Source organism: Cinclus cinclus, chromosome 2 (assembly GCF_963662255.1).
Source record: "Cinclus cinclus chromosome 2, bCinCin1.1, whole genome shotgun sequence".
Taxonomy (NCBI): Eukaryota; Metazoa; Chordata; class Aves; order Passeriformes; family Cinclidae; genus Cinclus; species Cinclus cinclus.
Genome location: NC_085047.1, coordinates 57,447,218 through 57,591,396, shown reverse-complemented (window position 1 = coordinate 57,591,396; position 144,179 = coordinate 57,447,218). Strand labels below are relative to the sequence as shown.

General features: G+C 41.6%; 1 protein-coding gene and 4 long non-coding RNA genes across 13 annotated transcripts; 1 reads left to right on the top strand and 4 right to left on the bottom strand.

The window, feature by feature from the left end:
- Window positions 1–648: 648 nt before the first annotated feature.
- LOC134041257 (uncharacterized) lies at window positions 649–3,133 on the bottom strand. Its single transcript, XR_009932974.1, has 3 exons — window positions 2,488–3,133; window positions 992–1,195; window positions 649–842 (listed from the first exon to the last, which is right to left on the bottom strand). It is a non-coding gene; the product is annotated as an uncharacterized LOC134041257 (long non-coding RNA).
- A 21,636-nt stretch (window positions 3,134–24,769) lies between these two features.
- LOC134041258 (uncharacterized) lies at window positions 24,770–29,906 on the bottom strand. Of its 2 annotated transcripts, XR_009932975.1 has the most exons (4): window positions 29,811–29,906; window positions 28,675–28,957; window positions 26,917–27,033; window positions 24,770–26,015 (listed from the first exon to the last, which is right to left on the bottom strand). It is a non-coding gene; the product is annotated as an uncharacterized LOC134041258 (long non-coding RNA). The 2 variants fall into 2 exon arrangements; XR_009932976.1 differs by lacking the exons at window positions 28,675–28,957; window positions 29,811–29,906 and adding an exon at window positions 28,994–29,340.
- Window positions 29,907–33,269: 3,363 nt separating this feature from the next.
- LOC134041255 (uncharacterized) lies at window positions 33,270–43,834 on the top strand. Its single transcript, XR_009932972.1, has 2 exons — window positions 33,270–42,788; window positions 43,261–43,834. It is a non-coding gene; the product is annotated as an uncharacterized LOC134041255 (long non-coding RNA).
- LOC134041256 (uncharacterized) lies at window positions 41,895–46,092 on the bottom strand. Its single transcript, XR_009932973.1, has 2 exons — window positions 45,875–46,092; window positions 41,895–44,097 (listed from the first exon to the last, which is right to left on the bottom strand). It is a non-coding gene; the product is annotated as an uncharacterized LOC134041256 (long non-coding RNA).
- Window positions 46,093–49,158: 3,066 nt separating this feature from the next.
- Window positions 49,159–140,507, bottom strand: TSC22D1 (TSC22 domain family member 1). 8 transcript variants are annotated; one of them, XM_062487728.1, is made up of 4 exons: window positions 140,084–140,507; window positions 136,596–139,444; window positions 51,613–51,664; window positions 49,159–50,588 (listed from the first exon to the last, which is right to left on the bottom strand). In XM_062487728.1, the coding sequence occupies exons 2-4, from the start codon at window positions 139,409–139,411 to the stop codon at window positions 50,331–50,333; spliced, it is 3,126 nt and encodes a 1,041-aa protein (XP_062343712.1). In that variant the 5' UTR covers window positions 139,412–139,444; window positions 140,084–140,507; the 3' UTR covers window positions 49,159–50,330. The 8 variants fall into 8 exon arrangements, with proteins under 8 accessions (XP_062343712.1, XP_062343717.1, XP_062343713.1 ...); XM_062487733.1 differs by lacking the exons at window positions 136,596–139,444; window positions 140,084–140,507 and adding exons at window positions 52,071–52,175; window positions 56,144–56,169; XM_062487729.1 differs by lacking the exon at window positions 140,084–140,507 and having other exon boundaries at window positions 136,596–139,447.
- Window positions 140,508–144,179: the final 3,672 nt, after the last annotated feature.

The window sequence follows — 144,179 nt, the reverse complement described above, 5'->3', positions numbered from 1 at the left end:
TGTCTGGCTTCAGTGGTTAGAAATAGGTACCTACTGCAGACATAGAATCAAACCCACCTACCTCTTCTCACTTTATTAATAGGAAGTGTCCTGACTGGATGCTCGGCTTTCAAGTAGCCAATGTTAAGGCAGATAATCCCAGCATATATTTTTACCTGTAAGGCATTAAGCACTATGCTCTGACTGGGCATCAGATATTTTTTAATAGGTCAGAAGTTCCCAGAAGTGTCCCCATGAGTAAAACTTCTGAATTTGTTATCCACTCTGCAAAAATAAGGTATCAACAGCATCTTTTCAAGAGCACTGTGCATGTAGCTCCCAACTCATAAGGTTTATTTTGTTCTCCATATAAGCTGTTTTAGGAAGAAACTTGTCTGAAGCAAGATCTGAGGCTCCACACAACATCTGCAGAGATGTGAAGCTTAGTCTGGAACAAATTCTCGCTCCATCAGCAAGTGTGCTCATCTGAACACCAAATGTGTATTTGAAAATCTGAGAAACAGGCAGGTTCTTCATTGACAAGTGTGCATTTGAGTGTCTAATACATTTAGTCAGATTCAGCCAGAAGTAAATTTTTCATTGTTGGGGCAGGAACAAATTGACTAGGAGTTTTATCATATGTTCACCACATCTTTTATTTTCATCAGCTGCAGTTTGGCTTGCCACAAGTTAATGTGCTTATGCATTAGGTCAGGTTTCTTCTATTCAGACTGTTATATCACCATCCAAAGAACAAGAGTAAAAGTAATTTTGGGAAAGAGAAAATCAGCATAAAACCTGTATTTATATTTGCGTTGGTGCAGTACATCCAAATCTCTCCGGAAAATCTTCCGCTGCCAAAACTGGAAAGAAAGATGCGTGACATTCTGCTACATTTCCCATGGTTTTTGTCTTAAATAAACTTGTCATGAGTCATGTTTACAACACCCAACTTACTGTAGTCCTAAACAAACAAAGGCATTCAGCCTCTGATGTGTGTGTCCATACTCACCAGGGATTACTGCTGCCATTTTCATCACTTCCTGTACGTGGAAAATGCAAAGGCCAAATTTAGAAACGGATCACAGTTCTCTGGACAGGTTGTTTCCAAGAAGGCCGATGAAATCTGCTTTCTTATTTAGCTTAAACCTGTCTTCCCAAGTATTATCTTCCTGGAGACTTTCAGACATGTTTCCATCTCCTAAGCTGTTAACTCCTGCAGTATTAGGACAAAAAGAAAAAACTAACCTTTCCAAAGGGCCGAATGATAGATGGGGGATCAGAGCTGCCATTTTTTTATCTCAGAACCTGTTGTGTGTGAAACCCAACAGGGCTTCCTTTGTGTACTTTGTGTACTTATATCTAGGAAAATTATATAAAGCAAGACATGCTTATTATCCTAAAAAATATTGAGCTTAAAAGAGTCACTACCACTCAAAATCATGCTTTAATTGTCCATCTTCCCTACTTAGTAGCTTCACACTTTAAATCATCAATGTAATTACATTGGGTCAAAGATTTTTTGGGTATTTTTAAAGAGTTTAATTTTTTTACAATTTGGTCAAAACACCATGGAGCTGTATTTGAGTTATCCAACAGTCAATCCACACACATTTCAGATTACAAAGACAACTACCTTTTAAAGACAGGTTTACCAGCATTCTATGTGAAGCAAATAAATGGGATGAAGTGCAAAAGGAGCAGTCAAAAATGTCAGATATTATAGAGGAGCAAGAACTGTCATTAGCTTGGGTACTGCTATGATTATCAAAGCCCGTAAATGCTCTCTCACTGCACAAGATTGAAGGTAAAACCAGCCACTGTCATGAAGAACATCATTCTCTGCACAAAGAAAAGCAGGAATAAAAAGTTTGGGGAGGCACAATGAGGGGAGGCTAATTCTTATTACTTTATTTGTATTTTTAAATCATACTTTAAACTCTTAATGATTATATATATTTTTTTCCCTTTTAAATTAATGTGTCTCCATTTTTAACTCCGGGTGTTGTTATCCTTCTGGAGGGGGGTTTGGTGCCAGGTATTGCCATGCCCAACCAAGCCCAGATACCTGGTGGGCTCAAACCAGGACTGGGCGAGGGGGAGGGAGCACCTGATCCTGGCAGCCAGAACCCGGCAGGACCTGGTCTGGATTTTGCTTCACCAGCTGCATCTTGCAGGGATGCGTGTGAGCCGCAGGGCTTGGAGCCAGGCAGAGCCATACCCTGAGAATCCCCCGGGCATCTCCAGCCAACATAGGAAATTCCAGCCAGACCGGACCCTGCCTCCCTTCCTCTGGGGGCCTGGCACTGGGCACCAGCAAATCCTCTCGCTTCTCAAGATCTTTGTGTCAGGCTGCAGCTCCTATTTTTGAGCTGACATTCCCCAGGTTTAATCCACTTAGCCTGTGACCACCTCCATCAACTTCCCGAAAGCACAGCACCAGGCGAGCTGCGAGATCCTCCCCCCTCGGGAACCTGGATTTATGGAGACGTGGATTAGGAACATTACCAGGCAGGTCACAGGGTGTCAAGCTGCTCTTTCAGGGCTTAAAATCGGAGGCTCGCTCCAGAGGGAGTGCTGGGTTCCTGGGAAAGCGGCAGGGATGATTGCCGTGATGTACATGCAGTTTATTCTCTTGGCGGCACCGGTGCTTCAGCCTGGAGCATTTAGAGACACAGTTCCTGTAAACAAAGCAATCAGGATGTGCAGAAATGCTTTGCTTTAATTTTCCTTTTTTATTTTTTTTTTTCATGTGGAGAAAGGAATCTTTTGTAAGTGCGATGAATGAAATTCATAAATGGTACAAATCCATTTTGCAGTCAGTGAGCACTGGGTGATTTATACCTGCCAGGGAGCCCAGGGCATCATCCCCTCGGACCTGGACATCCCAAGAGCAAGAACCCCAGGTTCTCATTGGTCTGGGGGAGAGAAGAGAGGTTCCCACTGAGCTGCCACCTGCCAGGTGACATGGGAAGCAGAGCCCGACACCCGCCAGCTCCACAATGGTATCCCAACACCCAAGACCACGCACAACCATCAAAAACACATCAGGCCAATCTGTGGCCACAGACTGTGGAGAAAACACTCCACCTCAGTGCAACTTTCCTGCAGCTTGTAAATCACAAGCAGCCATTTTCCTTTGGTGTGTTGCAGGGATATGCACAAAGGCAAATCCCAAGTGCTTCGTCACTCTGCTGAGCTCTAATCCCGTCAGCATCTCTGGCCACCCCATCAATCGGATTAGAATAAGGCTGAAAGTCGTAATAGGGCCGGCTCGCCCACGGGGAGCGGGTCCTGCGTGGGCAGGCACAGCCACCACCATCAGCCAAGCCGCATGCTGCTGCCTGCAAGAGCCCAAGGCTCTCACCACTGCAGAGATTTGGGGTGGCCAGAGCTGCAGACAGGGCAGCCCGTGTTCAGCACCACCACAGAGAGGTTATGTTCAGTCCCCTCAGCCCCCTCCTGCCCCTCCACAGCCCCTGTGCTGTTAATGGATGAAGTAACTGTAGAACGGCTGTCAGAGCCTTTCATGTTCATGCCCAAAGTTAGCCAAAAATGTTCCGGCAGAAAATATTTTCCATGAGAAAATGCTGTTTTAACAGAATCTAACCCTCCTGGTGGAAACCTATCAACTGCTGCAACCTGTGGTAGAAACCAGATGGGTGTATAAAGAAGGATCCTGCCTTCATCCTGGGGCCACTGGTGGCAAAAATAAAGATCCATTCAAGATCTCTCTCCTACTTTTTCTGCCTTTTCTCAACTACAAAAATGATTTTTTTTACTCTTTCTGTCCCATTTTTGAAAGTTTTAATTTCTTCTTCCACCCTAAGAAAAGCACAGCACATATGGGAACTGGGTTCTCCCTCCAGCAGCTCATTTCATAGTCCAGATGGGCACATCCTTTCCATCTCAGAGAAGAACCAGGTCTATGACCTCACACCAGCTTTATCAGCATGGCTCAAATGAGGACTGATGGGTTGGATTTGGCGCTAAAGCCAGTTCCAAGTGGCCAACTGCTTTTGCCTGGCTGGTCCTTGGGAACATATACCTCATCATACCCAAACAGGTCCCCAGGGCTGCCACATTGTGTGATGCACAAAGAAGAGCTTAATACCAGACTCAAGCCCCGTCATCACAGAGCACCAGCATGAGCACTTCTGCTTTAACTTTTCCTGAGGGTTTGGAATATCACCAGGTCAAAACTGATCTCCCATCCTTGAATTCAAAAACTGAGACCACCCCTATTTTGTCTGCTCCTAAGGGTATACCATATGGAAACCTGTAGGCTCTCAGAAGCTCCAAGGATTTCTGCAGCAAGGTCTTGTCTGTCTTAAAAAGTTATCCTGAAACTTCCTCTTTTCTGAGGGCACTTAGTGACAAGCAGAGTTGGCCTTCATGGTGTTCACAGGGGACAGTCCTTGCCATTGCACAAAACCACATAAAGACAAGATTAGGTGAGCCAAACTACCACCTCTTAATGACTCACAGAAACCCTCACTCTTTCTATTTATAAAATCACACTGTCTTGGCAATAGGAAAGAAAGAGTTGGCATCATTTTTATATTTTCTCGGTCTGCCTAAATTCAGCCTTACTGTTTTTTTCCACAGTACTTTTCTCCAGAAATCAGCCCACACTTCCCACTCACCTATAGATTTTTCTTTTATTAATTTTCCCAGAAGGCAATTGCTCACAGAAACTATAGGAAATATAAAGCTAGGAGACTTCTCAAGATGTCACATGAACCATAGTTTTCTCCAAAAATGCCCAGACTACCAATTTACGTGCATTCATCACCTTCATACAAAGGTAACAGGACTCCAGTGCCTTGAGGACTGAGCAGTCTACACGGTATGTAGATAACACCCTGGACAGTTTAGGAAAATCAGATAAATCCCTCTTTCCCTACTGTTTAAAATGGCAGTATAGAGGATTAAAAGCTATAACTGAGAGTTTTCCACAGACCTGTGAAAAAACCTGCATAATTCACTTGCAGGGAGATAAATTCTACATTAATTTATTCAACTAGGTTGATTCAAAAGATATATTAAAGAGATTATCAAAGTGTGATACAGATTATGAATCATTCTATCCAGATTCCAGATGTCATGTTCTTCATTACCTCCAATTTGTCTGAAGTTTCCCCACCCCTTCCCCTCTCATTTAAGAGACCTTTTGCTGTGTAAAATCCTCCTTTCCAAGCTCTGCCTTGTAGGTAGAGGAGATGATCCTGCATGCAGAGCAGCTGGCCTTGAAGCTGTCTTGGCAAGCTCCCTGGCTAAGGTCTGACACTTACCCCCAATGCAGCAGCCACCCCATGTCTTGTGTATCGGGGAGAACCAACACAAAGGTGTTTGATTTGTAACTTTACAAGGACTTTCACACTGAGGTTTAAGTTTCTTTTATTAGTAGACCCAAAAGAAGGGCATCATTAACATGTAACAAAGGAGGCAGAACTAAACTATTACCATAACAGCAGTGATTAAAAAAACCCCACTACTTAGAGGTTTATAAGATTCCTTGGAAAGATTATTGCAGAAGCCACAAAAGAGAAACAGAGGAGAGAGTTTCTCAGCTGCATTGTGCCTTCCCACATGCCTTTGGCCCTATACAGAGAGAACTGCCTGGTTAAAACACAACTGAAGCCTCTCTTATGCAACCTGCTCATCTTGGGGCCACCCAGGAGCTTTCCCTGCACTAGGAGGATCCCATGTCAAGATTTAAGAGCCCACTGTTGCATTGCTCCAGGAAAGCCTTAGCAGAGAAATTGAAGGAGTAATTTAGTGGCTGAGACAACCAATGTTCCTCTCCCAACCACCTTGTGTCAAACAAGACCCTCTGTTCAACCCTTTTTTTCTGTTACACTTTTCATATTTTACTTTCTAGGTATTTTGAATGAAGGGTATCCAGGCCCTGAAGATTCACCGAACAAAACATTACAGTGTTTCAGCATGTCTAAATGAAATGCTGCATCTTTTCTAACACTTTCATATCTGTTTAATACCCTCCATCAGAAAAAGTGTTCCCAACACTGTTTATCCAGTTCAAGGTCCTCACACTCTCAGGCTGTCATGAAAAAAAGACATCAACAGAAGTTGTATTATTTTGAGACATTTCCTTATAAAGCAATGACACTGTGTATTAACAGCCTTTATTCTCCACAAACCCTTGTCTCAGCTGCAGAGGAAGGAAAGGGCTGGCTGGTCCAGGAGAAGGGACCTGGATTAGCCTCTGCTATCTCGTGCCAAAGCACACCCCCACGTCTGCACAGCCAGCACAGTGCCATCCTCACTGGGGCTTTCCTCCCTCTCCTCCACTAGCCAGACAAATCTGGCACTCCCCTCAGGACACTGAGACAGAGTTCCCTCCCTGGCTGGCCCAGCTGTGCTGGAAATCAGGGGGAACTGGAGATTGGAGAGGATGAGTAACCATCGAGCAGGCAGCAGCTGCCTTTCTTCTTCCCAGGAACAGTCATTGCTCTGAGGTGGCATCCCTGCAGGCAAGCCAGATTTCCAGTTCTATTAAACTGACTACTTCCTTCATCACCTGTATTTTCCCTGAGATTTTTAGGAGTTGCCATAGCCTTTGTGCAGCATGACTTAATCCACAACTTCTGATGATCTAATAGATTCCAATCCTTAGACCTCTCTCCATGATTTCACTGCTGTGCTGTCTCCTCTTTGCCTGATCTCCATCTGACATAGAAAACGTCTCCTTCTCAGCCCTTCCTCACCCTTGCCTTGTCTCCTGACCACCCGTGTCCCCAGACCTGCTCGACAGAAATCCACCTTGCATATGTGGAGCCTTACCCCTCCTGGCCCCCCAGAACAGGGCAGGACCACAGCCCACACCTTCTGGCTGGCAAGGAGGCTGTCTGGAATGTGAGCTCATGTTTTCCTAAAATAAGCAGGAGCCGTGCAGTTGAACTCAGCACCTGCGGCCAGGCGGGAGTGGCTGTTAGCGCTGTGCAGCATCCAAAGCGCTCCTGCACGTGGCAGGAGCAGCCAGCAGCTTTCCAAGGGTGACTAATGCCTTGCTGCTAAAAACAGCTTCCAGGGGTTTTCCATGAGCAAATCTCACTACAGGTCAAGTACTGGCTTTTCACCTGCTAAATACAAGAACTTCACTGTAATGTCTGCACTGATGGATTTTTTTATTTTTATTTTTTTTTACCAGCGCATAGCACAGCTGGCAAAGGAAACCTAGCTCTTTCCTAAGTGATGGCAGCATCTGATCCTTGTTAACACCACTCTTAAAAGCCAAAAATATCACCCTTTAAATAGATTATGTGAGAGTGTAGAAACAAGGATGTGTGGTAGACATGCAAGAGAAGACTGGAACATAAAGTATATTGCACGCATGGACGCAGTTGTACAAGAGCCAAAGAGAAGGTATGGAAAATAACATCCTGATACGGCTTCCCAAAGAAGCACAGTGTTACACCAAATAGGTCATCTTGTCAAAAACACATGACACTCAGCTACTTCACAAAAATACCTAGCAAAATTCTTCAGAGCCTTGTTTCAGAAAGAAACTGATAAGAACTGCCATCAGTCCTTTGGACTTACCAGGGTCTGTGTCCTTTCTGACCTGCAGGGCTTTGCTGCTCCTCTCTCAGGTCGCTGGGTTATTTCAGTGCTTCTGTGTGAATCAAAGCCACATCTCCAAGAAAACTGAATGAGCACATGGCTCTGCTCACTGTGGGGACAAATGTATATACACACATATAAATTTCTGGACTTACTCAATTAATGTCTTGCCTAATAGGCTCAAGAGCTATGTTTTCCTGCATATTTGAGGGTTTTGGTCAAGCAGCTGAATAGTGTTAATCCACCATCTCCAACATGACATAGTACTTGCCTATTCTGACTGTCCCTGACAAGTTAGCTCATCTTCTAAATAATTTCGGGTTTCCAAGTGAAATATAGATTGACTTTATTTTGCTTACTTCATTTTAGGAGCAAGTAGCCCAGAGGTGGGTGTGTCAAAGTTCCTTTGCAATACTGCTCCTAGGAACAATGAAGTCCTTGCCCAAACGTTAGTGGAAAGTAAAAGGCGAGTTGTGCAATTGCAATTGAAAGCAGACTGCCTTGAGAAGTTGTCAAAATACATCACCCCCATTAGCAATGTTATACCAGCTGCTGAATTTTGTGGGAAACACATATACATATCCCCTTTTAGTTTAGAGGACCCACTTTCCCACCTCAGAACTTCTTACTGTGACTTTTGTTTAATATTAAACACCACCGGGACCAATGTGAGCACAATGGCAAGGACCACGGATCTTCTCCTAGGAGGCTTCATTGAGTTCATGCTGCTGTTAAGGTGATGAAGAAGAGGTACAACATGTGGCATTTGACAGTGCAAGGGGCACTGCAAGATTGGCATGGGGCAGCTCACTGTGGCCCAGGTCCTTGAGAAGATGGCCAAGCTTTGAAGACACTGTATCTTCATCCTGAGGACTCCACAGAATCCCAGTGTGAAAAAGATGGATGCCCTGGGGCAGCCCTGTCCTGGTCTGAGTAGAGAGAACATAAATTTTCTAACATGGTTTTGACTTCAAGGAAGGGTCAACCAGCCCAGTGTGGCGGAGACAAGGTTACAACACCTTGAAGTAGTTAATTGTAGTACTCCCAAGGGCAGAAGACTGCCTTCAACTTAATTATAATTAATTTACAAATTAGCCTGCTGGCCCATAAAGAGAATCATGCACTAATTAAGCCCAGCTGCTTTATGGGAAGAGCTACACAGAAATCTGTAGATTTCGGGTACCTAAAGAAAACGTCCTATCTGCAATTTATTCAACTAGCACTCATTGCTCCTGGAGATTATTAAAGCTGAGAACACGTTCAGTCACAAAGAGTAAAGCATTTATATTAAATCCTGGGGATATCTACAGTTATAATCAATAGGAGAAAGAGATAGCACCATTAGTGCCAGTGGCTACCTAGGATTTGCATCTCATGTTGATGGAGAGCCATGGTTGAAGCTTTTCCCACAGATGGAACACTTATAAGATGCTCTCCTGTGTGCTTTCTCTGGTTTCTAATGAGGTGTAAGCTCACCTTGAGCTGTCATGATTACCTGTTTCTGCTCACTAGGGAGCAGCTTATATTCATAAAACCTGTAGGAAATTAACTGTTTGTGAGACCTGCTCCTCTCTACTCCTTGTGTCAGAGTTTGGACATGTTCAGAGGTTGCTGGAGACAGGGGAGTAGACAGGGAGAGAGGGAGGGAGTCAGAGATTTGCACAGCCAGGCAGCACACTGGTTGCATAAGCCCTGTGTCTGTGGGAAATCAGACTAAAATCTTTTCAGAGGCAATACAAACATGGAGTCTTTTAGTACTAAAGTCATTTATGCAGAAATTTCCCCTATGGTCAGATTATTTCATAATTATCCACACTGGGATGTCTTGCATTTTGCTTTGAAGCATCTGGTTCTCTGCATGTCACCATTAGTTTGATCTAGCAATTCCTATCCTTATATAATAGTAAACCACTTCATGGCTATTTCATACAAAACGTCTCTCTTTTTGCCCACTAAATGACCTGGAACTAGAACACAAACATTCTGTTTGCACAGTTTTACATAACATTCACCAGAGTTTTCACACAACACTATTAAAGACTAATTTGTTTCTGTTCCCAGGCCGATGGAAAGCAGTTCTTTTGGTAGCTTGATTGCGTCAGTGTTCTTTGAAAATGTAAATAAAGATACTGAGATAAGACCTGTCCAACTGCAGAGCTCTTTTTCTCTTTATGTTTACCAGATACTTCAAGCTAAATAAAATTACTCTTTGCGCTTGTTCTGCCTAAGAACATGCTCAACAAATAGGTAATCAAATTTTCTTGGCTCTCACAAGCCCTCCCCAATATATTGTGGCCACAAGCAGCATCTAAGAGGATCTACAATGAAACGTTTCAAAAAGGCATTCTGAAAAATTACTTAGGGTCCCAAATACACCATTTTGAAAAACAACTCCCAAGGAATGGGATTTTCAGGGAGATTTAGATTCTTGAGCATTTAATGGTCAGCTTTGAAAGAGGAGCTTCTTACTTCACAGAATGTGAGAAGCGTTACCTTGCCAAATCCTACTGATCTTGACAGAAATGCATCTGACAATGTCACTGAGCATCCACCGTCACCTTCATTGGTATGAAACACCCCTGCAAAGTGATTGAAAGATGCCTTCCTAAATGTCTTCAAATATTATTTGCTGGGCAAAGGGCAGAAATGTTTTCTTCTAGGTGTAGCGACTTGGAGGTCCATTTTTTGGCAAGACTTCCTGAACCACCTGAATTGTCAATATAGACAGATGATTTTGGAACATTATTTTGCAAAACTGGCCTTAGTCTATTTAAAAAAGATGTTGATATGTCCCACCCAACAGGTGAACCACTCTCTAGAGATGTCCAATTTTGAAAGGCATGGGAAATCAGTCAGCTGCATGTTTACTTGTGATGCTCTACATATAGAATGGATTCACCCCTAGACCTCAGACATGTAACCTCGAAACGTGACATGCCTAACAGTAGAGATTCATCAAATCAGCAGATGTTGGGGACATGGAGCAGGTGTGCTGGTAGAAGGTGCCAGCAGTTAAAAGGAAAATTCTCTGTCTTCATCTGTGTCCCTGCCTTCTTTGCCAGCTTCTTCCCTCCTGGACTTTAACTCGCCAGATGCTATGCATGGATATTCTGGTCTCTGAAGCAGGGAAATCACCTCCCATTAGAATATTATGATGATATTACATTCATTTTGCCAGAGTTAATTTTAAACAACTACTACAGGTTATAGTCGTTTATGTAACGTTCCCAAGAAAAAGCAATGGCAAGGATACCTTAGAGCAAAAATAAGAGAGAAGAAAGTAAGAAATTCATGAAGCAGATGATTATTCAGATCACATTTTTTTTTTTTTTTTTAATACTAGCTGAACAGAAGGCATGTACCAGACAGTTACAGGAGTGATTTAGAAGGGCTCATGTGCCCTTCAAAAAGGTGCATGAGCTACCTGCTCTTTATGGTAAGATACGAAACTGCAAACCCGCATTGCAAAGGGAATATTATATAGAACAATAGAACTTTACTTGCCCGGCCAGTCCTTCTTCTGTCATTTCTTGGGATTGTTTTTGTCTACTTTTGTAAGTCAAAAGAAATGTTGTCTATTTGCAATTGCTATCTTACACCACACCCCAATAATTATTATTTTGAAAAAACATCAGTCAGAAAAGAAAGATTATTAGTCACTGATATTAGCAGTTGATAGAGGAACAAGGTCGCTTTAAAAGTCAGAATATTTCAGTAGCTACGGGAATTCTGCCTAAACTACTCAGCATCCCATCCAACAGTGCATGACAAGAGGTTGTGGAGGCAGAATAGCCCAGAGAAGCATTTTGCTACCACCAGGTTTATGATGCTGCTTGAAGCAATACAGAGCCTGATGCTATTCCATGGCATCAGCTGTTGATGGAAATGTGTTTAGAGGAGCTGAGAGCCCACCAAAGCTTTCCCAGAGTGCTGCCACTTTAGTGTGCAAAAAACCCCCGAGCTCTTAAAAACATTTTGATGCAAAACTGGCTAAAACTGCCTCTGAAATCAGTGGCCTTTATAAGGAGCTTAACACTGCCCAAGAACTGCTCTGCCCTCCTCCTGCCTTGGGAGAGGGAATACCCATGTGTCTCATAGATGCATGGATAGCTCAAGGAGGCAGCAAAGGCTGTTCCCTTTCTACCTCTTTCCCTTGTGGGACAGCCTGGAAACACCAACAAAGATCCAGCAGAAGAAGTTATGTCTTGCTTTAAAAATCCCCACACCTTTTCCTCTTCTTTTCCTGAAAAGCAGCAGGAGGGAGCTGAGCCAGGATGTTCTCACCACCCTCTGGGTCTCAGGCACCTCTTCCTGAGCACTTGTGCAGGCATCATTCCTCTTGCTGGGAAGGAAAGCACAGCACCATGGTCTGAAGCATCTCCTGCTGGCACAGTGCCCCACAGTCCCCACCACAGCTTTATCTCACCACTGAATAAACAACCAAGCATCTGCTTTAGGATATCAGCTGGAACAAAAGCAGTGGACATTTTGAGTGCAATTTAACAATGTCTATGACCTCAGACAATTTGTTGTTTCTTTAGCGCGTGCGGAGCCTGACCCCATTCACATCCTCTAAATCCTTTTGCTGTCTTCTTTTTCTGCCCTCAAAAAGGCCACAGGATGAAAACAAAAGAAAAAAATCCAAGGGGAACTGGTATTAAATTTTAAGTAGCAACAACCAATCACTTCATCAGCATGCACATGGTATTCATAAATCTTTATCACCAACAATTTTTTTATATCTGGGATCCACTATCCTGCAAATTAGTCCCATTTGTCCTCTCAGTGCTAATGCCATTAAAATCTACCTCATTTGTCAAAGTATATGAATCCAGAAATTCATGGACTTGTTAATTTCTCAGTTTGAGTATGTAATCTTGGTTTATAAACTATATTTTATGGAAAGAAATTTAGTTGTATTTGGAAACTACACCCTTGTCACTCCAAGGAAAATTAAGCACAGACCACTCTTTGTTTGGGTTGGCACTGGAGGACACTATCACCTGTGTTATTTTCTTATAGCCCAAGAGCAACCACTCATTCCTTTCCATTCCAACCCAATATTTTTTTACCTTTGTCTCTGGCTGTGGTCGCCACAGAAATTTCAGAATGGCTGAGGTGAGGTAACAACAATATAGGTGATTTATCACCTCTTCCCGGACACTATTCTCTAAAAATGGGATCCTTTTCTTTTTCACAGAAGGGTAAATTTGGGTGTGTGCAAAGTATTCTGAAAACTTACCAATGCGTGGCGAAAAAAAAAAAAAAACAAACAAAAAAGACAACAACAAAGACCACAACAAAAAAAAAAGTTTTCATGAAGTTCATTATTTTTATTACTTCTTATTTTTATTACATGTTTCTTTATTAATTCCACCACCTCTTAATGCAACCAGTTCCTTTGCAATGAAATCTGACTTTTAATTTCATTTTCCATTTCTGAAGTAACTCATCAAAATTGATTTCAACTAATTATAACTGCTAAAATGTTCAGCTCCTCACCAATGGACTGCTACAGGAAGAGATGAATACAAATCTTACTTTGGCACAAAGAGATAATGTGAGTGGGTACCCATGGTAGTGCATAAGTATGAGTGTGTATCTGTGAAACAGGGAAAGCAAAAATAGAGAATCATAGACTCATTCACCTTGGCAAAGACCTCCAAGATCATCAAGTCCAGCCATTAACCCATCTCTTCCAGGTCCACCACTAAACCATGTCCCTAACCAGACATTTTAGCTACACACACTGGAACTAAAGAAAAGACAAAACAAAGATAAAACAAAACCAAAAACAATGCACCAATTTCCCACCTACTCTGTATCCTGTTTGGTGAAGAAAACTCTGCAGTGTCATGCAAGAAGCCTTAAAATGTGTACTGATGACAGGTGCAGTACAGCCAAAAGACAGAGCTTTGATAACAAAGTATTTCACAGACTGCTGTTGCGTTTAAAGAGGGTGTGCAGCCCTCACAGATTGCTGAGGATGCAGCCAGGTAGGTGGGAAGCATACAGTGCCTGAGAACAGGCACAGATAGTGCAGGCAAGAAAACAGTTCTTGAAAAAGAAGCTCTTTTCCCTAGGGGCTTTGGCAAGAACCAGCAGAAAGTGTTAAGACTCCACTGACCTCAGTAATCCCATATTTTCTTCCCTCTTTTGGGCATCTCTGAAACAGTGATTTAGGCTTATGTGGTCACCAGCACTGTCCTGATGCAGATTCATACTGTAAATAGCACTGTCCTTCTACAGCTTCAAGTCAAATGCCTGCAAAAGTAGTTGGCATCCCACTGAAGTGCTATTTGTCTTGAACAGAAATAGATTTTGACTTGCTGCTCAGAGACTACCAGGTGCTGTGGAAGAGGGGAGGAAGACCCCAAGGACCCTAGCTCACACCCAAAGATTTTTTAGCTTCAAAAATGTGCCTTCCAAAGCTGCATGGGTGGCACATCGTCCGTTCCCACTGCGGGCAGCTCACCATCCCACCAAACCTGAGCCTCAGCATCGCTCCCGTTCTGCCTCCCACCCACGCTGCCTTTGTGGGCAGCTGCAGCATGGAGAGCAGCTGGCAGGCAGATGGGGCAGGAGGCTTCAGAGGAGCTGCCAGCCACTTCCCGGGTGCAGCAGAAGAGCCACAGCCTACCACAAGCGTCAAAAACCGATGGGCTTCCCTGCCCTCATTGGCGTGTCCTCCTCCAGGTCCTGTCTCTCACTTCTCTTCCTGCCCCTCACCAAGGCAAATGGGAAGAGGAGCCCCCACCAGGGCAGTGTCATGCAAAATACAGGACAGCAGAAGGACCATCTGGCCCCAGATTGGGAGATGGTGGTGGGATGCAGAAGGCATCCTCCTATGTGCAGTTGCTCTTTGATGCACACAGACTGGGGAGCACAGAAATGAGGCCAGGACTGTGAGGATATGAAGAGAGACCCATGTCCCACTTGAAAGCAGTATGCTGGAGCTCGAGAGATGTCCCCACTAGATGATGTCCAGGTGAGGTGGAGGAGAGGTGCCCATCTGGGCAGCAAACCATGATGGATGGATGAAGGCTCAGCATGGTCCCATCCCCTGAGTTGCAATCCAAAGCAGTCTGAAACGTGCATCATTCATTGCTGCTTTTCCCCATAAGAACCCCAGCCCATGTTCAGCCCACCTACAAGCAGTTCCCATGCTGCTGAGCCCCTGCCAGCCAGGTGAGCAGGGCTGGGAGTCTCTGCGACAGCCTTGACCTGCCTGCTACACTCAGACCCTGTGCCTGCCACTCCGAAGCCACCTGCTTCACGTCACGTTTGCCTGCTGTGCTCCAACGACCATGTCTTTGGGAAGTATTTTTGCAGCAATAAAGCAGCATTTTCACTGGGCAAAGCTGCATTTTAATAGTAAGAGGAGAAGACTGTTAAAGGCTGCAGCAGGCCCTGTTTGGCGCCAGTCACTGCTTTTTTTTTTTCTCTCCTCCATATGTACCCCATATGCAAGTACAGCTCAGAAGCTGACATGGAAGCTTTTTTAAAATGAGAGAAATATCTGAAACTGCCCTGAGAAGGAGGTTAGGGGCTTCTTAACTCTGCGTTTCCAAGAGCTGTGAAGACCCCAGAGATCTCTTACCTTTGTACTTTCTAATTCCTTCATTGCAAGTGATTAATAACATGGCTGACTGTGATGTGGGTGTAGGGATGAGAACTTTCCACTCTCTATGCCCTCTCCAGATCGCAGCTGCTGTTCAGTGTTTTGGTCCTGTGCCACGAGAACACATCTATGGCTGACATGGCAGAAGCAGGGGCTGTCTTAGGAATAGTAGCCCACCACTTTGCCCACTTTTGGGTGGCTGTGATGGGTCTCAGAGAGCAGAGGTAGGTCTGTGATGGGTCTCCTATCTCAGCCTCTCCTACCAGCCCTCCACTGTCATGTGTCTAGGGTATCCACTGCCTAATGCACCAATTTACCCTCACCTCAAGAGTTCCTCCTAGAGTAGACCACCAGGTCAACCAGAACCAAAACCTCTCCAGACTGTTTTCATGCCTTTCAGAAGAGGCATGGCAGTGCCCAGCTGTCAACAGGGAAGCCATACTCACAAGCTCCTTCTGGTTCTTTGCTGAAACCAGGAGGTGAGCTTCTGGGTGTTAATGACCAACCTCTGATCAGGTATTTCAGAGGGTGGATAATGGGCTGTGAGTAAGACAGAAGGCAGATCTGTGGAGACATTGTAGTGCCTCTCCTCCTGCTGAGTTGCCCTCCCTTGCACAAACTGCTGGGTTGTTAGACTCCCCCTCCTCCCACCGGGAATATACCAGGGCATTGGCACGTAGGAGGGTTTTCATCTCTGCTGAAGAACACAATGGGCCATAATGGACTCAACTGGAGTGAAGAACCCCCAACTGTCCCATGATCCACAACATTTACATCATCCAGTGTGAAGCTCCCACCTCAGGGCAGGTATGTGGGCACTGCCACCTGAACCTGAGTGAATATAAATCCAATAGATGTTGTCCTCCGTGGATTTTCCCAAGACTTTTCCCCCCACCACTCTTTTGGATATCCTCCAGCACCTGATGGATCAGGTCTTCGATTAACCCAGTCTCATTGCAGGGCCTACAGGTGGTGAACTTTGCACTTTCTCTTTCTTTCTTTTCCCTCCTGCATGTCCGTGGGTGATGTTGCTACAAATTTGTATTGCAATGATTTCATGTTTTTATATTGCTATAGACAATAATAACCAAGATGGCTACATACCTGTTTTATTTTGCAACCAATGTGTTCAGTAATAAAACCTACATGTGTGTATTTACAAACACTGATCATCCAGTGTTGTTTCACTCTAATCCACCCCAAGGAATCTATTAACAAGAACCTGGTTACCCTTGTCTTCTGCAGTGTGTCGTAACACACTGCTGCTCACTGCAACATTAAATAGCAGCCCTTTTTTCATATATATATGTGAAATATATTTTGAAACCTAAAAAAAAAAAAAAGATGTAATCTCTCCACTAGAGCAAACATTCCTTGGACTTCTTCCTTTGCTTTCAAGACCTTGAAGCACTCCCAAGATTCACTTGGGTTTCTAAACAAAAATATAACCTTTAGTCAGGTAGCATGAAAGATACACAGATCTGGGGGCTGGGGGGGGTGAACCTACATAATTACATTTCTTTGTTGTACTTTTGTGATCATGCTGGACTACTCTTTGACATTGGGTGAGAGTCCCTGCAAGTATCCAGAATTCTGCTTTTGAAACATCTGGCTTGTTCATGACATCTCCAAATCTGACTCAGACCAAGACGTCCTCATATTTGTTGTAAAAGGGGTTCCTCCCTTCATGCCTCCTCTCCCATTGTTTCCTAAATTTCATTGTGCATCCTCCACCAAGCAAACACATCATGGTCACGTGGTGGTTTGCCATGCACTCAAGAACCTTTTGCTCCCCAAAGGCTGCCTTGTGTTGAGGCTTCTGATCAAATGTCCTTCAATGAGAGCAGTCGGAGAGGACGTTGGTGTTTGCACGCATCTGAAGAAATGGAAGTTACATTCCCACAACTAAATATATCAAGCTTGCCAGGAGTACTTGACATGTGGACAGATTCTATAATGCCATCAAAATTTTTTAAAAATGTTTGTCAAATGTATGTTGGGGTAGGGGTCTGCAACTAAGGCTGTCACAACATTTCCCTGCCCCATGTCCTAGACACGGATTTCTACGCTTGTTTGCTGCATCCTTGAGCTTCTACAACTCCTCTGGGACATTATTTGGTATTGTTTGTATTTCACTTGTGTTCACCGTCAAACTAGCTAAATCAGATAAAGCAAGGACAGACATGCAGTTTCTACCTCCCATTTTAGACCTAGGTCAAGAGAAATTACGGGGAGATCTTAGCATGCCACTTAAAAGGACCAAAACTGCAGCATGAAAAGTTCTTTGCAAACTGCTCAGGCTCCTGGGTGTCCACAGTGCCAGTGTTTCCCGTAGCAAACATCTGCTTTTTGAGGTTCTGGTCCTTGTTCCCACATGGCCCTTTCAACACCATGCACATGAAGAAGCAAGCATCCCCAGACTCCCTGCTACCTCTCTCAGCTGGTCCCTAACCAGGAAGGATGACTGCTTCCCTAGTCTCCCATTTCCCAATGCTCTGTGTCAGCAGCTCCCTGTGGCATCCTTGATGGGGCCACCTGAGAAAGAGCTGCTGCCCTTTCCCTCCTCACAAAAGCCATGCAGAACAACAACCACCTGCTGCCTGCTCTCTTCTGCAGTGCATTTTAAAACATCCCTTTTCATGGCCTGCCAGGTCCCCTAAACCCCTCCCTGCTTGTTAAAATGTACCAGGAGGATGGAGATGAAGATGTGAGTCCTCTTGGCTTGCTTCTCAGCTAAGAGAAACTGAGGGCTGCTGCTCCCCATGCTTCTCTGCCCATGGGAAAAGGAGAAGGGCTACCAGGAACAGACAAGAAGACTTTTTCTAGGACCAGCTCATGGGGGAGCATCACACTCTCTCTGCACTAAGATGGTGAGGAGAAGCAGACAAAAAAGGAATGCATGGCAGGGAGTCAAGCTGACAAGTAAAGGATTTGGGAAGTGGACTGTGGCAGGGAAAGGTACTTTTTACAGGTTTCTGCATTACCTCCTGCAATATAACCTACTGAAAAAGATTGTTTTGATCCTACTTTAACTGGTTTTTACACTTCAGTAGAGCAGACGATGATGTAGTATATGATTCTCTTCTAAAGAGTGAGTTTTCAGCACTGTAATAAATACTACCTTGATGGTACGTGGGTCACTTTTGTATGGGGAAGATCAGGAAAAATATTAGAAAACCTGTGGCAATATTTTTTTCTGTAGCTTTGGAGAGTCAGCCTTGAACATAGACACAATTCACTGGAATATCCAATAGGGTAGAAAAGGTAAGAATTGTTATTTTCCATTAGAATCTTGAGGGATTTTTCTGTAAAAACTATATAAAGTTATTAGTCTTTGGGAGATCTGAATGACTCTGAGTTTTGTTCCACCACTTGAAGTGTTGTTTTAGAACTACTTCAGCCCTTTAAATGTGTGTCTGCCAGATAATACAGCTCATAAGATTTTGCCATTAATTGGAGAGTGGGGCATGTAGACTCAGTGATTTACTTTCAAAGTGCTGTTATTATGGCTGTAGACTGCATTTGGTTGCTTAGAAACCACCCTTATCAATGATTCAAGTTTTCTCCTGATAGCATGGTGAACAGATAGCACCTTTCTTTTTCACTCAGTGGTTGTCAGGAGGAACTATTTTGTAAAAACCTCTGCAAAAGGCAGTATCCCTCCATGGACCAGCAATAGCATAGCTGGCATGTTGATTTTGGCCAATTTGATCCTTATTCCAAAGGACCAAATAAGATTTTTAGAAAACAGCATTTGGCAACACAATGCTGAGAGACCTATTGTTCAGCTGGAGGAAGAGGGAGAAAAAAACTTGCTCATCAAGTGGGAAGACTTATCTGACAAGCAGCATATCTAACAAGCAAAAAATACTGAGAAAAAGGTCTCTGTAATGTTTCATTAAAACCACAGACATAACCAATGTGGACTTTTAGGCTGGAACTCATTAGTAAATGAATTCTATCTGTGACAGCCTTGTCAAACCCAAGCTTTACTGATTACATTTGGCTTTCAGGCTGTAATCCCCAGGGAAAATGATTTATTTCAGCACTTGATGGGTTACTTCATCGATGGCAGTGATAATGACATTATCTTGACTTAGGTTAGCATTTATTGGCCTCTTGGAAGGACTGAGTATTCAAGGGGGATTTGAATGAAGACAGGTGGGAAGTGAAGCATGATGGTGCATGGATAGTTAGAAATATTTGGAAAGCACAGCCCACCCATAATGGCAAAGGGGTTTACCAAACTGGGCTGAAGCAGGGAATGCTAAGAGGAAATGACCCCTAGGGTAGGCAGCAAGGCCACAATGGAGATGGACTTCAGGCTGCCTGCCTCCCTTGTCCAGCCCAGTGCCCTGCTGGCATACAGGGGCTGAGCAATGCTGGCTTTGGCTGCTGACATCTCACAGCTAAACCCAGAGTTGCAGCAGGGAATGGAGCCCCTCTGACAGCAAAGGCTCCCAGATGTAATGAGAAAAGGAAGCTGCACGGGTGATGACCAGTGGGTAATGATGTTCAAAATCAGAGAGGTAACAGACAGAGGCAGAGCTGAGTTGGGAGGCCATGAGGAGTAGAAACAGGCTGTTAAGGGATCAGGCCAATATCAACATGCTTTCTTAGCAGTCAGAAAAGGGAGAAAGGGAAGAGGAATGGGTCAGAGCAGCAGCAGCTCTGACTCCTCTTCAGACAATCCTTTTCTCCTTCCATTGTCCTGGGGTCAACAGAGATACATTGGGATCCTTAAGACCAAGGGAATACCTCCTTGAACTCCAGGCATTAATGTTACCAAAGGAATTAATGTCTTCACACATCTGCCATGGCAATTCATACAGATTTGGTGGGCCAAAATACCTGTCTTAAGTGGCCAGATGTGGAACAGGAGCTCTAGGAGAAATCGGAGCTGATTTTGAGATATGTCTGATACAGATACCACAGGTGAGATTTCACCACAAGATCCCAAGCTTTGCCAGTTTGAGCTATGAAGATATTTTCTGAAATGCGGGAACAAAACCTGAGCCCAGGAACCAAGGCTATCCCAGCAACAGCTGTTTGGAAACCCCTTCCTTTGGGAAATCTTTTCCAGGCTAGAGGACATCAAACAGAGATCTGCAGAGGCTTGACAGCCCTTTATCATATCCAAAGGGTGCCTGTTAAGGTTTCTGTTGTCATCCAGCTGGCCTAGCAAGGCTCCTTCTCTATGAGGAAATGCACAGCAAACCACCCTGGCTGTGCCAGGGACATGAAATCAAAGCAGTAACACATTTGAGGACTGATGAATTCATAAACTCTCAGAGAACATCATATCACCATTCTCCTGATTTGTCTGTGGCAGGAGCATCTGCAGGCTTTGTGCAAATTCAGAAGGTTTTATGTCTGCTGAAATTGTTCTGTCAATTTTCACTGGAGAATATGTCCCTCAAAGTGCAATGAGTATGTACCAAGTCATACTGATCCAGTATCACCCCAGCTGTAACAAGGAAAGAAAGAGCAGCTTATCTTTCCCAGTAATTAACTCTAATCTGAGAAGACATAGGTGAGTAATTGCAAGAATAAAGGCTATTACATCTCCAAGAAATGAAATTTGATCTGCTTTTTTTTTCAGCTCCAGTCTTCAGCTGGACTACAAAGTTGTTTCTGTTGCAAATCAGAAGTGTGATATGATTAAACAGCTAATCTACTAATAGTGCTTTTAAGGCATACTAACTTTCAAAATCCTAAGGAAGTAAGATTGAAATAGAAGTTGCAAAATTCAATTACAATTTCTGGAACAATCTAAGCCATAGGGAGTAAATGGCTTGACTTTAAAAAACCTTTCTTATTTAGTGAAAAAGAGGCTGGATGTTGGGCTTGTACATAGTTCTGAGATGCTGCTTCAAAACAAAAGAAAAAAAAATCTGCATATTAAGTCTTTCACTCAATATTATACATATTGTCAAAGGAAAGGAGTGGACTTCAATTTACTGAACGACCATGGTTATCCTAAATCACAATGAAACCTTCTTTCAGGGAGTTTGTCTGTAAAGAGGAATTCTGCAGGAACTGCAGGAGGAGAAGACAAAGTGAAGCGATATTTCCTCCAGCACACCTGGTTCTGACTGGTATTGAGGACACTCTATGAGCAGAACCCTGAGGTGCACCACCTCTTAAATTCCCAGTAAAACAGTCTAGAGAACAGCTGAGCTTATAAAGCACTTGGAAGTGCTGTATGCAATTTAAAATAAAAACTATAAGGCTAAATGAAGTGAATTGTTTAGCCATAAGCCTAAATTAACAAATAATGCAGATGATAATACTTTTCACCATGTGGCCATATTAATTTCCATATACAACAGTGTATTTTGAAAGCAACATGGTTCAGAGCCACCAAGAGTACGTGGCTGGTGTGCTATTTCAAATGGCCTGTCTGTGCTGAGGACAATGCAAAATATGATTTTATTAATCTTTCATTCTAATTTCATGGCACTCAGCAGTGTTTGTGACTGTGCACAATGTGCTGGCACAGGCTGGGTTTGTTCCATTGACCCCAGCACAGCCATGCTGATTTACACCAGCTGAAATCTGGCCCATGGTTTCTGCCTTGGAAAGATTAAAATTAATTAGTTCTTTATGTCTGACCCACAGTGTGGGGATATCCCAGCGTCACAGACCCGAGGGTGTCCATCTCTGCCCTCAGCTGTAGGAAACGTCCCCATTCAAGGAGCCTCATGACAGCTGCCTGGAAAGGAGCAGAAACGCTGCTGGGGCACCGGCTCAAGACTGGTTGGGATGGCCATGAGGGTCACACAACAGGTTTTTTGGAGGTGGGAGGGCTCCATGGGGATCCAAATTCCTGAGCTGGCAGAGGCAGTTTCAAGACCAGCCCTACAGGACAGCAGCCCCTGAAAACCAGCTCCTGAGACTTTCTCCATAAGGAAGAGGGGTTTGACCCTTCCAAGGGATCCTCCTCATGCTTTGTCTGGATGTGCCCTTGGTCTGGTGGTGCTGGAAAAAGGTGAGTGTGGGGTGTTTGTCTGCCTCACACCATGGCACATGTGTTGTGTCACTCCATCACATCACCCTCCTGCTGGCTGACTCTGCTTCCTTGTTTTTCTACTGCTAAATTACCCTTCTTGAAAGCTAATATGGAGTGGGCAGACTCTCACCACTGCTAGCTTTGCAGTATGCTCCGAAAGTTTCCAAATCTCTGGCTAACAGGGAAGCAGAAAGAACTTTGCAGGGGAAGATTTAACACCAGGTCTTGCCACTCAGAGGGTGTCCCTGCTGCTTTGACCAAGACACTCAGTACAGGCCCTCAGGAGCCAAATAATTTGGGATTTTAGAGGTTAAAACACAAGCACCTTAGCTTTCTTTGCTGTGCCAGAGCCCAGCAGCTGTCTGCCCGTTTCCCAGCATGATCCATCACCCATGGGAACCACTGCTGAATGAGGACACATTTCCACACTGCCCTGTGCTCACTGCAGTTTGACAAATGCTTATAAGGAGCAACTTACATAGAACCCATTGTAATGATCATGCCTTGGGGCTGAGTCCTTTCTTTCCAAGCAGAAGCAGCTGAAAGTATCTATGGAAACTATTTCTCACTGGGCACACTGGTGCAGAGAAATCCAAAGGCCTTTTTTCTCTGTGCTTCTCAGCCTGCACACCCTCACTTACACTCCTCTCAGCCTTCTGGTTTATGAATCACAGAATCATGAAGGTTGGACAAGATGTCTGAGATCATCAAATCCAACCATTAACCAGCACCACTGTGCTCAGTATGCAACTATTATGCATAGGACAGCTTAGGGCACCTGCTGCTGAGCAATTTGCAGTTGGGGGATTATTTTCTGGTCCTCAGTTGAGCAGGTTCCCTGGTGATGGGGCTACAGAATGAACAGGAAGAATAATAAAGGCAAAATGCAGGGCGTTCACCCTGTGCAGCCCAAGATGAGGCAGCACACAAGAGAAATCCTAACTCTGACAAAGTCAATGGTCACCTGCTCCTACTGCATTAAGATTTTGCCATTTTGTGGGTTTGTTTTTTTGGTTTGTTGTTTGTTTTGTTTGATATGGTTTGGTTTTTTGTTTTTTTTTTCTGTATGGAACTGGGCAATCTGTTATGCCAGGAATGGTGGCTGGGTTTGTTTTGCAAAACACAGCTAGGAATGTCACAGTGCCTGCCTTCCATGTAGGCACAAACAGCCTCAGTATAATAATGTAAAAATCTCCTGCTGCTAAGCTGTACCTATATAGAGTTGATTTCACTGTGTCCCTTCACTTGAAGACTTGCTGAAATGCAGCTGTTAACCCTAAGGTGTATCTCCTTACAGATCTGAAGAGTATACACTGGCTCAGTAATTTTGTCATTTCATCTGGGAAAGATCAAGTCTGGAAACCTTTTTTTCCTCTGTTCTCTTTAACTTGGTAATTACACTGTCCGTGAGAAAACAGAGCAGAAAGGAAATTGCTTCTAAAGGACATGGTAATAAACGTGTCACGTATATCACTTAGCTGGGTTGTGTTTATTATTAACTCAGAATGGAAGAAGATTCGAGCCACAGTGCGGGAGCATGATGGACTGGTTCTCCCGAGAGTGCAATTCCAGACTGCACTGAGTATCCCACATTTGCACCAAGGGGACCCAGCCCATGCCGTGCACCTCATTAGCTGAGTCAGGGACCTGGGAATCATATTTCTGCATACGTTTCTCCACGGTTCAGCAGCAGAGAATTCCCTAACATTTCCCTCTTTGATAATTTCCACTGACTGAGGATTCAACTAATTTTAATTAAACCAATATGTCCTGAGGATAACTCCTCTAACTTCACACTAATGCCAGCCAACAGAGATGAAAATCCTCATTGTGGAGACTCCTCCTTGGGAGTTGTCAGCTCAATGAACTTCAGCTGTGAGGTTCATCTGTAGAGATGAACCTAAAGATGGTGGCTTGATGGTGAATCTCAAACAGGACTCACAGGGTACGGAACGCAAACCCTCATAAATTTCACTGTAACCAAGATTTCCCCTTTATGACTTAAAAATTTATGTATTCAGAATAGGTATGTTATGCTGCTGCTTTAGATCGATTCCAAGTTGTAAAATAGAGACAAATGTGCTAAACAAGTAGCTACTTTTCTTGTGTTTCCCACTACTTTGCATAAATGAAGTGGCAAAAAGCAGCTTGGATGTGTAGTTGAATCTGGCCAAAGGTTGCCCAGAATTTTCTGTTGGAATATATGTGTTCCTATATAGACAGACTATGTATGGGCAGCCAAGCAGCTGGGCTTTTGGCTAACGCTGGAGCTAGAGAATTGTATTGTGGATATCCTTAGTTTTTAGCAAAACCTGAAGCAGTCCTGCTCAGAGGTGTGAAAATCAGGCAGCTGCAGCAGGGCATGCAGTGCAGACATTGCTGGGCTTTAAAAATGTGGGGAGCCATCCCAAGGCAGTGAAACATCACTCAGATTTAGGAAGGACTTTCAGGTCAGCTGTGTTTAGGTCACTTCACAGGGGTGAGTGCAGGGCCAATGTTAGGTGAGGAAACATGCTCTGATGGGGCTGGGTCATAGTGACAGTCAGATCAAACAGGGCAAGTTTAGTCTCTATGGCCAGTCTTGGGGCAAATACTAGACACCATTTTAAAAAAGACACACGTATATTTATGTCTCCTCCCTGGTCACATGAAGCACATCTCTCAGGGCATATATTTTGAAAGCTGTATATTGGCCTTTTTTTTTTTCCCGCCTCAGGAAATTACAAAGGTGGCATCCATTCACAAAATCTCTTTCTGCCTTATTTAAGTTAATAAGCTCCACCAAGACAGCAATTATTGTCCTGTTTGGCTGCTGCCTGTATCCATTATGTGTGTGTATATTATAGTTATTCATCAGCAATCTCCTTGGAGCTATACAGTGACATAGGATTATGACATTCCCTGCTCCCCGAGCTTGCTATACCAATTACAAACAAATGATCAGCAACAAATAGAGCTACAAAGCCTCTGATACAAGGCAGACAACTTTTGAGCAGTGGTTAGGGATTCAAATAATCAAACTGGCTTGTCAGATTATCAGGACCTTGAATTTTTATATGATCCATCAGAAAAAGCCAGTACTTTGGTTAGAGCACATTTGATGCACATTCCTTTGAGGATGATAGGACTTTTTCCCTCTTTGGTTGTTTTGTTGTTTTTATTTTTTTCCTCTACATATGGCATTGGTTTTAAAGCATTTAAGTGATGATTATCCCTTATTTTCCTACTTTACTGGTAACAATGAATTGTGGGGATAAACAGAATATATGCAATAGTTAAAAAAAAATAAAAGCACATTTCTGAGCTAAGAAAATGAACTGTGGAGCAAAGACCACAGCACAATTACACAAGATTATTCACTGATAGAAGTAAGTGCTGTGGCAGGCAATTATTTCCAGATTCTACCATGCAAGAAAGGCAAACTGTTTGCTGGAGAGCATTCATGAGGGTCAGATGATGGAGGGAAAGGCCAGGAAGACAAGAAGGAAAGCTTTCACATCCCTTTTTCAAGCTGTCACATGAAAGAAATGGCTGTAGTAACATTCAGTGTATATGAACAGGGGGATGTTCACAAACTGCCAAAACGTCCCTCAGTGGGGAAGAGAAAGGAGGGAGAAAACAATTATCATGAAATAAAACAATAGGAGATTTGTCACCATTTTGTGTTATTTTTGTCATCTGGAGCTCTGGGGAGAGAAACAAGTTGTGTCTATCCAGCGTGTTCTGTCCTGGTGCTGCTACTGTTACTGCACAGACTCCTTAGGTGCTGCTGGTGAAGGACATCCCAATGTGACTGCTGGTGATAAACCTCAAGTGCTTGGTAGCAACAATGAGAAACAGAGAGAGCAGAGTTAGAAAAGGTCTTAGACCTGACTCACCACCACATGAGGTAAACAAGAGTGTTAAAAACATGTGCCCTGAGCCCCATCCCAGCTGCAAAATCACCTGGGCTTGTTCAGAAACCACACTGGTCCTGGTAGCACGTGTGCATACACCAAATTAGCCACATGTTCTTACATACTTCTGCTGAGCTGAGACTGTTGCTATTTAGTGTTCAGCCCTGAGTCAGTGGCTGCAGGACCCCCAGATGATGGCATCTGCCCTAGATGATGGGCAGAGACCAGCCCCTTGGAGGGTCCAGAGTTGTTGCCCCACATTGATGGAGGGGGGACCTAAAACATTTCTACTAAAGAGCCAGGGTGGTGAGGTGGTTCTGGACCTGCTGGCTCTGGACCATATACCACCATCCCAAGGCTCAGGCAAGCTGGAACCAGTGCACCACTCCTGTGGGCACAACAGCTCCATTAGCTCAGGAAGCTGCTGGGGATTAAATGAGACTGCAGAGAAAGCTCCTCAGGAAATGCAGCCACTCAGGCATAAGAAAGCGGGTCCTGCTATCTACAAATAATGGGCTGAAAAACAGGAAACAGAGGTCAGGAGAAGACAGCCAGTTCTCATATGGCAGCATGATAGCAATGACCTTCCATCGGGGTCTGGGTCTGTGCAGTGACCTCGGCTGCTCAGTCCTTCGTAAAATGGCCTGGAAAAGGGGTGAGGAGGGAGGGGAGAGAGTTGGCCACTGATAAGGAGCTGTCTGAGGACAAGGACAGGCTGTGAGAACTGCAGACAGTGAGGGGGTCAAAGGGCCGATGAAATTTAACACATAGAATTGCAAAACTAGATATTTTGAGGGGAGAAAAAAGAGTCCTGGACTCACATGGGTTCTGCACAGACCACTGCTGGTCCAGAGCCAGGTCCTGTGTTTAGTGTCCACCAAAGCACGAGCTCAGCCCACAGCAGCAGCAGCCAAGAAAGCAGGTCAAGCACTAGGATCCTGCAGAAAGTGAACAAAGATCTCAGAGCCTGGCAGGGGAAGCTTTACAAACCCTGTCCTCCCTCCCTGCAAAACATGCAGCCACATCTGGAGATGGATGCTGGGCTGGGTGTGAAACCAGTCTGACCCACACAACCTGGCCTTCTCCATCAGCCATGCTGTCACCTCAATGCACATCCAGGGTGGGAGGTGTCTGCACCACAGGTGTCACAGACACTGCCTTTCTCTCTCCACGCCCAGTAAAATGAAAAGATGTGCAAATAGTATGAAAAGGAGGCCCCTATGCCTTTCTACAAGGATAGCTCCATCCCAGTCAATAACTGATTTTTTTTCCCAGCCCTTAACAATGGGATATGTAACGTCAATACCCAAAGCAAACACCAGAATACCAGTCTTGGGAAGGTCCATCACATTCCTTGTTTGCCAGCCAAAAGCTGGCCTAAAAAGCACGTAGCAGTAGGTTTATTGCTTTTCGGTTGTCAATAACAATCTACATTAGTTACAGCAGAAGTCACCTGGCCATGGAGCTATGCCATGGGGCACCCTCTGTCTCCTGCCATCTTTAGTCATACTTTAGTCACAATGCAGATCTTATTGCAGGGTTACTGCAAGAAGCTGGACAGTTTGCCATGTGTTTTCTTGCTACAGCTTGAAATAATTCTTGGGGATGTGTTATATCCTGAAAGCTGAGACAGCCCCAGACCAAAGCAGCCAGTGAGCTGGCTTCACTCTCATTTCAGGAACCGGTTTGTGTGTCACAAGCAGGCAATTTACACCAAAACACTCAAGACTGTGCTCACGTGGGCTTGAAATAAGTAGTGCTTGTCACAAGAGGAAAGGGGTTTTTGCTTTCATCTTAGATGATCTTGCTGCTTTTCCCAAAAGCAGAAAGTAGCACCCTGAGTGCTACCTCAGGGTTTGGTAGCACATTGTACCAAGATGTCAGCAGACTCTACCCCCAGGGACAGTAAGGAATAGGGCAGCTGGGAAAGCTGTGGGGAATACACAAGGAGGGTGCAAGGGACAGGCACTGGGGACCACTGGGGACATGCAGGGGGTTTGGTGGGACGTGTGAAGAGTGTGGGAAGCATGTGGCACACAGAGACACGTAGGTACAAAGGGACAGGTGGAACGCAGGGGAGGTGCACGTGGGGGCACAGGAGACCCATGGGCGTGTGGTGGGTACATGGGAGCATGGCAGGACATGTAGGAGAACACGGAAGGACAGGCGTGGGAGGGCAGCAGGACACACGTGGAGAAGTAGCGAGAGATGGGGGCACATGGGAGAGCATGTGGAAACATGGAGGATATGTAGGGGTTTGGGGGCCAGATATGGAGTGACACAGGCAGCAGGAGGAATGGGGGTCACAGTGTGGAGACACACTGGAGATTGAGAGAACCCACAGGTCTTCTCTAGGAAAGTGTCCTCATCTCCCATGGGGCCCCCCAGGGTGTCCCAGTGCCATAGCCTGTGGTGGGCAAGGGGATCCAGGGGGATGTGCACACTTTGAAGGGCCAGAGGAATGAGCACCAGCAGCCCCTTCTGTACCAGCCCTCCTAGAAAAGGTGGATGTGATAGAATTATACCCAAAAAACATAGATAGCACACATATATGTAATTATGTGTGCATATGTACTTACAATTAATTAATATATGTGAAATAAGAAACCAGTGATGGCCAAACAGTGCAAAACCCCCACCCACTGAAGAGGAAAGAAAGCCCAGCCCCGGAGGGTGGAGGGTGGTGGGGGCATTAGGGGAGCTCTCTAAGGGTCACTCAAGTATGCTCCCCTGGAGCCTGGAGAAGGCAGGGCTTCTTTTCCCCAGATGTCCTCTTCAAAAGGGAGGAAAACTTCCTGCCTGTTCATTGCAAAGTGTATCTCTGACCCAGTGAAACCAGCAGAGGAAGCATCAAACCACACCCTGCAAAAAAAAAACAAACCCGTGTGAAAAACATACCCGTCTGTATCTGTACACAGATGGCTCAGGGGAATGAAGGCTTTGTGGCTGAAGGATCCAAAACCTCCCCTGTAGCCCTGGAGGTTGCGCCCAGGCTCAGGCTCTGGCCCTGCCCCATGGGCTAAGAGCCCATCCAGCCACAAAGTCTCACCAGCTCACCAGCACTTGGGCTGCCAAAGCTGGCAATTGCCAAAAGCTGGTTTATGAAAGAGAGCTTTTAATTACAGCCTTGAGTCAAAACCCATTTACAGTTCTTCCTTGAAGAGCTAAACCCACCAAGTAAAGGAGATAGGTGGAAAGTGCATGGATGTTCTCCTTTCCCTTCCCTCCATCCCAGCAGTGAAGTTTTCCCCAGGAAGGGAGGAAAGGAGATTTTCTAGTGTCCCAAAGGGGTGGAGGGAGACCCACAGCCAGAATTTTCATGTGGACAGGCATCGTGGTAAGTGGGACTCTTCCTCAGATATGTTTGGCCACAATCCAGCTTTACTGTTGAATCATCCTCACCTTTCTGAAGACAAACTTTAAAATAAGTATATTACAGCTCTTGGCATTTCCCAGTCCTTAGGCAAAACTTGTTGATTTGCTTTTGTTACAAAAAAATGCAACTCAAAATCAACTATTACAAGTTAATTTAACCCACAGCATTCCTACAGCCTGGTGCCTTTCTGATAACAGGGCGTGAGGGTTTGGGTGGATTTGTTTTTCTCGTGTTTACTTTAAATCAAGTCAGTCTGTTTTTCTCTTTCCCTTCTGCCGCTTGTTGGTGTGTGAGGCAGCATTTTTGCTCCAAGTGCCCATGGCTGACGGCAGGACCTACCACTCACAGCATGAACAGCCTGGGATTCTCTGCTGGTGCTCCCGTGTCTCCTCTGCTCACAGCCCCAAGCAGTTCCAGGTCTCACCCCTTAGGGTTAAGGTGATGTTCCTGCTGAGTTGCCTCGTGCTGGTTAGAGGGACTTGGCACCAAAATTGTGTTTGGAGCTCAATTTCCATGGTTGGCACCAAGCAGACGCATTGCCCTCGGTGGGAGGGGGACCGATGTGGGTGACACCCCTCAGGCTGATTGCTCTGAACCTCCTTCCTTGCTCTGCAGCTGCCTTGGGGAGGTCAGCAGGGACCTGCCCCAGGACCTGCCCTGGTTGGGGGGGGTGCCCAGGACAGGGGGGAAGGAAACAGAGGTTGTTGGAAGGCACCAATGAGGCTGAAATTAAAAATGGCAAGGAAAAAGAAGAAGAAAGGGAAGGCAAAGTAGAAATTCAGATACTCTCTGGAGCTGGGGGATGGAGTCAGTGTGTTACTCAGCCTTTACTCTGCCACTGTTAAGCTCTACCCACTGAACGAGTCCAATTGGTAATTATCAGTATATGCCAGCTGTTATTTCAGTCGTGGCAACATCTGCATTTAGAGAACATCTGTTTTTTCTGTGAAGCTGCAAATACTATATTGGTATTTAATGGTTTTGGTTTGTTGTTTTGTTTTTTTTGTTTTCTTTTTTTAAATCTTCAACATGTTCTGTAATACTATGCTAGCAGTACACATGGAAACAAAATTTACCAGTTAAAAATTACTATAAATTAATGAACTTCTCCTTTCCAGGTCATTCCCCAGCCTCAGAGCCCCGCCTCATGCTGCTTCATTGTACTCACTCAAAATAAACCCAATAGAAGCTGCAACATTTTAGCACATTTCACATAAGGCTATTCCTGGCACATGCTGAAAAGCAACTATTTTAATGGGACTTGAGGGGAGTGGGGAAACCATTTAGCTGGTTGTTGGGAGGAGGTGCCTGTATCAATAGCAACTGAAGCATCTCTACAAGAGAAAAAAACAAGAAACCTCCTGAGAGAGAGATGCTATGAGTTGTTGAGGCTTTCAGATCTCAGGGCATCTTCTATTTTATTTATAGCTCCTCTGTGACTAAATATTATTTTTCAATTACTATATTGTGTTTTTTTCAGTTAGGCTTCTTACCCTTTCTTCGAAGCAACGTGACCACATAGTAAACTGTTTTTGAGGAGTGTTTGCTGTTTGAGGTTACAAAATGAAACCACAGAGTTCCTTATCTTGTCCTTCTGCATCTGTTTTTGCATGAGCTAACAGAGCAAAAGAGCAAAGCAGTAACAACTGAAAACTCCTTATTCCCCTCTCCCCACCCATATTTTTGAAGCCACTGGAGAAGTCCCCTGTAGGATCCAGCTGCTGACTCTGATTTTTTTTGTCTGCAGACCAGGTAGGAACATGCTTCTGAAGGGTGGACAGTGAGTGAAAGCAGGAATGTGGAAAGCTGTCACCATCCTGGCATGGATTCCCCTGAAACTTGTGGTTATGTCTTAGGAAACAGCTCTGGAAATAGCATTAAAGTTTGTTTTGCTGCTTTTCCTCCCCAAACTTTGAGCATTCAATATTTAATGGCTACTAAGTCTTGATAGAAAATATGTCTGGACATGAAAGCTGGTGGGAGTTTTGCTGGGTATTTGGGGTCCCGGGCAACAGTGCAGGGGGTTTGGTGGGCTGTTCTCCTGAAGGTTGCTATCTGGTGTTGGGAGGGCAGCGACTGTCACTGCTGCCATCAGGAATAGCTTTAATCATTCTCAAGGGAAGACTTTTGGGTGAGCCCCAGTGACAAAATCTGCCCCTGTATTTATAGTTTTAGGTTACAGGCTCATTAGAGACTTCTAGCAAGGATGAGCTGGGACACATTTTCAGGCAGGGATGTGGGGTTTGGGGGCTGGAGCATCTGGTCCCTGGGCTGTACCGTGCTCTGCTGGTACCTAGAGGTCTTTCCAACTCACCCAAGCTTCCACAAACCTTTAACTGCTTTCAAAAGCATGTTTTACATGTTCCAGTGATCACACTGAATGTATCCCAACAGAACATTTCTATACAAGTGTGCTGATACAAATCACTGTGTAAGGCAATCTCCTTGCAAGGGTTCAGCAAAGTCTGGCCAAGCTGGGATTGGTGCTTAGTTCTGAGCTTTAAGAGCAGCCTTACTTGGACAGCTGTGGCTTTTTGATCCTCTGACTTTTAACTAAGAGGGAAATTATTAAAAATAACATCATAAACACCTTCTTAGACACATGTCTTAAGTTACCATTATCTCCAAACTACTGCTCCATGTCACAACAAGCTGCCCATTTCAAGGATCCTTGGGCAGACAGCACAAAGCTGCCTCCTGTGCTCTCTCCCCACATGCTCCTCACACTGAACCAGGCCTGTAGGAAAACAGAGTCTGCCCCAGAGCACCTGGAGCATTGGGATGCCAAGGAGGAGGAGGAGGCAGTGGAGGAAGCAGTGAGCACATGAGCTCAAGCGTGTTCTGACTGAGACCAAGTCAACAGTGCACATCTGGCTAGGAAGCCTCCCCTCCTAAGATCATGGCTGGATCTGGGAGACAACACAATTTTTCTAGCAGGAAATTACCTCCTCAATCAACAGATTGACTTCTGAGCAAAAACATTTGTAGTATCGAACTCTGAGGGGCATTCATTTTTTTGCACAAGCCTCCAGCAAACCACGCAAATTTTGCCTGAGAAACAACATTAGTGTCATTATCTAGAGGCCCATCTTGAAAAGACAGCACTGATAATGACATAGGTTTAGTGCTGTCTCTCAGAAACTCCAACTTTCCTCTTGAATAAGATGGCCAGGGGAGCTGTGTTTAGATAAACATTTCCTGCTGGCAGAAGCCATTTCTGAATCACTTGTCAAGGTCCATGTAAGTCCAAGAAGCTTCACCCCAGTGGGTGACTTCTCACTTCTCAGCCCTCATCTCAAAGTCTAACCCGAACCCTGCTCCTCCTTCAGCTTCAAGCCATTGCTCCTAACCTGCCACCTTCAAGAGTAGAGCAACAGCTTACTTTTGTTTCTGCTGGTATATGTCACTGAAAGTCATTTCCTATCCTCTTCCTGCTCACTTCTTCCCAGTGAGGACCCTGAGTGACCCCAGAGGTTATATGCATAGCCTGTATCTTTTATGTATTGGAGCTCGTTCTTATAGGCCTTTTCTAAATATCTAGGTGAAAAACACACGCTGCCTTTCAGGTTGGCTGCTACAGATTCATTAACCTCGTGACTTTTACCCATAAACCCTTTTTCATAGAATGATAGCCTGGTTTGTGTTGGAAGGGACTTTTAAAGATCACCTCATTCCAACCTCCTTGCCATGGAGGGGGGGGGGGGGGGGGGGGGGGGCACATTTCATTAGATCAGGCTGCTCAGAGCCCCATCCAACCTGGCCTTTAACACTTTCAGGGATGGGGCATCCACAGCTTCCTGTGCCAGCAACCTGTGCCAGTGCCTCACCACACTCACAGAACATAATTTCTTCCTAATACCTAAAATAAACCCACCCTCTTTTAGTTTAAAACCTTCCCCCCTTGCCCTATCACTACATATCCTTGTAAAAAATTCCTCTCCAACTTTCTTGTAGCTTTCTTTTCCTATGGGACCAGCCATCAGTTCTCTTCCTAGTGCTTTTTTCCACACCACCACAGCATTTCACCTAACATCCTCCTCACTGGTAACTGCTCCCCATCCCATCCCCCTGGAGTTGGGTTCACAGCCCCAGGGGCCATCCCGGCAGGGTTTTGTTACACCTAGCCCCAAAGGGTGAGGGTAACCCAGGTTCTTGTTAATAGATCCCTTGGGGTGGATTAGAGTGAAATCATTAGATGGGATGATCAGTGTTTGTAAAGAGATTATATATATATAAAATGTGTAAGGGAAAAGAAAGAAATAGAAAAAAAAACCCGCAAGAGTAGAAACATACCACCACCCATGGATCGCATGGCAAGACTTGATTGCTGCAATTTAGTGTCCCTGGGTCAGAGTGATGATCACAGATTTGATCTGTTGGGGGTGGGGGAAGAAACCCATAAAACACAAGGTCCGATAGGTTCAAAGACACTCAGGCTCAGTGGGGACACCCAGGTACCTCCTCTGGTGGAGAGCTTTCAGCCCCCGGGTGGAAGGGCTCAGAAATGAGTCTGGGGGCACTCTGGGGACCTTTGATGGCTTGTGACACCTTCTAAGACGTGAGAGCTGCCTCTCACACCAGCGCAGTTGAGCCAGGAATGCCCCATCAGGAGGGATGAAAACCCTCAGGACCTTTCCCGGGAGGAGGAGGGGGGGGAGTTTTACAGCTGAGTGAGTTGTGTAAGGGAGAGCAATCGGAGTGATGAAAAGCAGCATCCCACCTCACAGCATCTGCCTTTTATCGGCCTCAAAGACCCTTTGTAGCCTCCGGCGGTGATTGTTCAGCCCCTCTGGCTTATGCAGAGCAGAGGTTTGCCATTACACACCCAAAAACTCGCCTCCTCCCCCCTCGGGCGGGGTGCAAAGCACCCTGCCGCCTCCACAAATGGGCCATTGTTTTGAGTCATTAACCATTAACATTTCAGTCTGTCGCAGGGCTGGGTGATGGCAGGACATGACGGTATTGCCTTCCCACCAGACATGAGTGGTAACCTTCCCCCGTGGACACTCTTGACGCTCCATGTCACACCTGAAAGGCATCTTCTTCATAACGACGCTGAGTGGCTTATCCTTTTTTTGTTGTTGTTTTGTTTGGTTTGGTTTTTTTGTGCTCCCCGGACTCACCTATTGCATGAAGGGAAGGATTGACAAGTCCCACACCAAGCAGCCAGCGCTCACTCTTCTCCCTGCTTCACCCTGAGTGGTTGGGGGCAGAGCTGACACAAAGGCTTTTGCCAGTTCCAGGGGACATTTCCCCATGTAGCCCCATCCACATCCCTGCTGTGCCTCTCCAAGGGCACCCAAAATCCAGTGCCGGTCATAGGCCCACATGCAGAGGTGAGCTCAGTGCTCTGGCCTTGCCAGAGGTAGAAAGGATCTCTCCACGTGCCCTCTTTGCCTTGACCCATTTCACTCCATTTTTCTGCTTTACTTCCTGTGACAAATTTGCTGTGCCGGCTCTGCGGAAAGCAGCTGGAAGAGTTTCATGCCAGCACTGTTTTTCTCCTTTATACCGCTCAGCAGGCTTGGATCCATTCAAATCTCCCTTTCTTTTCTTTATTTTTTTTTTTTCATCTTTTCAGTGCAGCTTCCTACAATTTCAGCTTTTTGGCTGACTCGAGGCTTGAAATCTGTCTTTTCTCTTCCCTGTGCTTCCTCCTGCAGTAACCCTTCATGGCCTTGCTTTCGACAGGCGCGTGGAGGTCTGGCATGAATGCCAGAATGGAAAACTGCTGGCACCCAACAGAGCCACATAGAAGGAATCTCACAGTGAAAAGTTTTCAGGGCACACTGCAAGCTGTTCTGGCTCCATCCTGCAGACAGGTAAGGCAGGCAGATGTCCAGCATCTTAGCACACAGGAGGACTGCATGCTCAGGCAGACCCTCAGGAACAGTCAGGAAGCAGAGCCATTCCATGTCACAGCTGCCCCTCCTGACAGCACAGCTGTGCCTCGGGCTTGGACACCCCCAGTTTTGATGGCACAAATGCAAACGCATTTCTGGCCATCTCATGTCTTCTGAGGACTTGCCACTCTCTGATGCAGGAAAGCCAGCAGTCAGCTGCTCTTCCATTTGGCAGACACCTGTGCAGCTGGAAGGACACCAGAGGTAGGACACCAGAGTGATGTCCCACCAGCAGCCAGCCATGCTGCTGGCAGCTGCAAGCTGAGCTGTTCCCTATGGTTGGGCTAGATGACCTTTTCCGACTTAAATGATCCTACCATCAGCACTGATGTTCACATTACTGGGTAACAGTAAAAGCAGGGCAGGATGAGTTATCAGAGGGGAATGGGAACCCTCACCGGGCCTCTACCAAACTCCCTAACCAAAAACCTGCAACACAAAAGGACATTTTTGTTTTATACTGATTTAAACCCTATTGGTCAGCCAGCCTGGAGCTGGTCTGATTTCACTCTGCTCTTGCCGGGAAGCATTTGAGTGATGGACTGTGTGTGTTTGTTTCTGGATGCTGCTCACTGTGTGCACACTATCATATGATTCTGCTTGATGCTGGAGGAATAACAATAATAATAATAATAATAATAATAATAATAATAATAATAATAATAATAATAGTGATTATTGTTATATGCTTACACGCATGTTGTGGTGCTGGCACCCAGTTCCCAAATAGCTGGAGTCAGACATGGAGCTCAGCACACTGTCTCCTGGAACAGATCCCCAAGTACCACAGATAACTCTCTCGAGTTTATGCTCCAGATTGGGCAGCTCTTTGGGGTTTTAATTTTGTTTAAGAAACATTTTTGCCAAGAATTTGCTCAGGAATATTCGCTGGCCTGTAATTCTTCTTGGACCTTAAACAAGCCAGTGGCAACAAGGCAGGACTCATCCTTGTCACATGGGTCGACCTCCTCTCTTTTTAAAGAAGTCAGGCATTTCCAGGCTCACAGCCCTGCCAGCTCCATGCCCCCATCCCAGCAGCAGATGCAGGGCATACTCAGTGCCTGGCAAACCCAGCCTGGTCAAAAGGAAATGACAAAGGAAAATACCCTTACCAAAAACAAGGTCACCTACTCTTAAGAAATGCTCTTTCCTGCTATCTATGGTTTAGGGATTTTTTTTCATATAATTTCATGGCATTTCATTTGTCCTGCATATTATATAGGAAAACCTTATTTTTTTTATTCTGTTTCATTTTAAAACTATTAAAACCATCTGCCACTTAGTAAACACTAACATACTTTCTTTTCTAGATCAAAGTGTCTCCTGCCTATGTTGTAATGGAAGTTTGACATTCTTTTTTACAAGACAGGCAGGAGACACTTTGATCAGGTGCCAAACTGTTTCACTACAACAAACAGGCAACACTCTGAGCTAGAAATGATAAGATGTTATTATTCACCGTGATGATTTCATGACATGTCAGCCATGATGTTAAAAAAAACCTACAGAACACATAAATTTAAAAATATCACTGTGAAATTCCAGATTTTTAAAAATTAGCAACTTATGAATTGAAAGCATTCCTATTATATTTTTCCTCTACAGATTTATGACCATTTTGTAGCACTTTTGGCTACTTTTTGGAATTGTTTTAATTTTGATCAGTATCTTCTGTCAAAAACACTTCATTGAAAAAATTCTGATGGATTCTGATGGATTTTTAAAAAGCCTTTTTATAGACAAAATATTATTGTCCCTGTCAGAGAACAAAGGAATCACCTGCTAGTTCTTTTGTCATGCCTAAATAAATTAATTGCTTGAGGATTATTTTATCTATGTTTTTCAAATGCACTGCTCCAACCAGCTCCTCCATACATATTTGCCTTTTATCCTGGCATGCAGGATGACTCCCCAGAGAGCCCATGGCTTTCCAATGACATAAATCCTGCAGCTACACACTGTGGAAAAACAAAAACAAAACAAAACAAAAAAAAAACCTGAAACCAAAAACAAACAATTTAAAAAAAACAAAAAACACCTCCCAAACGAAACCATGTACACTGTAATTTCTGTCTTAATTTGCATTGTGAAGAAAAGATGAGCTCTTCCATAGTCACCTATGCCAAGCACATGGACACCACAGAGAGGCTGTGAGTGTGCAGCCCCTGAATATGGGAGCTGCAGGTGGAGCAGCTAAAGTCAAGCAGCCTCTCTTCCTCTCCCTAGAAGCAGTTTTTCTCCTCTTTTGTCAGCAGGAGCTATTCCAGATTTCCATGTGGACAGTCACAGCTGAGGAAGGGTTGATTATCTCTGATAAAGAGCTGGAGGAGGTGTCTGCAACCCAGGGTAGCTGGTAGTACAAGGGAAGCAGCATGCACAAGGTCTCACCAGTGGGAAAAGATGGGTACTCTTCATCTACAATTTACAAGTTATTTCACCCCAAATGAGGTGAGAAACTTCATGGGCCAAGACAAAAGTGGCATCAAAAGTTTTAAAAAATAGCCTGATTGGGTATTAGGAAAAAAACCCCAAACATTGAAAGAGATTCCCCAGAAGGGCTGTGGATTTTTTGTCCTTGGAGGTTTCCAAAACTCAGGTGGACACAGTCTTGAGTGATCTGCCCTCACACTGAAATTAGCCCTTCTTTGAATGACAAGTTGGAGCACATGACCTCCCCAGGTCCCTTAAAGGTTCAGTCACTCCACATCTCTACTACTATGTCCCTGCAATCTTCTGATGAATCCCAGGCCAAGAGATAACAAGTCTCAGGTTTGCCCAAGCATGATCTTGTATCCTTACCCACAGCAGCAATGGCATTTGCTGTGCTGCTGGTGCAGGTCATCATCTCCCATTCCAGGCATGTACCATCGGAGGGACAGCACCCAACCCTTTCTAGGAGAAAGCCTTTGGCTTCCCAAATAACTGCATTTCAAGCATACATTTGAACAAGTCTGGGTTTGAAGGACTCTTATCACACAACCCAAGGTCAGGCAGAGACCCAGGGCAGCACCAGTCTGGGGGCATTTTGGCACAGCCAGTTGTTTGTCCAACACAGCCACATGCTGGTGCAGTATCAACACATGGAGCATGTCTGAGCACAGCCCAGGCTGCTGCACACCGAGGTTCTGTGTCAGTGCGTGCAGCACAAACAGGCACCAAGCACAGGTCACCTCATGTTTGGGTCTGCTTTCATTCCCTCATGCTTCAGGTCAGCAGGTGCCACAGCCTGGAAAATTATTTTCCAGCATCAATGAAACAAAGGCTGTTCAAGAAACAACTAAGCCTTAGATTAGCCTCTCATCTTTTAAAAGTGAGTTGTTTGAAACCAAAACCCATAGGATTGTGTACATTTATCATTTCAACCCAGCAGTAAGTATTTTAATGTGCAATAAATCATTATTCACAGAATCACAGGATATGCTGAGTTAGAAGGGACCCCCAAGGATCATGGAGTCCAACTCTTAGCCCTGCACAGCACCATCCCTAAGTGTCACATCCTGTTCCTGAGAGCATTGTGGAAATGTTTCTTGAGCTCTGCCAGGCTGGTGCTCTGATCACTTCCCTGGGGAGCTGTTCCTGTGCCCAAACACCTCTGGGTGAAGAACCTTTTCCTGATATCGAACCTGAACCTCCCCGGGCACAGCTTCAGGCCATTCCCTGGGGTCCTGTCAGTGGTCACAGGAATGAACTGATCAGTGCCTGCCCCTCCTTTTCCCCTCCCAAGGAAGCTGTAACTGCAGTGAGAGCTCCCCTCAGTCCCCTCCAGGCTGAGCAGACCAAGGGACCTCAGCTGCTCCTCACATGGCTTCTCCTCCAGGCTCTTAAATCCATGACCTAGGAGGCAAGAGGTTTGGGTTGGGCACTGCAAACCAACCAGAAGCAATCTGTTATTCTAGGATTCCAGTTTTTCAAATAACTCTCCTGTCCTTTGCCATGCTCCTGCTGAAGTTCTGAAAGGGTGATGCGCTGTGGACTGGAGATGGGACCATTACTGCCACTGGTTATTTTTGCTGAAAATGGCTGTTGCTATTTTTCAGTCTCGTTGACTTAGCCAGCAGTTTCTGGAAAACAGAAAACTCAGTGCTTTATCTTGACCCTTGACAACCTAAGCTTTAGGAAACCTGCTCTTGGAGAGTTCTGGATCCACAGACCTGCCCACATTGTTGGGGCCACTGAGAAAGCACTGCTGGCCATGCCCCTGGGCACTGAAGGACCTCAGCCCTGGTGCCTGGGCACAGTCTGAGCTCCAGGAAAGCAATCTTCTACAAAGCAGTCAGTGCCAAACACTGCCCAGGTTGTAGAGCTATAATAAAATCACTCCAGAATATTTTGGGGTGAGTGAATGAACACCACTGCCTCTGAACTAAATGCTCCTTTTAAGAGTCTCAGTAGAGTTGTAGCATTCTATAACCCAAATCTGAACACTGTTTCTCCTCACCCATCTGCACAGCTGAGAGTGACCCCTTGCCTTCCCTGTTTCTGTAAACAAGGCTGCAACCTTTATTCCTGCCTTGAGGAACAGATTGAATTACTTTTGATGATCCAGAACAATGTCATCCTTTATTCCCTCTTCAAAAGCAATTAGTATTTCAGCTTGATTATTTGCAGATAATATGAGTCACCAGATAAAACACACTGAATACAAAATGCTCCTTGGGAGGGAAAGAGAGAAATAGTATTTAAGGTTAAAAATCCAGCATATGCTTAAATATCACGAAACTGTCACACATCAAGAAAAAAAATTCAGTCCCACTTTGTGAAACAGAAAGATTGATCCTGTGTTTGTTTAACCCTAAACCCTTAATTAATTTGTTACAGGATCAGGGCACCATGACACCAAAGACAGATTGTGTCACTGTCACAGCACACGAACAAGTTTGGTGTAACACAATTTCAGAGTTGTCAAACTATCAAAAACTTCAGGCCAAATATGTCATTTGATCTGAAAAAACAATTTTGGACTTTTTTCCCCCCTCTTTTTTCTGATTTCTAGCTTGGTGTATTGCAATGCGTTGATATTTTCAGCTCTTTTACCCAGAAACCCAAGGCTAGAAGCTGACTCATTCTTAATAGAAGGTACAAGTCTCACAGGAGCAGCATTATTTCAGGAACTCACACTTTAATGGGAACATCAAATCTATCTGGCATTATGATAAGGTCATCAGAAATTAGCAATACTGAAGGTTTATCCTGGGTTTGCTTCTAATACAGATGATAGCTGATACATCCTTTCTCTGTACTGATGTTGTGAAATAGTTTCATTAGTGTATATATAGAAATAGAATTTTGTGAGACGTTAGACCAAAACTAAACGTTTCTTTTCTCTTTTTCTGAAAAGAAAATTAATGTCTGAGAGTTTTCATATACAACATCTCAAAAGAGTGTACATGTTTTCATTTGAACCTCTCCGTAGATTGGTTGGTCTTCCAGGAGCTGGAATAGCCATGAACTGCCAGGCTTTGCTGGAAGGATTCTTTCTTCCCCCTGATATGCACATCACTGTGTGTAGAACAGCTGTGGCATTCCACAGAGTGTTTTATATTTGCATTCATTTTTTAGCATTGATACAAGAATTCTTTCCTCTCTAAATTACTAACAACTGATACCTGTACTTCCACATCCCCAAAAGGAAACTTCTTTATTTAAAGGGGTGCTCGCCACTGAAGCAGTGTGGTCAAATGCAAAGAGAATTTTGGTACAAGTTAATTTTACCTCCAGATTGCCTATGAGCAGCCATGATGAGATAAAATTAGAAAATCCATGGAAAGTGGAAGTGTTTTCCCCTGGGCTACAGGGTGCAGAGGTGCAGCCCTCTCCTCACCCCATGTGCCTCACCAGTGGCTGGGGGCATCATCCTCACGAGGAGTTCCTCGAGGGAAGGGTGGGTGGGTAGTGGCCAGCTGAAAGCTCCTGTCCCACCTGTCTTACAGCCTTCCACCTCCTGATCCAACAGGCTCAGCACAGATGGCCTGGGGGGGTCTAGGCACATACATGTGTTCCACCAAAGCACAGACTGTCCAGGAGCAAGTTAAAACACTGGAAGCCTCGAGGATGCTCCAGTAGAAAAGCAGCCCCAAACCTCCCCACCGCCAACTCTTTAAAACAGAAAGGCACCCTGCTAGACTAAGTCCTTCCCCTGTAAGACTCCACTTGATTTATTAAAAATAAACTAAGAACAACAACATTGTGAAAGGCAGATGGAGAAAGCTCATGGCTACAGGCTTCTCAGCAAGGCTTTGCTAAACCCTATACTCAGGGGCACAGACAGGTGCATCACTCCAACCCATCTGCTACACTCAGCTGCAGTGTTCTGATTCCCATTCAATTTTCTCCCATCCCAGGTAAGTATTAACTTTTCTCCTCTATCAACTGGGGGCCACTTCTCCCTGAAGGCAGGGGAGCTTGCCAGGAGCTGCAAATCAAGCCCACTCTTCATGCTCACCTTCACTGTTCATTTCTCCTCAAACCTGGTGTTTTCACCATTTCTTTTCTACAAAGATGCCCTTCTGGCTGCTTTCAGTCGTGATTTTGCAAGTCTTTATTTTGCAGTTCTTACAAATGCTTTAAGCAAGACCACTGAAGCACTTTGTAACATCCTTCTGGAGCATTTATAAACAAGGTTGTGGTTCGTGTCAGGATCACTTAGAGACCAACGTTTACCTCTAGGGACATGGAAATATTTCTGAAGAGCTGCTCCTTGCAGGGGTTCAGTGGTGTGGCCTGCCTCAGTCCTCACCTCAGTCGCCTCGAAGGGTCACTGCAAGCAGGAATGATGGCCCTGGAGCAGCTGGCACCAGGGAACATACCACTTACAGCACCAGAGACTGAATTAAGTCAGTGAAAAAGCGCAACTTCTTCTAGTATGGGCATTCCTATAAATTCATCATACTTTCGTGTCTATGCCAAAGATGCAGTAAGTTACCCCTGGAGCACCTTTGGAACTCCTTAATATCCTACCTCCCATGGGAGAAAGATTCTGCTCTGCAGCAATCACTTCCAGTAGATTATAAGGCAGATTCCATGGCTTCTCAGTGGTGCCAAGTTTCCAGCTTCTCTCCTGCTTTGGAGGGAAGAGGAAATGAGCTCCTACAAGCCTCCTCTGAGGAATGGTTCCTCATTTCAAACACCTGTAAGTGGAGCCAGCAGGGCAGGAGGGGGACGAAGTGCAAAGCACCTAAGGCTGCAGCCCCAGTGAGCCCATGGAGGGCACTCTGTTCTGGCATCGGCTGGTTTCACAGAGATCTTGAGTTTAAGCACAGATCTAATTGAATTGCAGATGTCTTTTCTGATGGCTATCTGCTAGCAAAGCTTCAATTAAAGCAGGAGCAGAGGCAGAACAGGAGGTTCTCAGTAATAAAGCCAATGGAAGGAAGAGTGGGCGTTTACAGCAGTGTCCACAGAAAGCATAATACAGGTAAGATTCTTTTAGCAAGATTTTTTTTGGGAGGGGAGGGGGGGAGCTGAAAACTCTGCACAGACACCCAGCTTCAAAATCCTAAAGATTTGAGTGTACTGTTCCTGAGTGTACGTTGGACTGGAAAGCAGCTAACAGTTATTTAAATAATACACAAACAAGTTCATCTCCATTGCTTTCAGTCCTCCCTGATGAACAACTTCATCTGCTTTCCATTCTGAAGGCCACTGAGGTTTGTTCTTCTTGACTTTTGTTTTAAAGGCTGAAAGGTTTTATTCTCTCTCCCTTTTTGTTACTTCCAAGATTAAGGTGGATTTGCCCTGAGCTTGCACTTGCCAGATCAAAACCTCTCATCATTCTACAGTGCCTTTAGAGCTCCAAAGAGGGAGAACTTTAACAGAGCTCTCAGTGCATCCAAACTACAAGACTATAAATTGGAGCATTATGACCTTATTTTTTTTTTTGCCTGTAGCTACTTTCTTATGATGACTTGAACCGCAGCCAGCGTGTATTACCACATACACATCACTGAAAAACCACCCCCACCCAACCCAGCTGAAGAATCAAAATTAAGCTTCAAGATGGCCTGAGAATCTGGTTTAGCTGAGGAGTAAGGTTTTCGAGAACTGTTTTCCCTTTCCTCAGCCGATTGTTACGCCGTACCCAAATTCCTGTTGTGCAACAATTTGGAGGCCTCTTGGCCGCGTCCTACCCAAATTCTCCTGCTTCTTGGCGCAGCACAACTCTCCTGGGGGCATCTCAATGGACAATCACCCCCTGGGATTCAGTTTCAAGGGAAAAAAAAATCAGAGTTTTGCTCATTTTCTCTTTTGAACTGCTGCCCTTTTCCGATGTATTTACAATGTAAGGAAGTCGGTTTATTAATGGTTTGGCTTTTAACTTCGTTGTTGAGCTTGGCTTTGCTCCTGTTGGAAATTGGACCCCAGTTGAGGAGGGCAGTTGCCAGTGTCTGCTGGAAACTCTTTGCCTGGGATTTTCAAGCAGGCCGTTTGTTGACCTAGCTCAGCATATACTAAATAAATGCAGTCAGAAGTGTCTGCTTACTCATTGCAGGAAAAGGACTGGCCCAGCAGCAGGAGTTTTTCAGAATATCCCCAAACATTTCAAATGCCTAAGTTCACTCCAGACTTCTCAGGAGGTCCCTCCAGCAACCATCCTCCATTTAATTTCATACATCTGAAGTAACACTGAACAGCAAAGGTTGGAATTGGGCTGATGTCCTTGAATTTATAACTTCTTCCAGGTTTACTCCAGCAGAAAATTCATTAGGAAGATAAAAAACATAATCCTAAAGAGAGAGGAGAAAAGTGAGAAATAATGCATCATCTGTAAAATGTGACCTGTTACTAACGTGCTCAGGATGCTTAACAAGAGGTTTTGCAAATGGCACACATTAAATAAACAAGTCTGCCTTCAGCCAGCAAGCTGCAATTTCTCCCTGCAAGGAATAAATAATAATGAAAATTCTTTGTATTGAGATTTGTAGCTACAAAAAAATCATGGATGGTAATTCCCAAAGAGCCTTGTGGGGTTCTTTCTGCAGCTGAACCACAGGAAGCTGCCTCCCAGGCATTGATTTATTCCATAAGAATTAGGGAGAGACATCTCTAAGGCACTGCATTTACTCCCCTGCTGCTTGGAGGTTTTGTCTGGGTGCTCTTTGGACAGTTTCCAGGCATGTTATTGAAGAGTATTTCTCTTTCTTTCCGCAACTGTCACTTGCTCACTTCCACCCCCACTGGGATGGGGAAGAGATTTGGAGAAGTGAGAAAACTTATGGGTTGATTTATCAAGACAGTTTAATAGCTAAAGCAAAAGCTGACCATACAAGCAAAGCACAGCAGGGAATCCATTCATCACTTCCCATGGGCAAGTAGGTGTTCAGCCATCCCCATGAAAGCACAGCTCCATCACAGGTAACAGTGACTTGGGAAGATGAACTTCCCAACATCCCTTCCTTCTTCTGTCCCCCAGATATATGCTGAGTAAGATGCCATATGATCTCAGATATCCCCTTGGGGTCAGCTGTCCAGGTTGTATCCCCTCCCAGCTCCTTGCACACTCCCAGCCCTCTCTGTTGGGGTGAGAGGCAGAAAGGGCCCTGGTTCAGTGTCAGACCTGCTCAGCTGTAACAAACACATCCCTGTGCTACCAACACTTCTCCACACAAAACTAAGCTATAGCCCCACACTAGGTCCTATGATAAATCCTAGCTCTATCCCATCCCAAACCAGCATATTCTCCATTCCTGAGTCCACACCACTTAACGTCATGCTCAGGTCCTACACTATCCAGTACCTCATTACCCACCTCCATTGTCACCATCCTTTGATATAATAATACACAGGTGTCACTTCCTTAGTCTATGGATCACCCCTGTGAAATGTCTATCAAGCATCCACAAACATCCACAAAACATCCTTTTTAGGATGTTCATTTAGTCCATGACTTTGGTCAGGACAGGAGATGTGGTGTGTTGTGTGGAGTTACTGGGCACCAAAGGCAGGTCAGGTCAGGTCACTGCTGCACTTGCACTGCTTCCTGTAAGGCTTGTCCTCCACTGGTTTGGGTGATTCCTGCTGTAGTAATTCCTATAACACATAACTCAAATTTCACATTACAACAATTTCAAGATGTTTCTATTACAATCTCCACCATCGGTTAATTTGGAGCAGACCATGGGGTTTAAAATAGCAGTCAACTCTTCTGCTTGCCTTGCTTGGGCTTGGACTTTTCCACAGACCAGAGTCACTTAGGAGTGTACCTGCTCCAAATGAAGCACTATTTATGAACCACAGACTCCTCAGGGGTCTGTCTACCTGCTGTGGCATGGACTTACCCACAGCCACAGTTGCTTTGAGGCAAACTAGTTTCAGCACGGTCTTTTCCACAGGCCACAACACCTTCAGAGATGTTCCTGCTCCAGCATGGCCTTACCCATGACTGCAGGGTGTATTTGCTCTCTCCTGGGCTTATCCACAGCCACACACTTTGGGGGTACTCTTCCATGACCTCAAGCACAGCCAGTGATGTTTCAAGGTGTGCCTTCTCCAGCATGGACTTACCTTTGGGCCACAATCCCTTCAGAGGTCCAGCTGCTGTGGCACAGACATAACCACAGCTACAGATGCTGCAAGATGTAACTGCTCTGGCATGGTCTTGTCCAGGGCCACAGATGCCTCAGGGTGGCCAGCTCCCACATGGACTCACTCACAGATCAGAAGCCCTTCCACTCGAGTTCACACCAGAGATCCAACCTGTCCAGAAGAGCAGCACAGCAGCAGCTCTGGCCATCTGCTAGCCCAGCACATTGCTATGGCTGTTATCAAAAAGTTCCCAGGCACCACAGAGTAATGTGATAAGCAGAACAGCAGTGCAGTGAGCAGCCACTAATGAGTGCTAGACTTAGGGAAGCAAGCCCTATGGCAAACAGGAGCCTGTCAATTAATAGCAAAACAGCAATAATAGCTATAAAATCGATTGAGCGCATTCCAATCACATCTGGTGGTACTTCGAGCCCCACAGCAGGCGGCAAAAAGGACTGTTGTGGCTTAACCAGGCAGCTGCTAAGTGCCACAACACCCACTTGTTCTTATTTCTCTTTCCTTCCACAACAGTCACTTCCTTACTCCCCCACAGTGGGGATAGGGGAAAGAATCAGGAAAAGTGAGAAAACTCGTGCATTGAGATAAAGACAGTTTAACAGAGAAGCAAAACAAGGAATCCATTCACCACTCCCCATGGGCAGCCAGGTGTTTAGCCATCTCCAGGAAAGCAAGGCTCCACCACGTGTAATGGTGATTTGGGAAGACAAATACCTTAATTCTGAACTTCCTCTCCTTGTCCCCCCATCTCTATACACTGAGCACAACACCATATATTATAGGATACCCCTACGGTCAGCTGTCCAGGCTGTGTCCTGTCCCAGCTCCTTGTGCATCCCAGCCCTCTCTCTGGTGGGGTGGGGTGAGGGACAGAAAGGGCCCTGACTCAGTTTCAGCCCTGCTCAGCTGAAACAAACACATCCCTGTGTTACCAACACTGCTTTGGTCACAAATCCAAAACACAACACCATACCAGCTACTGTGAAGAAAATTAGCACTACCCCAGCTACAGCCAGCACTCTCAAGTATTTATAGAGACCCCAGAATCTGAACCACCCAGACTTGCCTTAGAATTGTTTGCCAAAAATGTATTGGCTTAAAAGAAAGAAAAAAAGATGTAACAACAAAAAAGACCAGCAACCCGGTCTCTAGGATAATTTGCTTTGATCAGTTCCTCATATTGCTGTTAAAAATAAAGCCAGTGTGCAGCTAATTGACAAGAAGAAATTAAGTGACAAACAGCTTGACTATAGCCTGAAGAGTTACTGAATTGGAGACGCACAGAGAATAAAAAGCTTGACATATAAATGATAGGTTACATTTAATATGACTTTCAGGGCAAATGAAAACATGAGCATCTCAGTTTGTTAAAAGAAAAATTTTGGTGGAAAAAGACTATGCTCTTGACCACTGATAACATTTGATTTAAAGTTCTCTGAAAAATTGTTTGTTCCAGAAGAAAAGTAAAAATCAAAATAATTCATTCCAGAAGTATTACAACATAACTGACAAACATCTACTCTTTGTCTGGATTTCAAGCACAATTTTAGTCAATTTGAATCCGTTTCATGAAGAGGCTGCTGCTTTGACAGAGCTATTGCTAAAATCATCTCAGCAACAAAACATTGTTTGGCCTCATTTTAGCAATTAATAAACAGCTCCAAGAACCAGCTCCACACTTTAGAACTACTCAGTACGTAAATGATCAGATTTGCCAGCATTGATTTCCCACTATTTAGTACAGTGTACTAAAATTACTAATGTATTACCTAACCAAAATCCTGAAGCCTTCCAAATCTTTTATTAAAGAAAACAGTTTAAAAAAACCCAAACTTTAATTTAGAATATATTGACGTTGTTCTTCAAAGAAATAAACCCAGAGGTCAATTTCATTTTTAAACAAAAAAAAAAAAAATCTTTGCAAACTTTGATAACTGAAGTGGGTGAAAAGCTGATCCGTGTAAGTATATTAAAAAGTCAATTTTCACAATATTATGGCCAGGAAGTGCTAGAGAGACAGAATATAAAGGCAACTGGAGACAATTAAGCCCTTTAAAAAGCAGCAAAATTAGCATTCCTTTTGTCGGATCCAAATAATTCAAGTGTTGTTCTGCCACAAAGGCCATCAACAATTTCTAATTTTAGCTTAATCCACTAAAAGGAAAATCCTGCATTTCTCTCTGGTGTTTTCTCATTAAGAGCACTCCTACACTGTACACTGAAATCTCAAGAACACCAGCCATGAATTCAATTCAACACACTCACACATGCACTTTACTAGGGTAATCCCAATAAAGGCAATTCAACTACCTGTGATCCAGTGATCCAGCTAAGCAGCGCCTCACGGGCTGCATGGTAAGTATCCACCAAAAGCAAAAATTTAGCTATAAATTACACAAGAGTGACCTGTCCTACCTTTGAACCCTCAGCTTTCTAGTTTCCTCTGCTACACTTATTACTTTCAGTAACAAGAAGCTCCACAAAAATAGTATCACCTGGTTTTCATTACATGGAGTAAAAAGTCACACCACCCTATTAAAAAACCCTCTGTAATTAACCCTTATATTTTAAGTCAAATTAATTTCTTGTATTCACATTTTAAGTCACTGCTGTGAAACTGCAAATTCCTTTGCTCCCCTGGTTGCAGTGTATCGATGATGCCTTCACAACCCATTCACCCAGAAATTCATAAGCTTAGATTCAGTTTTAATCAGTATTACTAAAGAAGCATTTTTTTTCCAAGCTTACACACACAAAAGTGGAAATTATTCTCAACATTTTTCAGAAGGCAGAATTAATACTGTAATACAGGCTAACCTAGTGGGATAGCTGCAGTGCTTACTGCCTTTGTCACCCCAAGTTAAGGGTGGGAACTGTGCCAGCATGGGACAACCCACACACAGGCAAGGGCAGTTTGCCACCAACCAGGAAACAACTTATATATTCCTATACAACAGGTATCTGCAGCCCTACAGTCCTGACCTTGTAGGACGAGACCAAACCCAGCATTTTGCTTAGTCAGGAGCCCAACTCCCTCCTCCTTCATTTAAGTTCAGTATCTGCCTGTTTTAAAGAGCTGTTCAAAGCAGGAGCTGCATTTTTAGCTGAAAAGAAAGATCTAAAGCCAACAGGCAGCATCTTGCACCAAGACTTAGGCTCCCCAACCTAATCACCCATGTAAAACTGCATTGCAACATCATAAAGGTGGCTGTGGTTAACACCAGTACAATATACAGTGATTTATCAACATTGTATGCTTTATTGAAAGTTGACAAGTGCAACAGTTAAATACATTGACGTGTTACAACTGTAGAGAACATGCACAAAAACATATGCATACTACTATACAGATCATATGCAAAAAAATCCATAGTGGGAAATCCAATTTTTTTCTCTTTAAATCTTTGCTAGCAGGGCTTGATAATTTTTGGAGTGGTTTTTCCCATCTTGAACCAAACTACAATGAACAATGATTAACTTCAAGATAATCAGCAGCCAGGGAACTTCAGAAGTTACACAAACAGCATTAATTTGCCAAATTCTGAACAGTTGCGTAGGTGCATTCTTATTTATGTAGCATAAAAAAAAAAACTTTTCAAACTTCTTCAGATCGCCAATGAAACAACTAAACTTCAATCTGTACAACCTAAATAGTTACAGTTTTCTATTTTACAAAGTAATTACACTAAATACACAAATATACAGTAGGCAAATAACCTTCATTGTAATTATCCTATGACCCAACAACTGTATTGTCACCTACCTGTTTTCTATATATAATACAGCTTTATGCACCTGTCCACTGCTTCAGAAAACGGTGCAAGTATTTGCACTTAAGGTTTCAGGTGACAAGTGTTAAACACTGAGATTACCTTTCTCCCTCTTCCTCTTAGATCCTCCTATGCACCAGTCCACACTTTGGAACCCCAATGCACTACAGGGGGTTGAGCCATCACTTTTTACTCCAGTCTATTTCTTCACGTTTCCAAGCTTGAAAAGCACTTGCATCAGCTGTAGCACTGGATGAGTGGAAGATTTAAAAACAAACAAAAAAAAAAGAAAAAAAAAAAACAAAACAATTCAGGCATGCAGCTTCGTTTCTCAGCCATTTGCAGAAGCTGCTCGAGTCCCCAGTGTACTTGTGCTAATTCTCTGGAATAAGTTTATTTTATTCAACCAACCTAAGAACACAGACTCCTTCAAGCCAAAGGGGTAAGGGAGGTAAGAGAGAGACAGATGAGTGTGTAATACAAGGGGGAGAAGCCTCTCCTGATGTGTGCAAGGCATGGAGTCCTCAGTCCGGGTTGCAATGTGCATCGACATGGATGAAGAAGGGGGGCTGTGGTGGATTCCCGCTAGTCCTCCTTGCTCCGGGCAGTCCAGAAGCCAGCAATCATGATGGCGATGACATCTTGAGCTATGCTGAAGGCCCTGAGCCCTGTGATGCCGGCTGAGCAGGCTGCTGTGTTGTCCCTTGTGACTGGGAAGAGGAGGGCGGAGAACCAGTCTGCAGCTGTGCTTGGAACTGGGCAAGCTGCTCTGGGCTGGCAAGTGTTTTTAGCAGAGTGTTTTCTTGCTCCAGCTGCGAGTTCTTCTCTATCAGCTCTTTGATTTGCTCTTTGAGGACCTCCACTTCCTCCCTCACCGCATACATCAAGTGACTCTTTACCAGATCCTGAAACGCAGAAGAGCGCGTGCATTAGGAAAGCACAGCAGCGCCCGGCCCGGGGTGCCGGAGACGCCGGCTATGGAGAGGGCCGGTGGGACCCCTGTCCCCGGGCAGCGCTGTGCCCTGCCCTGCCCTGCCGTGCCGTGCCGTGCCGGGCCGGGCCGGGCCGTCACCGCCGACACTCACGTGCGGCCCGGGCTGCTCGGCGGCCCCGCCCCCGCGCCAGGCCCCGCCCCTCCGCGCGCCGGCTGCAGCCAGTTCTGGGCGCAGGTTGCCGCATTTCCCTCCCTCCCGCCGTCCGCGCGCGGCCGCGGGTGACGTCAGAGCGCGGCGCGGCCAATGGGCGGCCGAGTTATTTATAGCCGGGAGTTAAAGGCTCCGAGTTTGCCTAGCAACAGCCGGAGAGGCTCCCGGGAGAGCGGCTCCAGGCACCGCTCCAGTAACAAAGGGCGGCCGGGCCCCCGGCTCCGCGCCGGGCGGGGGCCGGAGCAGCGGCCGCGGCGGCCCCCGAGGTGAAGCCGCCGGCTCCGGGCCCCACGGCGAGAAGGGAGCAGCGGCGGGGGATGCCCCGGCTGCAGTCCGCGGGGGATGCGCTCGCTAAGCTTGCGCTCGCCTGCGCTTTGGGGAACGAGTTAAAAAAATAAAATGGAAAGTACCCCACAAAACGCCCCCTCTTCGGGACTGTAAAACCCCCACAAATAGGCTCCGTTTTCTGCCCAGCAGCGCCCCTCCGCCGCCGCATGGAGCCGAGATCAATCGCTTGGGAAGGCAGAAGCCAAGAGCAATGCCGTCATTCCCTCCCCAGCATCAATACACAAACGTGCGCGTTCCTCCCCGCGGGAATGCCTTTGATCAATTAAAAATAACGAACAAAAAAAAAAGCTCCCAAAACCGATCCCGTTTCTCCCCTTCTGTCCCCCCGGCTCCGCTACCGAAACGCGTCCCCGCACGGGTTAAACACCGCCGCCGCATCCCCATATTGTTTACTGCTTCGAACACAAACGAGGTTTTATGCCCCATCGGTACGTACCATCGCTTGCTCGATTTTGTTGTCGATAGCTACTACGCTTGCACCAGAGGAGCTGCAAGAGAGAAAGAGAAGAAAAAAAAACACACAACATTAGCAGCGGCTGAATTATTTAAGAGACAAGAGACGCGAGCATTGGTAGCCAGTTGGCTGAGAAAGTCATCCTCACGCTGCCCTGCCGCCGCCTCACCAGGATGCTCTAATGCAGCAAAGCAACCTGTGAAGCCGCGCCGAGCCCGACCAAATATCCCGACATTTTGCCCCCCGACGGACCACAAAGATGGAGCTCAATCGCCAGGCTGCGGCAGAAGCGCTGGGCGCCGGGGATGGCAGCACCTCCGGGGGGAGAGGCGGGCGCCGGTGCCGCCGCTGCGGCTCCCCGGACAAAGGAGCCAGCCCGGCGCTCACCTGCCCCGCTACCGCCGCGCCAGCAGAGCCGCTCGGACACAACACTTATTTACCTACTGTCGAGCCTCAGAGACGAGTTGTCGGTGCCCAGCAAGGACGATAAGAACGAAATCGAGAAGTGTCTTAGTTGATAAACTCCTAGATCCATTGCCACCGGTCTACAACATTGGGCATTCATGCAACCGCGGCCAGAAACGCTTCCCGGAAAAAAACAAAAATCGGGTCTCGCTCCTCCCGGAGGCGTGTGTGCGTGCGGCACCGCTCCGCCGGGCGAGGCGGGGCCGGGACCGTGCGGTACCCTGCGGGGCTGCGCTCGGCCGGCTCCGAGCGGGGTCAGCGCTCCGCGGCGCAGCACAAAACCCGGGCATCCCGGCCCCCCCCATCATTTATGCGCCGGCACCGCCTCCCATTGGCTGCGCTGTCCAGGCCCCGCCCCGCATCTCATTAGCGCGCCCCGCCCCCCCCGCCGCGCGCGGCGCGGGCTGGCGGCGCCCACGCGGGACGGTCCCGCGCGCGGGGGAAGGGGGCCTGGGGGGGGCAGTCTCGTTCCCGCCGCGTCCGCGTGCCCCGACACGCGCCCTGCCGCTCCCGCAGCGCCGCTCGCGCTGCCGGCCCTCACCCGCAGGAACGGAGGGGGATTTAAAATTAAAAAATTAAAAAAAAAAAAAATTTAAAAAAAAAAAAAAAAAAAGAAAGAGAAAATAATAATGAGCGGGAGCGGCGGGGAAGCCCCGCACGGCCCGGCGGGAGCGCGGGACGCGCCGAGGGGCCGCTCGTGGCCGCGCCGACACCGCCACCTATCGGCGCGCGGCAGCGGGAAAGTCCCGGTGGCGGCTCCCACGGCTCGTCCAGCGAGCCGAGCCCCTGCGCCCCGGGACAGCACCCGCACATTGCGGCCCCGCAAAGCGCAGCCCGTGCCCGGCAGCCCTGCTCGCTTCGCTCATGCCAATCAGGAAACGTAGGATACCCACACACTGCAGATAAAACTCTTTCACTACGATTCCCCTTTATCCCTTAAGCACACACCTTACGAGCCCATAAAGCCACTTACGGAAGAAAATATTCAGCCACCGATCGCCTACAAAAGCACATACGGCACAAACGTGTGGATTTCTAGCAAGCCGGCTGATATTCTACAGTAACAGGGAAAATGACTATTCACTTATTTTTAGGTTGTACCATAAGGCACTTAGTCTTAAAAGGTGCAGCACATGCATTAATAATTTAGGAAAAGATCCTTCTCCCACCTAACTGTGGTGTTTTTCTCAACAAATGCTATGCTCTCGTGTGTCATGGAACACAGCAACTACATTCAGTGCCTGTCCAAGTGATCTTCTCTACCAGTAACAGCTTAGAAAGAGAGCCAAGGCTAAACCAGACCACCATGAAATGCTGTCATAACAAACAGCCAGCCTCTAAAACCACTCTTTTCTTGACTCGCACTTTCAGCAGGCGTTACATTACTTGAAGGTGCAAAAAACAAAAAAAAAGTCAAAAACCTCTTCCATTCTCTATAGCACATTTCTCCAAGAGCTACAAGTCACATACATCACAGATGCTGCTCCCAGAGAAGCAGGAAAGCCAGGAGGCGCAGAATAATCACCTTAAAGCTAAATTTAGCATTTGCGTATCTGCATCATCCTTCTTAGTTTATTTATGTTGTCCTAGACTACTATTCTTTCATTCAGTAATGCCAGCAGAGTAGTACAAAATAATCCTCTTCACAGGGAGGTCACATTTAAGAATAGGAATTCCTTACAGCCACCTTCCCGCTAGCAGAGAGGGCTCACATCCCACAGGGGCACAGCTCTTATCCCACCCTCTGGATATGTAGGGGAATTTGCACGGGATAGCACGTGTCAGGCTGAAAATCCAAGGAAGTGTTTTAGAAGCACCCTTCCCTGTAGTGAGTTGCCAACGAGTGACAGCAAGCAAACTGAAGCAGTGCATTCGAACTCAACACGTGCATGGAGCTGCAGCTTCCCCCTGCCGAGGGACAAGCACCAGGACCCACGTGCTGTACCTACACTTCCCAGAGCACTTTCTCTGCAGAGGTTACTCACTACGCACAGTGGTACCCATGGCCTTCAGTGATCAACATAACAGACAGGGCCAGCAGCACATCATCTGAACTGGAATCTGCATCAACTCCTGTCCTTGACTTGATCTAAATTAATGTTTTATGACAGTCTGGGCTTCAAAATCAGTAATGTCTCAAATTACTCCTCCCCATGGCAGTTACTCAGCACAATTAACAAAACTGCAGCTGGATAAAAGCTCTGGCACAAACACTGTCTCTTGTAGTTCTTTATGAGAAAAAGGGCAGAATAGATATAAAAGCAGGTTAAGTCCTATCACTGCTAATCAGGCTCGTACAAAAGAACTTGAAGATAGCAAACTCGCAGGCCTGGACAAACACACCCTCAAAACTCCTGCTTTGCTGTTGCAGGACAGGCAGCACACAACTATGTAGTTTCATTCATACCTGTAGAAATAAAGTCATGGATGCATTCCAAGAGGGTTGTTAGTTCTGCCATAACTACTGATATTTATCAAACGTCATTATTCCATTTAAACAGAAAAATATTCTCAAACTAAATTAACAACAATGCTGCCATCTTTAATCTATATTAATCTTCACAAAGAAAAGATAACACATATGATCCTAAATCAAATTCCCACTAAACTCATTAACCATCTTCCATTAACTTCAGTGGGCTTTTAACAAAATCTGTCATTTATTTTTAGATGCCTATGAGCAGAGTTGTGATTCAACAGAAAGCTGTCAGCTGTATAAGTAGGACTGCATATTAATATACATGTTCTGCTTTGCCCACTCTATAAAAAAGCAAACCGTAAGTGTCCCTTTATGGCTGAGAAAGCAGATCAGCTACGAAATAAAAAAAAAAAAAAAAAAAAAAAAAAAAAAAAAAAAAAAAACACCAAACCATGATACAAATTTCTTTAATCTCCAAAAGTAGGATGAATTTTTTTGGGAGGAGGGGACAGCACTACTATCTCCAATTATCTCATTTCAACACCCCATTATCCACCCAACAACAACATACACTGAACTCTAAGGACTGAGTTTTGGCTGTTGCTTTTAACAAATATATTATTTATGAAATTAAAAAAAAAAATATATGGAAGATTTAAGGAAGATAGTTCTCCAAACTCAGTTTTCCTCTAGAAGGGCATCAAGATTACTACTGTGTTACTCAAAACCTTACAACTACCTCTTTTAATACCTCATTAACAAATAATATATGATCTTCTTCTTTTGAGAAAACTTCAATTCTTGGGAGTAGAGGTGAGAAAAGCTCCAGAATTCCTCGGTTTGGTTAAGACACTCTAGGTCTGCACTAGGTTGAATAAATTCATGCCCCTGATAGCACAGACTTTGAAAACCTGCGTATCTACAGAGCACCCCATGTGTTCACAAACTGCATAAACAGAAAAAGACTCGAGATGGGCTCCTGAGAAATCAGCAGGGTAGAGTACGATACAGTAAACAAGTAGCTCATCAGCATCTTCGATCCTCATATAAATTGATTTCTTAAATTGAACATATTGACTATATACAGTAGTCAAAGACTTTTTAGCACGTGTCACCTTTTGTAATATTTCAGCTCTTAAACACTGTTTCTCCCACTAAATTTCCTCTTGTCTCAATTTATTAATTCTAAGCACTTGAAAAAAGTGCTTTTCATCTTAACCACATAATGAGGTAAACTACAGCACAGAATCATTTTGTCTCTGTGCAAGTCTGGTTTGTCATATTTCTCCATGTGTGTTAAAAAGTTCTTTAACTTAAAACATTTATCTTTTAGGTACCTTGTCAATGTATGCTCCCTTCAGATAACAACATTAAAAGCCCTCAGTAAGCATCTTCTGAACATAAAATCAATCTCATCTTTTGATGATGTTACAAAGATACCACACCAGAAACCATATTAGAAAAACAGCAACTGCTGTCACAGCACACTTTCATCTTATGCTCAGACAAGCTCAGATCTTGTGAACTTCAACTATGGTTTTCAACTGCAGAATGCAAGTACTGAACTGGTTAAAAATAAAATCTCCTATTTACTCAAGAAAAGGCCACAGTAATTAGATTCTACCTGACATCTGACTGTGCATTCCACTTGACATCTAAAAATGGTGAATAAATGGCAGAATACTATTCTGCCTTAAAATTCATAGATTCAAAATTCTTTGTGTAGTGACAGCACCCCCCCCCCCCCCCCATCCAACTTATGCATAATTGTGCCAAGCTAGTAACAGAGAGAAAGCTGTGGCTGTACTTGACATCAAGGACTAAAGGTTTATTTATTTCAATAGGCCATTATTTTTTTCATCATCTCAATAAAGGTACATAACTGGAGAAACTGTCCAACAAACTTTCTTTCCCACAGTAAATGAAATATTTTTAATAGACTAAGGACCAAAAAAAAAAAAAAGACAACAAACAAAATAACCCCACCCACACAAGCCCCATGTTCAGATAGCTTAAATAAAGATCACAAAAGCTCAGTCAACTTCTTTTCCAGCTCCAAACCTTTAGCTAAGATCTTGATTTAAAGAGACCAAGCCACTAAGAAAATACACATCTTTTGGAGCTGAGCAGTAAATTCTTTCTAGATTGAATCCCGCCATTTCAATTTATGTACTTCTGCTAAATTGAAAAAGCACTTTATGCAAGACAGTATTTTCTGTTTTCTTAAATGTGAACTTTTCCTCCCCCACAGTAATGTCATTTGCATCTATAATTTTAGTTTATTAGTTGGCTAGAAATCGCGTCTTAGTAGTCCCATGAAAAAGAGATAAAAGGGAAAGCTATGCAAGATGCTAGTGAAATGAAGTGCTGTATTTGTAAATACTACTCTTTTTTCCCCCCCTTTTTCCCAGATGTGCAAGCATAGCTAAATAAATATTCAGTGGAAAGAATACGCACACCCTACTGGTCGCTGGAAATAACCTGACAGTATCTCTGATCACAGTGCATACACAGAAATATCATGCTGTGAGCTCTGCACAAGAGACAGAAGGCTGCATTTAAAGCAAGATGATAACCATCTATGATCAAAAGAGAAACAAGGAGAGGTTCTCACTGGTTCCTCTGAGGATATCCTCTTTCTCTTTGACAGGCAACTAATTGCAAAGTCAATCCCAGTTATTTTTAATGAGAATTATAATGATGCTACCAATTTTAATGCTGACAAAACAAAACATACTGTCTAGAATGAACTACCTGGATATAGCCAAACACAGAGATGAGCCACTTGTTACCCATCAGAGAGAGCTCTGCAGGGAAGTATGAACCATCTTAAAGCAATTTTGATGTTTGGAGAGGGATGTATGGCATCCCCTTTCCCAAGATCATCCATAGATAACCATCTAGCAATGGAGTTGAGAAGAAGGTCTGTGTTCTGTACATATCCAATGAGATTCAAGTCTCCTCACAGAGCCAGCTGAGGTCTATCGTAACACACCTATAACTACATCCAGATGCTACTCCACTTTAAATAAGTTATAGATTTGCAGTAACATGCAGCTTGGGAATCACAGGTTTTCCTGATTTCAGAAACCTTTAAATGAGTAGATGTGAAATATTTAACTTTACTACAGCTTAAAGCCCTCCTCATCAGTACAGCATAAAGTGCCCTTGACCAAGGACTGCAAAGGAAAGAATCCACCAACATGTTAGCATCCTGGAAGTTTTAAGTGAGACATCTGAGCCAGGAATTGATTTTCTTTCCTACAGAAAGCTGCACACAACATGCTGACATTGTCCCCAGGATGGATGTGGGAAAGAAGTTTCGTGTCATAAAGCAGCAAATATGGAAGAGTGATAAAATGTTGCAACTTTTAAGTTTCACTACCCAAATTTATTTTTCCTTTACATGAAATTTGGCTTCAATAATTTTAGATTTAATGCATAGAAAGAGTGCTCAATTCCCTGATCTTCTGTGTACCTTTCATGTGTAAATGCTTTTCTCAAAGGCAGAAACACCCTGAAGTAAAAGCTACTTACACAAATATTTAATCCCTCTTGTTCTAGCCATAAAACAGATTTTTCAACCACCTACTCCAAAATTAAATGAAGAGGGAATGAAAGAGTCACTGGAGCATTTTAAGTTGCACTTAAACATGGCAAGTATAGGGAGAGTTTTGGCACGCTGACATGACAAGCATTTGAAAAGATGAAATTATCTGCATTAAAAGGCTTCTCTGACGCAGGGGACAAACAACTCAGGAGGGACTACAGGACAACAGCTGACACCCACCCACCCCAGTTTACCTTCAATGTAAGTACACAGTGGGTTTAGGAATCAAATTAAAAACCAGCCAAATTAACCTGTAGCTAAGAGGGGTCATCTTCTACTATTTTTGAACTTGTATTATTTTCTGTTTCCTTAAGGCTGCAGAAAAGCCACACCAGGTCTCATGAAATGGGGAAACCATGTCTCACTGAGTACTGCTAATTGTGGAAGTGGGACATGGAGGATCTTAAGGCCCTTCATTTCCCCTGCCCCAGCACCTTGTAAAGTTTACACCCATCATGCCTGTTTTTTTAACTCCTTCATTCATTCATTCCTTCCCACCTCCTCCCCTGTTTCTAATCGTTACCCTTGAAACTATATTGAAAATCTTGGATCAGCTAATAATTTAGTAATGCTTATTAAAAAAGTATTTATGCAGCATTGACGGCTGGTCTGCACTTCCCACTGAATTTAATTTGCCCTTTGATGGCCGTTTTTTGGTCCAACACTTGAAATTAAGCCTGTATGTCCCACAGAAGCCTATCACACTGAAGCTAACTCAGGGTTGCTAGGAACAAAGGCAAAACATCTGCAATTAACTAGAGCTGTCCTATGGTCTTCAGGAAGCTGGGAATGAAGTTCCCTACCTCAGTTTTTACATTAATTATTAAGAACAGCTGATGAAAAGTACAGAAAACAAACCTAAGTCCTCAGTGTGGGAAAGGAACACTCAGGATGCAGAAAATCGGCCACTTCTCAGCTTTTGTGGTGGCAGATCCCTGTTACCACCCTCCTGTGCAGACCCATTTTAAGGTCATTCTGTTAAATAATAAACTCCCAACACTGCAATTTGTTTACACATATAGAAAAATAAAGACTATAAGATCAGAGCTCAATGCCACTTTTCTTTCCCAGCAAGTACATTAAAACAACAGACCTCTACCCAGCTGCCCATTTACACTCAGTTTCAATCTCTGCAATCACTAGCAAATGGCTTCACACTTATCACCAGTATCAATGATCTAGTAGATAAATTACTTTCAGACTAACTCCCCTGGATTCAATGCATGCACATTACACATATTTGAAATGTGTATTTCCTAATCTGAGTGGTCAAAATACTCTACTCTAGTAATGCTGCAACACACAGTTTATCATAATTTGGTGACTTCCTAAGAAAACAGGGAAAATTTAAGACTTTCTGTACCATCCAAGAAGAACTGTACCTTACCAGGCTGAATTTACTGTAGCCTATTCAAGGTATTTTTCTACCTGAATGGAGACTTTCATTTACAGAAATCAAACCCCACGTGCCGCCAACCATTCAGGAAGCATGGGGAGAATTTCCACAAACAAATAAGAATGTGACCAGATTTACTGCACAGTGCAGTGTACCCCAAAAATCTTACTTTCCTTTAACAGTCACTGAGCTTAGCATTTGTGGGATAATTTCCTTCCTAACCTGTGTTTTTCCCCCATCTGTGAAAACAAGCATATGAGAGGAATTTGATTAATGCCCATGCTTCAACTCAATACAGCATTGAGAAACAGGTACAGTTCAGCTCTAGAGTGGGAAAGCACTTCCAAGCTTCTTAAACCAGGCACAGCTTCAGTGATTTAAGAGACACAAATCCTGCTGACTCACAATTGCAGAAATCCATCCCATCAGAGTATCTCCATTTACACTCTCCTTGCTGAAAGAATAAATTTGTAAAGAAATGCAGATTTGAAATACAATACAAGATACCTGGGGAAGTATGTAAGACTGTGAAATGAGGTATGCTTCAAATCTTAAAAATTGCCTGAAGAATAGAATGACTGAAATTTTAATTTGACCTGACTTCCTTGTGGCTTTAGGGATGTATTACCTACTTTAGCACAACACTTTGTTCTTGAAACCCTGCCACACTGCAAACCAAAGAGAACAGAACACAGATGTGCTGGCTCAGCATATTCTGAACATGTCCCCAGAGCACTTTCTAGGCCAGAGACTGCAAACAGCTGGCATGGGTCCAAGTCATCTACAAAAGGCTGTATATCCTGAAGTCCTGCTTCTCCTTCAAATGGGATCTAGCCTTCCTCAGTACCCTACTGATCCTGTAAAGGAACCTCAGGCAGTAAGAAGCTCTAATTTTCCACAGGACAGCATCTTCTAGCTTAAAAGCAGCAAGCACCACGAGACTGTTGGATCTGTGGTGGCCATGCAGGGCACACACCACTGACATTTAGCTGCCCTTGAGCCAGACATTCTGCAAACAGCAGAAGGCGTTCTCTTTATCTTTTAATACACAACTTGTGAAGGAAAGATTACAGCATATCATTTCATACCTAATCAGTATCTGGGTAATCTCCTTTATGCAGTGATGGCTAAATTTACAAGTGGCACCCTGTTTATGAAGCATTCCTGTCTTCTCCCTAAAACTGCTGATGCATGGGGTTTTTTGCGTTTTTTTTTGGTGGATATCCACCTAAACCACTTAATTAGATGTCCAAGTGTTTTCTGTACACACAAGGTCCAAAGCTTGTGCATATACTATGTCAGGCACCTAACACTTCTGAAAAACAATTACTTCATCCTCCAGAAACCACTATCATTATAATGACACCCTGAACCTCAGTGGCTTGAAAAAATTTAAAACAAAGCCCAATCCTCACAAAAATAAAACCAAAGTAACCACAGTATCAGAAGTCTGAGTAACACAGTTAGAAATGCATGGAGTCCAAAACAGCTCCCAGGAATGTTTCCTCATTCTTACACAGGGTGTTAGCCCAGTAGCCACTCTTCTACAGCATCAACACAATAAGCTGCCACACTACTCTCAATATACCAGAAGGAAAGAAAAATCCCTACAGCAAAACAGAATTTAAATTCTCTCTTCCAGCTCCACTGACAGAGCCAGGGAAACCACTGCTGTCCACCAAGCACAGAGTACAGAAGGATCTCTTCTAAAACCCACACCCTCCCATCCAGGGAGGCATGCCTCCTCCCACACAAGGTCCAGAACAGAGACATTCCTCCCTGACTCTTCTTAGATACTACTAATTGATAGAGGCCCTCACCAGGTGGATGGCGACATCAATCAGCAGCTCAGGTACAAGCAATCACGACAACTATAAACAAAAATATTTGTAAGTGAATGCCTGAATCACAGGACAGCACTGCTGCCACTCTGGTAGGCTCCTGACTTAAATTAGTTTGCCCAAACCTGTTTTTCAGCCCATTTCTGAAGAACCCAGCATTTTAAAACAAGCTGTCAATAAACTGAAGCATGTAGAAAAGAAGCATTAAACTGATTCCAAGGCTGGGAGAATTTACTTATACTGACAGACTGGAAGACGTCAAGGTACTCAAAAGAATCTTTTAAATCCTTGGGAAGACTGAGATGTGACTTGAGTGAAAAATTACCTTTAAATACAGAAAACACTAGGTTTAAGGGACTATCAGACTTTTGTTTTATTTCTTCATATTAGAGTACAACTACCTAATATTTGCCTAATGATGAATTAAAGCCTCTTTTTAAAAAATAGTAAGAACATTAGCTATAAATACAGTGGGTTTTCTAGCCCTTGGTATCATAGAATCACAGGATCATTTAGGTTAGAAAAGACCTTTAAGATCATTGAGTCCACCTGTCAGAGACTATCACTCAGGTACATTTGAAATAAATTTAAATTGCTGATGTTCTGATAGGGATGACATAAATATAACAGCAAGACAGATGTTTTCATGCCTGCCTTCAATATTCACGTATTTTAACCAATTACACCCACTTTACCCATCCTAAGAGTTAGCAAGTGTACTCAGTGCTCCCTCCTTCCAGTTTATGCCATAACCAAAGCCTGAAGCATCTTCTGACCTGTGTGTATCTCCCCCCACCCTCCCCACTCCAATCTTCTGCACTTCCAACCAAGTTTCAGAAAGGAATATGGAGGATGCCACACCACCATTCATTCAGTATGAACATGGAAAGATGGTGGTGTGCATCCAAAGTGGACACAGTCACCTGTCTACAGTCTGCACTACGTAAGAGGCTGCACAGCCATACAGTCATAATTTCCAGCTGTCTAGTGTTAGACAACTCCCCAACAGCACACAGACATTAGGGACTGCTTTTCCAAAACAACTTGGTGGAGCTTAACAGCATAAACTCTGAATCCTGGACTTCGTTCTCGCAGTCAAACTTAAAATGAAAAATACACACAGTATTTAATTTTGTTAAGAGTACAAGTCCTTCTCAACATGCTGTAAACCGCCCTTTACCCAAGACTGCAAGCAGAAACAGATTCACCAACTATATCCGTACCCTCTAAGTTTTAAATGAGATGCCTAACCCTGGAATTGCTTCTCCTTCCTCCAGAAAACAACACACAACTGTACTCACTCTCAAATTCTGCATCTACATCAGAAAAAGCAAAATGCTCCTTTGCATTTGACCCATGCATCCAGCAGTATCATTTTTGGGGAAAAAAAAAAACATACAGCCACATGCAATATTAGCCATGAAAGGCTGCCACTTGCAATGGTCATTTACCATTTGCTATTTATGGTGACATGACAACCAGTCAACCTGAATTCAGAGAACAATAACCAGGAGGAAATCAACAGCTCTGCAAGAGAAACTAGAGAAAACAACGGCAAACAAAATTTAAATAGAAAGTAGCTTACAGAGTAAGACTACAGGAGAAACTGTCCACATTTTCCATATAGTGCTAACAGATGCAGATATTGGTTTATGACTAGAGGTGCTACATCATGCTCCTGTGTGTATCAGTAAAAGTCAGTCACAACAAAATCTTTTAATAATGCAGAAAGGTTAAAGAAACTTACAAATCTACTCTACCACATCTTTTTCATTACACATTCTATGGAATAGCTTGGTTGATGGTAGGAATCAACTTCCTCAATACTACCTCCCTAGTTAAGTAATATATGATACCAGTCACTGCTGTATACGTGTGCTGCTCACAAATAACATACCCTTTGCCACTATATATAAATTGCTATTATAGAATATTTGCATTATACTTAATTGCTGTTACAGAGTATTTCCATTATACTTGTCCTTAAGCATTCAGATTAATTTACTACGAGTTTACTGTTCATTTGAAAGTACAACATGTTTTCAGAAACTGTCAATTACCGAAAAAAAATTAAAATGGAGCTTTTGAGAAAAAGTTTTCTAATGTATAATTTTACATTCTTTAAAGTGACACCATTCACAAAGGAAAGCTGTTCTCCACAGGCAATACCAAAAACATAACGAGACAAAAATATGAAGTTAAATGTATTAGTTGATACACGTAAACATTTATATAAGATCAAGGGGTTTAGATGTGGCACAACAAAAGCACCAGTTCAGAGATCAGAAGTTAGGAACAAATTCCATGCTCCCTCCCACAGACGGGTATTTTCCTTCTGCACAGAGAAAAACAACTCTAACATGAAGAGTCAGGGCATTTTTATCTTCCCCTGTCATGTATTTTTAACTCAGTAAAATAATTCTTCCAATTCACCAAGTTACTTGGTATTTATTTTAAACATTAGAAAGAACCACATCAAAAACATGCAGTTCATATTTCACTGTTAATATGGAAAATTAAGACTAAGCTGTATTTCAACGCATTTCTCCAAACTTTTAACAAGACCGATTAACTAAACTTTTCTTTTATCATGTGACAGTACAGAAGATAGTGCTTATTATCTATGATAAGTATTTGAATGGATACAAACTTATTTGATAAGAAGTTTAAAATCCTGTTTTTTCAAATTCTCTTTTTTGGTTTAATATTACATTACTTAAGATTTGCAATAAGTGGAATAACGTTTTTTGAAAAGAAGAAATAAAAGCACTGTAAGAGCAAATGTTTTCTAATATAGATTATTTTAAATACTGCAGTAAAGACATTTCAAGGCATGTAGATTTTCACTGAATAAGTAATCAACTCTGCATGACAGCATTCTCAACCAGCATGATGTTCCTAGCTTGAAATAGTTTTAACAAGTGCCAAGCATCTCAATTTAGAAGTATCAAATACTTGCGCAAACAGAATAAAGGAACCTCCCCCAAAAAGTAAAACAAATAAATCTACATCTAAAGCATCTACGTATTAAAATCTTTACAAATACCTCTTCAGATGCTGTTCCAGTTCCAAGAATAACACTTTCATGATTATTTGGTCAGGCACTTGTTTCTGGAGAAGTGCAACTTTCATTGATGTAACTAGTACCTGCTGATTAGTTTCCCCTCAGATGGAGGGTCAGAGAAATACCTCTCAGTCCTTGGTGGCAGTAAGATTAGCATTAGCATTCCACTATTAACTATGGGGTCCTGAATTCTTCAGCATTTTAAAGAATTTCAAAGCCTTGCCCATTTAAGATTATCCACTTGCTTCAATTCAAAGTTTGCTGAATTTAATACTGGTTGGTCACGAACAAGAAAAACAAGAAGGGCGAACAGTGACACCACAGATCCTGAGATCACATGGTATTCTGTTACATAAAACATCAAAAGAGATTAAAATCTTCTGATTACGTTTTCAAATCTCAAACAAATGCATCTTCTCTCAGCAGTGCCAAATTCGCCAACTCTGAAGCTGATTCAACCTGCTCCCACTTTTTGTGAAGCATGTGCAGGTATCTAATTCTGCTTAGAGAAACGCAGATCAATTTGTACTGTTTCTCAAATCAAAGTTCTAAGGCTTAATAGCAATTCTAATTAGATACAAAAGTGACAATAGCCTGTTTGCCAGAAAATATTTTACACAGGCAAATCTGTCCGTCACTGCTACTTTAAAAAGAACCAGTGATGAGAGTTGGAGACATGTATCTAGTTAGTCAGATAAAGATAGCAACTCATCATGTATCAAGCCAATTTTCAATCAAATACAGCATATTCTTCCTCACAGAAGCACAGATTGCCAGGAGGAGGTTCTGGTGCCTTGTAGTAACTCTCTGCCATGTAACTACGAGGCTATATGCACAGATACCATTCCCCAACATTGCTTCAACATAAGCCTTTTCCTTCCTTGACCCTGTTGAATGCCTTTCAGTGGGAAGACAAGTTGACTGCCCACAGTACACAGTAGACAAGCAAAGAAGATTCATTTCCTTACTCCACAGCCAAGCTGCAGCGTGAGAGAGAATCCCTCACCAGGGAAACAACCAGCCACTTGCTGGTATGTGTGCAGTAACTCCACCACACCAGAGACCAGTACAACAGTTGCACCCTTCCATCACAAATGCAAAGACAAAACCAGAAACCCAACCTAGCAAATGTTACTTGGTCTTACTGTTGACTGCTAAAGTGTTGTCAGATACATCTCCTCAAGCAGACTCGCCTTGCAAGAATCCGGTTAGAAAGAAACCAAATGGAAGGGTCAAAACAAGTTCTTAGAATCACAGAATCATCTGGGTTGAAAGGGACCTTAAAGACCATCTAGTTCCAACCCCCCCTGCCATGGGCAGGGATACCTTCCACTAGACCAGGTTACCCAAAGCCCCATCCAACCTGACCTTGAAAACTGCCAGGGATGGGGCATCCCTGCAGCTTCTCTGGACCACTTGTACCAGTGTCTCACAATCCTCACAGCAAAGAATTTCTCCCTGTTATCTATAGTCTAAACCTGCCCTCTGTCATGTGGCTCAGAGCATGGCCATCTATTATTTACCCACACTTCTGCTGTACCTTGCCAAGGCAGTGAAGAGGTGATTGACAGTAAGACAAATAGGTCTTACACAATAAAAAAGAAAGAGGTCTGGCTTGGGTGAGGAAGGGAGAGCTAAAACCAACTCTACCTAGAGCCAAGAAGTCTACCATCACACACTAGGAACATTTTCTTTAGGAAGCAGTGAGGAAGCAAATAAAATATGCAAATTATTTTCCCTTCGAAACAGGGGGTACCATGAGATTAGTTCCCATTCCCAAACCTTAGAGGGAATTCAGATAATTTAAACGGAGCTTCAGATGTACTCACTGTGAAGGAGGGCAGAGTATTTCTAAAGGGTCTTCCCAGACCCTTGTATGCCTGTCTTACAAGGACAGAGCATAACCTACCTTTCAAGGCACACCAAGGAGTTGAAGCTGACAAAGTTACACTTTACAATAAATGTTTTTCTTATAACACCAAGTCCATCTCTCAGCACAGCATGGGAAGAGGTAACACTCAAGTCTGATTTTAGCATTCTCCTATCACTCACACTGAAAAGGCACAGAGACCACTCAGATGGTGAAGGAGTTGTATTCCTGGATCTTGGTCCTTGGAAAAGAGGCAGATGGATATAACAGCCCTAAAAGACAGATGTTTACTTTGAAAGCAGAGCTACTCTTGAAAGCTTCAAGTGGATACTACCACATACAAGAGGGAGGTGAATCAAAGTCAACAGGCTTCAATGGAAAATAAACAAGGAACAAAGGAAACGGCAATCACGCCAATAAACAACTAGTGAGAAAGTCTGACCCAGTATTATTGAGTAACTTCAGTATTCAAAATTAAATATTACTCATAGCATGAAATCTTGCTTATTTTAACAAGCTGAAGCATCAAGCTGACTAGAAGAATGCTCAAAACCAATTCCAAAAAGCTGAACCAAAACAGAAATTTACTTTGAGTGCCATCTTATATATCCTTCCAGAGCTGGAGACTAGGTACAGCAGTAACTCCTAATGAATCATGCTGGTCACACAATCTCGTATATTAGATATGCTACAACCTCTGTTAGACATTCTACACAGCTAAGCCGTGGCAGTCAGGCTCAGCTAAGTCTGTGTCCCATAGAAATGCACCGGGAGAGCTGATAGATTTTAAGATGCCATTCCCCTAACACTGTTTAACACCCTGTTTGCCATCTCTGTTGCCTGTAAAGTCAACACCAGGCAGGAGAACAATCTTTCTCCATACCTACTGTGCATACAGTACATGCACTGGTCACAGGTGATTTCCAGGATGCCTGACACTAGGAATATACACTCACATATGCTCGAGTGGGAAAGAGACAAAAGCAGCGACATTAACCTTTCCAGTCTTTACCTTCTCCTTTCCTATTCCGAGACGCCCCTTGAACAGGAGCTCCACCATGCTAGCAGCTGTGTCATGAGTTAAGAACAGGGTCCAGTAAGTTGTGACTTATACACCGCTCAGCTCCAAAGCAGCAAGTTCACTGCTGGGTCCACAAAGAAAAGTCATAGGTTACAATCTCTGGTAACACCAATCACCTTTCCTTATGCTTCAGCCCCATGTCTGGTGATGACTTTACAGGAAGGCAACACTCACAGACTTTATTTGATGCTACTTCTTTGGCTATGTCAAGGAAAATGGCTTCTATACTGCTGATCTAAAAGCCCCAGAATCAAATTAATCAACTTTTTATGGGTGGGGGGTGTAGTTGTGCCTCAGAGGAATCTTTATCAATTCTACTTCTCACCTTCACAAAAGACAGCAAAGGATATGCTTTGTCAGTTACCAGACTGAAAACAAATTGAAGTGAAAACACAACTGCTTCAGAAGCAGGTATTCTGACAACCAGGTAATTATCTCATACGCATTTCCCATAAATTTGGTTCCAGTGCATTCAAGTAATTAAAAGCATGACTCCGTTATGTGTAAGTCAACAACTAATGGGTAACAGAAATCACAAAGAAATTGTGAACCAGCCGGATTGACTAAGAGATTGAATACTTTTATACCTTCAAAAAATAGCCTCCACCTGCAACTGAGAAACTCCTGAAGTACAATGATCTCTGTTCTCCTGTCACATTCATGAATTCAGCGTCAAGCTATGCTTTCCTTCCTTTGTCCTCAACTATCCTGGCTCTTATATAAAGTGACAGATTGCGCACAGATGAATTATCACTCTGGGTACACGAGAATGTCAGATACAGGCAAGTTTTAACATTTAATGAAACAAAAAACAACATTTCATGCATGAGAGCATCAGGGTACCCAGGTTCTCCCCTACCCATAGCTCTCATGTCCAAAGGGGAGGAGGGAGCCTATTTCAAGATTCTTGATTTGTGGTACTCCTTGACAGTTTTGCTTTATAAAAAATAAAATTAAGAAATACATCAGCCAAAGTTTAAATCTAACCTGTAAGTGAATAAATCTGGCATTCATCCAGCAGAATTTACTGTTACTATAAATCTGAATGAAGTGTAGCACTTCAGCCGAAATTCCTCAGCATGTCACACATCACGGATTGAGCTGCCATACCTTCATGGGGTAAACTTTTAGTAGGTTCACTTGCTACGTTCTGTAGAGGACTTCAGACTGCTTGAATAATGCAGACTTCACCATAAGCCAGAACAGAAAATTAAGCCAACCTTTAGACTACAGACATAAAGCACCCTACGAAAACGAGCATCAATTTTGACTTGATGTAACAAACTAAGAATAAATTTAAAATTTGGATGTGCCTATGAGTGCTTGATAAAGCACAAAATATATTAGACATTCAAGCTCTTCTAGAAACTTTAAAGTTACAAACATGCGATCCTTAAGATATTTAGGGGTTAAAAATACAAATACAGCAAAGAAACTTTTTTATTAAGTTACAGTGCTTACTGTTATGGGAGATATCCCATACATCATCTGCATCCTAACCTACAGGATTTTTAATGCCCTGTTACCTAGCACCCTCCTATTTTAAATCAGTCTTTATGGAGTGCTTTGGCACAGGGTTCTGCAAGGCTGCTAGTCAGCAACAGCAGCACACAAAAACTAAAACTGAGAAGGTAAAGAACACCAAAAAAAACCCTGTAAAAAGACATCTGCACTGAAATGAAAACCAATGCACTGAAGTGAAAGACAAGAACATGGACAACAAACCAGGAAGTACCTCATTCCCAAATACTAGCAGCAAAAATCACTGCTGTACTTTTGCTATCTACATATTTTGAATTACTATAATGAAGTGCAGTTAGAGAAGATAGCTTTCAGTGCATCATTAAGCAATTTTTTAAAAGTCTTCAGCTATTAACATCCTGATTGAATATCTGAGGAATTTTCTTATAAATCCCTCATAGCCATCACCAAGCAATACCAAAGGTATGGCTTTCAGTTAGAGAGATAAGGTTTTGGCCTATTAGTTTACATTCAGTTTTTATTCTCATCTTGTTACCCCTACATATACTGCTGAAAAGCAAACACTCCCTGTGTGAAAGAGCAAGAAACACATATGGGGAAGGTCTCACTGGACTGAAACATCCATTTAGCCTGGGAGCTACTTCTAGGCATGGTCAGAGGCAGACGTTTAGGTGAGAACCCAAAAATACAAGCAGATAAATGCAGCTTTCCTACAGTAACCTCCAACCTGCCAGCACCACCATCTTGAGAAGTTCCGGCACAAGAAAAAATAACTTAAGTGTTTAATGGTAAGAGAATTTGTTTTCAATAACTGGTCCATTTATTTTCCTTTAAAGAAATTACTTCCGTCACATAGTTCTGAAGTTTTTGTAAAATTCTGGCTGGTTAATTTGGAGTAGATTACCCAGGGAAGAGACATTTTTAAATTTATCAAATATGAAGCATCAATCACCCTAGCTTCTAAAGAGAGGATTTTAAATCAGGACTGCTCTTGAGATTCAAGAATACACATTAGAAACACCTGGAAGCCAGCACAAGCATGGAAGAACAGCTGCAGGAGTCAGTCTTCTCCAAGAACCACAGTGAGCCATCTGCAAGTGAGGGCTTTACATTCCACTAACTGAAAGTCACTGGATTTCTGTCATTTAATCATACAGAAGAGCAAATGCCATCAAAGCATATTCAAACTCTGGAACACCATTAGCATTGATACTGAACCTACATTACCAATTAGAATAGTTATTGGTTATGGCTTTTTATACTGTGGAGATGAGTAAAATCAGATTAGGCATACAGGGGACAAGCCCAATATCTCTTCCACTTCCAAAAGTAAGGCATCTCTCTACTCTATGTGTTGTTATCCTAGTCCAGAGTGAGTGCTCCTTTCCTTTACTGTAGCACCTGTGAAACACAAACCAGCAGAATCTCTGATTAACAAGAAACTGATGAACTGGCACAGCACCTAAAAGCAGCTCAGCATTTCTTGCTGCAAAGGATTGACAATTTATTTTGCATGTTACATTGGCTGAATACAGAATTAAAAATGAAGGATTTGCAGACGATCAGCCAGACTGGAGGGGAAGGAACTCTGCCCCCCAAAACATGTTGGCATTTAACTTCAGCATACAAGAGAGAACTTGAGAATACTTTGATGTTGTAGTTGCCAGTTGTATAGTCCATGAAATGGAGCCTTACAGTTTCAACAGACAAATGCACCATGAAGAGAGGCTCAGAGATTCCTATTGAAAAGGGCCATCCAAAATCTCCACAGGAAAATTGCAGACTAAATCTCTGCCCTGTCCAAACCTCCAAACTGAGACTCATTACTAGGGGTGAGCTAACAGGAACCAGTTAAAGCTATGCTTATGATATTCTGCCTCAGGAATATTAGAGCTTTATGAAAATTTAAATTACAACAGACATTCCTTGAGCATTTGGTGACATCCATATTAGAGGAGTAAATTAAACATTTAGAATAATGTAGTTCTAACCATTAACAAGATAGGAAAATCTGGGGGAAGACAGCTATAGAGTTAAAAATTCTTTCTTTATTTCAGAGAGCAGCCTGTACTCAAGCAGCAGTTCAGACCCAATAAGCTTTAGGAGCCATAAGGCTACCACCTTATTTTTAACAAGTCAGCCTGTTTAAAAAAAGAGGCAAGTAGAACATCACCTCTGAGACACTACAAAAGCACCAATTCATACAGGAGTAACCAAGCCCTTTTGGTATTGTGAGCACAGCAGTTTAAACATGACCCTCACTGCTCTAAGCAAGCTGCAAAGACCAGACAGACTGGGTTCTCTATTTTCTCCTCCCATGGAAGGAACAACACTTTGTTATCCTGCCTCTCTTGCTCAATTAGGTCAGAAATTCTGCAAGGCAAGACATGTAGCTAAAACATGATTCTTTGATGTTTAAAGCAGAATAAAGCCCTCCATTAACACATTGCTTCCCAAGAGAAGGCCATTCCACCAGGCCCAAATATTTGGCTCCTGGACCACCCCAGGACCTCTCTTGAGCAGCACAAGGTGAGCACTGTACATGCAGAAGAAAGAAGGGTGTAGCTTGCTGCTGAAACTGAAACTTCAGGGTCTCACAAGTGTTCTGTGTGTTACCTGCTTTTGTACAAATTACTTCCATCATGCTGTGAAGCCTACTGAAATGCTTCAAGACATTTGACAAGAAAACAGCATCAACAAAGTAACACCACGGGTGGCAAACTAAACACCTTGCCATTTTGAGACACTGATACCACACAAGTATTTTCCTGTCATGAATCCCATCAGTGGCCCACCAGGAATGATTATGCTACATCAGTTCAAGTGTTAACAACACCCTAACAGTAAGCATTAGCTCCTTTAGCAAGCATTGGAAAACAGCACTAGTCCTATACTTCATTATTTTTACTGTGAACGTTTAATTCTTACCCTGTGTCCATTTTGGTATGCTTCTAAACTGACTGCCTTTGCCAATGTTCATTTCAGAAAAGACTGAAAGTCATCACCTCAAATTTTCTTATCTGGCTACGTAACAACAGCCAGCAATTCTGAAATTAGCTGCTTCTGACAAAGCATTTTCTTCAGAGACCTTCTGACAATATTTTCATTTCTTCCCTTATCAGTCAGAAGCACAGTATGTGACAACATTTCAGATGCACTGAAATGCCCCTCAAGCCAGAAACTGGGACTTCAGTTCCATAGCCAGTAATTATCAGTGACTTTTCTTGAATTAAATTGCTGTAATCAGGTGAGCAAAAAGCTATGAAGGTCATTTGGGAGACCAATATAAGCACTTGGAAGAGTACTACTGCATCTCAGAGGAAGAGAGATTATTTTTATATACACTACAATTGAGACTAAAAAATGTGTTTATAATGAAATTAAATATTAAATAACAGAACCACCAGAAAAGCATCAAACTACAGATTTGGAAACTAGAAAAACATGTGAGTTAACTAAAGAGAGCTATAAGACTAAGAAGCAAAGATTAGAAATAAAAAGTTAAGTGGAAACAGGGGAGAAAGAGAGAGAAAAAGTAATCAGGGCAAGCCAAACAGGAGAGGAAAGCATGAAAGAGAGAAGGGTCAGGAACTGCATGAGGAAGCAAAGAGGATAAAGGAATCGTTGGCTAAAAATACCCAAAGGAAAGGTAACAGCAGATGCTATTTTTTTGGTACATTTAATACAACATCTGAAAAACAAAAAGAGCATTTCTGGAAATACTGTATTTTTATAAGGAAAAAAAAAAAGAAAAATGTGGGAAGGGAAGAATCAAGAAACTAAATCTACAGCAAGCAGCTGCCAAAGCCCTGCAGTTTATCTTGGCAGAGCAGCACTTCCACTGATAAACCAATGCCATGGGATCATTGTCTTATGATAACAACTTTTAGAAAAGAGGAAGAAAAAAGGAAAAAAAGTAGGAGTTTCAAACTCTGTAGCTCCCTTCTCCATGTACATGAGCAAAAACATTCAGCCTGTGACGACTCTCTTTAGTTCATGCTCCAAATACAGCCTACTAGAGAAATGCTTTAACCTAAAGTACCAGAAATAAACCAGCTACATTAGCCAAGACCCCTATACAGCTCATCTTACCCCTCTGGAAAGGGCTAAGGTGACAATGCTAGGGTAGCTCCTCCCAAAACGAGGCATCCAGCCCTGAAATAAGCCATCCTGCCTTTTGCAGCCATGCACCAAAGCCCCTCCAGCCCACAGGATTGTCCTGCCAGGGGCACGGCCATGCACCAGCAGCCCCTGGTGTAGCCAGCACAGCAGCTGCCCTCCAGTGCAGGTTGGTTAAACACCATTCAAAGCAAAAACTCAGCCTACATTCATCTTTGCACAATCACAACTGACTGGGTCACCACACGTGTGAGGGTGCTTTAGAAGAGCAACATTCCCGTGTGATCTCTAAACAATATGCTGCTATTTTCGCTCCTCTTCAGAGCACAGTCATTCAGAGTGGGAAGGACAGATGGATAGATCCAAGGTCAGTTTATTGACCTATATGCATTTCAGCTGTAGTTGATAATGGCCAATGCCTCATTGTTTACTGAAAAATGCACCAGAAGTGACAAGGATGATGGGTTCTAAATGGGTTCCAAAAATCTCTCTGTATTTCTGGCTTCTGAATATCAATTTATCAAGTTAAAATAACCAAGAGTTTTGTTTCCAAGGCTTCTGGGGGGAGAAAAAAAAAAAACTCAAACCCAAGTCTGTTTCTTTCCCCTTTGGTGAACAGTTCAATATCCCATTAAACCTTTGCAGGGATGCTTATCAGTACATACATACTGAGCTAAGTCCAAAGATGTAAGCAACCTGCTCAGCATTCATGGCAACAGGCCTTCCATTGACAAAGGATGAACTTTAAGTGTTTTAAGAAAAGACACAAATGCAGCTAACAAGACAAGTTGAATGACATTCCTTTACTCTCACTCCATTACACATATTCCACTATTGTACTTCACAATGGGCTCCAACTGCCATGAAAGGTTTGCCTGCTTCATCCTGCCCACATGTTTTTGCCTTCTCCTTTTCATTGGATCTGAAGGAAAACCAGAGATTACCACCTGCTACTGCATGTGAACAATATAAAAGTGAAGACAGAAATGAGTGACTGGCAGACTGGGAAGAGTGAGACTATAAACATTTTTCTTTCTAAGCTGCTTTCCCCCTCCTTACACACACACCAACTCCATTACAAGCATAAGGTCTCCCAGAAAACACCACCCAAAAGCAAATATGAAATTTTCTTATTTTCTAGCTGTGAATTTTACTGCTGTTAAAGGTGGAGGAGGAATAAGAAAGAGCATATAAGGAAATAAATATTCCTAGCTAATTATTAAAGATGTTTATCATGGCAGTAGTATTTCCCTTTCCCAGTCTACAGCTGTGTGGCATGTTGGATTCAAGATTCATTGCACGCTGCCAAGCAAAGTAAATGAAGTAATACAGATACAAACAGACTGGTATTTACCTGTGTCAGAAGTTTACCAGAACAATTGAAGAACCACATTCCAATGAAGATAAGCAGGCAGGCAGAAATGACAGCAGAAAAGAGAAAAAAAAATCAGTTATAATTGAGTTATCATATGAAAAGGCACAAAACAGCAAGTACATCTAACGTTAAACCTGTTATTTCAGGGTCACTCAAGAAGTGACAATCACTTGTGCTTAGGAAGAGAAAGGTACTGACACAAATACAACATTATCCAACTATTTTATTCAAAAGTATTATTAAAGTCATGAATTTGCCACGTGTGACTGTGTATGCATTCAAAGGCACCCTACAAGGTAAGTGCAGTTAAAAAAAGGTCTGCTCGCAAGCTCAGTAAAAGTAATTCACTTATTGGATATCAAGTGGTGATTCTAAAGCTCACTTTAGCATAGACAAAGTTAGATGTCTAGAGGATAGCACCCAGGGCCACTGCCTTTTCTCCATTAATCACAGAAACAGCAGAATGAATATCCTGAACTAAGGTTACCATCTTTAATATCCTTCCCTCCTATAAAGCAGACTTTTCATTGGCCAGCATAAGCCAGAAGGAAAGCTCATAAATAAAACAAAGCACAATCACACAAAACCCCCCAAATCATAGAAGAATTCTGGTAGCTAAAACATACTATGCACAGCAACTACTGGTACTGTGACTTTACAAGGCTACTCAAACTGAGACCCTTACTGGAAAGGATTTTAGTAGCACCTTTTGTGCTCCTGTGCTTTGTGCTGGCTTCTGAGCCCATTCATTTCACCATTCCCACCTCTCCTGCATTATTTTCTTTATTCTTTCAGGTGCTTTCCCCCTTTGGTTTATGAAACTGGCACATAGTGAACCTTCCAGGTGTTCTCCTTTCCCCTATTCCCAGAAGATACAGTTGGCAATGAAGTTCCATGCACGAGGGAAGCGTAAGAAGATGGGTAGAAGGTGAAGGCAATGGATACCAAGCATACATAATTAATCTGAGCTGCAGATGTCTCAGGAGAAAATGCAGAAAGAGTCTTGTAGCACACCATACTGTAAGGAAAGATCTATGGCACACACAAAAAAGGTCAATCTGGCATCTTTAGGAAAGCCAGAGATAAGATATTTAAAAATCAAAAAACCCCAAGGAGAAACCACTATATATTATCCTAAGCTGCACAGACTAACGTTAAAATAATTTTAGCTTCAGATATTTTTACATTTATTTCAACAACTCAAAAAGAGTGCCCAATATCTAGTAACTTCCATTGAAGATGAAAAAAAAAATTTTTTTTTTTTTAAAGATTTGAACCTTTGCTCAATTACACAGCAATAGGCACCATAAGAAACTGGAACAATATCATCTCATTGCTGTTTTAGCATTTATCCCAATTATTTTCTTAGCACCCTGCATTAAGACAAAATTAGACAGTTTTCAGTCTCAAATTGCCACTTTTGCGCATAAAAGAAAGTTTTTACTAGGTTTAAAAAGCATTCTAGATTTCGTTTTAAGCAAGTTACTCAAGCTGATTTGAAATTCCATTCACCAGTTAAGTACCTTCTTTTTTCTTTGAAGTCGCTGTTGTATAATAATTCAATTGCCTATAAAACACTCATTTCCATACAAGAGGAAAAAAAGACAAGTAATCCATTTTTGCAACAAACACTCCTCTGTTTTATTTTATTTTTGCACCAACTTAAAGCAAGATGAAGCTGCCACTAATATCAGCGCTGCAAGTAGGTATCTAAAATACAAATGCAGCTTAAAAACAACCAACCAACCAAAAAACACCTAAACCAAACAATCTCCCAAAACAACGAGAAGCCATCCTGTGACCACGTACATAATGTAATGCTTGGAGAAAAACAAAGAAGTTACATAGATTCTTAAGCTTCCCATATAGCACACTGTACCCAAAAAAGAGGAATTACAAGTGCATAATACTTGCTTGCATAACCAGAAATTCCTCACTCTCAGTGCAGACAAACTCAATGTTATCACTACCAACCTTGCCCCCAGAGGGCTCTTTATATGTGGAATTATCTGTAACAGTCATGCTAAGAGAGAAAAGCCTCCCTTGTTTATTACTGGGAACTCAGACAAGGAAGATAACAAGTGTAAATACAGGTCTAGACCATTCACTATTTTTCTCACAAGCTTCATCCAATCTGTGAGTAACCCAACTACTGCAGTAATTAAGGACACCTTGAGAATACCACACCTGAGCAAAATTTTATCTAATACACCACACTGCTGACACTGCAGACTCAGCTGAACACCACCCTGCCCTGGCAGCTTTTAAGCATTCGCTGCCTTTCCTCCCCTCGACGCTTCCCTCCCTTAGGGCTCCATGGGCTTGGAGAGGCAGACACTTCTCTGGTCAGACACACAGCTATCCTGCAGAGGTCAGGAAAGCCCCTAGTGACAACTCTGCCCCAGAAGTCTAGCTCTAAACAACTTATGTTAAAAGCTGAATCGAGGTGAAATTTAAATAGGAAATACACGATCAGGACTCCGCAGAATCAATCGGGAAGAAAGCGGAATAGTCACCGTGATACATAAACGGAAAAAGCAACCTTAATGCTATTAACTACTTCCATCAACCCCGTTCTTCCCAGAAGCCCATACATAAGGTCAGTGGAAAGCTCTTCCTAAATTTACTGAGTGCATTTCACACCTGCCATGTACAAACACAATTCGCATTCTTGTGGGGCATCACCGTCCCTTGCCCCGACCCACTCCACACCAGTCTTAACTACCCTTAGTTTGGCCAGTCGTGGATTCAGCTTCACTTCCGACTCGCAGACACGAGCCGTGTCCCCTGCGTGCACTGACGGGCACAGCCCGCTCCCCGAGCCGCCGGGACCGCTTATCTCAGGACACCGCCGCATCCCCGGCGCCGCGCAGGGATGCGGAGGAGCCGGCGGTAGCTCAGCAGCGCCACCTGCCGGCCCCGCCCGCGCCGCCGCACCCGCGCTGCTGCCGCCTCGCTCCGCCGCGCCCTGCGGAGCGGCCCTCCCGCCCACCCCGCACAGGGACGGACGGGGCTGGGACGGGAAACACGCGGTCCCTCCCGGAGCCGCCGAGCCGCGGGCCGAGCCCGCGCGGCCTCCGGGAAGGCGGCACCTCCCCGCCTCGGCCGCCAGGGAGCGCTGCGGGCCCGGGAGCCGCCGCCGCAAGGGCCCCGGCCCGGGGACCCTCCCCGTGCAGGCCCCGAGGCGCGCCCGGCACCGCCGCACACCTGCTGCGGATAAATAATGCACACGCAAACCGTGAGACACGCACACGGAACGGCACGCAGCCGTCCAGGCTCCCCCTCCTTCCTCCCTAAAGAAAACCGCTTTATCTCCCTGAAAACAGCCTGAGAACGGACGCACAGCGATTCAGCTATCTGGCCTTCGCCCACAGCGATAACGCCTAAACGCGCTGGCACAGGAATATCTCGGCTTCACACAGAGACTGGGTATATAAATAAGAGCATCAGAGCAGACGAGAGCGGAGTGACAGCGAAAGGCGGTTTTGCGGACGCCGGTGGAGCAGAGCGGGAAGCGGGAAACCACGGCTGGGTGGGCACGTGTGTCCCCATGTGCTGTGCACCGCCCCAGGCCCGGGCCGCGCACCTCCCGCTGGTTTGTACGTGCCCACCCAGCAGCCCTCCCTCACTACAGTCCCACCGCACGAAGAGAGTGCCACGGGACAGATCGCAGCCACACGGTCCTACCGCAACTCCGAGAAAGGGAAACTTTAGCCCGGGACATGCTCCCACCAGCAAACTCGTTTCACTGACTGCCCTGACAAAGGGGGTGCCTCCAGGATGCTGTACCAACCCCAGTACCGCTACCAGCCTCTTCCCCAGGGCGTCCACCACTCACTCACTCACTGCTCTTTCTGGTCTAAAAGCACCTTGAGGCCAGAACTTCTGCTGTTTTTTCCCTCTAAGCAAATATGTAAAGCTGTGTGCATGCAGGAGAAGCCCAGAAAAATCTCTTTGGTGCTGCACGTACAGGAAAAGTCCGCACAGCTTTGATTGCTGGAACCTAGTGAACAGAGGCAGAAAGAGACAGTGATCTGAATCGGACTGAGCATACCGTGTTTTTCTTGGGAGAGTAACCTGCAGAACGCCACAGCAGACAGGTTGTAGTACACCACGCTTGCCAATTCAAGTCGAGCTAAAGCAATGCACTCCCCTCCCCTCAGTCCTCTCATCAGCAGAAAAAACACAGGCAAGGATAGCAAGATACTGGTGTCACACCAGAAAATCTACACTTTGGGAAAAAGGGAAAAAAAAGACAACTTCAATTTATGGAGGCATAATGTACAAGAGACCTAATTTTTTTGTTTTCCTTTCCAAACACTGAATTGACAATATACTTAGGAAACCTCTTTTCCTAAAGCCACTGTAAAGCCACTGCCATTTCTCAGACTGAAACAATCCTTATATAAATTGGATTAGCAGATTCTCTTACGTTTTCCTGAAAACTCCCCTAAACTTAGTCCTTTCTATTGCTAGGAGGCCATTAGCCAGTCCACAAAAAATGCATACCCACAGCACTGCAGCTTTATTGAGAAAGGACTCTTATCCTTTGGGCAACCCTCACAACATACGGCAGGAAATAAAAACAACCCAAAGAGTTGTTTTAGCAGAAGCTGCCAAAGGGTCATCGCACTTTCACCTCCAACCCAGTCCAACTTTGGTAGCCAGTGCTTTACCTGGGAGCAAATACTAAATCACTGAGATGCTGTGCACTCAAATCCCACCACTGTTCCCAGGGATACCACAAGAAACAAGCCCTCGTTGAACCTAGCTTAAGAAAATACACACAAGTGTGGGTATGTACACAGTGCACAAAAGTGAGGTTTTACGTCAGAACACAGATTTCAGTCTTAATTTTCAAGACTTTTTACTGCTAGAATACACTTCTAAAAATCAGGCTTTATAGGTTTTTTTAGCATTTCTTTATGAAAAAATGTGAAGCTTAAAGAGATTGTACTCCCCTGTGCAACCACTTTTCAGTATTGGTGAACATGCAACTTAGTATTTTTCCTTTTTATGAACACACAAACACTTGAAAGTATTGTTGTTTGGTTTTTTCCTTCCTTGTTTTTTTTCCTGTTTGTTTGTTTTAACAAGCATCAGCCAACATGGCACAGACTTGTTCTTCAACTGCCAAAAGCATCACTAGGATAAAAGTGATGTCAGCACTGTTTTGTTAGTAACACTGACCTTCCGTCCAAACAGGCAGAACATACACATTGCCAGGTCAAGCATTAATGGAAACTATTGTTAGTTTTCTTAGCCTGGCAGTGTGAAAGTTTGTAACACAAAATAACATCATCAAGAAAAGATCTGGATTCACCTCAAACAATCACTCCAACTCACATGAAGATCTGTATGTTCAGAAACTCAAGTGATTGAAGAAACAGCAAAGGTAATCGCCAAAAAAAAGGGATCAAGCCTTGATTTTTTTTTTCCTCCTTCACCTCACCTTTCCCCTTCACTGACTTACCTATATCTGCACTGGAACATAATATTTCACAGAAAAAAGTGCCTGTAAGATTGTAAATTCAATGAAAAACAGGAACTTTATGCAACCTACTCTTCCAAATATAGTATTGAATCAACTGTCATAACAGGATTTGATACAAGAGTCTGAATCTTTTGTTACTGTGCCAACCTGGAATTTTGTCAACTATGGTAGTTTCAATACAGCACGTAGACTCCGCAAGTTATCTGATCAAACCCAAATGTATACTTTTAAATTATCAAAACAATGTTTTATTCAATGATTTAATTGAATCATCTTAGCTTTCCTGAAGTAGTTGAGTTCTTTCTACTCTCTACTTCACAAAAAAGTGAAGCAGGCAGTGAGTTTTCTTTATGAGAAAAATCTCTGAAAATGGACCTTTGTCAGAATGCACAGGGAAGAATACTGAGGGGCAATTCTTAATTGACCAAATGTCTCTTGCTATAAGTTTTACAAGTTAGAGAATTGAAAGTTTCTGCCTCCAACATATGGAAACAAACAACATCACAAGTCCAATAAAAAGAAAAAAGGAATGAAAAGAAGTAATTAAAATGTAAGACTTCAAAACCACTTAGTTAAGTATAATACAGGTGTTACCAACCACAAAGTAACAGGAAAAAATTAGACTAGAAGGGTCCTTCGGCTTCCATCTAGTCCAACCTCCTGCTCAAATGAAGGCAAGTTCAAAATTACATTAGGCTGCCTTCTGAAGCAATGGTACAAGACTAGACAGACCCCAAAGCTCATGAGCACTATTACCCTGACAGACCACCACAAGTTGGAAGGTGCCATCCAAAAGACTCAGCTTTAGGAATGGTGAAGAGCAATGAACAAAAATGGCGCAAACTTGATATGGACCTTGCAATTCAGACCAGCAAAAGCCACACATTTGTGATCCCCCACCCTCAACTAGAACAGCACAAGTTATTTTCTGGAACAGCGGAAAGGAAAATAATAGATTATCCAAACAACCAGCAATCAATCCCCAAAATAATACAGCTCTAGGATATGAGAACCAGGAAAAACTGTACAGCTCATCAGAAGTACAGTTACAAAAGTACAGCAGGAAACTAGTCAGAAAACTAGTCACACCTTATATTAGCAGGAAACTAGTCGCACCTTATATTAAGCTGTGTTTGAAAAACTACTTCAGCTATTTGTTTCTGCACTCTTGGAGCGTAAACCAGAATCTCAGCTCTCCACAAGCACTAGCCTTTAGTATGTCATATTCATTTTCTTGTGGCAGTTTAAGGTAAGAGTCCACCCTAACCCAAAAAATTAAAAGTATAACTCTTCTCCCTCAAGGATGTTTCTAAGGAAGAAGGGCTCGTGCCCTCAGACTTCTAATGGCAAAGGTGATCAAGCCAATTGCCAAGGACAGCAAGAAACTCAGCACATGAAACCTTTTCATAAATGCCCAAACTGCATTTGAACTAGGGCAGGAAGGGTATCAAAGGGAGACATGGCAGTGAAAACACCACCAAATACATCAGACACACAAGGCAACAGGTTTTGTAGTACTGTCCCAGCTGAAACCCTGCTCTCTTGCCTTGCAAATGTAAACAGGACTAGGTCCTAGCTCCGAAGCACCCTGAAACCTCAAGGATTCACAGTGACTGTATCATCAGATCGAGCTAATTAAATCCAATTACACATTTAAAAACAACGGTCACAAACAATTATGTTGTAATTAGGTATGATATCACGATCTAGGGTGCAGACAGCATTGAAAGAAGGCCATATCCAAACTGACAAGAGAGATGCTATCTAAAAAAGAACCCCAGAGACTGATCCAAAACATTTATGCCAAGTAAAATCCATTTTAAAAATGCCACATCTCTAATACCTGCATATACATAATATCACAAAAAAAAACCCTTAAAATGCAGGCAAGAATTAGATACTTTGGCCTTGAGTTAAAAACATGTCAATGAATCTGCACAAGTTTTATATGCTTTGGTGCTGTTCTGTAATACTCAAATGACCACTTTCACAAAGCTCAGCACCTGTGTAGCTTGGGACTGCTTTCTAATTTATCATTCTGAACCACTGTTTTAGTCCAAGTGTTTAGATGAATGCTGCCAGAATTAAACCATTATTAGTAGTTTGTTAAATTTTAAAGATATATATTTAATTAGTAACTCAATGGGTATAGCTCTGTACAGTCACAAGTCAAAAGCAAAATATAGCAAAAAAGAAGAGAAACATTAGAAATGTAGAAATCAACATTGCTATTACTACAAGAGGAAAAAAAAGCAAACAGGTTACATGAAGATTGGAGATGTATCTTAGCCTTACATCACCCCATTTAATATGATTCTCAAAATGTCTGTGTTCCATAAGTGCATTTTAAGTGTTTTTGAAGTCTATTAAGACCAGTTACTTTTTTTCTGCTCTCACTGCCAATATTAAACACACCTTGCTATATTGTAGCTTCTAACAGTTAGACTGGTATTTCCAGTGTTCCAAAAACTCATGGTCACAAAGTTATGATGGAATTTTCCTGGCTTTTTCTTTTTTTTTTTTTAAAGTTGTACTCTAGACTGAGCTCTAACAGCAAGGTTAGACATGCTGGAAATGTTTGCAATACATGTTTACTGAGGTTAAGAATAGCCCGAAGATAAGCAGTTGCCTAAACTTGGCAGTTATGATCTGGGACTCCACACAGGCACAAAACATTCCTCTGATGCTCAGACTCATTTGTTCTCAAACACTGACTGTCCTGGCTCCAAAGCCATACAAAAGTTTAATGAGGTGACAATCCCATGCTGTCACAAAGTTTTGAGAGATTCAGGTCACAGGAAAAAAAAATGAAAAAAGTAACAAACCATGGGTAATTTGACACAACAGGAACTCACTGAAGAGAATTAGATAATAGGTGCTGGGACTTGGGTTTTTCCCATCATCAAGATAAAAATCTTATTTTCTTCCCAACACTAAATGAGAAGCTCACACTTGGTATCAGAAGATGTGTGTATATTTGATCCCTGAATCTTGGGTAGAATTTGAAGAAAACCTCCGATAAAAGACATTCTTTTCAGGGGAGTCACAGCCATTTCTTTCCCAAAGCTTTCAGAAGCCTGAAATATCTTAAGGTAGCCTTACCTTTATATACATCTGTGTAAAATTGAACTTCAACGATTAGGCTAGTGCAGAAAGGAGTTTTAGCAAACCATGTAATAATATCCATGGCAATAAAGTCTGCCTTTCATCAGCAATACTGCCATATTAAATAATAGCACAGAATTTCCCGTATTTGTCAGAAAAATAAATTTTGCAAATTTAGCATTATTTGATCTCACATGCAGTCTGTACTATTTCTCCTGAAGCCACTGTCTTATACTGAAACAATAAAGCCATAGCAGCAATAATTCTCCCAGCCCTTAAAACACATCCATCTTGTCATCTTGTCTACAGTGAAACATGTTTTTCAGAGTTGATTTTTTTTTTTTTCATTATCCCACTTTGGAAAATAAAGAATACTGAATGCTGTGTTTTATACTAGTAGAGCCCTGGTATCAGGGTTCATTATTTCTATCTAATCAGACTCATTGTTTCTATTTAAAATTTGAAGAAATAACATTCATAAACACCCTGAATTCAGACACTAATTTAAGTAAGAGTAGTTGTACCTGCCTGTTCTGGATTAATTTTATTTAACACCAGTTAGCATAACATGTAAGGGTCCACTAAGTCCAAGTGATTCCCTATTAGGAAGCTGCACTGAATAATTTTTCAGCCAATTTTAACTGCACAAAATTTTTCCCTAGAACTGGTGATCAGTTTCTGAAAGAAGATAAGGCACAGTTATAGGCAGATTGTTCATCTAAATTAGTCAGACATTAAAATATTTTATATTCTTTCTTTTCATCATAGATTCTTAGTAGGAAGTACGCAGTTTCAACCCATTTTAAAAGCAAAACCAGAAACAATGGTATTTTGGTCTCTGAAAATGTTAGAGGCTTCCACATTCAGTCAAACAGCACTTCCTCACAACAGCATGCAGCAACATTGCAATGTCATTATATTTCACAATTATCAAGAAAATGGAATTTCCAGATTAAAAAAGGGCAGGCACAACAATCTGGATATTTCCTAATTACATGTAATGGACAAGAACTATATGATAACAATTTCAACTCAAACTTCACTGTAGAGGTCAGTAACTGTCCCCTTGTCTGTGCACAGAAGACAGCTTTTCATTTTTTCTAAAATAGCTTTGTTCCAGAATTAGCTTTCAATGGAATGTTCCCTTATCTATTAAAGGGTACTATCATTGTAAATACTTACTGGAAATAAAGTGTTAAATAAATTGTAAAGGCATAATGGAAGACTTGTTTTCTTCCTCAGATTGACCCTCAACCTAGCCATAATCAACAGTATGATCCTCAAATATTAGCTAATAAAAATGCTAACAGAAGCCACGAGAATTAAGAAAAAAAACTTATCAAAGGCAGCATAAATATTCAAAATATACCAAAGCACAGGAAAGCATCATAAACGTAAAATAATCAAAATAATATACATAACTTGAAAGAATCTCAATGTTTTCATTCTTTTCTTACCCTAAAGGACATGGAAAACAAGAACTTCAGCTTTTCTCCCCTGCATACCATGGGAAAAGAAGTTTTATGTTTTCATCTTCCTAATTACTACTTTTATCTTTTGTGAACTACAGTCACCTATTTCCAACTGAAACCAATGCATTTATTATTAACTTAAGCAAGGAGGATTTGGACTTCAAGTCATTAAGGATTTCAGAAACATAGGTTGGATTATCTATAATTAGCATTCCTGATGATTTAAACTTGGTTTGATGATTACTAAATTCATCATCTTTAAATAAACACTTCTGACTCAGCATCAGCAAAATAGAGACATTTTCATCAACTAATTTAGCCCAAGACTTTTTGGCAAACAAGAATAGGAAAGAACCAATAGCTTTATAAGATCAGTGAAGGCAGGAATAGACATGCAACTATGTTAACAAGTAGAAGGGAAAATATTATCATGAAACTGAATCCAGAATCACTGCAGACATTTGTTCCCATACCCCAGTGTTTTGCATTTTAAAGTGACTAATCAAAAAGCAGACACTACATAGACAAGAAAGAAGTCCTTATCTAAGTATTCAGGTAAGTGAACTACCCTTTTTTAATTATGATTAAATACTAACACACATTAGAAGTCAAGCTGTATCTTGTAGAAGCTCACAGAACATAAAATGGAAAACATTTATTTCAGTACTTCGTGGTCAAAGAGGATGAAGCTAACGACTTCTGAATCAAAGTTTTAATCCTATAACAGAGCCACAGTATTCAGTTGCCAGTGACAAGCAGGCAATTTCACCTGCTAAGTGAGCCAGGAAAGAAAAACTAAGAATGCTATGTATCCGTAGTGGAAAAATATACAAAGGCTGAAAGAACATGGGCCCATCATGATCCTCACCAAACAAACAAAAACCAAAATCAGGCACCACAATTATTTAATCAGTTCACTCTTGTCCAGAACTCAGACCTTCCCACAGCTCTCAAAGATCTGATCCATATTTAACAGCCAGAGCCAGAACACTACAGGTCATCTGATCTGCAAAATCTTGTTTCCAACACACTGGTGTCACACAAGGCTGACTGTCAGTCTTTCTAAACTCTCACACAAGGATCTGTTCAAGGATAAATATAATCCTTTACACTAGATAATTGGTAATACACACCACCCCCCAATAATTAATTGCAGTAGAACATTAATAATTTTCCATATCAGGTTTTACTCTGTTTTGCCTACAGACTCCTTAGAAACTTGGTTTGCGTAACATGTTCTTTCCAAAAGATTCCTCTGATGAAATTAGCATCTGTTGGTTTGGCCTTTTTACTTAAAGATAAGGCACTTCTAGTTCTCAAAAACTCATCTGAATTATTTAATTTTAAGTTGAGCAGAGGACCCTTCTTCCCATCTTCATGATCCAGGGATTCCAACCTACATATTTTGATTGAACTTGCTCTTTCCAGATTCAGTAGCCTCCTCAGCTTTTAGGTATTGCATTAACTTACTCCACATTGAGATATAAAAGACCTTTAACTCTCTTTTCTACTGTGTTACATCAGTCTTGAGCCACTGGGCTACATACTGCTCCCCAAACAGCACAAGCCTGATTTTTTTTACCAGTATGTACTTTGTATGAAGCAAACCATTCCTCGTTTTCCCCCTACGTAAGTTACTTTAAAATAGAGAAGACACAAATGATGCCAGGTATCTGATGTGAGCTTCTTCAGTGGTCTGATCTTGTTTTAAAAACAAAATTTAAAAAGGGACAGGTGTATCTCTACTGGGTATAAGAATATGGCTGAATATACTAGCAATCTATTTACACAGTACCTGTGACATTTTGAAACAGCCTTGCAGCACAGCACCTGAAGCTTCACAGAGCACAACAGCATCAAACATTTATTCACATGATTGCTTCAAGCAGCTTTTCACTTTTCCTGGTTTTCTGTATCCAGATCATTGAGATTTTTATTTCTTTTGACTGATAGCTATTTCCTCCAGTCAAACAGGTGGCTGAGAGAATCCAAAGTGTTTTTAAAAACTTGTCAACTTACATAAGTTTAGACAATATTACTAAGTAACAGTTTAAGTATCTATAAGGTTTTATGAATTATGGCTTTTCTTCAGATGAAGTTTCTTACATCATTCCAGAGATTATAGACTTAATATGATTTGCAACCTCCACTAAATCAAAAGAGAGAACTATCCCAGAAAATGGAGACAAATATATGCTTGCTGCTTGTCTGGATTTTGCTTCAAGGTACACATGCATGGAAAGGTTTTGAGGTCAGATCTAGAACCCTGGATTTGCTTAAGTGGCCTCAAAACAAAGTGCAGTAATAAATAATGACAATGTACTACCAAAAAGATTTCATTAGCAGTCTGAAAAAGTACTTAGCAGAAGTCTAGCAGGGAAACAATGCTGTCCAACACCATATGCCATACTTAATAGCTGTATTTTAAACCAGATTTTATATTCTAAATTGTATATATGTTCCAAATTGGTTATAAATGGTGTATGCTCAGTCTTCTGACTTTCTGTAAGCCCCAACATCTGTAAGTCTTTACACTGAAATTGTTTCCCATTATAGTACAATTTCTCTTACATGTTTCACCAGCACAGTACATTTGAAAACTGAAATCCTGAAGTAAATTATCTCAGATGATCCTTTTGAGTTTTGGTAAGGAGAGATTTCTCAGAGCCTCAGCATCTTTTCTCAGACCCACAGCCCTCGAGTAGCAGCCGCCGAATCCAGCAGCGCAGCAGAAGAGGCACCACAGCCCCAGCTCCCCACCCCAAGGTCTGGCCTGGTAGTGAGGACGAGCACAGCTCCCCACAGGCACACACAAAACACGTGTACAGCGCACACACGTCCGGCAACACAGGTCACTGCAAACTCAGCACTTGGGTAAATACAGCCGGCACCAACATCCTCTTCCCGCTCCTCGCTGCTCAGGGTCAAAGTCCATTAGGAGAAAACGTACATACGTGCACAGGCACTCACCCAGTGGAACTGGCCTCGAACTGGCCTTGGCTCGCTCGCGGTTTGCCCAGCAGCTGGGGTCTGCCCAGCTCGCAGCACGGCCCCACTCTGGGTGCTGGCACTCAGACCCCTCACAAACTCTTGGGATATGGCCTTGGACCCTCTACCCAGCAGCTGGTCCCCAGAGCTACTCCATGGTCCCGTCACTCCATGCACAAATAGGCACACTAACGGGGGTGTCAGCCAGACCCCAGAGTCTCTGCAGCACGCGGCCTGGACTCTCCGCTCCTCCAGCTGTATCATACAGATGCACACAGGGCTTTTTCTGGACTTCATGGTCACTCCCAAGTCTCTTCGCCTGCTCCCTCTCCTGCTTCACTGTCCTCAGTCATCACACCAGATGCACGCCCTCTCACCTGACCCTGCCACGTGGGCCCTTGTGACCCATGGTCAGATCTCAGGTGCTGGCACTGAGACCCCTATAGGCAGACACAGTACTGAGCCCTTTACACAATAAAACAATTAGAGATTACTGAGACTGCACTGATGAGGCCAGGGCATGGTCACAAAAACATACTGACCAGCAACCTGCTTACACACACAAGCAGCTCCCTTTGCTCCTCTATTTTACCCATTATTCATTCCCCACAAAGTCACCAATCCCTCCTTTCCCCAACCTTGTCCCTTCCCCAGACACCCCATTCTGAACTTGTACAATTCCAAAATGTTCTTATCCCCTTCCCAGTCTACAAGCTGACCTCCGTTAACTCAAGTGTCCATCACCCAGCACCCCAAGGGCTGAATCTCCAGTGACAGCCCTGGCAGGAGCCAGATCAAGGGGCTCATTTTTCTGAGGAGGTTACAGGGTTCCCTCACCCGCTGCTATGCCTCAGGGCATTGCTGTGTGCACGGAGACAAGCCTTTTAATCACAGAACCTATCACCCTTACTATTTCTAGACTGAACATCCAAACCCATTACAAGAGTATTTATCAAAGCCATGAAAATAACATTTCAAAGTTCAAAGTTAGTGTATTTGGAAAATCATCATGTTCACCACTTCTTTCAAGTTGTGGGGGGTTAGATTAAAAAACACAGACATATAATTTATCAGATTTACTTATTCAAGTTGTTGCTCTTAAGTGTCAGGTGCTGGCTCATGTGTAATACTAATAAACGTTTTCCAACAGTTATCAGGACACTTAAGTAATACAAAAAGCACCACATACCTTGTTGACCATATCATATTATATTTGCTTTATAAACACTCCTGACTGTTAATGTTATTGCTAAGCAACAGGATGATCTACCCTACAGTACTCACATAGCACTGTCTATCAGCAAATAAATGACTTTGAACTCTTTTAGTTCACAATTACACACCTAACCAACACTGAACAGGTTTTTTAAAACTTTTGATAAATTATCCAAATTACTGGATGACAAAAGCCCATTCACCACTAGTATTTAAGAACTTTGAACTGTAAAGCGATTAAAAAAATATGGGAGGTTTGGGTTGTATAGGATATAAGAGGAAAGCTGAAGTTTTAATTGGACAGCAGCTCAGCAAGGCAGAACTGGAACTGCAGACATTATCTGGAATTCATGAAACCCCATTTTATGCTTAGCAGGTGAGAGAACTCATCACTCCTTACCTAGTGGTTACAGTAGCTGCAAAATGCAAATCTGTTCACGTACAGAAAAAGAGTTAGTCAGAAGAAAAAAAAGTTAATTAGAAAATGGAAGAGGAACAGACAAAGAGGAACAGGGCTGGGTTTTTGTTACAAGTAAAAAGATATCTTCTTCCACTGCCCCCTACATGTTGCCTTCTCCAGTTAGCCTGTGCTCTCCTTTCCTGTACCAGTACATGGACTGATAGCTCTTTCAGATCCTTCTTCCTTTCCACTTTCTCTGAAAAGCAGCAGTTTTACTTGAACGAACACTTCACAATTTCCAAACTATTCGATCCCAAAAACATCATGTACAACCTAGCAACAGAGCTACTGTTACTGAATTACTTTTAACACCCCCTTTCCTAAGTCTCATTGTTAAATGGATCACTGCCTTGTGTAAAACATTCTACACAAATTCATATTCCGAGGGAGCAATGAGCTTGGCCAGGCAAGCTGAGGGAGGAAGCATGGCTGGGCAAACCTGCTAAGACTGAGTAAAACAGGCTTTATATGGGAGAGTTAGTACAGGCTGAACTTTAGAGGGGCTCTGAGAATCTTGATAAACAAAACACACTCTCAAAATGACAGTGATGAGCTGAAACCCTGTCTGTCACTGCTATAGAAAGGTCAAACATACAGCAAGAGTTAGCATATAGTTTTAAATGCACCATTCTTCCATGCAGAAGCATCATCTCACTTCACTGGTGTAAGCAGCCATACACAAGCTGAACAGCAGCAGGAGCAGCTCATATATTCCCATTTGTCAGGCCAAAACAGTGGGTAATTTTAGAACTACTCCGCAAGAGACACATTAAAATAGACAGATGAATGACAAGAATTTGGAGCGGTGGGTGTGACTTCAAAAATTCTGATTACCAAGTGTCTGGAATTGAATGCTCTACTAGCTAGAGAATCATCCAAATATTAGTTAGGCAGGTTTTCTAAACATGGAGCTCCAAAAAGTCTACGGCCACCCACACAGCCATATGCTTAGGTTATACCAGACATTCCTAACAAGCTGCCTTATTTTTTGGTTTGATCTTTCCCTCATGACTATTAATTCCCCACCTGCACTACTACCAGGGAAGCTGTGGCATCACCGTTTGCAGCCTAAAGCTCAACACAGACATAAATAGAAAAAAATCTCACACAAGAGGGTAAGATCGTGGATTTAAGCTGCTTTTGCAAAAAACATTGACCTCTTAGCATAGTTTGGGAAGGTCCTAGGACAGAGAATCTCTTTTCTATATTAAACATGAGAGAGGAAGTTTCAGTTTGCTTGCAAAGTCAACATTACAACAGCTGGGGCAGAGGGAGGAAGAAGCAGCAAGAACAATGTCCTACCCACCAAGTAGAAGTGGGTTGCCAAAACAGAAGAATACTGCTACCCTTTTAAAAAAGAAAAAAATTCCAGGGCAATGTTCTTAAAAAATTGTCTCCTAGCAAGAATCAGAAGTAGACAGAGTAAGGCTGAAGAGAAAGGATAACTCCCTACCTGTCCAGCTCTACAATGTCTACTTAACATGCACTGTGCATTAGCAAAAAGACATTCCAAGCAGAGTAACAGCTTCTTCAGTTAAATAGTTTTATAGAACAATACACATTTAATATGCATATAGTGACATTAGCCGGCATCATACAAGTCTAAAGTCTCTATGGATAATGGACTACACCTCAATTCTGTCGCCAGGTTAAAATGCAAGATATTCTAGAGACTACATCTTTGAATTTTTCCAGGGAGAGTCAGAAGGAAGTGGTACAAGACAGACAGAATCTTCTAAGTACATTATATATGCTTACTCGGATTAACAGTCATGGGTTTTTAAATCCTATTGTAAACCTACTTTATATTTCAATCCAAGAATAAAAGAGAATGGAAACAAAGCTCCCACCATCAATGCCAATGGAGAGCTACTCACATACTGACAGACTAGGATAACTTTAGAATTTGGACGTCACAGCATCAGATTTGTACCAGTTTAAATGCCATTACCAAAATAACAAGTTGGACCGAAATTAATGCCAAGTCCTGACACATCCAATTATGCTAGAACTTGGATATCACCATGATAACATGAAGGTATAAAAAGAAGCCTTTCAAGAAATTATCTTTAGATACACATAGTAGTTATGCATGGCCTAAAATCCTCAGAGGGAAATATTACTGAAAAAAGAGAATGTTATCAATTTCTGTGACAATGATCAGAGAAATACAAACTTTAAAATTCTCAAACAGTTGAGATTTCAGCACTCAGATTACAGAGGAAATGACTGACCACCAGGAGTCTGTTATATCAACATTATTTTAATTACTCGTTGCGCAGGCTCTCCTTTCATGTAAAATCATGAGTGTGGTATTGGTTCAAAGTATACGTACGATGGAAGGAAAAAAGTCTTTATGGATCAGAGACCATTTCCTATACTGACTTACACTTTCAATTCTACTTTAAAAGGTAGTCAGCAAGACAGCAGTAGATTTCTTCAGTAAATTGTGATTCCTTTGTTATAACAACTAATCTGTTAAAAACTTACAGTTGGTCTACATAAAATCAGAATAAGCTTTAGGAAAAGGACTGGTCAAACCCAAGAACTCCAGCCTCAGAAGTGTGTTAGCACAATTCAAAAGTTATAACCGAGCAGTGTAACATTGTTATGTATCCGCACAAGCAGAAATCCCTTATTTCTGCATGTGAAGCACTGTCTGCAAGCATTAAACTATCTTATTCTGGCATCCAGAAACATGACTAATGGCCTTTCACACAAAAGATACACAGCTGGAGAGGGTGCCAAGATAAACCTGGAGTACTTTTGTTATTGTACCAAGTCTTACACAACTGTTAAAGAGTTCCCAGGAACCCTTAGCCTCTTCTGAAGTCTGTGTCTTCCTTCTCCCTACACATGCCCCAACTCCAACATCTATTCTAACGTGCTGTAAAAAATTATTTAGTATAATCCAAAATCTGCTAATATGCCCTAGATCTCCAGGTGAGATATTGGAACGGACCCAATTAACAGCACAAGCAGGACTGCTCAACATAGCATTTGGGGGAAAAAGCACTGCCCTATGCACTGTCACCCTTCCAAGCAACAGCAACGCTAATTAAGCACATATTTAGAGTCAGAAGGTACCTCATAATTTACAGGACATATAACAGTCAACCAGAAATACCAGCACGTCCTTCAAGGGTACTCACAACAGCATGAATCAAATCAGTAAGTCCTAAGAGGTTAAGATGCTACCAGTTGTTAACAGCGTTGGGTATTACCTCTCTATCCATAAGCACCACAACCTCTCCGCAAAAATTCAGCTGCCACCTCTCAAGGAGACTGCCCTGCAGTAACAGATTCTCTGTTAAAGCCATACAGAATTCTCATGTCTTCCCCACAGAGCCCTCAATGATCCTCATGGGTCATTTTCAACTTGGAATACTCTGCAACTCTATGAAATTAAGAGTGGTATTAATAAATCCTCTTGATTTCTTAGATGAATGTAAGATCTTTTTATTAAAAGATTTTTTTACAGATGGCCTCAGGACTAAAAAACACCTTCTCAAAATAGAAATCTTTAGTTCATGCTCTTCAGCATTTGTATCTACTTCTAAAGCTTAAATTTAAAATTATTTTCCCCTTCAGTGGGATCTTTGGTATTAATCTTAAAACACCTTTATGATTGTAACTGAGAAATATTTAAAGTCCACTATACCTGAAGTTTTGAAAGCATGGAAAAAAACAGGTTATAGGTCATGTTATTTCAGTACCATCTAGAGGACATGAATCCCACCTTTCTCAAGCCCTAGCTCACTTTATTCCAAGTTTCATTGAACTAGCACTCAAGTACTAAATCACAGGAGTATCAAAGCCACCTCTTGCCTAGTAAGTCTAGCGTTGCTTTATAAAACAGGAAATTCCCTTATAAAAGCACGTTTACAGAACGAGGCTTACACACTCAAATTCACTGAAAACCTTCATCTTTAAAGAAGCTAGTAATACACCTGTTAGTTCATTACTGCAACAGCTACCACGAGCAAGCAGATTCAACAGCTTAACTTCTGTGAACTCCACAATTTAAGACTGAGGATTAAAACCACCAAAAACTCCAATTGGTTTAGAAATCCACAGTGCTTACATAAGCCATCTCTTAACGTGTAATGTACATCAGTGACCACCAAAACCACGTTAATACTTTATTTAAAAATGAAAGAATTAACTGACTTAATGCCTCGTTAATCAGTCTGTGCTCAGCATTTAAACCTCACTGCCCTTACAGGGCAAGAGCATTCAGGTCAAGTCAAAAAAGCAGCACGTAAGAGTAACAGATAGCAAAAAAAGCTTTGACAGCCCTACCTAGTGACAGAGGGACACCACTGCTGCAGAGGCTGATCACTACTCCTTGGGGGGACAAACCCCTTTGGTTATGCATTAGGGCAGAATCATCAAAAAACAGGCAATTGTAGTATAATAACACTGTTTTGAAAAGCTGGGGAAAGTTATTTTAAAGCCCTTACAACTTCATTATTAGAGACTGGTTTTGATGATCTTTAAAGTCAAATGGAAGAAACAGAAGTTCTGAATCCCTAAAGCTGTTTACAAAATTTATTTTCCACACCAACTTGCTCTATCCAGCTATAGAAATAGATAGACATAGCTATGAATCTGCTTATGTACAGATATATAATCCCATTTCCACAGACAAAATAGATCCAATACTCCAACTTACTCTTACAAGCTGCAGGAGCTTGGAGTTGACATAAATCCATTTTTAAACTATTCAAAAAGATACCAAAAGTAATGGGTTTGAAGCAGAACAAACAATCCTCTCTCACTGAAAGACCTCACTTTAAAAGTAGTCATCTACATCCTTAACCCAACCTCCTTATGACTACTGGAATTACTTTTCCCAGAATCCTCACAGAACTCATTATCTTAGTCTGGTTTTTTGCAGTCATGTTAGTTGTTTTAGTTTGAGCTTATTTGGGGTTTAGCTTTCATTTTAAAGGTCAGTAAGTGTGCCTAGTGCCATGAAGCAGCTCTTTAATAACATATCTGTATTTAATTTACCACTTCTATATACAAGCACACAGTGTTTATAAAAAAACACTAAAAATATACACCTAGTTCCCATATCTGTAAGAACGGTTTCATTTAGCAAAAGGCTAACAAACTCACAGCTCAAACTGTCACTAACAGAACAGTAAAAAGCAACATATAAACATTCAAATATTCAACAACAACAAAAAAAATACTCTTTCTACTGTCTTTAGATGAAGAAGACACCAATTACAAACATGGTCAAGAAAAATAAGTAAGACAGCAACTAGGCAACAAGGGCAGAGGGCTTATTAAAAATTGGTGGTCTCCACTACCAAAGCTTCACACTGTTCACAGACAAAAATTATTCCTTTCTAAAACTCCTCAAGCTGTGAGGAAAAAAAAAAACTCCAACAGGGTACAATCCCCAGTCTCTTAAAGTAATTATTTTTGTGTCATGGTAAAAAGAGGTGTTGTATTACACATGACATCATACTTTATACTACAGGTCACAAAACTCTACCTTAGGGGGATTTCTGTCATAGCAAAATCCTGGTATGACAGCCTATGTTTAAGTCAGAATTTTGAGGGAACAATCTTCAACTTTATGGGGAAAGGAGAAGTTGACAATCATTTGGGGTGTAAATAAAATCCCTTGCCTTATAAAACAAATTAGTTATGTTTGTATTGAAACACCATCCAATGGTATAATGGAATAAGACAGGTCTCCTTCTTGACATAGAGAGAAAAATGAGAAAATAATTACACCCTACATTTTATACAGACCAAGCTGAAGTTCAGGTTTGAGGGGGTAGGTGGAAATAGCATTTACAGCCTATTACAGTCACTGTAATTTTAGGCTGAAAGGTAAATTCCTGTATTTTGATAAAGGGTGAGGCTTCGTTGATATTGATGTACTTTGTAAATTAAGTAATGGATCATATTGAAAGCAATGAATTTTCCAGGCTTATCTAACCTGCATGGATTCTCCAAATGGTGGACAGAGTTTACTAGGTAAATAAACCTATTAATTGTATAAGAAATTAATGAGCAAACACAGAAGCAAAGAAGGGGGGGACAAACACAAGGCTTTAGAAGTTCTACTGCATTTTCTTTTAGGTAGAAGAAAAAATTCCTTCAGGCAACAAGAACAACTGCCTCACAGAAAGCCAGTCACTATATGATTTATTCCAGTGAAGTCCATAAAATAACGACGTCCCAAAAAGTAGTGAACTGAGAATAAGTGAATGCCACATGTCAATCAAACTGATGAGACTATTCACTAAATCAAAGGATTATACTATGTGGTTCTCAAACACCTCCAATCTAATTCTATATCCTGTGCAAAGAACCAAATAGGAACAGCTACTCAGGCCATAATATCTTGCATATACTTTGGTATTTACAGAAAGGCAGAAAGGAGAATTTCTTTAGAAAAAAGTACACAGAATCAAAAAGCAGGCCAGATTTTGAAACAGGAGGCCCTTAAGGAGGGACACAAAACAGATGGCAGTTCAGGGTGACAAAACATGGCAATACAAACCATTCACTGCTTAAGTGCAACGGCAAGTGAAGATCCAAGACTTATCCGTTTATGTGCCACTAAAGCCCAAGGAAAAATGTTGAACTGGCAAATTTGTATAGAATGGGCAAGGAGCACAGATAGCTTTTGTATCATTATTACACTGTCATCAAAATTACAGTTTTTCAAAAGTCTTTGAAGGAGGCAGAAAATTAATCTGAAACAGTAACTTGAGTTCAACTACAAGAAGGAATTTGGGTGTTAGTGTTGCCCTGGAGAGACAAGTCAAATGTCCTGTAGCTTCAGTACTGCCACACTGAAAGCACCGGTCTGACTGCTAGCCATGGAGATACAGTCAGGTCTTCCAAGTAGCATGTATTTTTGGAGAACAATGTGAGAACTGACATGGGAACAGTAGCTTTTATTCTCTGAACAAATGTAGCACTACTGTTCATCGTTCTTATTTGCAAAGCTGTTTTATTAAAAAACCCAACAGTTCTGAGCTAGTTAAAAAGGAAGCACCAAAGACCTGACTAGTGTACTCATTCAAAAGGAATAAATGGGAGAAATCCCCAGAGCAGATCCAAGTACAGGCAAGAGCAGCCAAAAATTTTTGATAAACTTTAGCACTAATACAGGGGAACAGATACTTACAAGGTATCACCTGTACAAGTATAAAGAGAAAAAAATACCAATACAAAAATCACTTCTTGGAACATCCTCAGTATAATACATAACAGAAGAAAGTACTATTGTTCCCTAAACTCTAAGAAATTAGTTACTTTGTGTGTTAAATAAATACCACTTGCAAAGTTCAGAAAACAATTAAGCAATTTATGAAAAACATTAGTTGTACTCTAGGATACTATAAAGGTAAAAATAAGCAGAGATTAACACATGAAAAGCTAAAAAGTTTGATAAGAATGTGCTACAACAGGCGTTTCAGCTTTTGATGTATAGCATATTCTCGTTTTTATGATCACTCAATTTATTAGGAAAGAAACTAACAGAAGTCCTTTCTTTGAATATCCTTAGTCCTACATTCTTATCAACTTTTAACCTGTTTCTAATTTTAAGCAGCTGCAAGTGTTGCAGCTGCCAAAGATATACAAGGTCTTAAAAAGTTAAATAAGAATAAATGTACAAGTCCAGAAGCCCTTATAACTTGTCCCTACTTTCTTCACCTTAAAGAAAAGCTGCAGTGTTCATTCAGGTTTTAGGCACCACTAGGTGATAAACACAACTAGAGCCCAAGGCATAATAAAGCTTCAAATATCCACTTATACTCTATTACACACCAGAGAACCTAACCACACAAGCAATACACCTGTGAATCCAGACCTTTCTATCATTGCTTATAGGGGCGAAAAAACATTCAGCGGCTTCAAGTGATTTTTCTGTCAAGTCTGCCACCTGTTAAGGCAGAGTTCCTACATGAGCTGGCTGCTTGTTAGTCCAGTTCCTGTGCTGTTCCAGTATCCAACCAAGCTTCAATTTCACTGTAATCCTGAAGTCACCCAGGAACATTCCATCTATACACAGCAGCTGCACCGATGTCAGCTGTTCTTCATTTACTCTTCCATACTTCTGTCTGATTTCATCTCTCCATTGTTTATATATGCACACAAATATTTTTCAAATCAATTTTTTTCCATGCTTTCTCATCTAATACCAAGTACTGCCAGAGACCAGGAAATAATTTTAAAAAATAGCTTAAATTTTACTATTCTGAAAAGTTCTAAACTCAGCAGCAGCAGGTATGGGGAAATTCCTCTGAAACATTCAAAAGGATACAGACACCTTAATGTGGGTTCTAAAGTAATTCATCCAATGAAGAAACCTCAGTTCAAGCCAGGACAAAGTTATGGGAAAATCCATATAAATCACATTTCTATCTTCAAAGGCCAATTACGATCTCATTAAATCCATTTATAACCATACAAGTTGTTATTTAGTCAAAAGTTATTTTCTTCAGAATTACAGGTGTTATCTTAACCTGAATCGGGCAAGAGGAGGTCAGATACTGGTACAGTTACAATTGTTGAAGCAGCTACCCAAAAAAAACCACCAAAAGCCATACGCCTCTAACTGTGCAACCTCCTACAACCCTCTCTCAAAATAAAACATTATCTTGCCCCCATGAAAGTGACACCCATTTGTGCAAGGTACAATTTCTTCACTTACTGTTCTTTAACACCAGGCTAAAACCCACACATTTTACTGATCTCCACTTCCTCATTACACAGAAAAAACAAGAAACATCACTTTCTACCAGGGAAAAAGCAAAGCACTCCTGTGAGAGCAACCAAGGAAACCAAACAATACAATACAGTTCATGAAAACAGCAAATTTATATGCCTTAAAAAGTTAGCAAGTGATCAGGGGAAACGTCACTGTCATCAGCAAAAGAATCACAAATTTAATATGGTCTTTAAACTAACAACCCAACTGAAAGAGCAAAACACAGCAATTCCTGCAACAACCCACCAACTCACCTCATGTTGCTGACATCAACTTACGGACCTGTCCTAGGAGCTGTGCAGCTGCGAATTCTTCTTAAAATCCATGCAACAAACAAAACTGGAACGGTTCAACTAGTTTTCACCACTGCTTTCAGAAAATGCCTTTTTTCAGCTTTCAGTTAAAATCACTTCTTCTAAACTTACCCCTACATCACATTCATTCTTTCAAGACTCAAGGATGCTTTCATGTTTGATAAACCAAAGTATGAGCCACCTTTCCTCAATTAAAAAAAAAATCTGAAAAAAAAAAAATTTTTCAGATGTTCAATTTTCAGATGCCACCTGCTCAAATCCCCATGTCCTGCAAACAGGACTGAAAGAATGAAATCCAACTTAAAGCACACCACTGCTGATGGAACAAGTCTGGCTTTCAGAAAATCACAGTAAATTGTTTATGTTTTGTTACCCACCTCCTCAGTGTAAAGCAAAGGGATATAAACACCCCAGAACCTATTCTCTTTAGTCTTATTTTCTTGTTTATAAAATCAAAATAATTTTCTGGTTTACAAAAACAACACTTTTTGATTCATCTCCCTTCCTGAAACTAAACTGACAAAGCATCTCTCACACAAACTACAAGTTTAGCTCTGGCTGAAGTAGCAACATCAGCAAGAATTTCACCCAAATTTCCTGATCTTTAAAGGGTATTTCCTCAAAGCATCCTGTAATAGAGAAAGAGCTGCAGCATAAGCCACAGAGGGTAGATAGAAGGTGAAAAGAAGAAAGCAAAACTTTGAAGTTAAACAAGACAGCTCTTCTTGGACTGGAAAAACTGTGTCAAAAACCGGGATTTTATTGACTGGCTATGAAACAATTAGAAGGAGCTGGTCAAGACATTAAGGATTATGTGAAGTGAGTTAGGTAGCTCAAATGCTCAAAAAAATAGAAAGAGGAAAAATAGCAATCTTATATGCCTGTTTTTGGAAATTCTGTTAGTATCAGGCATTAAAAACCTCTGAAATCATGCAGTGTTTTGACATGTTTCCTGGCATTCTGGAGTTTGTCACAAGAGTCACTCGATACATACACTTATGTCAAGTACAATATAAACAAGAAGAAAATTGTTTTAGATATCTTTATTATTTAATATCACAAAGGCAGGAGTTATTATTCTAAGGATGCATCAAGAACCCAGGATTCCAGCTGTAAAACTCAGAGCATGACAGAAACATGCTAATGCAACGGTGATAGACAAGTATCAAAATACTGACTGTAGAACTGCAACAAGCTTTTTAGTTCGGTTTTTGCTTTTGTTTTGGTAGTTTTGTTCCCTAATTGTGATGGGAAGGAGTAAAGCCATTTTAGGAACTGAGACAGTAACATAAACAGTTCTCAGTGCCCGTTTCATAAGCATTTGACAGTCCTAAATTTACCTACTACAGAAAAAAATGGCCAAAAAACTGTGGCTGAGGCAAGTGTAAGTATACTTACTAAGGCACAAAGGATATCAAACTTAAATGGACTAGAAATTTGAAAAACAGGTATTTTCAACTAAAAGCACTGCTGGCACAAACCTCTAGCCACAAATGTTAGAATTCACTTCTGAGACCCACAGATCTTCAGCTATTAATGTCTCGATTACTTCTGTTCAGCACACAATTCATGTCTGTATCTGTAACAACTACTTCAGTTTTAAGTTCATCACATACATATTTCCACATATTATAATAGGATTGAATTTGGTACATTAGACTGATTTCTTTTTCAGCTTCAAAGTTAACAAGTGTTATTGTGCTTGTATAGTTTAACACAGGCATGTGACTATCAGTTCTCTAAAAATACCAGGTTATAAGTTCAGCACTTCACTTAATAACCACAGAAGCAGCAAGACAAACAAGTTTGATAATCACAGCAAAATAAGATATTAAAAAGCCATCCAACAGAAAGCCAATTTCAGAAAGTCCAGTGAAAATGGCTCACTACATAAGTATGTACTTAAACAGCACCATCTGAACAATTATTTTTAGAATGTACTAGGACTGCAATGCATTCCAGAATAGTAAGAAGTCACAACTGCCATGAAGCAGTAGCCTCTGGGCTATGTGACTATTATGACTATCGAGTAATTTAAATAAGACTGTGAATTTAACAAAAGATCTAGGCATTAGTTTAAAAACAATGTTTTGTGGTAAAAACTGATATAAGAAATTAATTGGATTCAAGTACAAGCATCTGGCTAGTTTACTTCAACTGCCAGTAGCAGAAAACAGAAAAACAAAAGTTTTTTTTACCTACTGCCAGAGGGCTGGTACACCCTCCTGCCTCCTATTCTCACACTCAGCTTCAGAACAAAAGTTTCCCCTTTCCTAATCTGAACATTAGAACCAAGTCCCATTCTTCAAAATCAATTTCCTATAGTGAGAACAGCACAAGTACACAGGCATGTGTGTGTTGCTCACTACCGCCAAACATAAGGTTTTTATTTGAGATCTTGCAAGACCTTCAATTAAGTTCGACTACAGAATCCCTTAGGGGGAAAACAATTAAAAGCTTTCTGCTTTCTAACAAAGAACTTCTCACTCTTAAAGAAAAATCCAAGATTTCCACTTTTATAGCTCTCTACAGTTGCAACACACTTTTTTGTGACACGAAGCCACAGGGAACCTCAGAAGATGCAGTACTTCCCATACTGCCCATTGTGACATTTGGGCTCAAATTTATTTTTAAGTAAACCCAGCAAGGTAGAAGTCTAAATACCATTTTCACAAGAACCTTTAGTAATATTATTATTAATAATTTTAATATAAGTAGAAAAGGCAAATGTAACAGTCTGAACCAAAGCAGAACCCTGTTTCACAGATTCACGTGGCATCTCCTACGCAAGGGACAGCAAGACCCGACCATATTATTAGACCTGTAAACTCTTAATCTCGGATTTATTGACTTGATCTTCAGATAGGAAGATGCCAGGTTTAGATTTTATAAAGGATATCTATATGACACTGTAACAAAAGGACCGTGGGAGGCTAAACACATTTCCTAAAGAACGATGAACTAGAAGTAATTTTCTGCCTAGGCCTCCATTTCTACGGTGGTTCTGTGTGGTGGAAAAAGGAGTCTTTCCCAATCCCATTTTTTGCCAGGAGATCCTGCTTAGGGAAGGCCAAGATCCAAACCCAGTCATCTTCCAGCAACATAAGATCTTCTGCTGAAGGCTTGTGATGCAGTATAAAGGTTAGAAGGTGTCCTGAAGCAATTTGGAGGGAATGAAGAGGGAGAGAGAGTCACAAGATGCAACAAAGTAATAATGCACGTAACATAGTTCCAAATGACTTCAACTCAGCACCAAAGAGGAACTGGTAAAATCTCCTTAGAATTTCATTGTCAGTTTTCAAGTGATTTCTTTTGCTAAAAAATCAAAAAGGAATTTAGAATAAACTTGCCGTGCCAGCAGTCACACAGCTGGGAGAAGAAAGGTCTGACTGTGGGCTACCGATGTTTGCAAGGAAGAGGCTGTTGCTCTGCACAGCATGAAGTGAGAAAGGCAGAATTTACCTAAGCTGATTCCCTTTCTCTGGGCCTGAGGGATTGCTGATCGTGTGGGTTAGCAGCACATCCCCTTAATCAGAGTATTCCAGTCTATTTCCTTCATATGGACAAAAGAACAGGACTTTACAAACCCAGCAGCCACAGGCTCCTCCAAAGGAAGAAATGTATTTACACGTTTCGAACCGGGGAACTTTTTCAGTGCTGGGAATCAAGTCAGATTTCAAACACATTTGACGATCTCTACCTTACTGCACATTCAAACCTAGCACTAGTGTAAAGAGACAGGGAGGAGATGAAAACTGTGTGGCTACGGACCATACACAATCACTGGCCTTATCTTGTCTCCAGCCACCAGCTTCTGCTCTTGACTTAGTTTCCTGTCTAGAGAAGGGTCACACCAAGAATGTCATTAGTGCTTCACAGAACTGAAGTACAAATATGACCCACAGACAGGAAGCTTACAATGAGGCATTCTTTCCAAGTGCCCAGAACATTTCTCTCCTCTCTCTCTCCCCAACACTTTTTCTTTACAATGTTCACACTCCTTCCCTCTCTCAGCCTAGAGAAGTGGAAGACAACATCAACAAAAAAAAAGCATAGAGAAACAGCATAGTTATCCTTCACACCTGAGCAGATGGCAGTTCAAAGGGGCCCTACCTACCTGCAACCCTGTTGTTTGCTTCAAGAACTGTTTGCCCAAGGAAAAAGAGACGAGCAAATCCTGGAAGCAGATCCTTCCCCAAAGGAAGTTTCTTTCTGAGTCTGCAACCTGGAGCTTTTGCTTGAGACTCAGTCCTCTGAGCGGATTCTTTCTTCAAACTCTCACACTGGTTCTTTACTTTTGTGGGCAGCTGGAAAAAGAATGAAGCCGTAGGCTGAGGCAGGGACTCCATACTTCCAGGATAGGGAGGCAGAAAGACTGGAGGGGAAGGAAAAGTGCTAGTTGGTAACTTCTTGAATAATGATCTGTATTCCTTCATTTTCTGCCACACAGAGACATACACATAGTCACTGCAATAGGGGAGGATGACAAGAGATGAGTACTAGACATGCAGTTTTTTTCATGCTCTGATGCCAAAAAAAAAAAAAAACAACCCCAAAGTGTTGAACTGTGAACTTTTAAGACTATTAAGACATCTAGCAACAGATGAGATCAATCATAAGATGTTTTGTCCCGAAAGTTCTCTCAGTTTGTTACAAGGAGATGTAGGTGGGGGGGAGGTGGGAATTTAAGCGCTCATTTCTCGGAAAAATACTCCAAATCTCTCCTCTGCTCACTTTTTCTCAGGTGAATTAAAATTGGCATCTATTGCAATGTAGTGAACATCTCCCCATAATCTCTTTTAAGAAGAAATGGTCATACTTACCTGAATGTTTCCCTTACCAACGACTTCCTAACATCACTCCCAACTCCTCTGTAAAGGTCTTAGTCCAATCTCAAGTCTCCTACTTTATTTACCAAAATCACACTGATTGAACACTAACAGCAGTTTAATGCTGTTGTCACAACCTCTGATCTAACCTAGCCAGATTATGATTTCTGTGGAAGATAAGAACCTACTCAAATTCCTGCATCAGGTTTCTGGATTTCTAAAATACTCCTTTTTTTTATTCCTGAAAACCTAAATGCCCTAGGAAACATCATTACATGAAAAACAGCAAAAAATAACGTGTCAGCTGAAATTTTCTTCTTCACAAATCCTGAAACCTGGTTAACACTCCTGTAAAATTTTATCAGTAGCATGGAGCCCATACACAACCAAACAGAAGCAGAAGTCACTGGACTTCCAACAGCTACAGGGATAGCTGCTCACATATTCATTTACTGGTTGTTATCCACTGCAGTACCTTCTGCACAACAGCAGTAGGAGGCATTTACATGTGAGGCAGTCATTGTGCTAAGGCACATGAGGCACCTTCATTCTACCAGCAAGGCTCTTCTTTGCTCTTAAGACATCAAGTGGAGCATGATCCAACAGTTAACCAAGAAGGTACATAACTCATTATGTTTGAAGAATTTTGCTTCATTCATTGTGGGGCAATTGGTGGTATTTCTTCATCCTCTCGTCTAGAGCACACACCTAAACAAAATAGCTTCAAATGGTTAGACACCTCCCATGTTCTTCAATTACAAGGTCAAAAAAAACCCTTTCTTCCATTGTACTCAAAATAATACAAGAAAATGGGGGGGGGGGCGGGGGCAGCAAGGGAAGGTTTTGTCATTAAAACCACAGCAATTTTGCAGTTAAGAGTAGCATACAGGAAACATTTGGTTTTTAAAGAGGTGACAAATAAAGCCAGCAAGGACAAACCCTGACACTCTAAAGTAATTAAAACAGAAAAATCAGCCATTTCTTTCCAGAGAAGCTGCTGGAGCATGCAGAATGATACTCTGCTACTTTGTTCCTGAATATGGATCCATTATCTCAAGCTAAGGTAAGTGGTTGTAGTCTAAACAGAAAGAGTGGTCCACAAAAAAAGGTTTCTTTTCTATTGTAGTTTCATGACTTCTCATCAGTTTAAGACCAAGATATGTTCCCATGCTTTTCAACTGGACAAAACACTGTCTCATTATTTCAGACCAACTTTCAAAGATTAGAGTGAGGCTCAGTCTTTTCATCCCAGATGCGTGTTCTTGTTAAAGGAGGCCTTCCTATTCAGAAAGAAGAAGTGACGGACACAAATATAAAAGTACTTGGCCAAAAGATGTCTCCAGGCTGATGTTTGTACTCTCCACTTCCAATAAAGGAGACAGAAGAAAAGTGAAAGAAGGTAAAAATACAATAAACAGAATGTGTTCAATGCAAGTTTCTACTACTCTGTATCTGCTGGCTAAGAAAAATATTACAAGAGGACAGTAGCAGTTGAAAGCATTATTTCTCCTTAAAAACTCCCTTGTGAATAGTAGGTTCTTCTTAACCAGATAATCTGGAAAGTTCCTGGTATTCAAGGCATTGCAAGTTGCTTTAATACTAGTTATCATTCATAACAATAATGCCATACACAGTACTACAACCTTCAGGTGATGCATTGAAGCCTACAAACACTACTGATTTCTGAAGTCAATGTTCTTTTCCAGCAACAGAAGGCATCAAAATATTCAAAACAACAGAATGTATCCTAGTAGATCAGCCCAGACAAAGCAGCATGACCCAGCTTATTGTAGGTTCCTTTCAAACAGCAATCTGACTAGGGCCTCTGTAAGAAATCATCTTTCACATGAAAGTCCCTATTCAATGGAAAAAACTCCAGATCACCTTCAATACACCCAACAGTCTGACATCACCTACAGCAGCTTCAGGAGCATAGGAGAGAGAAGTACTTGTCTTGTTTGATCCATGTCTCTTCTTCAGCAGAAGATACAAAGATCCAAAGTGAAATTTAAGGGGAAGATAAAAGGCATTATGAGGATTTTGTCCATTGGTGTCCTCACAGAAGCAGCTGAACAGTTTCTAGAAGATCAATCTGAAACAAGCTGTTAAGAATGATTTGTTTTCTAATTCCTTTTCTTACATCAAGATCATGACATTTCTCATTTTACAACCAAGTAAGAACTCCTACTTCTATCCTTTCATACCTAATTCTTCCCTCATGCAGCCTTGTCTTGAATTGTAAAGAATAAATGAGGTGGGCAATCTTTGTGTTCTAGCTATCAAAAACCCCAGCCTGATTGATTACTACACAAGTGATATGTATTTCAGGCTGAAGCAACTAAATCTTTCTGCATTTTGAGATCAGAAATATTAATGAATACTCCACTGCCCTTATGAAGATTTAAAAGAATGAAAAAGAAGTCTAGAAAAGACCACCCAAAGTACTTAAATCTCTCTTACAGGAATTTTGGGAAAAGTTCTTTTGTTGCCTCACATCAATCACCAGAAGTGATTTGTGCTACCTAGATGGGATGTTAAGTCAGCTTAAGCAGCTGAATATCCAACAGTTCTTCTCAGCCACTGCACTGTAGTTTGTTGGTTTACTTCAAGGGCAAGCTCTGATGGGAACCTTTGGGTTGATGCAGAAATAAATTATGGCCATGATGACACAAGAAAAACACATTGGTGATCTACAGATACAGATGAAGTCAGGAAAGCACCAGTAGCCCTGTTTGTGAGCATATAGAATATGGTAAGGAATCCTATCTCCTCATCTTTGGGCAAAGAGAGGAATCTCTGCAAAGTCTTTCCATAGTGCCCTGACTGCTGATAAATACACTGGGGGAAAACTCCCTTTATTGCATTCTTCCTTCTCTACAGGGCACATTCCACAGCCGATTCGGGAGTCAGTGAGCAGTGGTCTCCATTTTTCTGCAGCAGTGAGCAGAAGCTCAATAGCCAAGAAATTGAAAGGTTAAACAATTCTGAGTAAGTTGTACAGGATACCATCTGTAAAATAAGCAAAAAATTCAATCTCTGTATTTGGTTAATGGTATAGAATATAAGCAACAACATTTTTCCGTATTTCTAATACTGCAGCTCCAACAACTGCTGGATCCAAGTGAAAGAACATAGAAAGCAGGACAAATTGGCATAGCTGATTCAAGTTACCTGCAGTCAGATCAAGTACTTCTCAACCCTCAAACTGAAATTTTAAAGCATTATGCAATTATTTTAGATCTAAAGTTCAACTAACTCCTGCAGGGCATTTGCAGCTCTTACAGTTGCTGTCCTGCTGCCTTTAATTACACCTCTAGATGTTTGTGCAGGCTGCAAACCCACCACGGGATCTACGCACCAGCATCCAGTTGAACTGTTATTCAAAATAAACATTTACAAGAACAGCAAATTTTAGTGAAACATCTTTTTCCCAGAAACTAGCACCAACATGGCATGTGTATTAAAGTATCAACAGGAATGATATAAGCTGTTTTAAGTTCCAAGCTACAAAAAAAATAGTTTTACAAATCTTTCTGGTTTAGGGCTTTTTTGGGGGGGAACAGGAGGAAGAGACTTGACTGGAGAGAAGAGCAGAAGGCATTGAACATTATAATAGCTACATCAGATAATGTTATTTAGTCCCAAGATGGAGAGAAAACACAGCAAAAACCTTGGACAAAGTGTTATTTTTAAGATTATCATGCAACCTGTCATTAAAAGATAAATATGCCAACAAATAGAATGGTAAAAACCTTGACTTTCTAAATTTCAGAAGTTGTTTTAAAAGCATTTGGCATCTCTCCAGAAATGCTTTGTGCTCAACTTCTTTAAAGGCCTACTAAAGCCCAGAGGGTCATAGCAATGTCTATATTATCAAACAAGGCATCAGACAATACCTACTTAAGGCTGGCATAGGTACCAACCCCTGAAAGACCCTCCATCAACTCCTAGGTTAGGAGAGGCTAAAAGCCCTGGCTTTTCTGAACTCAGCATGACACAGAATTCTGAAATTATATATAGCTATCACAACCCCACACATTTGAGAAACACAGCCAATATTTCTTGGCACATGCACAACATGAAAACACTAGAGGTATAAAATTGAATGATTGGTTGGGCATAGAAAGTACTACCTTGCAAAAACAATTCCCACTAATAGATGCATCAATTCTATACAATTAAAGAAATGGGTATTTGCTAAACAATGTTATAATTATTTTTTCCTTTTTAAAACTGTTTACATTGCAAGAATATTTTTATACGCCTTTATTAACATGCTTTTTATTTATTGTCAGTGTCTATGCCAAGTACAGTTGAGAGCAAACCTTTTTTGGCCTAACTAAACCACATTTTAATCAGATTAACAGACTTTATTGGCACTAACATACATTTCTGTCATAAAAACAGACCTTCTTTCAGTCTTAGGGAAATTCTATGCTTCTGGGCAGAGTGCATGAGCCAATAGTAAAGAAAAAAACTTTTTAAAGACATCATATGATGACTATTTATTTGGGTTTTTTCTGCTTAAGAAAGCCAACTACAGAAATAAAGGCCACAGTATTTCTGTATATCTTGAACTTACTTGATAAAATGACATAAAACCGGCAGTTTCTTAATGTTAACTGTGGTTCTTGAACTTGGCTTTGTAGCTCTTGATACACAGCTTGCTTAAAATAATTTGATTCTATTTACATGCAATTAAGTAACAAATTTTTTACACAATTTCTTTTAAAGCACCTACTCTCCTACTGAGAGTTTCTCCTACTGAGTTTTCAATCTTCACATAATTCCTACACTTCCCTGGTCAGAGCCTTCCAGACTGGCAACCTGTAGAACCTGGAAGCTAAAATGCCACACACAAGAAATGTTAGGAGGAGAGATTTCACTGTTTTGGCTGTTCCAACAGCCACATCAGACTGGATGCTTTGATTTTGTGGGGGCTTGGATGAGTTTTCTGGCTTTTTGGTGGGTTTTTCAGAGGCAGGGTGAGGTCCTATCTGAATTTCCAGAAGAGAAAGCTCAAGGGTTTTCTTTCTAAGTTTTGACACTTCATGACTTCCCCCTGGGGTCTGGGATCTCTGGAGAACTCAAACACAGCAGAGAAATGCCACTTTCATGCAATATTTACTAAAATATAAATATTTAGTAGATTAATGTTAGGAAAGGGCAATATGGATGCACTGATAAATAAAAGCTAAACAAGTACCTGGGGTTTTTTTAAGTCATCAGTTTTAAAGTTTTATTTCATAAAGCACTCAAAACTTGTATTTGATATTTGAGCACTTGTGTTACTTTCCATAGTAAATCCTGATTTCTACAAAAGGTTTCCTTACTGGTGGAGTTTATAAATTTAGCATGCACTCAGAGCAACAGGCTTGATCCCTTCTTCATTTTCAGAAGCAGTAAGTACTCTGCAACAAAAACTGGACTGAGTTTTCTAGTAATTGTTACTGCTCAGACACAAAGTGATGTCAAATGCTATTGTAAGCTTAGTTCTTCAGCATTAATAGGTCTGTGATGCAACAGAGGCTTATTATTGTCTAACATGAGCAGTCAACAGGGGAGACAAACTGATTCAGTTAGGACTTGCAAATGATGTGCAAGCACACCACCATACCCTCCGTAACACAGTCTGACTCTCAGCTTCAAGATACAAGTTTAAAGTCTCACCTGCAGTTAGTGATATTTTAGATAACAGTTACATTTTTACGTAGTATGTGTTAACGGTATATGAAAAAAAGCATTCTAAATTGTCTTGTACTGCTACCACCATACAAAATATGCTGTCTTCAATTAGCTAATTGAATGTTTTCTGAAGACTTGCTGACTTAACTTTCCTTATTGGACTAGTGCCTCAATTCACCCATATTTCAGTATTAAATTAAAATTGTGTAATTTTTCCAAATCACTTGTAATAAGACCATCCCAAGTTTTAGTTTATAAAAATGTTTCAGTCAGCTGAGGTAAATGCCATTTGAAATTTATAATTTTGTTCTGCTTATGTAAAACTATTAGCATTGAGTTGAGTCCCCTTATCTTCTCTCCATGCAAGCACCTTCACACCTACCTGCTTTGATCAGCCAGAACTCCAAGCTTTTGCACTAGACACAATTAACTTTGGCAGTGCCTCTTCATAGGCATACCAGTGTGTCATGTTTGACTGTCATTCTGTATCTGTTGAAATATTAGCACTTGGTTTAGGTTGTATACAAGAAATAAAACAGTATCAAGTCATACATAAAAGAATACATACAAAAACACCAAGATCCATTTCTAGGTTAGACATCCTGTCTTCATAAAAATTATTCAGAACAGGGAAAAAGACAGATATCAAATAATCATACCAAAATAGCAACTTACCCCACTGACTGATCTGGGCTGGAGAGTGTTTAACCATACACTGACTCCCACAGGACCCTCTTCCCTTCATTTGAGTGGAGATTTCATTGATAAAAATAACCACAATCCAGGGCAGACAAAAAAGAGTTTCCCACGCACTCGGGCAAACACGCAAAACAGTATCACAGAATCATTACGGTTGGAAAACTTATGAACCCTCTTGAAAACAACACTACCTTTTGAATCATTGCCTAACATTTCTGTATACAATTAACACCTACAACAAGCACAGTTCATTTTGAAGCAAGTCTGACAATAACATACAATGGAGATATTCTTGACATGACTCTTATCATGAAATTAGTTGCCTAATCTCTGATTTCTTTACCAAATATACGTAAAGGTCAGTGTTTCCTCAGAAAGAGTTGCTATATTTAATAAAATACTTCTGCCTAATCCTAAGATTAATCCTAAGATTAGGCAGATCCTAAGAACAATTCTACAGAAATGCAACATATCTCCTCTTCCTTCCACTTTCTTTTTAAGGCAAGATTCTAAGCTAGGTTTGCAGCAGGACTGAAAAGCAATCTGCATTTAAAGTTACCAGGTTTTAGCTGTATACTATATGCAAAATATAGTGCTTTCTACTCAGTAGGGCTTTAGCCACCAAAAAAAAAAAACCTCCCAAAAGCATTCCATGCTGCTGTTACTTCCATACATTCTAAAATTAAGTCAAACTCCCTCTTCTTCATCTCTGCAGAGATCCCTGAGAAAGTGGAAGTCCCTAACTGTTGGCATGTGTTTAAAAGCCTTCTCTAGAGGATGCAGTTAAGCATTACATTCTACAAAATGCAACTGAGAATGAGTCTGCATTTCTTAAATGTAGTTATTCTTCTGAACACCTATTTCCCCAAATTGCAAATTATTCTTAATTCATAGTTTAGTATCTGCGTAACTGAAATCCCCATAAGCATTTTGCAAACTAGACCAGAGTTTAATACTACATAACTGTTTTCTCTTCCTTTTTCTGATGGCCAAGCATTATATTACTTCATGCATTTTACATGTGAACATCAAGGAATTTCTATGCTTTTATTTCTTAACTGTTTTTACTAAAGACTTCACTTCAACAGGAACACAGCTGCCAACTTCATACTTGAAGATGCAACTTACTGTAACAGTCTAGCTGGCCTATCTTTGAATGGCCTTTTTCCAAGTCAGAGAATTTGTATTAACCAGTCAATTTCTTTAATTTTTTTTTAAATAAAGCATGTATACATGTGTGTGTGTGTGTGTGTTTATATGTGTATATATATCTCAGCATTGTACCTGACAGAATAATCATATATGCTACCCAAAAATATGCATTCTAACAGTACTTGCATAGGCAACTGCACGACTTTGAAGAGAAGCTATAGGAAGTATTCGGGCAAGCTCACCATGTCACACTGCAATACAGCATTATTTTTTTTTTCCCCAGATGAACTGAATGCAGGTTTCAGAAATATGGCATATTCAACCTATGCTAAGTGTCTGATTTTCCAGCAATGTATCATGATAATGTATCATGACTCAATATTTTCATTCTTTTCTCTTGTACATGTGAAATACATAGACAGAAAAAAGGGGTGCCAAAGAAAAGCCAAGAAGTACTAATATACCAAGTTGTTCACAACCACAATCAAGTAATAAATTGCTTTCATACTTACTACAGTTCATTACAATAATGTGCAATAAAACATATTCTGCATTTAAAAAGTTACTTGGAAGATGCTTCCCATCTCCAAAGCTGGGACATGAAGAAGTGGGGCAATGGAGGACATGGGGAAGGGTATAATTCCACAACTCCAGAGGAATCACCTGATCACCTGTTAGGAGCATGTGGCAGACTGTTCTCAAAGAGCTAATAATTTCACCATGATAACCTTGGCCTTTAAGGAAATGAATCATTAACTGGATAGCACAGATTTTTGAACTCCACTATATCTAGAGTTCTTTAACTACAGCAAAGTAGTACTGAGTACAGACTAAAAAAAAAATGTATGCAAATATGACAGACATTGGAACTATATAATCTTTAAGGTCCCTATAGTTCTATGAATCTAACTACAACTTAGTAATAGTGGTAAAAGACATTATTGACAAAGCTTAATTATTTTAAAGGGAAAGTTAAGAGATAAAATGTGAACACCAACATTCTTCTTGCACACTACCAATCCATCTCTTCTTCCCACTCCATTCCCCAGTATGCATTAACACATTCCTTTCTTCTTCTTATCACTTTTATCTGAGCAAACGGTTATTCTGAGCAGTGTCCTAAATAATAACAAAAAAAAAAGATGTCTGTGCAGCAGCTTGCAATCAGAAATGCCAATACCATCTGATTACCCTGTTCTCCAGTAATCAATCATAAGACAAATTCAAGCTCCCAGTACACATTCATTTGCAGCAGGAATATGTAGTGAATCCAATGTTAGTCTGATGTAAAAACATCATACTATGGACAAGGACACTGGTAATCCCTCTTCCCTGTGGCCCAGGCAAAGTACACAAAAGGGAGGAACCAGAGCTACTATGAGGAAGCCAAATTCAAACAAGCTTAACAACCTGTTTCAGAATTGGTGCTAGCATTAAACACAGAAATGTACAAGTTAGAGAAAAAAGTGGCTCATAGCTAGTGTAACAACTAACTCATGTCCATGTTTGATAGAAATCATTATTTTTTTTCAGAAGCTGACAAAGTTAAATTAAAATTATTTTGTTTACACACACAGTTTGTAACTCCATGGATTTGCAAATTTCTAGTTATTACTTTTTAATAGTTTGCAATCAAATCTCTCATATTCAACAAGATTATCGCCTACTACACACAGTTCAGTAACAATTCTGACAGTCTTCAAAAGGAAAACAAACCCAAAATAACAAAAGAAAGCAAGTCCCTACAAAACCACCTCTGAAGCCACTGTTAATTTTATATCCAGTGTCTCACCTCAAAGAACAGAAGAATGGACCAAGGGAGTAGATGAGCATGGCCCTATTTTTGCCTCCACAAGCACAAGGTGAGGAACATCAAGAGGTATCCCCAACATTACTCATTCTGAGGGACAACCACCAGCTATGCAGGTAGTACATCCCAAGTGGAGAGAGCAGCAGCAGCCCAGCCAGGGTTTCTTTTAGACAGTCAGCAAGCCAAAACACAGAAAACAAAAGGGAAACACAGGAAAGAGATACAAGAAGAACTGAAATACTGGGGCCAAGGGAAGAGCAGCACAGCAATAGAAAAAGGATAACTGCAGCACTACAGTCAACAAGACTTTCAACAGAAATCCCCAAAAGTCATGCACACACTATTTTTTTTTTAATTTCAGTACTCATGGATCTTTTTGTTTGTTTCTCAAATATTAAACAAAAATACCCAGAGGGGCACACATACTTGAAAATAAAATCTTTCAAGGCTGGTTGCTACATCCTACACTAACCCAGCTGCAGAACCATTGACTGGATTGAACTCCACTGAATTCAACATTCCTGAATTCAACACATTAGCTTTATTCATTTATGAAGCCACTGGCAGGACTAGAGTCAGTGTTATGGGTATAACACTTAGGCTTCAACATTCGCCTGACTATTGCATCAGCCACTCTATTTTTAAAGTACAATTCAGCTTCTTTCATGATCTGATGCAAGTCTATATGGTTTTTATTTTGCTTTTAAGTACTGCTTAAAACTGAGCAAGTTGTTCAGTGCCACCTTATTTGCCAAATTTTTAAGAACCATTCTAATATGATACAACAGTATCTGCTGGTGAGAATATTAATAGAAGTGACTGCTATGCTTGACAAGAGAGCTGATATTAAACTCTATCCTTCTAAGTAACACAAAGCTGGCAAAGCATTTTTTGTTATTACTTCATTGTTACTAATTTAGGCTGAATGAAGGCTAGTACAAAAACATCTGGCATCACCATGCAAAAAAAATTTAAAAGTATCACATGTACCCTGCAACCAAAACTTTTCTAACAGAGGCACACAAAATTTTAAAAGACCTAAGAATTTACAGCGGACACATGAAAAAAATCAGACTGTATCAAGGTTTAAACAAGCAAAGCAGGGGGATTCTCAAGAAGACAGCTTTCAGTCTTTATAATTTCCAACCAGTACATATCCACCATTTGTGTTGTATTTCAAAGAGCCTGATCAGTTCAATTTAAAGTTCGAAAATTTAATGTATTTTTAATTCTGAATTTCTACATGTACTTCTTTTGGATGATCAATGAACACATTAGCACTTACCAGAGCTGGCAATCAAGTATTTGAAGAAATTAGGCCCTGTCAAGAATATTTTGCAATAGATATAAGTGTTCTTTCCCACACTTGTTTTAATTGCTCATATTGGGAGAGAAGAACATTAAGTTCTCAGTTTTTATGTTCCCAACATTTTAGAAATCTCTTCCTCCACCAACCAAAGCAGGAACAAATGGTTTGAATGTCTCCTCCAACTGCAAATGATTTTGAGTGAAGAATCCTTGTCCCAGTTTCAGAAGCATTCTTATTCTGAGATCACCAGTACAGGTGCATTTTAGAAAAGTATTAAGTGGGGCTACTCTGTGCTAGATTAAGTATCATCTAAAAGACAGCATGAAATTGAGAATCAACTATAATTCAAGCAGTTTTATCAGAAAAACCATAAAAAAAGGACGCAATAGCTACATCAAAAGTACAACAGAACTACACATGACTATTTTTGTTTCACCTAACACAAACCAAAGTCCAAAGTATTTTCAAAGAAGCAAAACCACACTCACAATACATTTATGAAAGCCAATGCCATACCCTCTCTTGAAAGCACTCAACATTAAAAATCACTCACCTAAAAGGCTAGTTAAAAAGAAGAATTTGGGAATTCTCAATCTAAGACAATAACAGAAAGGCAACAGAATCCTTTAGTCAGTTTTGCTGAGTCTTCCCCAGTTCCTATGCTGTGTACATGAAGAAGGGCTTTATTACAATTTCATATAGTTTACAACCTTGGGAAACATTTTAATAGTCTGATTTGTCAGGCAATTTGACTCAATTAGGAAGCTAGAATCATTAGTTTGTTTCTCATGTTGACTTGATCCTTGGACCTGCTTTCCTTTACATCAAGGCATGTTCTGGATGACATTTGCAACACTAGCAGTTCATCAGCCATAAAGAAAATATGCCTTAAAAATACACCATGGGAAAAGACGTTCATCATTTGTAAAACTACTGTTGTCATGATGAAATCATCGGTCCCCAAAATTCTGAACCTGGCAAAGGGAAGACAGATTTAGATACCTCCCTCTCCTGTTTCTTTTAACTCTCAACATCCAAGCTATTTGAAAAGTTTCACAGAAGTTCACGAAAAGGTAACTGAAAGGCTCATGACAGTCTTTGAAGAGAGACATGCAGTTGCCAATTCCTCCACCTTTGTTTTCCCTCAAGTTATCTACCAAAGCCATTTATCAATCCAGCAAACAGGAAAAAGAATAATTGTAATAAACCTGAAAAATGGTTCAAAAGCATATTCCATTTCCTTGGCTCCAAGGCACTCACTCTGGTCTGCTTACTAGCCAAAGCAAACCCTCACAAAGATCTAACAAGTTCTGAATTACTGGTTTAATGATGGTCTGAGCATGTTATTTTCACTCCCATCATGCATTTATATCACATTCTCTACCAGATCAGGAGACACAAAATGAAAAATTCATGAACAGAAACTTTCTAGTTCTAGAATATCCAGAAACAGCCTGAAGTACCTCATGAGGCCTAGGGAACTCTTGAGAGTTAGAGAGGCACACACAAGTACAATGGATGTCTCTCCCCCTCTGTGACAACCCCAGCTGCTGCTCCCTCTGGAAGGAGTATTGGACCTGCACAGGTTGTCTGTCGGCCATCCAGAAGCTTGTAGGCTGCTGCCCAAAGCAATGGGTTAACAGTGTACCACAAAAAGTGGAACTGCTGACAGACAGCAGCAAATTTTCTGCCATACTCTGTCCACCTTTAAAATCCTTTACTTCTCTTTCTGTTCCCTTTAACGAACACAGTGAAAAGGAATTCAAACACGGGAACAAAAACAAGACTCCCATTCCTTAGGTATCTGCCCAAAAATATGCATAACAAAATTTAAAATCCTTCAGTCCCAGAAGTTAGAACTCATAGCAGCTTTGCCAACAGCACTGTAGATACCAAGACTGTAGGAGCAAGGAAAGGGGACATGATATGGCTATAACCCAACAAAGGGTAAAACAGGCAAGCACTAGCTATAGACTGCAGAAGGAACAGTAAGTTTTTTCATGGTCCTTCCAGAAACTTTAAGAAAGCTAGATGTTCTCTCTCTCTCAAACTCCAGTGTAGTAAATTAAGTTCATTAAAAATATATGTTCACCATCATAACAGTTTTATATACTCATGGCCAATATTTATTTTTATGATTTGTGTTATATAAAACAAATTTTATCACTTCCTAAAACTCACTACTTTTAAAGTTAAACTTACAATTGTAAAATGTTTTAGAATAAACTAAATATGGATAATAAACAGTGTCACAACCATGGGCTTAAGAGAGACAAAATACTACAGTGATTTAACCATATCGTCTTCTCTTTCATCTTCCCAAAACATCCCATCTTTCAATAAAACAAACCAACAACTAGGGGAGAAAAGCAAAGATATAGACAGCAGAGAAAGGTAAAGGGACCTTAGGAAGGAAGCAAACTGTTTGAAACAAGGCAGCCACTGGAATTTACAGCAGTATCTATAGAGTTTCATGAAAAATGTTCCTGGGGAAAAAAAAAAAATCTAAATAAAATACAGATGTGTGTCAGGAGAAAGTTAAAGGTGTTCTAGAGAACCAATAACTAGCTGTAACCTTAAGAGGATTCATACAACTTGCAGTCCATACATCTAACCTAAGACACTTTAGGTTCCTGGTTTCAGTTCTGTGACTGAAGAAGAACATTATCTGTTTTAGCAAAGCACCACCTTCAGTTCTGGTTTTACAATCATTGGTTCCAATTTCTAAATGGTTCATTTCTTTAAAAAAAATAAATAGAATCACCAAACAAGTATCTTACTGCCTTGCTTTGTAAGTAATAGAGTCTAAAAGAAAAAAATACGGAAGTGTTCCAAATTTCTCACAGGATCACCAACCAGCAGAGGCTGGAAGGGATCTCTGGAGATCTCCTAGTCCAAACACCACTGCTCATGGCAGGGTCAGCTAGCAGAAAGCATTAAGAAGCTGCAAAAGAAGAATACACTGCAAGATGTCCCAGCGTGCCAAATTTGAGATGCAGAAAGAAATGGGGCTAGCAACTAACAGACAACATTTCTCTCTTCCTGCCCATTTTTAGGAGTGAATAACAATGGTACTTCCTTATAAGAAAGAAAAGCTTCATTTTACAGTCCTGTGCACTACACTCTGGGAAAACAGGCTCTTTCTTTACAGGAGCTATCAAACATTCAGTGATGCACAATGTGCCACCAGCCCATGAGGTAACTATATTTAACATATCATTTTGACACCTGATTATCAAATCGGTAAACTTTCTTGTTTACACATGTGTCACAATTTGATATTTCCCAATTTAAGGGAAGCCTCTCTTTATTTGTCAACAATTTCTTCCAGGCCATATACCATTGTCAGGAACTGTCTATAATTGATGCGTTACTAAAGACTTGTATACAGCAGAATTAGGGTATCACAAACAGCTTGCCAACTTAAAAGTCTTAATTTCAAGAGTGCAAAACATTTAGTGAAGATGTTAAATTCTTTTTCAACTGATACAGTCCAATAACTGTATTTTTTATTTATAACCACTTGTTTTGAAGCTGAAGAGCAAAGAGACAGCTACAGGAAATGTGTGAATTTTCTTCTATCTATCCGCAAGACATAGGAAACACCAAAAGACATGGAAAAAAAAAAAAAGTGTGAACAGACACAGAAGCTTCAAAGAGTAAATTCCAAAAAGTGCAAAGACAGCAAGTAATGTTCAGGGACACTATTTTGATCGACTTAGAGATTTTCATCAGGATGCTTTGGGACACACATGGGTTTGAAGAGAGTACATGGCAAGACTGCAAAATAAACCAAAAGAGCAAGAAAGCAAGTAACATAACCACTCTGGAAGCATGAATGCTAACATGAGGGACTTGTTTTGGCTGGTTGAGTTTATTTCATATTGCAGCACTTAACTGTTGTTACATTAATTGTGTAGGAAGAATTAAGGAGACAAAATTGCTCCTCCCTAGTTGTCAAGTAAACACTGACAGTTACTTGGGACCCACTAAAGACATCGATTTATTTAAACTGGACCAAAGACTGAAATTGTCATGGGTATTCCATATTACACTTCTCTATTATGTATTATAAAAAGAAGGTTTTAAACATCAAATACTTTTTTTAAGCTAAGACATCTCTTCTAGTTTTCATAAACTAATGATAAAGAAGACTCTATACTTCAAACATGCTAGGAGAGATATAACAACATGTGCAATCCCAGTGACTTCAATGAAATCTCTTGAAGTACATACATGTTTTCAACTGAAGTTACATTAACAAAAATATTAAATATGTAAATAGCTTCAAAAACTACTTAAATTTCAAAGTTATGAGAAATCAAAACCTTCAAGGAATGTATCTAGATTCCTATTTTTGAGTTTCATTGCCACAAGAGATAGATGAAGTTCAAAGAACTAATGTAATCAACTCCGTGTCAAAACCATGGCAATTCACATTTCCCTCTGTCTTGCCAACGTTCCTTAGAGAGCCATCCTGACCAAAAGAAAAAAATAAATCATTGATAAGCAGTTGTAATACAAAATCTCAATGAATTTTTAGACAGCTATGAGTAAATTCCAATAGAAAATTGTTCACCGGATGCATCACTCTTTCTCCAGGGAAAAATGGGCCCAAATATCTAGAAATAATAGGCATTTGTCTAAGGCTTTGAAATTCATGCTGCCTAGATACAGCACAGAAATAACTAATCACACACAAACTATCTTAAGAATGCTTTTCCTACATCTATCTAGGACTGCAAGAATTATCAAGTATCAATTAAAAAGTTAAGGAAAGTATTTGTTCATCTCCCTTCAGCTGGACTTCCACACATTAAACCTGAGGTTTCGTGGGATTTTATTAATTACCAAGGATGCTTTCCATTACATAGCTAATTATTTGAACTGATTACATCGACCTTTAAAGGAAAAACAACCTACTAGCACAAATAAAATAAATTAACAGTTTGTTTGATGCTGGAAAGCAATGTAAGGTTCATTTGTGCAACATCTGAAAACCTTAAATTACATGGGGGATCCTCCAAACCAGAACAGAAAAATCAGTATTACACAAGTATCTGACTCAGGCACTTAAAACTGGTCACATATTCCATATGAACTTCTAACAGTGCAAAATTATTTGCTTTTCAGTGTCATATTCTGACGAATAATACATTTATTGATAAACACAGTCACTGAATTGCTACATTTATTCTATTTCATCTGATAGCTCCTTAAGCTTCTGGATTTTAGTGGTTTGTATTTTTTTCATGTATGAGACATACCAGAATGAATAAGAAATTTTACATTCAAGATCTACATAACAAGATTTTCTATTCCTTTTTGCATTTTTCAAGGGCCATGATATGAGGGATCACCAATTTCAAAGCAATTTACATAGCATAAATTATGCTCTGAGTTGTTCTGGCTTATTTTTATCTCTGAGTTCTATGTTAATCCTTACTCTACTTACATGACTTCTCTTTTAGCTAAAAGAACTTCAGTACCATCTTGGTACACAGATTTTAAAACTATTTAATCCACATCAATTAACCAAACCTAACTATCTAAACTTGGCAATACCAGAAACTCAGCAATCCCTTTCATCATCTTCTGCCATTAGTCTCAAACCCCTAGTTACAAGAGCAATGTTTCCAAAGCACAAATAATAGTGACAATTCTCTTCAAAGGTAAAACAGAGTCAATACAACTCTTGGTTCTAAGTAAGTAAAAGGAAGGGTATCAGGAGCACCTTAGCTTAAAGTCCTCACCCAGCAGAAATAAAATTTCATCCATCTCCAAAGCCTATTAACCAGTACTGCATACTTCAAACACTTACGTGGAAATCCAAACTGATTGCATAACAGAAGCTTTTGCAAATGGCACCTATTAAAATTTCTGGCACTAAGTTATTAGACTAATTAATTTTATAAACTTACCCAAACCAACAACCACTGTTCTACAGAATGACATGGCTAGTTCAGAGCAGTTCAGTCTCTCACACTGTTGAGCTGCTCATCACAAGTGTATCCTGTTGCATCCAGGAAGCAGCACATACACAGACATTTCTTACGTGCACAATGCTCTAGTCAATGACAATATGGAAAATGTTTCTGAAATATGCCAGCCAGTCTAATTTCATATACATAAACATATTCAGCAGCTTAAAATAACGGGCTAAAACAGCACATAGTGTTAGAGAGCAGTATCTGGAGGAAAAATTGTCTAGAAAGGATTAGGTACATTTTCATACAGGCAAAGCTTCACAAGTAGTTTACACATGTAATTGCACCACCCTCCTCAATCTTCAGCATTTTTTCTTCCAAGAATATAAAATGCTCATGTCTGTGCCTCTTCTGCTAGACATGAGCAAGATGTGGCACATGGTAAGGAAAAAGATAATAAGCATTTTAGCCGTTATTCCTTTATGGGTATTTTATTCTATTTTCAGTAATTCTGCACCTATTTTCTGAAAAGTTTAACATATGCAAAACCTACTGAACAAGTAATCCATCACCTTAGCTTTCCCAGCAAACACAGCATATTGTGGTATCACTCAAACAATAATATGATGTGTAAATGACTACCCAGCACAACAAAAAAATTTCCTGAATAGTAATTAAAGTATAAATAAAACACTTGGCTAATCCTATTTTAGACATATGAAATAAGAATACGCTAAATAATGCATTCAAGATGTTTCACTAAGGCTATGGAATGACACTATAGAATAACTTCCTACATAAAATAGGTTATAGACAGAAAAAAATGGATGAAAAATAGAAATTCATGCCAAGACACTAAGCAAAACCACAGCTGCTAACTGGCTTCATACATTAGCTGTATGTCATGCAAAGACTTGGAGCATATTACATTGGGTTTTGAATTTTGCATTGTCAGAGCAATTCCCTCCAATACTCCCTCATGTGGCAGCAAGCAATATTTGAAGTAACATTTTCTATACAGTAAATACATACTCGGGTTATTTATTGACTTTAATGACTGCAATTAATTTTTACAAAAAAGCTTAAGTTTTGCCAAATTTTTTATATTTAAAACAAGATGAACAGGCACCCTGCATTTCTAAATTTATTACTCTTTTTACTGCTAACTTGCAACATCACACATTATTTGTATAAAACCCACAGTACACTCCACTTTAAAACCTAATCAAATATCCTCTCCAAACACCAAGTATAACCCCTGAAACTTTTGCAGACTCCTCCAGCCTCTCAAGTAGGGGTCTGGAACAGGTGGTGTAGATCACACACAACACTAATATTTAGCTGGAGAGAAACAGCAGATCCAGTACCTGGGCCTTGTCTTAACCCAGGTTTTAACCAAGTCCTTCCCACAATGGCACCCTTTGGGGGATCATATTCAGGTCTTGTCTAAGCACAACACTTGTTTCCACGCACTGGACGAGATACAAACATCCTCCCTCACTATTGGATGGATTAAAATAAAAATACAGCACAATGAAAGCTATTTTCAGTGTATTTCAAACTATACATTACAAATAAAATCAGAAAAAAACCCAAGCACCTAAGTAGATTACTTGTCTCCTTCAGGGTTTAGCCACCTCTGACGTGCTTCCTGACCTGCAGAGAATCAGGCATGCCAGCAACTCTGAAGTCCTGGAAAATGTGCTCCAGTATTTATTAGCAGCAGCAAGTCAAATTCCTCCTCTATGTTAATTACTTAAAACATCTAAAAAAGGAGAACTGTGATGAGGGCATATTTTAAACACTTAGGCCAAATCTTAGAGCCCTGGTAACTAATTTTTAAAAAGTAACTCCTAGTGTCCTGTTTGCAAACATGACCACAAAGGGATCAATCAACCTACTTGATTTTTTTGTTTGTTTGGGTTGTTTTTTTGTTTGTTTTTTTGTGTTGTTTTTTTTTTGTTGTTGTTGCTGGTTTGCTGTGAAGACAGTTCACAGTAACTTCGGTAACAGCATTTACCCAACACAATTACACATGGAAGCACAGGAAGCACTTACCATTTAGCATTTATCTTTATTACATGTCCTTTCCAGACAGCAGTAAAACTGAGAACCTGGTAATATTAAATGCTTGCTATTTGCCTATTTATTCATTAGTGACAGCTAGGCATTACTCACAGACACTCAGAGATTTTCACAACAGGAGGGTTCTTTCCTACCCCGAGGCAGGACATAACTACCTAGAGTAGGGAAAAGCAGAGAAGGAGGTTGCTAAAGGCCACCCCCCCCTCTGGTACCAGCAGTGTCCTGCAAAAGGACAAACACACCTCAACTGCATCAGGTAGCCACTAAACCTACTTGTATGTTTAGAAAGAAGAACTGACCTAGAAAGGCCCACACTCTAACTTGCCCGCACTGCAACTAAGAATTTGAAAAATACACAAGCAGGGAGAACACAAAAATCCAGCTACTGAAATTATTTACTTGTATCTTACCAGTACAGTGACCACTTGACTCCGTACAGTTTGAGTAATTCTTTGCAGCTACCTACCTACATGCATTCCTATAATCAATTAAATTATTTTGTGCTGCAAATAAGAATTCTTGCAATCCAGTGCATTTTCACAGGATTTTCAGCTCAATCTCAAATATTAGACTAAATAGGCATATAACTGGAAAACCTTAGAATATTTAAACTTAAACAGTAAATTGAAATTGAATTTAAACAGAAGCTTTTGAGACTTTAACATTTAAGACATTTTCTTCTTTTACAGGCCTCTTGGATGTTTGCCAATGAGGCTCTAATGCCAGTGCTATAGCATCCAAAATGCTATTTTGAACCATTGCTGTGCTGACCATTACATTTTTCAAGCACAAGAACAGTTTCCAAAACATAATAATTGTGAATAAGTTGTTTTGTTTTTTTTTTCTTGATGAAACCACAAATATCTTGCTTCTACTTACACAACATCCTAATTTCTGGTCTATGCTTTGATAAGAGTAGGGCAGTTGTTAAACTTTACCCTACTTTAAAGGTGCAACAACCTCTCAACTTCTTTTTTCCCCCCTGTAGGTCTCCACAGGATCTTGAGGCAATGAGTTCCACAGATAAAGTCTTTCTTAATATTATAGCCAAGGCAATCTTACCCACGGTCTCTTGTTCTCAAATTGTTTGAGGACAAAGAAGCACATACAGTCTAGGTCATCATCTTAGCTAGTCCTCATTTATAATTTAAAGCACAAAAAAGTGAATATGCTATCACAGCTTTAAGGTTCCTTATGAGTCAATGCCTCAATCAGAAGCCTGACATAGATTTATCATTCAGCTTTAGAGATCTACTTCTTGGTTTAGGTATTACTTGGTTTCATTTTGAATTCTTTCTAATCCCTGTAGATTATCTTTTGTCATTTACGAAAAATAAAATACGACAACTCAATTTTGAGATGTTGTAGGACAGGTCTCAGCAACAGCAGCTTTTTGTTTTCAAAGAACCAGGTAAAAGTACCTTCTTAATTTATAAGATGGACATTTTGTGCTTCATATCTGTCCACACCAAAACCAAATGATCCTTCTGGCACATTTGGCAAGAGATTTGAACTATCAAAAACATTAATTCACCATAGATAATAGTAGGTGAGAGTGAAAAATCCTCAGGAAGGCAAAAATTACCAGGGTAAGACACTCCACTGGACTTAAGAGAATATATGAGTGATATAAGAGAACAGGAAAGCCAGTGACCCTGACTCCATTTCCTACAGACACCCAATGTTGGGAGCAAGCAAACCTAGTCTACAAGGCAATACAAAGACCTTCTGGTTCAGTAAGAATGACTTTCTGAGAATACAAAGAAGGGAAAATAATACAAATGGAAGTAGTCTCACAATCTGACAAGGAATTAGCAGCACTCCAACTTTAGTTAATCGCTCATACCATTCTTTTCCTTACTGCCATTTATTGCTTCTACTCTTCAGACTCACTAACAGAAGCCTCACTTTCCTGAATGTGAATACTTACCATGCATCAGGAGTCCTCAAGCAAAGAGCAGCAGATGCTGAACCAAACTGGACAAATGGAAAAAGCACAGGAGACAAAGCTGAAGCAGAAAAATTCTAAGAACCATTCCAGGCTTAGAAACAGGATGCATTAGCTCATTCAGCATAACTTAGCTCGGCAAGTGTTGCATTTTGCCAACATTATCAGGAAAGAAGCAGAACAAAGTTCTGAAGCCCATACTTCAGCAAGTAAGCAGAGCAATATAAAGAAGCTAAAACACAAACAGTTCACACTAAGTAAAGAAAATACACTACATAAAACATGCTAACCTAGGACACCTACAATTAACATCAAACAGTTTCTTCTATTGCTTATAAATGTGGATGGTCTTGGCCTCAACAGTTCAGCACCAATTAAAACAGTCAATTTCAAGGACATATGGCGTCCCCACAACACTCAGTCATACCAGCCAGACTCCACAAAATCCACTCCAGTTGGCCAAATGTTTCTCCACTAGCCACTTCTCCCCATGGCAGTGGGCCTCCAGCCATGAACTATTAAGAGAATAAACTCTTCCACAAATATTATACATGCATTTCTAGATGGATGCCTTTCTTCTAGGTAAAGGTTCAAAAGGTTCAAGTAGGCAAAGGTTTGGAATCCATACAGCAAAGTGCTCTAAAAGGCAAATCTCAACCCAGAATTTCCAAGTTCTTCACCTCAGAGGGCTCTTAATGAGCCTTCTAGTCAACATCTTCCTTTCTATTACTGTTATCAGTTACTCAGGTGAATTAACTTGACCATCCTTCAAGAAAAATCAACCTGCCAAGTTAACAGCAGCCACACTGACATTTCAGGTGTTCATTAGCCTGTTTCAAACACACCTTCTATTCAGTTTTAATTTTCAAAACAGCCAGAAGCAAAAAATTCTAATTTTCGTGTTTCCTATCTGTGCCATCTTCATAAAATCCACCACATCAACACTTAGAAGAAAAATTGCTTACTTCACCAGAAAAAAATCACACATCTCTTCAGACACAGTATTTCAAACCATTTCTTACCAGTCTGAGATTAAAAATAACCCTTGTTTACCACTTAAGAACAATCTCACATAAAATAGCCACATTCACTGACATACACTATAATTAAGTAGTATTCAGACATGGCTGGATCTTCTTTCATGAAGAAAAAAGCCTACTTTTCCCAGAAATTATTTTTGGTACATTTTTCTTGTGGTCACATTAGGAAGATGAGACTACAAATGATAGTTACTTCTTTTAATTCTGAAACAAAATGCAAATCTTGACAGCAATCTCATGATTTCTGAAATGGCTTTTGTTTCCAAATCTTGCTTCATCATAAGCAGACAACATAAGTCAGTGGTGAAAAACATGCAACATATGAGAAATATTTTTTTTAAAAGGTTTACCTATATGCTTGAACAATTCTGCAATGGGACAAACCATTTTAATAGCATCATTTTAAATGCATACCTTGGGACAGAGTATGTAATTTAGGATATAAAATACTACAGAAAATAAATCATTAAATGAAGGAAATTTCATACTACAATTACAATTTTTAAGACTGGTATTCAAGAAATTGAAGTTTTTCATAGAAAATGCATTGTTTAATAACTTCCAGCATATAATTTACAGAAACTCTACATATACATTTTACAGGCTGCTACAGACAATCAAAACTTAAACTTGACCATCTGTGAGCACAGACCTCACACTGCCAAGCTGTGCACAGCTACATGGTAGTATCATTTGATGAATACAGTATGTGTGACTCTAGTGATCACAGTAACAAAAGCATGAGAAGATTTGTCTGCAATCACAAAGGCTACAGACCTAATCCAGAGCAACTTGACAGCAACTTCAAGAAAGTATTTTTAAAGAGTACCTGTAAATTCACAAAATCATAGTATTTTAAAGCCAAACCAGAAGGATGGATGTCTGGGATTTAGGTAACTGCATGGTTCTTATACTGACCTGATTTATCTTCTGGCTAACATATTATATAAACTTCACCATTTGACAAAAATATATCCCAGGGCTTGGGTGCTTCTCTGTTATTTATTGTTGTTCTTGCAATATAAAAACAATTAGAACATATCAGATAGTTATAAAATGTACATGTTTCTGAAACATTGAGAATGGTTTAGTCTATCGTGTTCAGCAGTTGGAATAGGAGGAAACATCTCCTGAGATAAAAGTATTAAGAGAGAGGATTACATAGCATGCTTAAATACTTAAATATCTAAGTATCAAGACAAGCCTCTATTTGAAAATATGTATGAACACTTCGTATAATTTCAATGTCCTTTACAAAGTCCTTTGGAGAAATTTTTCAGAGAAAATATATCTATTCAATAACTTCACAGGAATAAAAGAATCTGTTCTAAATATTTTAAGAATCTGAACAGTAAACATACATAATAGATTCCAGATTGGATTTGGATGGTCATACAGATGCAGAAGGTGAAGATAACTACACCTGTCTGCTATAACATGCTAGTATTTGTTTTTCCCCTTCCACAGACCACAGTGCTGTAGAAGCGGGCATCTTGATGGAAATTATTATCTTCCATTTACACATTAAATTCCAGTGAACTAACAAGACTGCTCAGTTTCTTCTCCACCTCCAACACTAAGCAGCGCTACAGATCCACACACCCCAAGGGCAGTGGGTGAGACCTCCTGAAGAGACTGACCCACACCTTCAGGGGGAAATGGCAGCTCAAACAATTCAGGGGGAAATGGCAGCTCAAACAATTTTCAGTGCAGTGCTATTCCAGAGATGATACATTTCATTACTGACAGGGTACAACTCCACAAGAACAGAGATTACTAATCCTGCCTTGATGCTCTGTTTTTCCACAAACCACTAAAAATATTTAGGATTTTGCATACTTTAAAGCATCACCATTTTAAAACCACTTGAGGAGTTGTACAGACATCAGACACCACGTCCTTCAATATTATCTTTTCTGCTTTTTGTTATAAAGCAGCCAGCAAAGCAGGACACCGATTCACAAGGCCTTTTAGCCACTTTCCCTTTAACAGGAAGAGGTTGTATCACCAATAACTACATATTCTTGACCGACACACTGCATGTCTGACAGTATTTAAAAAAAAAAAAAAAATCAAAATCCCTTTCCCCACCAGAAAGAAAGAAACAAACAAAATAATCAAAACAAGCATCATGAACATTTCTTTCACGCCTTCTACCCTCCCTCCTCTCTCTCCAATCAGATACAGGCTCAGAAACTCCTCTTTTTCACAACCAATTACAGAACTGCAAGGAGTCTCATACACTTGGAAAGAAAAAAAAAATAACATGGAGGCACATGCACATCCTACACCAATCCCTGAACATTTATGAGCAATTCGACATTTCACCCAATTTGGAATATTAGGCCTGCTAAAGAACACTTGGCAGTGCAATACGCTGATCCATTCTTAACATAATAACCTCATTCAGCAGATTAAAGAGGTACATTTATACCTAAAATTCATTTGGGTGCTACAGTAAATTATTTAACAACTACTTAAAGTACGTAGCCATTAACTCATGGTTCCTTTTATTTTATTTTTACTTGGTCTTATTCTGTAGAACTGCAAGAAATGAGACTGTAAAAGCATCAGTTGCTCACTCTTTCACCAGTAGGTTTGTTTCAGGTAATTTCATTAGAAAAAAAAAATATATGTATTCTTATTTGCATACATGCAGATAAAGAACATTAAGAATTTCAGACTAAAGGATTTCAAAAACAAATTATTCAAGATGTTCAGGAGACATTTCAAGTTAAGGCCAGGTCAAGATTCTTCACTGAACAGCCAATAACAAACAAACAATAATGCTAAATAGAAACTAATTATTACTATAAAATCCTTCCCTGACAGATTGCAGAAATGCTTATAATGCTGAGTGAAAGTGACATCAAGGGAGAATGACAATTAATACCATGCATAAGTTGACACACACACAAGAATCACAAAACATCCTAAGTTGTTCTCCTTCCCCTTACATCCCATTCTATATGGCAGGCATTACAGCATGAACCCTCACGAAATCCTAAAGGGAAAGAAAGCATCCCACTTCTGTCAGGCTCAATCTGGAACTACAAATTAAAACGCTGTTTATAGTCCACAGACAGACTTCCTCAGAAAAATATGGAATCTTTCACATGGTACAAAAACATAGTATGATATTTCAACACACATACATCCAGTAGAATTATGAAGCTTAAAATAATCTTCCAGGAAATCTACAGAACCTTTTTTTCCCTTTTGCTTATCCCAGCTCCGTGGCAATATATGCCAAACAAGTCACTCATTATTCATATTCTGTCTGAGAAATTTTTGCTTGCTTTTCGCTAAAAAGTATTTCAAAACTGCAGTCATAACAGACATCAAAGCAATCATACATTAATTACTGGGTTAATTTTTAATCACAGCCTTCCTTAATAGCTATAAGAACACTAAATATATAGAAACACAAGTTTAGTATGCTTAAATTCTGACTTTTTTTATTTCTACAGTTTCTTATCTGTAAATTGACTGTCAGCCATCATCTGTGTCATCTAACCGTGACTCTGATGGAACTGGGTGAAATGAAGGTCAGAGGAAGCTTAAAAGGCATTTAAAATTTCTCTCATCTTGACAGGGATTTCATCCTTCTGCATTGCAAACTTCAAAGTTACTGGAAAAACATTAAGAGTTTTTTCTATAACTTCCATTTCTTTATAAGGATTGAAAGGAAAACACCATTTATAAACCAGCATAAGTGACTCTTAATGGATACCAAATCCAGAACTTAACACTTCATGCAACTAAAAGGACTACTGACTAGATATGTAACCACCAAAGACAACTTACACTCAGTTATCAATAACTAGGATCCACAAGACAATGGATTAGAAGACTAATAACATCTGTAAAAAGATGGTGTAATTTACATTTGATCCACACTTTGTGATCTTACAGGGGCAATGAACCAAACGTAACACTGAGAAAAAAGAAACAGCCATACAGTAATAGCACTGCATGCTGAAATTATGTTACCTGTGTAACTCATCATTAAGAGCTACACTGCAGTACTGTAGTAAAAAAGAAACCTATTATTAAATGCATTAAGATGCTAAGACTATTGTTGAATGTGTATCCACATTTTCAGCAGCTTTCAGTACTATCCCTAGTACTTAGCACAGTACTTTGACACTGTTGCTTAAACAGCTGCTGGAAAAGTTCAAAACTCAGTAACACACCAAGAAACCAGAGTCCTGAAAACTTCCTGCTGATATCCATGCTAATTAGATCAACCAAACACACACAAACAATAAACCAAACAAAACCAAAAATAAAACAAGACAAAAAAAAAAAAAAAAAAAAGAAGACAAGACATACAAACAAGAAGGCTGGAAAAATACTTAAAATCACACAGAAGCTCAAACAATATGGCTGGCCAAGTCATTTAACAAACTTAAGCAGAAAGTTATAAAACACTCTACAACCAACTTCCAGTTGCTATCAATTCTACACCTTACTTGAAGTAGTGCCTGTATTTTTTACTAGACTGTGGTCCCATTCACCTAGTAGTAAATTCATCTTTAAGTCTAAACTTAGAGAAAACTCTGCTGCCTGTTTTAGCAATTTATAAAATGGTACTTCTCCACTATGCTCAAAAGCATAGATTATTCAAATGTATGGAAACAGATGAACAAGATAACCCCTGAAATTTAATTAAAACAACTACAAAGCCATTTTCTGAGAATTTCCTTGAGGAAAAAAATAGCATCAGTGGTAGGTGCATTTGTTGCTCTGTGAGAACTACAGTCAGCTCCAAAACTGTGTTAAATTTCCAAGCCATAATGATAAACAAAATCCCCCAATTACTTTACTTCTTACTCTGTTCTTCCAGTGTATTTTCAAAATTCTATACCCAATCCAGTCCATACAATACCTACAAGCTCCAGCAAGGAATTATAAAGAGAATTTATCTTTAGTAGCCATTCTGAGTTAACAAAGAAAAGTTTATTTCACTGTTCTGGACCATCACTAACCCAGCACTGCAAGACCAAACAGAAACTGGGACAAGAACTTCAAATCTGAGTGCCTATGATTTTTAAATTTACATCCTGATTGTCAAAGGTCATCAATATAGGATGCCTCACCAACACCTCAAAAGAGCATAATAAACAATTAAACATGAGGAACAAACATCTAAAAAACCCAGTGGAGAAGAGTAGAAAAAAAACCTCAGGAGTCATTTCTGGTACACAGTAATGCCAAAATAAAGGAAGCGTAATCAAAGCAATTGTTTGCTCAAAGAAAACAGTGAAAATTTTACTGTGACTTTTCTGTTTTGCCAAAACACATTAAAGATCTTACTTTTCCAAGTATAAAACATTTCATAAAATTGTACAAGTTCCCATTACAAAAGCGTAAGGATGAGTTTGAACATGATGACTATCATTCTTCATCTCTGCACAGCACCAAAATCAGAAGTTGTCATGTAGTAGGTACCAGCAAGTCACTTAGTCCATAACGTCACCAGCAATGATAGAACACCCAAACCACCACAGGCTCTACCACTTACATGTATGGCATCATTACAGTCCCTGCCTACCTACCATTTATAACCTCTAAATATCTCTCTCGGGAAAGTCAATTCAGCTTCAGTGGAAGGTTTAGACTTTTGCATGTAACTGAAACCACAAATTAAATCCTGCTTCCACCACTGACAATGCACAATAGGTGTTTGGAGGTTTGCACAAAATGAGCTGATAAGGATTTCTACACCACTGACTTTAGCACAATTACTGTCTTTGTTAGCAAATTCCAAAGGCAGACAAAGAGTTAAAGTGTTCCCAGACATTAAAGCCAGAAGGATGATCAGGTACTCCAATTTGATACCACAATTATGCTGCACTTCCATCATGTAATTCCTAAGTCCAAAAGCTTTAGAACAGGCTAAAATAAATAAAGTGCTGGTATCTCCAGTCGCTCAGGAACTCTTTCCATCTTAGCTTTAGGCTATGGTTTCCTGCACAACCATGCTGAGAATAAACTAGTTTCTTATTTACAGTGATCGTTACCATGAAATAACTTATTGAATAATCTTACCCTTAGCTGGCCTTAATAGCACTGCTTTTGGTGCAAAAATGCAGTAAATGAAAGCTATAGGCCCACTTTGAGAAGTTTTCAGTAATTTCTTAAAGTACAATACATATTACCCACAGTACATTTTAGTCTCGTAAATTGATCAAAAGAACAGAAAAAGAACCAGTGCATTAAATCACTGAGAACAGACACACTATTCTTCACTAGTCATTTTTATGTTTCACCTACATCACACTGCAAACCCAGATCAGAAATTATTCCCAGAAAGGTCATACCAAGAATATACTTGCTATAATTATGCTGATACTCAGATGTGTGCAGTTTTTTGTTTAAAAGACCATACTAGCCAACTGTTTACAATTTGATGTACTTCCTAGGCTGCTAAGAGACAGGTCTGAAAAGTCTTACTTAATCACCATCTGTAAGATGAACAGGTTATAGGGGGTCTTTTTGTAGCACAGGTATGCTAACCACACACCTTTTTATTTATGCCTAAGCAAGATACATTAACATATCGGGGGGTGCTAGGTTGGGCTGGAGCTGTTTATTTGTTTAAGGTTTTTTGGAGGGGATGGTGGTGCTTGTTTTTTCATTATTTTCTCCTCCTACTCTGCTAATTTTGCTATCTTACCACTGACTGAGAGTCATTATTCTGCTCCCCATTATCTAGATCACAGTAACTTGTAAAGACTGAAACACTTCACTACCAATCCATTTGTCACTGGGTTTAATTATCATTTTCAGATTAGCCTGTAAAGAATGCAAATCCTGAAGCAGTAACAAATATTGTTTTTTTAATATTAAATACTTCAAAATATTGCTTGCTCGTTTTCAAACACACATACATAGATGATTTCGTATTTATGCACTGCTCCAAAGAGCAACCAAAACTGCAGTGCTAAGGCATTATTTCGAGAAATCAGCTGAAGAGATTAATTTCTCGGTATCTGCCTTAAGTGTTAAATTACTGCTTTTACAACTCCCTGGTATCTCTTAGTTCTTCCTGCCTTGAAAGACAATGCAATACCAAGTACTGCAGCAACGCTCAGTTCAATGTGTATCATGACATGGAGAAAATGCATCTATAAAAGACGCCAGGAAGAGCTCCATCAAAAAAAGTATTGCCACCTACAGCTGGGTCAGCAGACACACAAGGTGCAGACCCTAAATTCCTCATTGTTCTTTACTCGGAGCAGAACTAACAAAGCCAATTCCACTAATAACAGGTCTTTTACTCCATCAGACAAAGTGAGAAACTGGACTTGTCAGCATGACACAACAGCAAACACATTTTCACCACCAAAGTTCTCTTTCTACTCACTTGACTTGCCATTAGTGAGGTTAATATTTTTTTCAAATTCCACAGAAATCTCAATTGAAGATGTGAACAGATTTTATTAACAGTTCATCTCCTAGAACTCAAATCATGGTTTTCAAAATGGTGGCAAGACTATGAAGCAAGTTTAACATCTGCAAGACAGAAAATAACATCAGTGCCCCCAAGATTCAACTTTAAAAATCACTATAAATCTATGCTAATCCATGAGATACCTTCTGTTGTAAAGTATCTATTCCTTCTCTCACCAAATACAGAGCAGCAAAACTTCCAGTAAACAAAAAAGCAAACTCCAAAGCCTTACAAAAACTTACAAAACCAAAAGTATGCAAAATAGTTACTGCACCAAAAATATAATTGAAGCTTCCAGTTCTACCCTACTTCATTCTCTACTGCTTCCTAATATCTTCAAGGAGTACTGAACTACCTCTGTAAAAATCTCACTTGTACCTGGTCAACCTCTCCACAACACAGCTGCATACATGATGAACATTAATCCAGCTTCCTAACTGTACTTCACTTTACAATCTAGTACTAGTTACTACTGCTAGAGGTTTCTCAAAGGCCACTCACAAGTGTTTTGAGTCTCATGTTCAGCTTTAATCATCCAGCCCCTCTACAAACTTAGTAACAAGCCGAAACACAATGAACAAACATTTCTAAAGGGATCTTTTAATAAAAATTTCTCTTAAAAATAATGAGATTGTCAGGTAGTAACAAATATTTTAAATCTCTATGCCCATTTTGTGTTTACCATTATATTTTCCTCCTTTCTGTTCAGCTTTATTGGATGACATACACAAACAGGTGAACACAACTTGCACCAGCCTAAAGAATGCAAACAATTCTACAGGAAATGTTGTCAAGGACAGGGAGGTAGTTATTAGTTCTCTTACCCTTCATTCACAAAATCTGCTTTTGAGCAATGACAAACAACATTTCCGATTAAGTTATTTTTAAATTCACTTATAGCAGCCTTTATAAATACTATAAAATACACCACCTTTTCAAGTCTTCACTTTAGAGGTAACTTAAAAATAATGTAAGACCATACAAAATCTTACTTCAAGCATGTACAGCAAAACATTGTCTACGAAGATGTAAAACTGATTTTTCAATACTAAGTATAAATACACAAAAAGATTCACTGTGGCATCAACATGTATTCTTCCATGCTTAAATATCCATGCTTAATAACAAACATGTGAAAATAAAAGCTATCCTGCCCTACAGTCCTAAAGATGAAATACTAAACTCAAAAGACCATGCCTAAAATTAGCAAGATTTAATAACTACAGTGAATCAATCAAGGTGACCACTCCAAATCCAAGAAACTATGTAAGAACTATGCACTGAGTCCATACCATGGCTCAAGCTAAGGAGAAGAAAAAAATAAGTATTTAACAACCAAAAAACTGGCCTGCATTTTTCTGGACCAAAAAATTAAGAGATGATGAATCTACCAACACACAAACATCTATGGCATATCCAATAGGCTTAAAAAAAGACTAGTCAGAAGAACTATGGGTGTTTGGTGATTGTGTCGGGGTTTGGGGTTTTTTTCCAGCAGTTTGATTGCTTTTGTTTTGGTTTTTTTTAATACAGAAAGTACAGGGAGTATTATTTGTATCCTCTATTTATTAAAATTTGCAAATTAATTTTCCATGTGGCATTCTGCCAAGCAGCTCATTTTTAATATCTAATCTTCACTATGACTTGAAATACAAGTCATTCATACTGGGGATATAAAGGTTACGGTTCTCAAAGCAGATACACTCCACACCGTCTATATTTAAAAGGCCATGCCCTGATAACAGGCGTAGAAAGAGCTGCAAATGGTGTTCTAAAAACTGAACAGACTTAAAGATACTGGCATGGCCTTAAACGAAGTCATATACAGATTTAAGGAGAGCTGGGAGTTAATCTATACAACGCATTACATGGGTCAGATGCTTTTTCAAACGCACGCTAAATGGAATTTTACAGCTTCTTCGTTGGCCCAATTATGTCATCACTCACTTCTGTTCTCCTACCTTTTCCTTTGCCAGGTTTAGAACCCCTTGGGATGTATTGATAGAAATCTTCAGTGATATATGTGTGTGCAGATAAGACCGAGAGAGAGAAACAGGGACTTCAAACACATGTATTTACAATACACCTGCTTCTCATGCTTATGTCCTTTTACAATACACTATCCTTTATCTCATGCAAAAAAGGGGATAATCTAACAAACCAGCAAAAAAACTAACTACTGAGATCCCATGGCCAGAAAAATGGAGAGCCAAGCAGAATAAGGATGTATCTTGCACCACCTTTAGTAAGTAAAAAACTCTATAAACTCCAGCCCAAAATTCCAAGGAAGACTGCAGTAGAAGTACCCTGCCCTGAGATCCCCTGGAAGCAGAAACAGGTTTTTAATGTCACATACAAAATATACAGGAGATGTGCTGCTATAAGCTGTCTGATTGTACACAAAAGTGACCTGGCCACTGCTGCCATGCAAAAAACCCTCAATTATTTTTGGTCTGCATTTAATAGAGTCATATCCTGCTTTGTGTAAAGAATATAAATGGTTTTCCAACTGCAGCTAAACAAAAGTGTAGTCTACCTGGAGATGACAGATTGAACAAAGACACAGTGTGCATGCGAGAAGAAAGGATGTGATCTTTAGCTAGCAAAACAACAGAGGAAGAAGGTATTTCTGGCTATTGTTACCCTGAGGGATTTAAACATTCTGGAAAAACTACCAATCATGTCAAACTGTTAACATATGCTCTTAAATTCAGGGTACAGACATATTCTAGATGTCATTTTCCAAAACACTGAATATCAATAAGCTTATGATTCTCCTACTTGGCTAGGATCCCCTGAAAGCTTACGGGGATTTTCTGGTTGATAAAAGAAAACAAAACCAAAAAACAACAACCACACAACAACAAAAACAAATGATGCCACCAAACACCAGTGTGACCCATGAAGAGAAGGGTGAGTGTCTTGGTTTACAAAATTCAGCACAAGAAAACCAAAAAACACTTCTGAAAAACTGCTAGTAGCACAATGGTGACACTGTTGGCTTTAACACCTCAATCTGTCTTCTACCACTTATTGACTCAAAAAACATAATCAGAATGCAACAGTGTTGGAACTTGTCTTCTAGCACTCCTGGAAGACAAGCTGCTACTCATTACAATTCTTTGGCATCTTAGAAAGATGTGATGAAAGCCACTATGGCAGTCAACACCTTATGATCAACATAATCAGAGACTGCTGATAGAGTTAGGATTTTCAATATTAAGAAGAGAATCCAGCCTCTCCCAGCAACTCATTTTATTAAAAAAAAAATTAATAAAATCTGACCACTGGTATTATTCTTGATTTAAGTTATGGCACCAAGAAGGTATTTCAAAAGAAGGTATTTGCTTCACCTCCCATTGCTATGGCATTTTTATCACCTTGTATTCAGTGCATTATTTTGTCTCCTCACCCCAGCCTCAGTTCCTCTAGTGTTTTCTGCCCCGCTCCACATTCCCAAGGTGGGTTATTTATCTTAAAAGTTACTTCTCCCATTTATGTAGCTTCTCAGACAGGAAGCTCTTTGGAAGAAGCACCAGTCTTCCGAGCCACTCACAAACCCATATCACAAGAGGTCCTCAACACATTGAGGACTATCCACACACATAATTAATATCAAACCATAACCCTTTAAAACTGATGTTTCAATCAATTGAGCCTGCACACACAATGGTCTCAACTTCTCTGAAAACACTGTCCAAGAAATAATAATATTCACAATCATATACTATTAAGACCAGGCAGTGGTCTTTTACTTGAAAAGGTGCAGGTGAAAGAACACATGTCATTTGAAAACTGGTGACAACGGGGAAAAAATAATGCAGATTTCTTACTCTAACAGCACAGAATTGGTACACCAGATTCAAAGGTTCACCACCCTTCAGCAGGCCTGAGCAGATCTCACCATGCATTAATGCTTTGAACCAACACCATCAAGACCAAAAGTATCCCAGGATCAATTCAAAGAGCCACAACACTGTTGCTGAACATCCCTTATTCCACCAAACTCATTTGCCTAAAGCATCTCTTGGCTGTCAAAGAGGTTTTAAACATACAGAATCGCAACTGGTTCAACCTCAGTGAATACTTTAAAAAGAGAAGCAAAGGCAGAACGAAGTCTAGGCTTGTGAAAAAAAATACCTAAGAATAAATATTAATTATTTCCGTACAATAAATAATCTAAACTGCAATCACCACTAGTATACCCACACTCTATTCTTGTCTTCCTCAACACAATGGCAATACACACACTGAACAGACTGTTAAGCACAATTTACCCACACAGTAGTTTCAAAGCATAATCAATACAACCCACCCCCTCAAGAGAAAAACAAGTTCTTTAACATGCTATCTGCATGTGCTGAGAACTGAGAAACAGTATTTTAATTAGACAGAGACATCACACTGCTTCATTTCACAGAATGGCTGTAACAAGACCTGCAAGTTAGTGCAAATCAAACTATCAGAGAGTCCATCTTTTAATAAAGTTACAGGCAGTCTTACCTCTCATCCTCACCATCTACAAGAGGTGTTGTCAACGGCAGCACCTTCAGCGGGAAGAGGGACGCCGAGGACGGCATGCTGCTGCTACCGCCATCGGAAGCGGCCGATGCTCCACCACCGCTCTCAACGCCGGCAGCTTGAGGTAAACCCACCAAGGAAGGTTCTGTAGGGCGTCTGCCGTCTTCGATTTGGCTTACAATGGACTGAGCTAGTGATTGTGCAGGGAACTGGGTAGAGCTTAGAGGCATCTGCTGTGGCACACTCTGTGCCACTGGCATACCTATACTTGTTGATATCAAGGGAGGCTGACTAACACTTTGAGCCAAATTGCCATTCTGCACAGCCGAAGCCGGTGCTATAGTCTGCGGCTGTCCCAAACCTACAGAAGCAGAAGGCATGCCAGGAGGCACAGCTGAACCAGCTTGACTTGGTGCAGGAACAGTACCAGCAGAAGGTATAGGGCTTACCGCAGGCAACTGCTGGCCAGTCATCCCTTGGACTACAGATTCCACGCCTTGTGCCTGTGGCTGTACAGGTAACAAGGTGCTTTGCTGAGCAATGACCATTTGTTGAGGAAGGCCTGCAGCACTAGCCTGTAATCCCTGCTGCATTATTCCTGTCTGCACAGGCTGCACTACTTGGGAAGATGGAGGAGCGGCTGTTGATGGCATAACTGGAGGTGGAATTTGGTTTGTAGCAGATGGTGGTTGCACCACAGCAGCTACACTTCCTTGCTGCCCAACATTTAGTATTTGACCACTGGCAGCTACACCTGGTATTGCTGCTGGAGCATGTGCAACAGGCTGAGCTGGGGCAGCAGCTGGATGTGCTTGCACTGAAGGCTGCATGCCCTGTGCCTGGGCAACAGGAACCGGTTGCCCAGCTCCTCCTCCTGTAGAACTTGGCTGCATGGCAGGGGCTGGAGTCTGAAGGATCTGCTGATGTTGAATGTAGTCTGGCATAGCCCCTGTGACAGAGTTTTGGTTCACCGCCTTAACGTGACCCACGGCCATCTGCGAAGGAACTGGCTGCTGCTGCTGTCCGTACTGCAACTGCTGCTGCTGCACCACTGGCAAAGCCTGCACAGGCTGTGCTGGCTGAGAATATGGCAGCTGCTGTTGAGCCATGCTCTGAAGGGCAGGCTGCTGGTGGCCCAGAGATGGGGATACACCTAGTATAACAGGAGCTGGCTGAACCCCAGTAACAGTGGTTAGACTGGCCTGTGCAGGAGGTTGGACCCCTGGCTTCTGCTGCGGATAGTTTACTTCTTGAGAATGCAGCTGGACTTGTGCAAGCTGCGATTGAGAAACACTCTGTGGTATACTAGATGCTGGAATTGCTGGAGGAGCAGCACTGCTAAAATCCATCTGCTGCGGACCCACACCTTGAAATGCTTGCTGCTGTACCACGGTAGGTGCTCCCATTTCTCCACTTCCCACACTTTCTGTATAGTGACTCAGTGTGCTTACATTGCTGCTAACAGAACTCCCACTGGTGCTCTCCCTTTCAGAAGTCACTTCAAGCGGGTTTTGTTTTATGGTCTCTACTGCTTTGTTTACTGCTACTCCCTCTGAAACTGCAACAGTGTTTTCTTTATCATAGAATTCAGTGCATGTCCATCTACCTTTTTTGAAAGGTTCAGAACTAGAATCTAATTTTACAACCCTAAACCTTGACGTGCCAGATGCAGGTTGCTGCTGGCTTGATCCCACTGCCGTTCCTGCAGTTGGATTAGTAACATTGTTAATGACACTAGAGGAAGCACTCGTACCATTGCCAACACCACTCAAGATATTCACATTAGCATTGCTGCTAGCTCCAGACAAAGCATTTACATTACCAGTACTCATGATGTTGCTTAAATTAATAGTACCAAGCACATTGCTTGCCACACTAGAACTACCACCACCAATATTATTTAAGGTACTAGTTCCAGCAGCAGGACTTATACCTAAATTTCCAGGAGTACTCGTAGTGCGGATATTAGACACAGCAGATGACGGGGAACCAGTGGATGATGCAGCAGAAACTGGTGCAGTTGATATAACATTGTCAGAGCTTCCAGTTGTTGATAGTTTTCTAAACGATGGACTGGGTGGTGGTCCTCCAGAAATTGGGGCACTACCCACCCCAGGATGCGATGGATGATGGTGTCCATGATGGTGGTGGTGAAGATGGTGGTGATGATGAACATGATGGGGATGAACACTTCCATTGATCACAACACTCTGCTGTGGGTGATGAGGCAGAGGAGCATGCTGCTGAGGAAGATGAGGCTGGTTTGGAGAAACAGCCCCAGGAGTCTCTGCCTCTTGGAAGTTATTTAGAGTCTCTTCAGAAGAACTCCTCTCAGGCTCTCCCATGTCAGTGGCTCTGGATAAAGAAACATCCAAGATTTCTGAAGATGACAGGTCTTCAGTGTGAGACTCATCCAGGTCATCATAGCTTTCTGTATCCTCAGCTATGCTGTTATTAGAGCTCATACTAGCTGATATTTGAGCAGGGGTCACACTGGTAATTTGAAAGCCACTTTTCTTTTTCATTTGAGCTCCAGTCTGTGCAAGGGGCTGTGGCTGGAGCTGAGACTGCGAGAGGAGGTTCAGGCTTTGTGGATGAGGTGGTGTCGGCTGTGGACCCGCTGTTGAAGCTGCTGCAGGAGATGGAGGCGGCGGCTGGACCAGCAAAGGCGGCTGATAATCCTCGGCAGAGAGGGCAGCGCTCCCAACGCCGGTACCTGGTGCAGTGGGAGCAGTAACGCAGCTGCTGCCGCTGCTACTGCTGCTGCCCCTTCTAGGAAACATCGCCGGGTGCGCCATCTTCCTAGCACTAATGTCTGCGGCTGAGTCAGGCTGGTGTATTGTATCGGGTGTATTTTAGGAGTGCAATCCCCCGGTATGGAAAGAGACAGACAGACACACACATACACACACACACCCAGTTAGCTGCGCGCTCAGGGCAGGGCAGACACCACCACGCACAACCCCCCCGACTCCCGCAGCGCACGGGCTGAGGCGGCTCGGCACCGCCGCTCACCACCACCACCACCCCCCCTCCCCTCCCCTCCTCCTCCCCTCCGAGACAGGGAGGGGGCGAGCACCGGTCCTCCGCCGCCTCTGAATGTGACACTTTCAATCCTCCGCCATTCACTTTCTTTCTCCCTACCAACCCTGCCCCCCACCTCCCTTTGATTTCTACCACCCCCTCCCCGCTCGGCCGCTCCCCGCTTCCCCAGTCCCCCCGACTGCGCCTCTCCCGGGAGGGCACCCAGCCGGCCGCCCCGGGGGCGAGCCCCTTCCTTCTCCCCGCGGAGGCTCCGCCGGCCGCAGCGGCTCGCCGGCAGCCGGCAGCACCGCCCTCCCTCTCTCCCTCCCCGCCTCGGTGGGGCCAGGGCAGCCGGCGGGCCCGCAGGGCAGCCCGGCGAGGCGGCCGGCGCCCCTCGCCATCACCGCTCCTCGTAGTAGGAGGAGGAGGAAGGCGCAGATACGTACAGGACTGGCGCACAGCAAGGCGGCAGCGGCAGGCTAAGCCGGGCAGGGACATCCCCGTCAGTGGCAGCCATGGAGCTGAATCATTTTGGGTATTAGAGAGACGGAATAAGGACGGAAGAAAAGCAGCAGCAGCAACCCGACAAGAGAGTCCATGAAAAGGAGAGAGGGAGGGAGGGAGGAGGAAGGGGGAGCCAGCCAGGCAGCCTCTCTCTCCTCCCTGTGTCTGGCTGTCTCTGGAGGAGGCTCCGCTCCGCACGCTCTTCCTTCCCCCTCCGCCGCCGCCTCCTCCCCCTTTATAACAGGCGGCACCCGCTCGTTCTCCGCAGAACCGCGCCTGGAATCCTTCCTCCTCCTCCTGCGTGTGCGTCCGCCCCGTCCTTTCTTCCCTCAGGGTCTACTCCCGGCTTCCCCGCCGCCGCGAGTCTCTCCCTCCCCGTGCCTGCCCCGTCTCCTCACGGAGCGCTGGAGGAGGCGCCGCGGGGGGGAGGAGGGGAGAGCTCGCCAAAGGGGAGGGCGGGCGAGAGACAACGTAAGATGGCGGCGGGCGCCGCGCACGCGCGCCCCGCCGGCAGACATAAAGCCCGTCTGGCCGGGGCCGGCGGAAATAGGGCTCGGCTCGCGTGGCGGAAATGGCCGAGCGGCGCCGAGCCCGCGGCGGGCGGCTGGGGGTGTCCCGGCTGGGGAGGGGGCGAGGCCGAGGCTACGGCCATGGCGGGGGGACGGCCGGCTCGTCCGCACCCCTCTCTTCCCTCCCTTCTCGGCCGCGTCGTGTACCCGCCAGGTGCCCCCTCTCTGCCCGCAGCATGACTGTGCCTCACATGACCTGCCACCGCCGCCTCCCTCCCCCTCTCCTCAGCTCCGCTGCAGATTTATTCAAGTTATTCATCACCTTCTCTCCTTCCTCCCCTCCCTCGGTCCAGAATATTCCTGCCCGCTCCTTCCCCCGCGCATGGGAAGGGAAGCGGAGTGTGCGCGCATCTCCCTTGCTCGGGGCCGCCTTTCCCTTTGTGCCCGGGGCAGGCGGCTCGCCCCGGTGTCCCGCTCCATCCCATTCCATCCCGTCCCATCCCATCCCATCCCATCCCCGGCGGGGATCGCCGCCCGCTCCGCAGGCGCCCTCAGCCCCGCCGGTGCCGGGGCAGCGATGTCCGGAGCTCAGGTGGAATCGTTCATCTGCATCCACATGCGGCGTGTCAGTGTGTGTGTGGAGGAGCTTCTCATGGTAGCTCCGGCCGGACCGTGCCGAAGCACTGAACGGAAAAAAAAAAAAAAAAAAAAAAAAAAAGACCACAAACAAACAAAACCCACACACAAGCCAAACGTTCCAAACTTACTAAATGGGATCGAGGTGAAATCAACCGACCTTCTTCCACTGTTCCAGTGCCTGCATCCTCAGAGCCAGACGGCAAAGCTCAACACACCCACCATGGTGAGGCTGGTCCCATCCCATCTTGTTCCATCCCATCCCAAACGGAGCTGTCTTCTCCCCTTCAGTGAGCAGCAGCCTCCGGATCTCCATGGACACTTGATGCACACATATCTGCCAGGAGATTTTCCTTCCCAGCCTTGTGCCTGTTGGCTTGCACAGAGCTGCCTGGCAGGTCTCTCATGGCCCCACCATTGTCAATGGATCCAGCCCAATGGATCCCCACCACTGGCCTTGCTCCACCTCTCCTGGCAGCAGAACCCCCTCCAGCCGGACTTTCAGAGCTCCATAGGTGGGGTGTCCTGCATTCCTACAGGGACAGGTTCGCATCCTCCGCCCTGTTTCTCCAGCAGCCTGGTGGTAGGTAGGGTGTGCGCCATGCCTGGAAAGATGCTCGTATTCCCAACTCCTGGCAGCATGGTCTCCAAACAGAGGGATCCACCAGCAGGCAGGAGGTGCCTCAAATCATTGCTTTGAAATTGGTCGGGCTTGCTGAGAATGGTGAAATATTTGCAGGACATCAGCCCACTGGTCAGGAAAATCAACAGGGCACAGAGAAAAAACAGGGCTTGGCTGTCTGCGGTGAATATTTTGGCACATACGGAAGAGTAGTAGAGCTTTAATAGGAAAAAAGTTGTGAGAGTCCAAGGTATTATATCATATAGCTGAGTCATTAGAGAGTTCTTATGGGAGATGTAAATGTTAGTTCCTTCAGACAGAGAGGAGATTTGAGTCTCCCATGTTTAGTGTGTGGTATTTAATCACCAAGGAACTAAAAAAGCTGTTTTTCTTGCTCCATTTTGTGAAAAGGGCAAGGATTCAAGGTCACACACAGTAAGAGCTTTTGCTGCTGGTTCCTGAATTTCACCCTTCCATCTTGCCTCTCCCTGCTAACGTGGCTTATCTAGCTCTCATTTGATGTGGGGATAGGGGTGTCTTTTGAGAAAACCCTGCCTTTTGCAGTTTAATTCCTTTTATCTGGAACACTGGCATTCAGCTCAGGCCTCCAGGTACCTGAAAGGTAGACTTGTAACCCTTGCTCCCTTGCCTTTACACAGACACTAAATAACAATTGACACATAGTTAAACAAGATTTTTCTTTTTCTGAGGGCAAGACAATATTATTTTTAATTTTAACTGATAATCAAATAGAAGCCATAGCTAAAGACCATACTACCTGAAAGTGAGCTGTCTACACGTAATCTTCACAGATTTCAGGACAGTGTCACAAAGGTGCCCATAAATCTGTCTACATTTTGATCCTTGGTGCAGCACTGAAATCTTAGATTATTTTTAATGAAATACTCACACGTGTAAACATCTTTGAGATGAGAGCTTGACGCTGTGAGTCAACTGCCATTAAAAATCCCTGTTCTGTCTGCTTATAACTTTCCCAGAACAATTTCCTTTGAGGAATTGAGTTTTCTATGGTGAGTTGCAGCTCAAAGATGATTTTTTGAATGTTTGAACAAAGTCCAACTACTTTTAAAGCACATAGGCTATGAATACAGATGAGTTTGTTCCTAGACAAAAAAATTGAGCAAAAGCAACCTAAAAAGGATTGAGCTGTAAAGTTTGTATGCACCTAATCAATATCAGCCAGGCTGAAAAAGAATTAAAAGTGCAGTACTGTTGTTGATTAAATATTTGCTTTGCCTATGCTAATTAACTTGTATTCATTTTGAGTAGTTGGATTGCTTCATAGTACAGTGTGTGAACTGTTTGTTTTGTTTTGTTTTGGTTTTTTTTAAATTGGGTCCATACAGTTCTCTTCTTATAAAAGAAACTGAAGAAAAAAAAAGAAATTTAGATTATAGAGTTAACTTACCTGTGGTCACTGATCTGTTAACAATCAGAATAACGGTCTAGACTAGACAAAGCACATCAGAACTGGCACATTTGAAATTAATTTTTTAATGCTGTTTGTAAATATGATAATTTTCATGTTACACACTTTTTCTTTCCTTATCTATTTTCTTCAGGTATAAGCTTACTTCTCTTTTTTTATTTTTTTGGTAAGCATTAATCTAAGTATAAAAATGGGATTCTCGGATTAACAATTTTAATTTCTTTCATATCCATTAAACTATATGCAATTTAAATTAAACCACTGGAATTTAAAATTGTTATGGATTGTGGTCTTCAGTTGTTCAAGGTGGGAAAAGCAATTTCATCATATACCTAATTTACAAAACACCAGATATTTAAAAATTCAGCCACCACACAATGGACCACATGCAGAAAGTAAGTGAAATTACCCAGTAGTTATTCCAAACAGGTCTACCTGCTATTTTTTAATTAACTGTATTGATCAGCCAGCTGGAACCAGAGTTACTTGTGTCATCACTGGATGGATTCAGCAGCTTGTTGACCATGGCCCCTGCTCATGACTGCAGGGCAGACAGTCCTGCAGTCCCATCATTACCTCAGCTGCTGCCCGAAGACTGCTGGAGGGTTGCCAGGGTAGAGGAATCCCTTTGGATTGCATCTCCTATGTACATGCTTCCCAAATGAACAAGCACAGATGAGCTTGATGCAGTCCTCACTGCCAGACAGGGAGAGTGAGTGTCTGCAATAACCCTTATTTCAATTTTAAAATCTTATGATTCGGGCTAGTGCAAGAGAACAAGATCTTTACACTGTAAATATTTAGAGATCTGTCTCCCGTAT

What these genes read in the sequence shown, in the direction of transcription:
- TSC22D1 (XM_062487728.1), bottom strand. Translation starts at nt 139,411, where the DNA reads ATGGCGCACCCGGCGATGTTTCCTAGAAGGGGCAGCAGCAGTAGCAGC. An exon ending in GTAGATGGTGAGGATGAGAG is followed by an intron (nt 51,665 to 136,595) that starts GTAAGACTGCCT and finishes TCTCTCTTGCAG; the next exon opens with CTCCTCTGGTGCAAGCGTAG. An exon ending in ACAAAATCGAGCAAGCGATG is followed by an intron (nt 50,589 to 51,612) that starts GTACGTACCGAT and finishes TCTGCGTTTCAG; the next exon opens with GATCTGGTAAAGAGTCACTT.